At 43.2% G+C, this 144,179-nt stretch overlaps 3 protein-coding genes and 1 long non-coding RNA gene across 7 annotated transcripts; 2 read left to right on the top strand and 2 right to left on the bottom strand.

Annotated features, from left to right (window-relative positions):
• Nucleotides 1-4,987: 4,987 nt before the first annotated feature.
• On the bottom strand, nucleotides 4,988-37,495 carry ENTPD3 (ectonucleoside triphosphate diphosphohydrolase 3). Its single transcript, XM_019498114.2, has 11 exons — nucleotides 37,283-37,495; nucleotides 36,487-36,537; nucleotides 30,094-30,221; nucleotides 24,359-24,476; nucleotides 19,053-19,203; nucleotides 18,061-18,220; nucleotides 14,664-14,894; nucleotides 13,896-14,168; nucleotides 13,666-13,776; nucleotides 10,864-11,001; nucleotides 4,988-9,156 (listed from the first exon to the last, which is right to left on the bottom strand). Exons 2-11 carry the CDS (start codon nucleotides 36,524-36,526, stop codon nucleotides 8,923-8,925), a joined length of 1,584 nt encoding a protein of 527 aa, XP_019353659.1. The 5' UTR covers nucleotides 36,527-36,537; nucleotides 37,283-37,495; the 3' UTR covers nucleotides 4,988-8,922.
• An 8,709-nt stretch (nucleotides 37,496-46,204) lies between these two features.
• LOC109285835 (uncharacterized) lies at nucleotides 46,205-83,132 on the bottom strand. Its single transcript, XR_009462579.1, has 3 exons — nucleotides 82,183-83,132; nucleotides 79,348-79,495; nucleotides 46,205-46,937 (listed from the first exon to the last, which is right to left on the bottom strand). It is a non-coding gene; the product is annotated as an uncharacterized LOC109285835 (long non-coding RNA).
• A 118-nt stretch (nucleotides 83,133-83,250) lies between these two features.
• On the top strand, nucleotides 83,251-96,127 carry GGCT (gamma-glutamylcyclotransferase). Its single transcript, XM_059728804.1, has 4 exons — nucleotides 83,251-83,423; nucleotides 89,033-89,178; nucleotides 92,642-92,777; nucleotides 94,298-96,127. The coding sequence occupies exons 1-4, from the start codon at nucleotides 83,310-83,312 to the stop codon at nucleotides 94,436-94,438; spliced, it is 537 nt and encodes a 178-aa protein (XP_059584787.1). The 5' UTR covers nucleotides 83,251-83,309; the 3' UTR covers nucleotides 94,439-96,127.
• Nucleotides 96,128-100,387: 4,260 nt separating this feature from the next.
• Nucleotides 100,388-132,601, top strand: NOD1 (nucleotide binding oligomerization domain containing 1). Of its 4 annotated transcripts, none has more exons than XM_019498085.2 (13): nucleotides 100,388-100,696; nucleotides 107,561-107,657; nucleotides 108,983-109,321; nucleotides 111,980-112,154; nucleotides 114,216-116,019; nucleotides 118,590-118,673; nucleotides 120,526-120,609; nucleotides 122,016-122,099; nucleotides 123,572-123,655; nucleotides 126,179-126,262; nucleotides 128,605-128,688; nucleotides 130,418-130,501; nucleotides 132,082-132,601. In XM_019498085.2, the coding sequence occupies exons 3-13, from the start codon at nucleotides 109,106-109,108 to the stop codon at nucleotides 132,152-132,154; spliced, it is 2,856 nt and encodes a 951-aa protein (XP_019353630.1). In that variant the 5' UTR covers nucleotides 100,388-100,696; nucleotides 107,561-107,657; nucleotides 108,983-109,105; the 3' UTR covers nucleotides 132,155-132,601. The 4 variants fall into 4 exon arrangements, with proteins under 4 accessions (XP_019353630.1, XP_014458734.1, XP_006278392.1 ...); XM_006278330.4 differs by lacking the exon at nucleotides 100,388-100,696 and adding an exon at nucleotides 101,444-103,327; XM_014603248.3 differs by lacking the exon at nucleotides 107,561-107,657.
• The last annotated feature ends 11,578 nt before the right edge of the window (nucleotides 132,602-144,179 follow it).

The following is a 144,179-nucleotide window of genomic DNA, read 5'->3' as shown; positions in this document are numbered from 1 at the left end:
AGCTTCAGAAGCAAGTGTTAGATTGCTCTTCACGTTTTATTGCTCTGTATCTTATGCCAAATAAACTGCATTTGCTAGCAAATGAAGAGACAGTCATGGCTCTGTATGATGCATACAAAGTCTACCTTTTTGACCTTGAACACTTTAAAGCAGAATTGCAAAGATGGTGTGAAAAGTGGATAGATGTTTCAAGGGATGAACAGCCAAACAGCATCCTCAGCACTCTTCAAGAGCTGACTCCAGCATCGTATCCTGATCTTAATGTTGTCTGTTTTTGCCACCCTGCCAATCAGTCTCTCTCCAGAAAAAAAAACATTTATGGGTACTGCAGACAGTCAAGAAATGGCAAAATAGTCCTTTGGACAAAAGTCTGCTCTCTGGGTTGGTTTTGCTGTATATATACCAGGATAATATTGATGGGGATCAGATGTTGAAAGATTTTTATGAACATAATAATTAGCATAAAATGTTTGCTATGAAAGGAAGACTCTTAAGAGAAGCCAAGAGTAAGATAGTGGCATTGTAGTTAGTTGGGGAGCAAGTTATTTTCTGTGCCTGGAAATGATGAAGTCAAATATACCAAGTTATATGCATAAAAATATTCCTTTTTGTTATCACAAATGTTTTATGAGTTTGGTGTATAATAAAAATATTTTAAAGTATATGGGCCAATAGAAGGATTCTTGACTGAGGTGGACAGTGCAAACTAGTACCTGGGAAACAGTTCACTGAGGGGCAGTGGTGCCTAACTGTGTCAGGCAGTTGAAAATCTCACATCAAAATTAACATCATGGTTTTATTTTAAACTCCTGGTTCGTGGTCATAGCAGCGAGTCTAGCTCAGGCTTGTCCAACATACCGCCCGCGGGCTGCCATGCAGCCCACCAAGCTGTTTTCTGAGGCCCGAGGCCCGTCGCTCGGGACAGGCGAGTGGGGGAGGGGAACTGCTCACCCCCATGGGGCCGGGCTCGCGTGACCTCCCAAGTCATGGAAGCCAGGTCCCGCTGGTACCCCAAGGGCTGCACGGTGCAGAGCTGCCCTGGCTGCGCCTGACGGGACGAGCTAGGGACAGCGCCTGCTTTTGTCTCCAGCTCGGCCCCTTGCCCCTGGCATTCCGCCCACCTCCCAGGACCTGCTGGGCTCGGCAGCCAGGGGGGCAGGAACAGGGAACAGCGCCTGGCACAGGCAGTTGGCAGGGCAGCCCCAGGGGGGCCTCAGCAGGCGGGGCCCTGGCATGACCTCTGCAAGGCAAGGCAGCAGGAGCCAGTGTCCGCTGGGCCCCGTGCTCCAGGCTCGCAGCGCTGAGGCCACCAGGGCTGTGTGCAGGGGCGGCTGGGCACCATGGTGAGCGGGGCCATGCGGACAGGCGGGTGAGGGGTTGCGGTGCAGCGGCCGCCTCGCTCTGGCCCCCCTCGGGCAGTGCCAGCTCATGGGGCTGCACTGCTCGGGGGCGGCCCGGGGTGGGCGGTGGGATTGTCGCTCCCTGTGGCTGGACTGGGCACTGCTCTCCGGTGGGCTGTTTGCCTTCACTGCAGGAAAGCACAGAGGAGCAGAGCGACCCATGTTCCCCCAAGGCCTTCCCCTGCCAGGAACTGCCCTGTGCAGACCAGGCCTGCGACCCTGCCAGGCTGGGAGCCAGCTTTGCTTCCGCAGTTCCGCCGTCCCCCGTCTCACGCTTTGGCTGGGCCCCAGCTGCATCTGCCCGAGCGCTGCCAAGACTTTGGGCTGCGGTGTTGCTGGTGTGGGCAAGGCCTGGGGAAGCAGTGGCATAGGTGGCCCCTTGGCCTGCGTGAGAGCACCGGCTACATTGGTTTGGTCGCATATTTTAACACAGCTGTCAAATATCTTCTGGGGCTGCCTTCAAATGGTGGTCATAGTAGGCAGAAGGGAGGCCCCCGCTGTTGGGATGGCTGGTCCACGACATCATTTGCTGTAGTTTGTCACTAGCTGAGCACAGGTAGGGGTTTATGCCAGCTTTGCCTTATTTCAGGCTTGTCCAACATATGACCCACGGGGTGATAAAATATGAATATGGCTCACCAGCCCACTGAGTGATAAAAAGTTCATGATCCGGCCCCACATTCAAAAAGGTTGGGCATCCCTGGTCTAGATGATATCTTTTGGATTTTTAAATAATTTAATTGTTGACAATGTTTCTTTTTTTCATCTGCTATGACATACAAGTCTCCTGAGAAATCAAAAACTGAGAATGCAACAGTTTTCCTAAGAAAGGTTTGGTCTTTTAATCAACCTTTCAGCTTTAGAGCAGAGATAATTGAACTTTGATAAATTCAAAGGTTGCAATGGTAATTTTGAAGAAACCTGAGAGCTGTATCTAATTTACATCATTGTTAGTTCCATAAAAGCAGGTTTGTATCTACATCTTTCTTGACAATTATAGTATTTTCAGTTTAGTTTTTGAATTACTAATAGTGTCATCATAGAGGAATACCAAATTTGAGTTGTAGCCTGTTTAAAATCAGTAACTGAAATGGAATCGAACACTGTTTCAAAGAGCTACCATAGTTGACTTCTAATGCTACTTTCTGTCACAACCCAAAGTTGTGATTTTTTGTTTATGTGTGTGCTTTGGCACTGCTAAATTATTTCCCGCCATTTTTGTCGCTTTCTTTGCACGGTAGAGCTCTCTGCTGCTAGAGAGAGCTCTGGTGCAACGGGGGATTTCCCGCCAAATTGTAGCTTCTTTGCAGTGTGCATCTCTTTTGCATCGTAGTGATGCTCGCCGCAAAGAAGTTCCCGCCATTTGTATTAGAGTCCATGCCATGTTATTGGCCGACTTCTAATTTAGGCATACATGGTGGCTAGCGATTGGCTTGCTAGCCGTACATAAGGCTTGGGTAGTTTCCGCCCAGGTTGGATGAGGACTCCACGAAAAACTGGAGGAGGGAGGAGAGAGAGATATTCTGTGTGAAGATCTCCAAGCGCTGTGGACCCTCGCGGACCCGGCGCGCCTCCCCTAAGCAGGCAGAGAGAGGCAATAGAACCGAGCCTACGGAGCTTTCGCTTCTCGCCTCTCCCCATCGCCAAGTGCAATCCTAGACGTATCCCTTTCCTATAATTTCAGACCCCGCGGAGCCTAGCAACTCCGGGGAAAACTTACCGTACCCGCAGAGCCTGAATAACTCTGGGGAAACTTCTCGAATTCAGCTTGACCAGACCCGCGGAGCCTAGCAAACTCCGTGGGAGCAATCGTTTTGTCAGAGTCCTCCAACGAGGGTTCAAGTGGGAGCTGTGCCTGGAAACTTATCCAGCCTACACCGATACCATCTTTAGGTGTAAGTAAACAATCTTTTCAATCAACCGTTACGCCTCCGTGACTAATTCTAACTCGCGTGCACAAAACCATCCCACGGTTTCTCCCACCCCGCGTGTCCGGGCTGACGGCCACAGCCCGCATGCACCGGAGACGGGTCTGGTACGACCCCGGTTCGCCCCCGGCTTGCCCATGGCGGCCAGAATGGGATCGGAATCATCGCCGCGCATGGCGACGAGGGCGGGCTCGGGGCCCGGCCCACACACTTTCAATACCTGTGTTAGACGAGTCAACATAGATCTTTGAATATATTGTACACCCTATTGTGCCTTTATAAATAAGGGGATGCCTTTTTTGGTATGTGAATATGAAGCATAAAAGGCATCATTAACAATATCCCCTCATCAGAATAAAAAATATATCAGTCCACAGTCATGCATAAACTTACCTGAGAATGTGATTCTGTATTGACTTTCCTTTCTGTTAATTCCCAAAAGAAAGCAATTGAAAAGTATTCATGAAATAAGATGTTTATGAGATATTAGTATGACATGTGGCAGGGTAGCATTTTCCTAGTTACTGCGCAAGTTATTAATGTAGAACATTGTGGCTACAGCGGCAGTTAACCAGATGGAAAATTTTCAGTCTGACCTTCAGATTTGATGTTGTGGTTGATTTCTCCCTACTCTGCTTCCTAGACCACTTACATTATCTTTGCCTGTGCTCCCAACAGTGTAGGAATGTTTTTTACAGTATAGATTAGTGTTGCCCCTGCATGCTGAGATTGGTCCCTGGAGCCCTGCACTGCCTCTGCCTAGTCCCACTTGCTGGGATTGGGCTCTGGGGCCCCATGCTGCCTCTGCTCAGCCCTGCGTGCCAGGATCACATTCCAGAGCTCTATGCCACTTCCACCTGGACCTGCATGCTGGGATCAGGCCCTGCACACCTGATCTAGCACATGGGACACAGCCCCTAGGGCTCCCCACGGACCCATAGGGAGCCACATGGGTCAGATGACATGATGCTGGGAATCAGAGCTGGCCTGTGGACTGGCAGTTGAGCACCCTTGATTTAAATTACTAGCAGTGCCTTTGCAAAATGTAGATCTCCACTTCATTTATCATTTCTGTTTTTCCTCCTCAGCAGAGTTTCTAAATATTTCTCCATAGCTGAAGTTTTGCTTCATGTCAAATGGTCTTTTCCTTAAATAGTCTTTTTTATCTGTCAGGCAGCTCTTTTTCTACTAGTCTGTCTCTGCCCAGTTTTCTTTTTAGTTGGAAATTTAATTGTTTGTTATTTCTTAGCACATACACTGAAAATCCAGGCCTTAGAGGCAAAAGTGAAACAAAGCCCTAGGTGTGAATGCCCCTAAAAGCATTTGAAATCTGACTCAAGATACCAAAACTCCACCCTCTTTAAAAATGAAAGCTGTGGCAAAATCACAAATATGAATGCAGATTGAAAGAGCATTTCTAAAGCTGAATTTTGACACTTGGATAAAGATTTTCCGTGACACAGACAGCACTTACGCTCCTAATGCTGCTACTGAGTTTTTAATCACTCGCAGCCCAGATGCTTAGGATATGGACCCTGTACCTCACAGTCAGTTCTGCATATAGCAAGTTTCCATTTCCATGGAAAATAATTCCAGCTATCCCTCCAACACTGTAACAATCCCTCGAATAATTTAGCTAGCAGAACCAGAACACAGGCCTTGCTTTTCTCTTTTTTATAATTAATTTTTATTTCATAAAGAAACAGACAATAAAAAGTACAAAAATGAAATAACTTACAGCATATATAAATATGTTCCTAATCCTGCACGCTTCACTGGATCTCCAATAGAATTCAGCATTTATGCAGTTCTATGATTTCTCAAAGCTTACAAGACCAGGCAATACTACATAATACAATACGTTAAAGTAGGTATTACAGTAATCAAATAGAGATGTACATAAATAGGGGGAGGAACTGACTGGGAGCAGAGGGAGAAGGAAAGTGGGTATGGTGGAAGAGGGATCTGCTGTTCTTTGAGCAGTCACAGCAGCTTTTATCCAAATGTATCTAAAAACCAGGTCCAAATTTCTTGGAATTCACAAGATCTGTCTCTACAGCAATAAACTAGTTTTAGGTACCAGTTTAGACAAGGATAAATACTATTCCTCTATCCTGGACATAAACTACTTTTCCACCTGTGGAAAATCATGCACTTGAAAATCACTGGAGCTGTCAAGAAATAAAGTCTGTTGTGAAGTCAAGCTCAGGTTTATGAGGTACACATGCTAAGATATAATTTTTCAGCAGAAGTTTGGCAGTTGAAGACAAGCCCATCTTAATTTTCCCATCCACCTCTTTCTACAGTTGCCTAACTGTGGGGAAGTCTCATAGTCCATGAATCAGGCTCCCATTTGCTTTCTTATGATGTCAACAAACAGCAGAGAATGAGGCTTCTATTTTGTGCAACTTCCATGGTAGCCATTACCATTTAAATAAAATCTTTGACTGCTTCAAGCATAGTCCAAGATCCACAGAGGCGATTTTAACATTATGTAATATGCTCTGTCACTGGGATTCTTTCCAAGGTCGTGGTGATAAATCCCCTTCCCACACTTTCAGGAGAACTCCAGATTGATGGGGTTTTTCTTCATTAACAAAGGTAACAAGAATCTAGGGGTATTTACAGACCACTATGGCAGAAGCCAGAGACTTTGCAGGGTTAGCTTCCTAACCCACCTGCAAGGATGAGGGTATTTGAAGTATCTGGAAGCATACAGAGCTGCAGCAAACAACTGTGCAGGACCACCGAGGCACTCCAGCTGTTTCCTACAGCTTTCCCTGCAGCCCACTGCAAACAAGCTCCAGCTGGTCAGAGAAGCAATGTCCTTTGAAGTAAAAGTTAAAGCAAACTGCTGAGCAACCCATTCTTAATTCTTCAATCCACTGCAAATCAAGTAGCTGGTGAACTATAGAGATATGAATGACCTGGGTTCCACCGTATTAAAGTTTGTAGAAGTTCTGGAATCCATTAAAGACTGAGGACATCTGGACAAAATTGTCATGTTAGCAAGTGGCTGAGTTGTCAGTACTGCCGCTCCACTGAAAGCACATCTGCATCATAAATCTACTGCGCCAGGCAGTAGCATGTTCAAGCACACCAGGTTTCTCCATGCATGTCACCTCCCAAGTCAGAAATAGTGGTGTAACATTTGGGTGGCACTGCTGGAGAGCTAATTAAGACTGCCTTAAGGGTAGTAGTTTCCTGCTTTGGTGTTGGAAAAAAGGAGAAAACCCTCATCACTAGGAAAATGTGGGAAAAAACGTGATCTTTGATCATTGTATGTCAAATAAAAGGCAATTCAGCTCATTTTTAAACTCATCTAATGGGCCTTTAATTAAAGTGTATAAACAAAAAAAGAAATTAGAGATAAGGAACAAAAAATAGAAAACACTAAGCGTGATAATGCTACCTACTGACCTCTTTCCAGCTTAAATATTCATGAAAGATGTAAACAGATGGAGGTAGAGAAGGAATTAACACATTTCTACACAGGGTAGGAAATTCATTGTCCTGATGTAGCTTGCATTTTTCTTGTATATGCACGTATTAAAAAATACATCCCTCATGTACAGGTTCTATTATAAAAAACACAGAAGAGATTGGCTCTAATGACAGGAATAGTGCATGGTGTGGATAATGCCCAGGTGAGTATGTTGTATTGAGGATGTGTTCCAAGTAGTATCCCAAGGAGAAGTGGGGTACAAGGAGGGCATGGGGCCATTGTGAGTCTTGGGTGGGTGATGGGGAGGTGTTTGGGAGCACAGTGGGTAAACAGAACTTTGGGGAGTATAGGAAAATTTGGCCGGGTATGATGGGGAGGGATGAAAAATGAAGATGAGAGGAGCACCTTCCCTATGCCAATGGACACACCCCTTCCTTCTGCTCTGCATGCCTTTTTCCTGTATCCCTTCCCCCAGGGCTGCACATGATGCTGGTGCACATTGTGCCAAAAGAAAATAAGGGAAATTTAATGTGAAAGTGCAGGGAATTGGGAGTGACTAAAGATGTGGGAGAAAAGCTTTACCAGTGTTTCTTTTGGATGCATGGCTTGAAAGGTAGGAGTTACGTATGGGTGGAAGAAGCCAAGTGTTTTCATGTTGAGGCACTGGGCTTGAAGGGCTCCTACAGCACAGGGCAGAGTGGCAGGGTTCAAGTGGTAGAAGGAGCAGGGTTAAAGCAAGGTACGTTGGATGCTCTGGGGTGTGAAGAAAGAAGGTTTCGGCTGGAGACTTGGGTAGATGGAAAATCAGCATTGTCTAGGAGGCCTAAGCTTTGTGGAGGCAAGCTCCTTAGAGCGCTACAGTAACAGTATGGATGAAGCCTTTAAGCTAGTCTTCACACAGAAACATTTGACTACTTGCCTGGTGCACCACTGCCGAGCACCAATGGCAGAAGAGCAAAATGTCTGTGTTGAGGCACCATCACTTGAGGGGCTACCTATGACACTGTTGCCTTGGACAACTAGCTCCACTCCAGCCTCCATCCATATGTTTCAGGCCTCTGCACACATATGCCTTTTACTTTCCAGGTTTTTCTTCCTCTCTGCAACCTCCCACCCTGTTTCCCCAAAGATCTGCTCACACTACCAGACTCCCACACTCCTACTCACTTAATGCGTCTCTCTCTCCTCACAACTTGGATCCGTACCCTCTCAACCCTCAGTGAGGAGAATGATTTTTGGTGCATTAATATTACCATTTCAAAAGGGTCTTTTGTTCATGATAGTATTCAAATGATCTGAATGACAGCTAAATGTGAAGTTCGGGCAGGCTATGGTTGTTTTGGACCTAAGCAAGTGATGGAAAAAAAGTCAATATTTCAACAAAAGAACATTTTTAAAATGTTTCCTCTCTAAACGTTAGTTAAAAATGACAGAAAATTAAACTGCCCTCTGAAGATTTATTGTAGCATGCTTTGGAGAATCAGGTTAGATATTAAAAATGTGAGAGGGATTCAATCTGCTGTAAGGGAAAATCTTAGTCTACCTTAGCTCTGATATTTCCACTGGAATACCCAGTATTGGGGTTGGGTTTTTTAAAATTCATAAATATTAATAAAGGGAGTTTAATAATTCAGCTTTACCTTGTGGGCTACATCTTCTGTTGTGTTCTAAATGGTAATGAAAACAGTATTTTTTCGTACAATGCTCCTTGCAGTTACACCTTGTAATCATCATCCAAGGTCCCTACCAGTTTAAGGAATGAGCTTCTCTCTCAGTTCTGGCACTATACAGGTATTGTTGCTATCTTCTTTTGTCTTCTTGCTTGTACCTTGGAATGATTAGCACTGTTAAACAGGTAAGTCTATTAATTTTGCACAAAAGTCTCCTGTGATCAGGCTTGTTTAATCCCAAATGCTTAACAAACAAAGCAGAGAATCTGCTGATGACTCAACTGTTGCACTGTATACAGAAACAACGGTTTAGATTTCTCAAGACAAATCCAATATTTTGTCATAGAGTTTTCTTGATTTTTGTTCTGAATTCCACTTTTGTTTCTGGATTTGTTTTTTATTTTTTATTTCTCCCATGATTTTCTAAAATAAAGTTCTTCGAAGAGGAAGTTTTTGCCTTCAGCTCTCATTAAGTCTGTTCATTCTGCAGCAAGTACGTGATCAACATGACCGATGTTCTTTTGCATACGTGACACAATACACAAGTAAACAAGAAAGATGAGGCACAGCACTGTCAGTGCTGTGAAGAAAAGGAGGAGTCCAGCAAACACAGAGGGGTTCATGGGTAAGTGGATCAGCTGGATCTCTGCTGGAATCATGTTGGTGAGACTCAGCATGTAACCAAGTGACCAGGCTATACTGCTGTTATCAACCTGAAAGTCAAAAGGAAAAAAAGAATGTTCCAATCAACATTTTTTGTCAAAAACCAAGAAAACCCAAAAGCTGAAAATATGACCAATGCTGGTAATTGTCTTTAATAATACTGGAGAGAAGAACACTTTTAAACAGGTATGTCATCTTTCACTTGAATCAGTATTTTCTTGTGCTGCAAACAAGATGAAACAAATACAAGGGCTGAAGAGCTAACATAAACCCCTATGCACCCAGTACTATGGCAAGGAAGTTTGGCGCCCGGGATAAAGCCTGCAGCAGCAGCCTATCCTTGCCCTGTGCATAGATCCGGGGGGCACATGCCCCCCCCATGCTTGCCCAGGAGTGCAGGCAGTGGCAGGAGCCACCCTTACTCCATCCCTGTCCCCACCCCCCAACGAGCTGCTCATGGCTCCATCCTACATCCTGCCCTGGCTGGGCAGTGCCTATGGGTGCCCCTTTGCTTCAGCACCCAGGGTGGTCACCCCACTCGCCACCCCCCTTGCTACGGCACTGTATGCACCACAAAAGTCCAAGTTAAGACTTAAGCCTCATGCTGGCCTTTTGCATAGAAGTGATTCTGGCGAATCTGACCCTTCTCAAGATCTAAGAGTCAGTTGCTAGCAAGCCAGACAATGCAGTTTTGTAACGTACTTATATTACACTCCCCCGGTATACTGACAGCAGAGCGTTGCTACGTAGAAAACATTGTTTATGATGCCTAGCTCTTAAGTGCTGTGCCCTTTCCATTTGTTATCACTTTATACAACTGCTACTATATTTAAAAGTTTCCTAAGGAGATTAACAAAGCCTGACTGGAATGATTTGCAAGAACAGGACTTCATCTGGTGGTGAGAAGAAGGATCTCAAATATTGAAGTCTGATTCTCTAGGGAACTGCTGCTCTAAATCATCCAAGAGGCAAAAGAAGCTTATGTTTACAGTCCTATTCTCTGTGCTTGAGTACTTTTCATTACTATTACTAGCCAATCACTCCATTAAGCAATACTACTTAGAGACATTTGTTCGAGTCACCTCCTCAATTTATGTCCTGAACTTAAAATCTCACTTACACAAGCAGATCTGTGAGCCCATTGTTTTCAGTGGCATTCCACATAGGCAGAACATTACATATTGAACAAACTCTGCTTTCTATAGGCAGACACTTTTACCACCCTGTTCTATGGTCCCAGTCCACCCAGTATGTAAAGGCCGAACAGATACCTACTTCCTTGGAGTCTGGCTCTATTAATAAAGAACAATAATAAGGTAACAAAGTTTAACTAATACCTTGCTCCAGGTTTGGCTACTCATAGGGTTCCTCCTTCGGGGCTGCTCAGACAGCACCCAAGATCTTCCCTGCCCTTAGAGCCAGTCTTACAGTGGTAGAGTGTCATAAGAACTCACTTACACACTGCCATCTGCTTTAAGAAAATACTACAATTGTATTAAACCCCTGTGCAAGCCAGGTAGTTGATGAATTTGCCCAGGGCTAACAGAGGGCAGAATTATCTGGAATGAGTATATTGCTGCCACTGGCATCAACTGAAGTCAGCAGTGGCACTGGAGTTACAATATCTTCTATAAAAATCTTGTCACAATCATTGGAATAAAACATCCTTCCACTTCCATTTTTTAAATTTTTCTTAGTCAACATAACAATTAATTGTTAATAAAACATTAAAACAATAAAAACAAACTCATCCTCACCTCTTTTTGGAAATGTATTTGAGGCCAGGTGTCTGCACTAAATTTGTATCCCTGTACAAGCAGGTAATAGATAAAGTTTGCTGAAAAGCAGTAGGATCTAGCATAGGTTTCTTCAAATTTAGGCAGCATATACTGAAGCTAAAATAAAAACGAAAAAATTCATAGCACAAGTAAAAATTAAGACAGAAAAAACTTTAACTAAGCGGAAGTTGCAATAAGAATACTTAGCAGCTGTTTGCAGAGACATCTTTAGAAAAGTATGATTGTAGACATATAGACAATGAGATTTACACTGGACAAAAACTGTGCTAATAATTTATTTTATACTGTAAATAATTATAATAAAATCTGCATGGAAAAGATTGAAGCTATTACAGTTATTACATTTTGTCATTTTACAGCTTAGCAATACATTTTAAATGCCAAGCTCTTTAAGATGCGTAGTGTGGCAAAAAACGATCAGATAATGAGAACAGTATAGCTTGGAATGTTAAAAGAAAACACAGAGACCGTTTGTAGTCTGAGATGCATCAATGCAAATCTGAAATAATTTCAAGCAAATCCTTTCATACTTGGGCGCCAAGTATGTAGAGGCATGAGGGCCCTGCCCCCACTCCACCCCAGGAAGAGGGCTGTCAACCGAAATGTGGAAAACGTTCCACATGTCCATCATCTTAGCCCCGCTCCTCCCTCTCCCCCCCACAGCAAAAATAAAAGTTAACACCTATGCCTTGAGTTATTCTGTATCTATGCTGCTATAGCTGAGATCACAATACAGTATGCAGTAGAAAGATGGATTTGACAAGAAGTTCTGAGAAATTACAGTGATTAATACAGAAGGCTAGCAGATCAGTTATCTGTATGTATGTCACCTGTGTATTTTTGTCATCATTTCAGCGTTAGATGCTCTATTAAGTAGCAAAGAGTAGGCAAATGGTTTTGGTCCAATTTTCCATTTAATGCTGAAATGGGGACTAGTGAAGGCAAAACTGGTTTTGAAGAGAACAAAATGCCCTCAAGGTAGATTAATAATAGTAATTAAAATTAATAAGACTTAATATCAGAAATGAACTATCAAGCAAGACGAATGAAGCGCTGCAGAGCAATGTGACAGGTGGCATGGCAGAGTGCCACTTTGGTGCTCCTTTATAGCTTTTAACATTAATAAAATCTCTAACATATGTCTTTCCTTCTGGCATACTCTCTTAGGGGTTCGCAAATGAAGAATAAATCTAGCCTCCAGTGTAAAAATCCTCCAGGGTTCTAATTCTACTCCCTTCTTAAGGCAATGTAAATGTTACCATTGAATTTAACTGTTTATGAGACAGTACTGATTTTTGATACTGTCTGGGATAGGCTCCAGTTAGAAACAGTTAGCTTAAAATTATAAGTCTGTCATGTCTGGTCACTTCATTTTCTGACTGTTGCATCAACAATCAATGTATCAGTACATCAAAAAAGCAGCTTCCTGAGAAAGCAGGTTCTGATAAGTGTAAGTATCTAGAATGATCAGTGGAAGAGAGTGTGGAGAACTAGACCTGATTCTCATACCCAGTAAGGTTTCTCCACAGTGCTTACCAGGTTTATGACCCCTTACATTGCCACAGTAGGAAAAAAGAAACTGGTATAAAGAAGATCAAGCTCATTGTTAATTTCAGGTCCCATCTACATGTTACATTTAAGGTGTGATTAACCAGTACCTTAAGTGGTCACCTGGCTACATGTTCAATCAAGTAATGGCTTTATAGCTTATTCTTTTTATCAATTCCAGAAAATATTTGTAATAACTTTGTAGCTGCTTTCTATTATTCCATTAATGGAATGTATGATTAGGGACCCCTGTGCCTGGGAGCCCCATCAGGTGGTCAGAGCTCCCAGCTGCAGGAGCCCATGTACATCCCCAAACCTGGGGGCTCCCAGCTGACCCTAGCTTCCAGCTGTGGGAACACATGCCCCCACAGCTGGGAACCCCATCTGCTGACAGGACTCCCAGCCACAGGAATGGCCCAGGCACACCCACAGCTGTGAGACAACAGATAATGTGGTGTCCCAGCTACAGGGTACTCTATACCTGGGACATCACATTAACAGCAGTCTCACAGCTGCAGGGGTGCCTAAAGCACCTACAACACTGGGATACTGTGTCAGCTGTGGCCTTGCAGCAGCAGGCATGCCTGGAGCACCCCCAAGGCTGGGGGACTGTGTCAGCTGCAGTCCCCCTGCCACAGGAACCCCTGGGGCACCCCTATGGCTTGGAGAGCAGGTCAACTGAAGGGGCTCCCAGTCACAGGAGCTTACTTCTTGCTGGTGCAAGGATCATGATCCTAGACTCTCCCTGAGCCAATAATAAGATCTGATGGGTTCTGATTTGTGATCCCACAATCAAACTTCCTGCAAGGCACATGTAGCATGGCAGGAGGTGCAACTGTGTGGATTGCACATCAGATCCCATTATGCCTTTACCTGCACATGTAGAGAGACCCTCTGGTAAAACCAAACCCCTTTTTGCTGTGGCATGAATGACAGCTGTGCAAAAAAGTCACAAAACATAGCTGAAAATACATTTGGTTTGCCTGACTGCTTGTTTCATTTCAAGCAGAAAATGACCTAAGATCATAGAAAAAGTTTCTTGAACCTAGACCAAAGTTTGGAGAGAATTTGAAACTTCTGAAGAAGGAAATGCTAACAGTTATATGCACCATTTAAAAACAAGTTTATTCATCTGAACTAAAATGGTCTACTTCTAAGTGGCATGTCTTTTTAACCTTCCACCCTTTTCAAATGCAGAAAATTCATACTGACCTGGTTCCAGTTCTGTGAACAGAAAAGCCACATGCTTGAATTAAAATCAGTAAGGGAAAACTGTCCAGTTAAATTCAAAGCATTTACTGTATAATAGAATCCAGAAAAGGCCTATAAATAAAAGCAGATGAAAGGCAAATTACTCTCATGACTCTATATAAAATCAGAGGCAGGGAAGAAATGCTGGGATTAATAAGCAGAGTGGGTATGCACTGTGCTTGCAAACTTACCACAAACTTCCCTTTAACCTTTGGCTGATGGATTCCATTAAATGAACAGTCCTCCTTGTCATTGCAAGCAGTGAAGTTAAACAATAAGGACACCACCTCCTGGCAGAGAGCAGTGTCTCCGGTTCCTCTGAAATGTATGAGCTGGTCTTGGTTGTAATTTGCTGGTCTTAGAGACTGCGTGCAAAGGCTTCCACACACGTGTTTCATTGTTAAAACAGTTTCATAATTCTGAGGATAACAAGGATTATCAATCTTGGACTTGTCTCTTGAATTCTGAGGGAAAACAACAGTAAAGTTAATTTAGCAGGAAAGATTTTCAACTTGACAATAATAATAGTACTTTAATTTAGTACATTTATATTATCCCCATTCTCCCCCTTTGGTCCTAATAAAACCATCAAGAAAGCAGTTTACTAATTCAACTTCAAACCAAGTGCTTTCTCACAGAAATCACTCATGAAGTGAGGCAACATTTACAAAGATAGTTTTACTGCTTAGCAGGATTTTTTTTGTGGAGGTCTCTGATGGCTTGAGGCAGATTCTCTAAAATGAATCATCTGCTTGTAACAAAGCTTTCTGTTCTATCTCACCATTTTCCCCTCTATCTTCTTTCACGAGCCCCATGTTTGCCCAGCACTTAGCATTACAAGGCCCTAACTGAAGTCTCAGAGCCTTACCATAAAAGAAATATAAAATGAAAGAAAGAACATGCCCAGAGAGTCAATTGGATACAAACAAGGACAAGGCCGTACACATGCTTGAATATACCTGCAATAGTGATGCTAAGAGCCTCTTCTCAGCCTCATCTCTCCCATAGCACTGGTAGCTGTGGGTGTATACACTGTACTCATAACCATACAGATGCACTTGCAATGTGCTATTGGAAGTCTTCAGGGTGTCCTCTGGGATGAAGGATATTTGTGTGGAGGCTCCTCCTAGATCAAGTGCACCTGTGGTCTCTGCTCCATGAGGATGGCTCCATGTCCTCCAAAGGTTTCTCTGAAAAGCAAAACACAACCTAGTTAGAAATGTTGCCTGTATTATTCTCTCAAGCTCTTCAACTCAGTTAAATTGTATGCTACATATGGTATACTGAAGAGCTCACAGTGGTATCAATAGAAAAGTTTTAGAGTACTATGTTACGTTTTCAGAGGGAAATGAAGCTAAAGAATGAAGGAAATGATCTGACATAGCTTGAGCCCAGAGAAAAGGACAGTTCAGTGATAAAACACTGATATCACTAAACTCTAATCCTGATTCTGACTCCTTGTATGATCTTGGACAAGTCACTTAATTTCATAGCATCAAAAAAGTGGAGATAATATTTACTTCTCTTTCTGAATGAGCTAGCCTTAAGATTAGCTACTGTTTGTGAGGTGTTGTTTAAAAGCCTAAAATAACCACACTACAAAGAATAAAGACAGGCCAGAAGTGAATGAGAAACAGGAGAGAGATGTAGATCCTCCGTTAAAGACTCCATTGATGTCCATGAGCTCTGGAGCTTTCTACCAGGTGAGGACAGCATTCAAAGGTTTTACATTTTAAAACCAATTTCACAAAGAAGATCTACCTTCTTAGGTGGTTTTTAGTTTTTTAGAAGTTATTTGGTTTTCATATATCTCCTAGCAAAATTGCTGTTGAAGCTTCATGTCATGATAATGCAGAATACAGTAATACAAATAATAGTGGTGATAAAGCATGCAAAATCCACAAATATCTTCCAATATTGTTATTATTTATGAAGGAAGTTTTTGCTGTGTGCGAGTACCTGTTGTGTCATGTTCAGGAAGAAGTGAGACTAGACATCATACCCCAGCAAATATTTTCATGCAAACTCCTATGATGAAACCATGATTCTATTGAAACAAGAGCCAAATTCTTCATGTTTCTTTAGTCCTTTGTATTCTGTGTACTAACCTGGTTTCCTAGCATCTTGTGGACCTTTAAAATCCACAAAATCTTCCACACAGAATTTGAGATTTTGATCATAAGCCCTACAAAATTAGAGACCATATTCAGTTATGCCCCTGCAGTGAAGTCAGTGTTGCTGTGTGAGTGTAAGCAAAGGGGAAAAACAATATCCCAGAGTGGAGAGTTATGAAATCACTATGTAGTACTTCCACAATGTTCATATACCATCAATTGTGTGATTAACTCCTGCAAATGTCTCTGAAGTGAGATGTCACTTTGATTCAGATCAGTGAACTATAAATTCACTTTGCAAGCTGTCACAATCTACTAGTAACTCTTCCATAGGGAGAACTAACCATTTTTGGAAGTTGGTTGAATTTCTTTTCAGTCTTACAAGATAACCTAGAATAACCCTCTTGAGTATTCTTGGGAGCAGCTACCTCTGATAAATGCAACTGAACAGTGGAGCTCTACATTCTGGTAGAGTTAGGCCTGGTCTGCATTCAGATTTTTACTACTATAAACCCATACTGTTCCCACCCCATACTGGTGAACAAGCTAAGAGGCTGTGATGTGGATGACTGCACAGTCCGGTGGGTGGCGAATTGGCTGGAGGGTCGCACCCAAAGAGTCGTGGTGGATGGGTCGGTCTCGACCTGGAAGGGTGTGGGCAGTGGGGTCCCGCAGAGCTCGGTCCTTGGACCGATACTCTTTAATGTCTTCATCAGCGACTTGGACGAGGGAGTCAAATGTACTCTGTCCAAGTTTGCAGATGACACAAAGCTATGGGGAGATGTGGACACGCTGGAGGGCAGGGAACAGCTGCAGGCAGACCTGGATAGGTTGGACAAGTGGGCAGAAAACAACAGGATGCAGTTCAACAAGGAGAAATGCAAAGTGCTGCACCTAGGGAGGAAAAATGTCCAGCACACCTACAGCCTAGGGAATGACCTGCTGGGTGGCACAGAGGTGGAAAGGGATCTCGGAGTCCTAGTGGACTCTAAGATGAACATGAGCCGGCAGTGTGACGAAGCCATCAGAAAAGCCAATGGCACTTTATCGTGCATCAGCAGATGCATGACGAATAGGTCCAGGGAGGTGATACTTCCCCTCTATAGGGCGCTGGTCAGACCGCAGTTGGAGTACTGCGTGCAATTCTGGGCGCCGCACTTCAAGAAGGATGCGGATAACCTGGAGAGGGTCCAGAGAAGGGCAACTCGTATGGTCAAGGGCCTGCAGACCAAGCCCTACGAGGAGAGACTAGAGAAACTGGACCTTTTCAGCCTCCGCAAGAGAAGGTTGAGAGGCGACCTTGTGGCTGCCTTTAAGTTCATCACGGGGGCACAGAAGGGAATTGGTGAGTATTTATTCACCAAGGCGCCCCCGGGGGTTACAAGAAACAATGGCCACAAGCTAGCAGAGAGCAGATTTAGATTGGACATTAGGAAGAACTTCTTCACAGTTCGAGTGGCCAAGGTCTGGAACGGGCTCCCAAGGGAGGTGGTGCTCTCCCCTACCCTGGGGGTCTTCAAGAGGAGGTTAGATGAGTATCTAGCTGTGGTCATCTAGACCCAGCACTCTTTCCCGCTTATGCAGGGGGTCGGACTCGATGATCTACTGAGGTCCCTTCCAACCCTAACATCTATGAATCTATGAAAACTGTGTTGGCTAAGGGACCTGGCATGATTTTCTTTTTTTTACCAAAATATTGGTACAAACTCTAGTGTGGATATAGTCATACTGGTGGCATAATAAATTATGGTACATTACCTGCACAAACCATCATTCTTCCTGTATGAAAGCATATTCCTATTTAAATTGATGCAGCTGAAGGAATATTTTAAGCATGTTTATAGCTTTGTCCATGCTAGGGGATTTCTGTTGCTTTAACTGTACCAGTATTGTTGAAGCAGTGTGTGCAAATAAGGCATTAGATTTATCATTCAGCCAGGAATCCTGTTCTGTACCTGATCATGATATAGAACACATTCCATGAAACATATCCCATATAAGGACATAGGTCCTTAGACCAACATGACTACAGCCTACACCCCTGTATCCCTTATAAAGCATTTTCAGTATTACTCAAAGTAAAAACTCTACATTTTTTATTCTATCTTTATAACAAAAACTACTGTAATGTACTTTTTTTAGCAATGCGAAGCCAACGGCTTTTTTAACATACAACTCTTCTAAAATGTATGATTTATAAAACAGTACTGTAAGATAAAACATGCAGGTTTTTTCCACACACCTCCACGAAATTGCCCATTAAATAGTTGGCTGTAATCCATCCATACACCCCTTCCTCTTGCCCAGTTATGATTTGTGCACCCCTAAATTCAAAGGGTTGGGTTGTGAAGTAGCTTTGAATGCTTGCAAGGACTTCATTGGCTGCCGTTTCATTTTGCAACCTAAGCAATTCACAAAACACAACATGCTGAGCATCTGAAAAAGCAATTTCATATTTGTCTGCTAAAGTAATGACTAAAAATACGCCCATGATTTCTTACTGAAAAATCAAAGACTATTTTATCTCAGAGGATCAGCCTGTACTAAGGAAAACCAAGTTAGATGTACAGTTACTTTCTGCAAAAGAAGTTGATTTAAAGCAACTTTAGCAGTGTTAAACTGCAGTTATGTCCAAGAGTGGCCATGTGTATCATACAAATACCTGGGTATTTTGTTCTTCATATAAAACTGTTTTTAGTGCACTGAATGTTTATGTAAAAGGTGCCGACTTGATAGTTATGGGGATTTTAATCTTCTGTTTACCCACAGGATAAATATAAAAGTCAGCTGGTGCCAGACCAGAAAGCCATATACATAAATAAAGTGTAATACATAGGAAGTTATTCATATCCACTGAAACTTCATTGTTAGCTGTATTATACCAGGTGTGAATCTGGCCTTCTTACCATCAAATATACACATACACTGATCATTTACTCAGTGGGAGTTGAGAACACATTCTGAGAAGAGAATGATGTCTATGTACTGCTTTTGGTAAAGCAAGCAAATATTTATTTTCAATGCAGTGAAGTAACATAGGAAAGGAACAACAGAGCTGGAAAAAGCCAAACCAGCAGTTCCAAGTCTTTAGTTTTATTGGCTGAGTTTGGTTTCCTTTTGAGACAGATCAATTCCTGGTAAACAGATGTCTGTTCAACACATATTTTCTTCCTAGTCTCATTTGCTGCATTTCTGTTTATGTACATCAAGAGGTATTATGGGATTGTACTATACCTCAGTAGTCTCATTCCAGCAGTAGCTCCCAGATAGGCAGGGGTATTTTTATGCATATTGGATGGAACTTTCTCCTTGACTTTTTTCATACAGTCATCAATGGGTTTGGCAACATCTCGAGGGCTATTCCCATAACTGGATATGCCAGGGCCTAAAAGAAAACAAGTGGCTAATTTAGTTTTACCAGCTATATCTTAACCTAATGAAAGACATTAGAAGACACAGCTTTTCCCACCCTTTTGAAATTCCAGTTTGAAAAGATGTTTTAACATAAAATATTTAAGTAAAAAATCTAAAAGAGTAATACAGATATTCATGAACATGCCATGAAATGTTTTGTCAGGAATGTTTCTTTTCAGTGTATGAGCTACATCCTCTAAGCTTCTGTCCCTCCAACTGCACACAAACACAAACTAGCAGAATAGCACTTTGTGTGCCCTGCAGTACAGAAAAGTAAGACGTCTCCTGCACGGAAAACTCACAGATCTAAATTACACATAAGTCCACCCCTCTGTGTCCTAAGTGATGTGGACTACAGCTAACAAACTGGCATATGTGAAGCTTTACCTAGCATCCAATGATAGCAAAAATATCAAACTGTAATGTGTAATTTGATCACAGTTTAATCAAAATCAACATCTTCTACTAAGTAGGGACCTAAAACCAGGAGTCACTGCTGGTTGATTGTGAGCAAACACTTCTCTTCCCATGTTTCAGTCTCCCCATCTGTAAAATGGACACGCCCATAATTATTAAGTGAAGACATTTACCCAAAAAAACTTTCTAGAGAGCAACAAGCAGATTTTCCTTTATACAATTTGGGCACTTAAGTGCCAAGGAGGTTTCATGGTCAAAGCCAGACTCCAAAGTAGATATGCCAACTCACGGATTACTTAGAACAAAGGCCTAACCCCACAGCTGTGGGCCTAAGGAACAATAGGATCAAAGTGAGACTAGAGGGAACAAGTAACTGAGCCTCTTCTATGGCTGGTCCCAGTGCTGGATTATGCCATGCTGAAACCCGAAACTATGTCCAGTTTAAGAGGCCCCATATGATAAAAACAATCCACAAAAATCCATGAAAATGGATTTTCATGAAATGTTTAAGATGAATTATTGTTAGTTCTGTACAAATTTATGAACTCAATATGAATAATATCTGTGGAGCCAAATATATGTATATTATTGTCATATTAGAACAAAAATGTCCAGTTTTTTTCTTATTTAGAGACCCCCCACCTCATACTGCGAGGCCCTAAACTGTGGTTTAAGTAGCTTAAGCCTAAATCCATCACTGTCCCCCAGTATGAGATGTCACCCTACTACACTATAGACCTCGCCACCTCAAGGATATCTTGCCAGACTGATCTCTTCACCATAGCTTTCCTATAACAGCAAGAATGAATAACAACAAAAGAACCACAGTAAAGAAAGATACCCCAGGAACAAAACAAAAAACAGTCAACCTCCTTCACCAGTGCATGGTGGGTGTGGGAGAATGAGAATTTCTTATGCCTACCATGTATGTGAATCTATGTCTATTTGTCAGGTACCTCATAGTGTCATGATCAGTGTGATGTAGACAGACAGAGCAGATCCATCCTATAAATGATTATGAACAAGGAGTTATATACAATAAAGGACTTAGGCACCTAAAGCAGGACATTGGCAGAATTGAGGTGTCCAAGTTTAACAGGTGCAGCTGTTGCCTAACCTTGCAAGTATCTAAGTTTGCTAAGTGCTTCCTGGGTTGACTTTGAAGCACTATAGGCAACTGACATTCTGGTTTTGCACATGCCCACAACTGCCCCAGACTAGACAGTTTTGGAAATAGGTGCCTATGTTCTTTGCTGGTTCTGGCCCCAGATCAGTATTCACATAGATTGGACACTTCTCACAGTACTAAATGGAGAATGCTTCTCACTGAATTGATTCCTCCCACACCACCTGCTCATTTTTGTGAAGCCCTCACTCATGTCTGTGCCTAGCTGCTACCCTCATGTAGGAGAGGGAAGAAAGGTAGAAGCATGTTGCAGGATTATTGCTCCTCCCTGTCTTCACTTCCTCCCTCACAGTGTCTAGTTTGGCTTCATTTCACACTAGGTATCATAGGAGACTGACACAGCTTTCATTACTGTGACCATGAGGCACCTTTGAAGAGATTCAAATATCACTGTACATGGTCCCCTGGCCCTTCACATTCTGTCATTCTTTTCTTTCCACTTGGGAGAAAAGCCCTAATTAAAACACACTTAAAAAGCGCTATCTTCAGCATTTTTAAAGCAGCAGAGTTGCTCTGCTGCATTACACATTATACATTTTTTCTCACACCAAAAGGCCTTAGGGAAACATTCTTAATTAGTCAAGACATGAGATGCCAATGTGCATCCACTGATATACAGTCTAGTGTAGGCAGCCTGCCACTTCTGCTACCTGTAAAGATATACCACCTGACAAGCCCTGCTGCAGTTCTTCTGTGCTCTGTGAAAGTTAATATTCCTCTCTACATTTTTTTAAACTACTGGCAGGGTGCATGTATATTAGCACTGAGGAGAGAATAGCTGGTAGGAACTACTTTTCTAAATTTATCAGGAAGCAACACCCTAAATATCCTTTTCCAGAAAAGAACTGGCATAGAGGTTTTTAAATAATCAGCATTGATATACATTTTGGAGAGAGAGAAGGAAAGAAAAAGCCATCTGTGTAGGTCGGGGCTGATATCACAGATCAGCAAATGTCTCATAAGAGAGTTGATTAGTCTGTCTCTCCCTCTCTCATACACATCTAACTTGCTGGAAATGAGACCAATGCATCCAAATAGCTTGTATGTGGTCCTTTCCCAGAGACTCTATTTCCCAGAATATTAAGGGATAATCAAAGGGTTTTTTTCAGTTAAACACTAAATGGGAAACATAATTGGGAAGCTGGCTACAGGATAGGACCCAGAGAGTTCTACTGAACGGATGTGCCATGTCTTGGCAAGAAGTGGCTAGTGGTGTCCCTCAGGGGTCGGTGCTTGGTCCAGTGCTTTTTAACATTTGCAGCAACGATTTGGATGTGGGGGTGAAGGGCTCACTGGCCAAGTTCGCGGACAACACCAAGTTATGGGGAAGTGTGAACACACTTGAAGATAGGCTGCAGATACAGGCAGACCTAGACAGGCTGGAGAGTTGGGTAGATCAGAACCAGATGAGATTTGACATCGAGAAATGTAAAGTGCTCCACCTGGGGACAAACAATCCGTTGCACACCTACGGGCTTGGCAACATCAATCTGACTAGTACTATGAATGAAAAAGACCTGGGAGTAATAATAGACCATAGTATGAATGTGAGCCAGCTGTGCGACATTATAGCCAGCAGGGCAAATAATACTCTGGCGTGCATCAGTCAATGCATCTCCAGCAAAACCAAGGAAGTGATTCTCCCACTCTACTCGGCATTGGTGAGACCACAGATGGAGTACTGCCTCCAGTTCTGGGCGCTGCACTTCAACAAGGACGTGGAAAAGCTCGGGAGAGTCCAGAGAAGGGCCACCCATATGATCAGGGACTTGCACAGCAAGCCTTATGAGGTAAGGCTGAGGGACCTGGGACTCTTCAGCCTGAAGAAGAGAAGGCTGAGAGGGGACTTGGTGGCAGCTTACTGCTACATCAGGGACACCCCTGGGACACATCAAGGGCTCAGTGAACAACTGTTCACCAGGGCACCCTTGGGGAAAACCAGGAGTAATGGTCACAAACTCCTGGCAGACCACTTCAGGTTCAACATTAGGAAAAACTCCTTCACAGCTACGGTGTCCGAACTGTGGAATAAGCTCCTTCCACAGGTGGTGCAATCACCTACCCTGGAAATCTTCAAGAAGAGACTGAACAGTCACCTTGCTGGTGTCACTGACCCCAGTTGCCTTTCCTGCTTGGTGCAAGGGGACTGGACCCGATGATCTTCCAAGATCCCTTCCAGCCCTTTACAATCTATGAATCTATGAATTCAGAGGCTTATACTTTTCATAAAAATTTCCTATCACTGCTATAGGAAGACTGTGTCTGTAAAGGAAATAGTTTTGGGATTATTTTTATTCACTGAAGCCCCACTTTTCACAGGCTGTAATCTTCGCTTGGGCACAGAGTATTTTTGGATCAACTAATTAAACTAATTAAAAGAGAAAAAGAAAAAAGACCCCCTCACCACAAATCACAAACCAAGGACAAAGGCATGTTTTGAAATAGATGAAGAACTACCTAAATTGGCCCTAAAAGTGCTTGTTTTCCCAGGTCTGCTCCTGAGTGGTGCTCAATTCCTCAGAAAGAGGTGAGGACCCCAGTATAATCTGATCCTAAGGAATCCTTGAAATGTTTTGAGGGCTAGTCTCAGTTACTGAATGAATTTGTACACTTGTGCATGGGTGGGTGATAGCACTGGCTCCAGCAAACCACAGTGCAGTCAGATTCTGCATCAGCTTTTCCAACCAGATCTGCTTGTGCACGTCAGCCCTGACTGTGATTCCTCTGCTTTTTGAAAACAAAAAAGAGAATATTAGTTTCATGATTAATTTGGTGACCCACCGAAATGCAAAACTATCCAGCCAAAGCTGAAGCTAGATAACAAGCAAAGGGAAATATGTGACTGGTATGGAATAGAGAATTTCACTTCAAGATTAGACATGACACCAGCCCAAATCAATAGCACTTGTCAGTTATCAGATGGCTGTTTAATGCCCTGTGTGAATTTTTTTTGTTCAGTTCCTAATGGATTAAAGCCACTTCACAAAACCATAATCAAAATCTGTAGCCTTGCTGGCAGTTTCAGTACAGAGGCCCAAGAAACAGCTACTAGAGTGATGATTTTTAATTGTTTGTACAAGAACCCTCCAATTTAAAGAATAGCTGAGGAAACTAGAACATTACAGGGCCAAATTCTCTAGCCCCATCTGGCCCTTTCGTGCCAATCAGCTTTCTCTCTGAGGGAGCTGATGTAAGTCGAGAACAGGCAGCTCCTGCTCAAGCTATCGCCCCCCAGACTTGAGGAGAGGCAAGAGGCATGTAAAGGATTGCTCAGGGAAAAGCAGAGCTCCAGTACACTGATCCTCAGTTGCCTTACACAAGAGTAGCTCCCAGTCTACTCTATCACCAGGACCTGGGTTGGCACCAAAGAACTGTAACCATATCCATATCAGCCCCTACTTCCTAGAACTTAATCGAGCTTGGAGGTGGTAGGGCGGGAAAAAATCAAACCTGATAATTCAGAAAGAGAACTTTTTTGGCACCAGACTATTACTGTATTCACTAATCTCCATTTGATCCTCACCTTTCACGTTGCACTTGAAGGTCTGACTTACTACTCCAGTATCATTTGCTTTTTCTGCTGGCCATTCGTAAACATAGACAGTAGTCCGAGATGATCCGGCATCGAGCACTATTCCATACTGAAAAAATGGTTACAGTTCAGAGTCCAGGAGTTTGCCAGTATTTTGTTTTTTATAAAGTATCCTATGACTTTAAATGTGTGTCACTGTGCCACACACATGCTTAATAAAATAAGAATATTTTGACATGCAATAGATACCGACACACGCAGCATAAACCAGACAACTTTAAAAAATTGCAGCACAGATAGTCATCTTTGCATCTCTAAATACTAACTCAGTGAGAATGGAAAGAGCACTCTACCTTTCAGGGTCAGGCCCAAACTCTGCAGTGAGGCACATGAAGACTTTGTAAAATGTGGATCACCCCAAATCACTGCTGAAGTCAATGGGCAGTGAGTATGTTCAGTACATCATGAGAACAGGCACACACACCACTATATTCCCCATAGGAAACCCAATTCCAGCACTACTATTTCTAGTCCTTACTATAGCTTCCAGGTGTGGCACTATGTCCAGTCTCTACTACATACAAATGCTATCAAGGCAAACTTCAGTTGTCTTCTACAGCCATCATAGCCTCCACTCATCCTTTTCAATTTAACAAAAACTACAAGAACAGAAGAAGGCATGCTTGATTGAGCTGCAGACTGAAGCTCTTTACAATAAATGGAATAATTAATGATTGTCTGGGATACGAAATTCTTTACAAAGTTCTAGATGCCTCATATATCTTGTGAGATGTACCTACTCCCTTAGCAATCAGAACTGTAAATCTTAACTCTTAAGTGCTAACAGTTAGTAGGCCCAGGATGTTCTGACTGCTGGTATCATGAGCAAAAGATGACCTTTGTTGTTTCTTTTGAAATACAATCCAAATAAATAGGGTTAGTTCCTTATTTTGTAGCTGATTCGTAACTGGTACAAATGCTGCTAATATCAATACTAGCACATTAGTGATGGGTTTGGCTTGCTGTATAAAAGTGTTCATAATATTTGTAAGTTTAAGTGCTTCTCTCATTACAGGGATGTCTGAAAACCAGGAAACAGGATATTCTCACTTTGGATTTATTCTCTGCTCTGAGAAACTAATGCTTGTCTAAGATAGTTTTGACAGGGATGATTCTGCACAGGTTGGACTAGATGACCTCCTGAGGTCCCTTTCGCTTTTCTATGATTCTTTTACAGTCAATACCTGTTACTAGCAACAGGGTGATTAGCTGTTGTTCCTAAGCAGCTCTGGCTGTTATAGGGAGTGTCATCTGACTTCATGGTATACAGAATATTCCCAAGGAAAAAATGCTGGTAAGAGGTTGCTGTTCTTATCAGTTGCTGCAATCAAATGTCAACTGTATGATTCTTTACTTGTATTACAATCTTTTCTAAAGTCCCCCTCAGATGAGGGCCCCATTGTGTTAGACAACATACATACACATAGTAAGAAAAAGTCCCTAGCCAAAAAATGTCTGCAGAATAATATCATTATCAGAATAATATCAGACTTACCACAGTAATATCATTATCCCCATTTTACATGCAGCTGGAAAGGGAAGATGATGGAGACTTCCCTTATCTGCTTCAGAGTTACTGAATTTATTTACAACCCCCAGAATCTCATTGGCAGGAAACTCATGATAACTGAGGACTTGGAGATCCCGTTGATACTCCTCCCTACCATCAATTATGCTTTTTAATGTTTTAACTCAAATGTGGGGGTTTTACCTCACTTTTCCAATTTATTTACTTGCATTTGAGAATCAGTGTCTGGCTGTGGCTGTTTTTACATTAAAAAATATCAGTCTGGCTTGATAATTTGTACCACTGACAAGCTGAGGCCTGATTTCCTTGTTCCCTTCCTCTGTTGCCTTTTCCTCTGTTCTTGTCATTTCTTCTCTTGTTCCCAGAAACATTCTATTTTTAAGGCATTACTTAGGCCAAATCTGGGCTAAGTGCTGCATATGGGAGAGGGTGAAACTGGGCTTCCTATATTTTAAATGCATTGTGGGAGTGCAGAAGACAGTCTGTGACTAGAACAACATAATTTGAGACAAAGGTCAATAAAGAAGAGAATAGCATGAGGGGGCGGAAAGTCGGGGATCCCAAATACTCAGGGATGATCAGTATACCATCTGTTTGTTATAATGTATTGTAAGATTAGTTAAGAAAGCAAAAAGGGAAAACTGATCAAGGAAAAAGGGGGTGGAACTCCACTGCTGTCTGGAAGAACTGGGAATGAAGAAAAGAGAAACAGCCTGAAGGAACAGAATGTTTCCATTTTCTGTCATGCAGCATTTCCTGTTGCTAGAGGCACTGCCATGGTTGTAGTCACCATATTAGTATTCTATTTTTCCCCCTCACTTCACTGACACTGGTAATAGATTAATGGAGTAGATTCCACTGTCAGAACTTTGTGTAATAATTTATGCCTGTACAAAGTGGGCATAATACTTTACCATTCTAACCCAGTAGTGTTTTACACCCAGTGTTCACGTCTACACATGCAAGTAATTCACACGAATAAACTCTGCAGCTTATTACTCCGGAGTATATTCCTACATAGCACATGGAGTCTGGTCGGAGCAGCCTGGGCTGGCAGGTCAGCCTGCCAATCTAGGGCTGCTCCAATCACGCTCCACATGCTGCAGAGGGGCTGGCTGATGCACAAGGGTACTTCTGTGTGGGGGCTGCCTGCTGGCTAGCCTCATGCTGAAACACCCTGTAACCCAGCCATCTAGGGCAGCGTCTCCATGTGCACTGCTGTGCATGAAAAATCTCCACTTGTAAAGAAAAACTCCAAGTCCTACCCTGCTGTAGAGTTTATTAGCTTTTTGCACCTTAATAGGGGTGAACATGTAGATGCTGAGACATTTACTGTACAGTTAATTAATCAAATGCATAGTAAAGGTCTCATGTAGACATGCCCAGTGTGCCCAAAAGCTAAATGAAGTGCAAGGCAGGTCTGATGTCTCTGATGCAACCTGCTGACCAGTTTACAAAGGCCTGGTCTATCTCAAAATCTTGCACAATTTAACTCAATCTAGCTAAATAAATGCAACCCTGTAGAATGGACACAGTTAAGACAGTTAACCCTCCTTTAAATCAGCTTGGCTTAATTTCATAATTTACTAATGCAAAATAAAAGAATTACAGCAAAGGTGGGACCACTTTAAGTGTGTTCGTATGGGGGGCTTGTTCCAGTTTAACTATATAGATTTTAAATGAATTTTAAGAACCACAATTGGGAACATGGTCAAAGCTTCTTGAATCAATCAGTTTGTGCCCACAGCTTGCTATTCCACATTCAGAACACAATCAAAAGCATGTACCAGATGACAAAAATGATTTGACAGGGATAAAACTATAGGACACTTTAACGTGCGATTAAGAAGCTGTTTCTATCAATAAAGAAATATATTTCCAGGCATTAGGGCTCGCTAAATTCAAAGCTAGTGTTTTTAATACCACACTTATTTCCAAGTCATGGTACTGAAGGATATTTGCATTTCCTTCAGCATTCTTGTTTCATAATATTTGAACAAGTCCCAGGCCTTTTGAGTGCCCTAGCCTAAACTGATGGGTTAGTAAATCCTTCACAAATTACTGGATTAGAAAAATGAAAGCCTCAGCTCTTCCAACAGGCATGAAACCAAAATGACACATGTTGTGTAATGCTTGCCTATATGTATAGTAGAAACATGACCCTGAAGGCAGAGTGCTATCAATGCACCTGGAAAAGTACTACTATGCAATAGTCCATGCTCCAGAAGGTCATGTTATAAGTGATTTAGTTTTGTGCTGAGTAGTTGAAGCAGAAGGAACAAAGCCACTTGTAAAGAAAGAGATAATAGTTTTCCTTTTTGCTATTGCCATAGCTATTTGATTTCAAGCAAGTACATATATTAGGATACTTTCATTTCCAAACACTGTCACATCAGCATATGTGTTATGGGCTTCAGTGACTGGTGTTTCAAGATCCTCCTTTCCTGCCAAAGAACCCAGTCAGTCCTGCAAATGATGAACATTTGCTGCAAGATGCTAGGCCTCCTCAAATCCAAATTCATGCTCCAGAGCAGCTGTACTTATGTTCATACAAATAGCTGGAAACCCCTGCATGAAAAGCTTTAGGGTACTAAAAGTAACTTTAGGCCACAGTAGCTATCACTTAAAAGCTGCTAATTCTAGGACATTACTGTATCTCAGGATCAAAGCTATCCTTTCAAAAACAACTCTTTTTGATGATCACAGCTGAATTCTGAAGTGGTACAAAGGGAACAGAGTAGGACAGATAATGCACCATCTTAAGTTTGTTCAGCAAGACCCCTGAAGACATAATTTCCATAAACCTCAGTGCTACAGAAAAGTCAGCCCTGACTTAGCCCTATGAAAAGGACTCATGATGAGCAACCATGGAATTAGCAGTACATCAGCAGAGGGGCTTTATAAACCCATGAGGCACATCCCCACATGCAGAGGCATGCACTTGAAGTGGCAAAAATAGTAGACACAAATTTGTGCCACAACTTTTTGCTGCAGTGCACACCCCTACATGTGCACTTTGGTGTGGGGCAAACAGACCCACTTTGGGGAAACTGCCCTTTCCCCACTCCTCCTAGCTCTGGCATCCTGGAGGAGCTGAGGGATTACTAAAGGAGTGGAGATACTCTGGCCAGCAGCCAGACCATCTCCTAGGAGGACCAAACCTCTGTGTCTACCAGCACATGCTCCTTTTGCGTGTGCCATGCCGCTTTTTTCACGCCATTTTTTGCGCTGTTTTTTTACTACCAGGAATTCCCGGTAACAAAATTTTCCCCTGTGCTAGGCATCTTAGAGAGCACTTCACATCAGCACTAAGTCAGGGTCGGACTGTTCTCCTTTAATGTGTTGGTAGCTGTACAAAGCATAGGACTCAAAGGATCTGAACTCACATTTTCTCAGGAAGGGGCTTATTTTTTATTACCTTGCTCTTAAGTGATACATATCAATTCTTCTAAGTCTGCCCACATAACCTTTTAACTATGTTGCAGCTGAAAACAAAGTCTGAATATATCTTTCAAAGTACTTCAGTTAAACTTTTCAGATTTACACACACTTTCACGTTGGTATTGTTAGAAGGAAGGGTAATGGAGCTAACAAGTCCTAACTTGTGTAGTGACTCTAATTGCACATTAAGTTCCACATGATGCTTTTTGATGCACATGTAACTTGCAAGAACTACGCAGTTTCACACACTTATCTGAGGCCAAAATTAGCCATTAGCTAAATCATTTCATAAATCATTTCACGAATTAACAACTTTTTATAACAACTACTGCAAAGCCTCAATCTGGACTGATAAAGGAAATTGTTTCTTCTCATAGAGAAGCTCAGATTCAGAGGAAGCATTGTTTAGCAGCTAAAAGACTAAGAATGAGGGACTCTTCCCCACCCCCCCCCAGCTTTGCCACTGCCTTTCTGTGTGACCTTGGGCAATTCCCTTGTTCTCTCAGTATCAGTCTCTCTATTGGCAAAATAGAGACCTTGATACTTAGCTCAGGGGATATATGAGACTCTAACACTTAAATGCTAGTAAAACATGTTGGGATTATTATGTAAAACACATCAGAGAGATTATCACTATTATTCTTTTAAACAACAATTTATCAAACTCTTCCATTTCCTTCTGTCCTTCAAAACATACCTTCAGTCCTGGAGAGAGGACCTCTTTTCGGTTGATCTGAATAAGTGTAATAGCAATAATAACAATGATGCTTAGAAGAAGGAATACCAAAGCAACAATGGTTGGACTTCTGGAGAGCACTCGGAAGCCTAAAATGAAAAGGGAAAATCCATATAAGGGATATTAAAGGCACATCTTACTCTTCCTCACTCTATTTGAATTCAGAGAGCTGTACCATAGTCCATAGGAGGCAAAATTCCTGATGAATTCCCAATGGAAGTATTATAGATGATCTACAAAATTTGCAGCTACAAGAGTACCTGTGTTTTCTCAGGAACTGGCTAGGAAAGGTGCTTTGCACCAACTAATCTACCTCTGTAACGTAAAAGGATGTTTACACTTTTCCTACAGTGACTCTGGCCTAGTGAGTCTCAAGCAGGGTGCCATGTGATCCTTTCAAGGGTGCCACACGGTGTTATACAACGTTACTGCTATTAGGTTTGCAAACATGTTTCACAAGATAAACCCAGAGATCTCAAATAGGATCCATAGTGTCAAAAACATTCTGACCGGTTATGGTCTTTCTGAGTTCTTTACAAGAAAAGCTTTGGTCTATTTTTCCATAGTCAAAAAAAGAATTTAAACTAACAGGTGGAATTTTCCAAGGGGTGTCATGAATCTAAAATGATTAAGAAAGACCGCCTTAGCCTATCACCAAGAAACAAGCCTCACCTTGCTGCTTCTATTCTGCACACACTGCATGCTGAAAAAGTGTTGTGTGCAGTTGCCGTTAGAACAGCTATACACTGCTCTCAGGAGCACACCCAAGATTAAGATCCTAAGAACATCCATAGGCATGTTCCCAAAAGCTCCAGGCATGAAAGAACATTTTTGCAGTATTTTTCACATGCTGAGAGGGAGCAAGCATTGTTTCTCAGTCATGCCCCTGGGATCACTAGCATAGCCATAACCTCTATCTCTTCGTAGTAGTCAAGTAACACACAGTGCACTGTCTAAACATGATCCAAAGATGACTTAAGAATCATATAGCAGACAGACACTGTCTTACTAACTGCATTAATGAAGTTCAAGATAGTTTTATGGGTGGGCAAGTACAAAGAGTATTATTATTATGTAGTGCCCAAGGTATCCTACATGCCTTACACATGAGTAAGGGAACAACTGCCCCACCCAGAAGAGTTTATAGAGTGAACCTAAGTATAGATGTGAAAATTAAACTCAAAGGTAAAGGTGCTGTTTGTATGCTGTTTCTGCTGCTCCTAATAATGTTTCCAAGGAGTTCAAGGAGGGTTTGTTTTGTTTTTTCATTGTACTGTAATTACTATTAACCCTTTATCTCTTCCACCAGAGGTGATCCTGCCTGGGCAAATGTCTCTCCTTATTCAAAAAGGTATTTCAGTGCCTCAGAAGCAATAACCTTTATGCTTGCCCTGAAAGGCAACTGTGGATGCACAGGGGATAGGGAAGAGGGGAGCAGAATTAACAGGCTGGGAGAATGGCTGGAGATTGATGGAGAGGTGCATCATTGTCTCTGCATAGATCAAAGGGAAGATAATACTGGCAAAGGCAGTCTTAAATATTCTCTAATACAGAGGAACCCCCTTAAAGGCAGAAGAATCTTAGAAGCTATTATCAGGGAGCAGTGGCAAAGCTGTAGGGGTTCCCAAGCTGGTGCAGAGGCAATAGGCTTACATATAAATGTCCATGGGACTCGATGGATCCTGAGACATCCATGTAGTCCAGCCTCCTGCTATCACAGGCAACCACATCATACAAACTCCATCTTAAAATAATTTGGGGATTTTTTTACTCTTGACAATGGAAGGCTGCTACAACATAAGTCTCCAATAAAAGACTGCTACAATATAATGTTCTTCTAGTTTCCAGGCTAAGTTTATTCGAGGCTAATTTATGCCTAATTCTTATATTCTTGTCCCAATATTGTCCTTTAGCTTAAATAGTTCTTCTCCCTCTGTTGTATTTAATCACCTTTATGTATTCATGAAAAGCAGTCAATTCTTTTCAGCCTTTCCTTACCTAAGCTAAACAAACCAAGTTCTTCTACTTTAATAAGACAGGCTCTCTATTTCCCCTGATCATCCTTCTTTCTCCATACCTGTTCCTGTCTAAATTCATCTGCCTTGAACCTGGGTGACCAGAATTGCAATACAGTACTCCAGAGGAGTTCTTATCAGAGCCCTTCATAATGGTATTAATACTGTCTTTCCTCTCCTGGAAATACCTCTTTCCTGACATTTCCTAGGATTGTGTGCGCCTTTCTCATGGTCACATTATATTGGTGGGTCAGAGTCATCCAGTGACTCACTAATACATCCAGCTCTTTCTCCTCTTTTGTCATTTCCAACGGATTAACTCCTAATTTATAGCTATTTTTACTCTCTAAGTATACAATCTTGCACTTAGAAAGGAGATGAAATTCATCAGTACATTTACTGGAATTCTCAAAGTCCAGCAGTTCTTCCTGTGTGTTATTTAGATTCTCCTGTGTTAATGAGGGGGCTTCTCAACAATGCCATCCTCAAATAACATTAGCCTACACCTACTTGTTATTTTCATAACTACATGACTATGCACAAATAGTCATTGATTTAAAAAACAAAACAGAACTATTCATCATAATCATAGGTGCCAGGGCTACAACCTGATGAAAATATTAACAAAACTGGTCATCACAAGATTAACCTTTGAGGAATTCAACTAGTAACCACCCGCTGGCCTAGTAATTTCCTTGTTGATACAGTTTGTTGTTGTCTCCTCCTTAACCAGTTTTTTTATCCACCTTGTGATTCTGATTTTAATTCCTATGTTCTCTAGTTTAACTAATGATTACTCATTGGAGAAGTCAAGATATTTTAGATATAGAGTCAAGATATATTGGATGTACTGCTTTCTCCTTGCCTAGAAAGAAAAGATATTGGCATAACGTATATTTAGTAAACCCATGTTTTTATCCCTTTTCCTAATTCCCTCTGTGTCTTTATTAGTCTTTACTTCCAAATTTTAAGGTATTGCCCACTTCTGAGGTCACACTAACAGACATGCACTTGCCTGGATTGTTCCCTCCTCCCCGCCCTTAGATATAAGGTGCTACATTTTCTATTCTCCAGAAAATGGTACCATATGGTACCAACACAGGCCTGATAGATTAGAAAGCCTTGCTACTAAACTTGCAATTTCATGAGCTAGTTCTTTCAAAATTCTGCAAAGGTAATTATCTGATCCTTTCATTTAATTTCAACCAGGGGTACTCAACCTCTGACCCCAAGGCCAAATACAGCCCATGGAGTCATAGCATCCAGCCCACAGGGCTCCCCACAGTAGTTGGACAGGACACTGTCCATCTGGCCCACCAGCCAAAAAGGTTGAGCACCATTTCAAATAAAGATCTCTCAATCCCAAATTATTTTCTATAACCAGCTCTTCTTTCTGGAGACTCCCTTCTCCTTCTGCCCTGCAAAATTTCCCACCCCCCTCCCCCCCACGAAGGGCGGGGAAGCAGGGAACAGGCTCTTCCTACTATCTCTTTATTCGAGTCTCCCATTATTTTTCTTTTTAATAATGCTAATAAGATATCAAGCCATGTCTCAGCAAAAGTACCTAGGTGCCTAAAGCGTAACTTGGATGCCTCTCTTCTGCAATACAAAAAAAAAAAAAAATCCTGCTCAGCTGTCACGTAACTCTGGAGGTATCTAAACTTACTAAGCACTTCTGTGTTTAGCCTTAGAGTTCTCTAGGTACCTGCAGCTGCAGTTCTGAGAATGCCCAAGTAGTCATTGCTTTAAAAAAACAAAACAGAACTATTCATCCTAATCATAGGTTGTGGTCTTTACACCTAAGGAAAGCAGAAAATTAGTTATTACTGCCTTGCAAATTCCTAAATAATTATATGATTTTCCATGTATATATTATGCCTGGAAGTGACTCACCTATTAAAACTTATTTAGGATTCAGTGGCTGCATCTACACATGTGCTTTATTGTGGAGCTGACTAATTAGCTCCGTAGTAAAGCATCACTATCTACACATGTGCCCCTATTAGGGTGCAATCAATTAATTAACTGCTCTAGGATAGTACTGTCTGGGACAAGTACTATTCTACAGAGGAGCAGTTACATCCAGTGAAACGCATGTGTAGACGGTGACAGGGCTGGCTGGGGCACTGCTGGCTAACCTAGCCCCACACTGGAGTACCTTTATGCACCAGCCAGCCCCTCCACAGCATTTTGAGCCAGGGCAGAGCAGCCTTGGACTGGGAGGCTGACCCCCAGTCCTGGGTGCACATGTAAACACTACACCAAGGAGCAATAAATTCCAGTGCAAACCATACCGGAGTTTATTGCTACATGCCAACTGCATGTGTAGATGCACCCAATTATGCCACATAGGCCCAACCATTTTGAGACTGATGCTGCTACTTCCAGTCTTCAACAGAGATGGCACCCTACCATCTACTGCCATAAGCCAATGTGAAGCGTGCCCAGGACCACACACCTATCTATCTTGTCTCTGTCCCCTTAGGTGCACTTTGCACTCCTGTGGTGAACACAGGGAGCAGTCCCATAAATAGAGGCATTATAAGCCCTGGTACAATGCATGCAAATGATAGGGAACACTCTTTATGATCTATCCTGAATCACTTTGGTACAAGTCTGCCACAATTTAAGACCTAATAAACTGAGAATAATGTGCACAATGTAGTGTGTACTTAGTTAAGTTCTGAAGTTTCCTAAAAGCAGCATTCTTAGTATACCTGTATGTTAAGGGTTGCATCCTTATTTAATACAAAGTTAATTTTTATTAGCATGTATTATAATGTGGTTCCTGTTTGAAAATCATTAAGTTGTCACGCAATATGTTTATGGTTAGGCTGAATTTGCTTTACTCTGCTGGGTCATTTTAAAATTGTTAAAAGGAGCATTATATGGAAAATATGTGAATGATAAGATGAAATACTATTTTTATATCAGAAATATTATATCGGAAATTTACCCAGAGAAAATGTGCACAGAGGAGCCATCAATGAGACTTATCAATATATACAAATAAACCCTAAAGAACCAATCCATGTGAGAATGGATAAAACATGGATAAAACTTCTGCTTTTGTAAAAACAAGACAGCCCCCAAACAAACCCTTTCTTTTTCTACATATGGCCCATTTGTAAACTTTACATGATCACAAAATAGCATATCATTGAGGGCTGGGTGAGAGGAAAGTATCATTGCCCAATGTATATATTTCATTCATAGATCAAAACATTGATTTCTGCAACTTGAAAAAAATAAGTTACTAAAGAGTAAAACCTCAAGACAAATTAATATTTGGACAGAGCCCTTGAAAATGTACAGTCACACTGAAGAGCAAAGCAATATACTATTAATACAGTACAATGATTGTTGCACTACTGCTTTTTTGCTACATCTTTTTCAGCACAGAGCAATGTACCCAAATATATATATTTCAAGGAATCACATATTTCTACAGACTAGCTCCTATTCTCATTGAAGTCAATGGTAAAACTCCCACTCACTTTAGCGCTACCAGAATGTGACCCCCATCTAAAGTGACTTCATGTGTCAGAAATCTTTTCAATAGGAAAAATATTATATGAAAAAGCAAGATGTGTGGCATTCCTCTCATAATCCAGTGTCACTGCCAGACAAAACAATTTAATCAGAGCATAATTTGAAAATCTGGGCCAGGATACTCGCCTGTTTATTAGAGGTACACCTTAGATTCCACAAAGTTAAATATTATAATTACATAGTACTCGGGTTGTGCAAAGCTGTAAAACTTCCTGTTGATGGACCAGAAGTATAAGACTATACTCTAGTTTCAGCTACACACAATCAGCTCAGTACATTTCAGTTTCACGGAACACCGACAGCAATATTCATCCCCAATTCACTAAAGTCAGCAGAGCTGAACAGGGATGAATTTGTCCTGTTGGCTTCCACATGAATGTAAGTGACTCAGTTTAGCTAATGTGGATTTTAGGCACCAAGCCAGCAGCAACATTTTAAAAGATGTTGATAAAATATCAAAGGCTAGTTATACTTTATTACTAAAACACCAACTTTCCAGAGCAAGTGATAAAATAAATACAGGCGCCTGTTAAGGCCAATTAAATTAAATATAATGGACCACACATGAAGACATTGGAAAGACCACTTTCTTCTGCTTCCTGCAGCTGACGCTAGATGAAAGGAATCACTTTCTGCAAAGGAGAGTTGGTGCCATGACAAAATGTCTTCACGCCTCTGAGATATAAGCGTCACTAGGTTCAATACCCCTCTGTATACATGCAAGCATAGATTACAAGCTGAGATTCATTTTTCTCAGTTCCTTGCAACACCAAGCCAAGGGACTAACCTGCCTGTTCGCAGGGCGGGCGGGCAAGCATCGTCAACATCTTTTCCCGACCTGCATCATGGGAGAAATACAAATGTTTAAAACAGGAAAAAAAAAAAAAGAAACAGGAGGCCTTGGGCTGAAAGCTTAGCTGCAAGAGGCCAAAAAAAGGGTGGGAAGTTCAAAGAAGTATATATAACATCAGGATGTGGCAAGTTAAAGCTTCCAAGGTTGAGAAGGCCGAGCGACTGGAAGGAGGGTTAGCGGGATGCTGGAGCCATAGCGGGTCAGGGGGGGCAGGGGAGCAAGGCTATTCTGGGGGTGATTGCATCCAGTCATACAAAATGAGGGTTGGGAGGGACCTCAGGAGGTCACATCTCATCCTACCCCCTGCTCAAACCAGCCCCAACTAAATCAACTACATAACTGAAAGCCTCCAAGGATGGAGAGTCCACTACCCCTCGGGGCAGCCTGTCCCCGGCTTCCCCACCCTTCTGGGGGGCCAGTGTGCAGGGCTGAGGGAGGAGGGGGTCTCCCATGGCAGAGAAAGCTCCTGGCAGCTTATCAACACAAGGGGGGTCGGGTCAATCCTAGCTTCCCCCATGCCTGCAGGGGAGAGAGAAGGAGGCTAAACCCAGCTGGGTCCTGAACCGACCGCACAAGCGATAGAGACATGGGAGAAACCCCCATCGGGGCATCTCCGCTGCCCCACGCGCCGCCCCGCCAGCCTCCGCCCGCCCCGCAGCAGGCGCCGCGGCGGTGGCTCCGGGCTCCGGACACGCGGGCTGAGGCACTGCCCCGCCGGCCCCCTCCTTACCCCGCGCGGCGATGCGATGCGATGCGATGCGATGCGATGCGATGCCGGGCCCGCCGCCCACGCCGCTTTGGGGGCGGCTGCAGTCGCGGGGAAGGGGCTGCGTGGGATGGAGGAGCCGGCCCCGCCGCCGCGGCAAAGCTGAGCTCCGCGGGGAGCCCGCAGCCGGCTCGCCCAGGCGGGGAGGAGGGAGCGGGGGGGTGTCCTGCTCTGGTCCCTCCCCGCCCTCCCCCGCGCGGGGGCTGAGGAGCGCGTGTCCCTGGACCCCACCGAGTTCCTCAGCATCCAGCCGGCAAAGGGAAAGGGGGAGAAAGAGGCGACCCGGCGGGTCTCGCAGCCACACAGACTCCTGAGGCTGCAGGCGCCCCTCAGAAAATGCCAGCTCCCCGCTTTGCTCAGAGCTGGGCCAGGGGGCCCGTCTTCAGAATAAGAAGAGAAGCCCTGCCATTCCCCCAGCCGGCCCTGCGCCCATCGAGCCCACTCTGGCATCGCACGTGGTCCTCTGCTCAGCATCCCCCCTCAGGGCGTTCCTGTCGAACCTGCTGCTGTTTTCTCTTTACCTGAACCCCAAAATCAACCCATTACCTCCCCCCGCAAAAAAACCCTCCTCATGTGTGCTATGGTGATCCAGCACAAGCCACTTCTCCACTCAAAGCTCCATTTCTTGCACGTTACACCCCTGCCACCCTTTTCTGGTGCACAGCCCTTTGATAAGAAACTGGGGTTTTAATCGGAACATCAGCATGGAAGAGACCTGGGTCATCTGAGTCCAGTCCTCTGCTATTACAGCAACTATTTTATATAACCTTGATCATCAAGCTTCACCCTAACCGCTCAACATAGGTAGGTGACAAATCACCTTTTACACCACTGCAAGTAGCAGCCCTGCCTCCACTGTGAAGGGACCCTCCTCTTATCCCCAAGTTAAGAAGGTTATGTTAACCTTATGTATCAAAGAGACATGTCACACACTAGCAAAGAACGGAACCTGAAAGGGAGAGCAAACTGGGTCTGACCAAGGGTTTTCTCCCACTGTTCCTCTCTCAGTTGCAGCCTCCAGCATTTAAGGTCTAGACAGCTCTAATTCAGAGGCTGTATCCCTAACTCCCGTGCTCAGTAGCTACTGATGCCCCCTTCCTCCAAGAATATGTCCAATTTTTTTCAATCTAGCTAAGCTGTCAGCTTCCACAACATCTGGTGGCTGTGAGTTCACACTTGAATTACATGCTCTGAAAGCCCACACCTAGGCAGAAAGCTTTTGACTCTGGATTCCTATTTGAAATCTCTGGCTGCGTCCAGATAAGCACGGACGTTTCCTTGTGCCGCTGCTACTTCTCTCTGGGGAACACCCATGCCACATGCGCTCTGGTGTTCAGCAGATTACCCCAGGTTGGGTAAGGGAGGCTGGGGCTAGCAACCGTGCTGGCCCCAGCATCCTTACGTAGGGTCTTTGGGTCCTCCTGGGGCAGAAGGAGTGTGGCTCTGGCTGGCTAGGCTCCAGTTTTGGGCAGCACACATTGCCACCATATGCACCACCCTGCTTTTTTTGGCATGGGTTTCTTTGACCCTTGGATCTCCTGGGGTCAACTCCCCACACCTTGCACTGCAAGGTAGCAACATTGCAGAGCCACTGGCAGGAATATTCGAACGCTCGTGGCGCACGGGCCAAGTCCCAGAGGACTGGAAAATGGCTAACGTGGTCCCCATTTTCAAGAAGGGGAGGAAGGAGGACCCAGGCAACTATAGGCCAGTCAGTCTCACCTCCATCCTTGGTAAAGTCTTTGAAAAAATTATCAAGGCTCACATTTGTGAGAGCCCGGCAGGGCAAATTATGCTGAGGGGAAACCAGCACGGGTTTGTGGCAGGCAGATTGTGCCTGACCAATCTAGTCTCCTTCTATGACCAGGTTACGAAATGCCTGGACACAGGAGGAGGGGTGGATGTCGTATACTTAGACTTCAGGAAGGCCTTCGATACGGTATCCCACCCCATACTGGTGAACAAGTTAAGAGGCTGTGATGTGGATGACTACACAGTCCGGTGGGTGGCGAATTGGCTGGAGGGTCGCACCCAAAGAGTCGTGGTGGATGGGTCGGTCTCGACCTGGAAGGGTGTGGGCAGTGGGGTCCCGCAGGGCTCGGTCCTTGGACCGATACTCTTTAATATCTTCATTAACGAGGGACGAGGGAGTCAAATGTACTCTGTCCAAGTTTGCAGATGACACAAAGCTATGGGGAGAAGTGGACACGCCAGAGAGCAGGGAACAGCTGCAGGCAGACCTGGATAGGCTGGACAAGTGGGCAGAAAACAACAGGATGCAGTTCAACAAGGAGAAATGCAAAGTGCTGCACCTAGGGAGGAAAAATGTCCAGCACACCTACAGCCTAGGGAATGACCTGCTGGGTGGCACAGAGGTGGAAAGGGATCTCGGAGTCCTAGTGGACTCCAAGATGAACATGAGCCGGCAGTATGACGAAGCCATCAGAAAAGCCAATGGCACTTTATCGTGCATCAGCAGATGCATGACGAATAGGTCCAGGGAGGTGATACTTCCCCTCTATAGGGTGCTGGTCAGACCGCAGTTGGAGTACTGCGTGCAATTCTGGGCGCCACACTTCAAGAAGGATGCGGATAACCTGGAGAGGGTCCAGAGAAGGGCCACTCGTATGGTCAAGGGCCTGCAGACCAAGCCCTATGAGGAGAGACTAGAGAAACTGGACCTTTTCAGCCTCCGCAAGAGAAGGTTGAGAGGCGACCTTGTGGCTGCCTATAAGTTCATCACGGGGGCACAGAAGGGAATTGGTGAGTATTTATTCACCAAGGCGCCCCCGGGGGTTACAAGAAACAATGGCCACAAGCTAGCAGAGAGCAGATTTAGATTGGACATTAGGAAGAACTTCTTCACAGTTCGAGTGGCCAAGGTCTGGAACGGGCTCCCAAGGGAGGTGGTGCTCTCCCCTACCCTGGGGGTCTTCAAGAGAAGGTTAGATGAGTATCTAGCTGGGATCATCTAGACCCAGCACTCTTTCCTGCCTATGCAGGGGGTTGGACTCGATGATCTATTGAGGTCCCTTCCGACCCTAACATCTATGAATCTATGAATCTATGAACATGGGGAATGCCTGCATGTGCAGGATGTGCTGCTGCAGACAGGTCTGTGGTGCCACATACTGCACGTCTGAGCTTGTCTGAATGCGGTCTCTGGGTTCATCTTGTGAATCACTCTGGTGCTCCTAGCAGGGACAACATAGTACAGCACCTTTGAAAGGATCTCAAGGCACCCCAGGGTGCTGCAGCACACTGGTTGAGAATCACTGTTCTAAACCCTTAGCCCCCACCCATGGACCAGCACTGCAAACATCAGACTGCATTCAAGAAAGACCCCAGCCCGAGCAATATGTAAGGGGCTCCTAAGCTGAATAAGCTTCTAAACTGAATAAGCTTAGGGGTCCTATGATACCCAAAACTTGTCTAAATCTCTCCCAACCATACATTTGGTCCAATTAAAGATACCACAAAACTCTTGCCTCAAATCTGAGTAAAGAATTAAGGGTATAGCAATGATCCAGTTATTCTTGGATCACCCCGATTCTGCACCTCTTAGTCTTGAAGGAGCCAGGATATATGCCCTGCCCTGGCCTGAACCTCTTTTTCCGCTCAAAGTACAACCTCATGCCGAGTCCTGCACCCTCCTGTCCATGCTGCAGACACTCCTTGAATAAGAAATTGGCTCTGAATGGCTGCAAGGGACAAAATATTCTTGGCTCATTCTGAGTCAGACATCTCCCTGTTTGCTTCCGAAGCAAATGTGGAGAAGTGGGTGAAGGGTGTACTACTATGTAGGGAGTTGCACAGAAAAGAAACTTGGTGACAAGAGGGGGGTCCCTTCACAGTGGAGGCAGAGCTGCTACTTGCAGTAGTGTAAAAGGTGATCTGTCATCTATGTATGTTGACTTGTTAGGGAGGAGTTGATGATAGAGATTATATGAAATAGTTGCTGTAATAGCAGAGGACAGGACCCAAATAACCCAGGTCTCTTTCATTCTTATGTTCCCATGAAACCCCAGTTTCTTATCAAAGGACTGTGCACAAGACCTTGTGCTAGTGGGAGGGGTGTAACATAAAAGAAATAGAGCTTTGAGTGAAGTGGCATGTGCTGGGTTCATCATAACAGCTTACAGTTGCATAAATGTGACCCCAACTAGTCATTTGTATGACAGTTGATTCATTTACAGATAGTAGGACAGTTGCTTATTCAAACTGGAAGGAGGTGGGAGATAATGAGACAGGGCTTTAGGGAGAAAAAGCTTTGGAATGAGGAGCATCACGTCCTCATTTCTCCAAACAGCTTAGCTTTTAGCTGGACATGCCACTTAGGTCAAGATGGCTTTTTTCATTTATGTGGGTTGAAATCCCAATTTCTTACTGAAAAATTGCTTGCAAATTGGAGAGCAGGAAGGAGGGTGACACAGACCAGGACTTTGCACCAAGTCAAAGCTTTGGGGCAAGTAGCAACACATCCTAGAATCTTCATAATGAACAAATGGTTCTGTGGGTTGTCTTCTTTGAGGTTACTCAAGAAACATTTGGCCAGTCAGCCTCGTAGCTAGCCAAAGGCACCTGCTTATTCAAGGAATGCTTGCAAATGAGATGGTGTGATGGGTGGTGGATGTGTGGTACTATTCATCGCAGAAACATTTCTTGCATGAGGATATGATATTTCCCAGCTACTTCAGAACCATCTAGTAGTCAGCCACATGCAATTCGGAATGATCCAAGAAGTCCCATTTATAGTTCCTCAAATCTCAGTATGTAGTTAAGCGACAGGTATTTTCACCACATTTTTAAACCACTGGAAACAGTTTGACCTCTAGCTTTAAAGTATATTGTTATAAAATTCAATCTCTGATTTTGCTGAAATCTTGGAGAATCTGAATTTGCAATGAATTTGTTTAAAGAATTTTTGTCAATGTAGTTTTAAATATTTTTTGGCCCTTGAATAAGAACCTGGGAATAAAGAATGGACTTCAACCTCATGATGTAGTTGTAATCTACAAAACCTCATGCTACCCTACCTTCCTTCTTCCAGAAGTTCAACTACAGGGTAGGAAAAAAGAGAGCTCCCCCTGCTCCCTTTTTGTTATTAGAAATTGCTCAAAATGGTGTAATGCTGATCTTGTGCAAATCCCAACACAAAAAAACAGCATTCTTTGCACAGAAATAGTTTTGTAAGTCCTGTAAACAATCTTTAGCAGTGGCCAAAATATGATGCTTCTGAGAAAAGCAAAAAAATCAACCCCTAGTGCACTGAACTGCTTATGCACTGGTATAGGTGGGAGAGGACTGTGCCTTCCAGACCACTCCAGAGATCAGGGGACATCCAAAGCCTGAGATTTATGCTGTAGCATTTATTATTACTATGCCACCAGAATGCAAGTGATGCAAGCATTCTTAATCACAAAATCATCCAACCATTTTTAACATCCCAGGTAGAAGCAAATTTGTGATCAACTGTTGAACTATAGGGATTAAAACTTTTGTGGAAGCAAATATGTGCAAATTACAGCAATATGGCTATTGTTTCCCAATTGCAGAAGACATACCATGAATTATGCTTTACAGCACAGGACCATAATTGTTATCAACAGGAAAACAGACTTATGAAGACTATCTATCTGTGCCCCCCCCACGAAATTGGCCGACGGTGGGATGCCGGTGGCAGAAGTGCTGCCAATGGAAGTCCCCCGCCGGTTGCTGACTGGCCACTGGTGGACCCTCCCATGTGTCCCGTCCCCACCCCCCCTCGGCCGCCATCCCCCGGTTACTGACTGGCCACTGGGGGACTCCCCCCCCAGTTGTGTTCTGCTGGTGCTCCCCAAGACTCAGGAGGCACCAGTCACCCATGGAAGAAATACTAGTGGAGAAGAGGATCAGAAAATGATTCCACCCTAATAAGAGGTAGCTGTTACCTTACATGAGATTCACCATCCCAGGAAGACAATATGAAATGACCTGGATATTATTCTTGCAAGGTCTTGTAAATGGCTGGTCCTAAGCAAATGGTCCTTCTTATCCTGCTCCTTTTTTGCTGCTTTTCCAGCTACCTATGCTGATTTCACTGAGACTCTCATTCAGTGACTATGACATTTTTTGGTTTAAGTCTAGTGTTTACACCAACTTTGAAGAAGGTTCTCTTTCTAAGACTTCAAAAAGAGGGAATTATTAACTATATTGCAGAATGTTCCTGGTTTACCATGCTTCTCTTCCAAAAATCACACATGTTCATATTAACTTTCCTTGCCTAGGATCAAATTTGAGAACTGGCAGTACAAATATCACTGTGTTGAATGTGGTATGAAATCCTGGCTATGGCAACAGGCCTGCCTGTGTTCCTGAGGTTATTATATCATGCGTAAGTGATGGATCTATTCAGCATCAGTACAGGGACACAAAATGGATACATCACAATGGATGCTATGCACATTTAGATTTACTGGTTGTAATTGTGCCTAACAAGGCTGTTTCTCTCTTGAAATAGAAGCCCCCAATTTTGTCCTGCCCATAGTGGCGGCCCATACACAAATAAACATGAACATAAATTGGTATCAGTCAGCCTGCATAAAGTTCTTCCTCTGTTCTAAAGAACTCTAGAACTTACCTGTCAGGTTTATTTCCTCTTCCAAAGCCATCTCCCTACCTGGTTCTCACAGCACTGCTGTCAGTTTGTTCCCAACACTCTTGCTCACTGGTCAAAGTAAACTGAGAATTCAGGTGAATGTAGAACCACTGTGGCCAGGCTCCCTTGTGCATCTCTTTCAACACCTTGCATTGGTTTATGAGTTCCTCCGCAGTCCTGGTAAATATCTCATTAGATGAAGAAAAATCTTTTAAATAGATCATTGATGCAGTGTTTCTGTCTGCCAGCTTTTAAAAGTGTTTCAAAGTCTGCTTAGTAGCAGCCTGCACAGGGACCTGGGAGCACTGGGGATGTGATATAGATATACTCTGAAAAGTCACTGGTTGTGAAACAGAATCTGGGGCCATGACAGACACTACAGACCCATAGACATAGGCAGCATGGTCTAGTGAAAAGGGATGAAGTACCCCAGAGTTCTTCTCTCAGTACTCCCACTCACCAGTTGTGCACCCATTGGCAATTCACTTTCATCTCTTTCCCCTCCAGGCCCTTGTCTAAATTATAAGCGATATGAGGTAGAATTGGTCTTTTAACAGGAGTATCAATCACACTGGGGCCCTGATCTCAACTGGAAAAAGGAGACAATACCGCAATAAAAATAAATAAATGTTGTGTAAAAGTCTGACTGAATTCAGTAGGATTCCCTGGGCACAAACTTGACCTATCCAGGTCAAGTTTCAGGATCAGAGCCTAAGGGCGTACCAAAAAGTGCAAAAAGATTACCATTCATAGAAAAGCCAATTGCTTGCCCATGTCTTCTGAACGGTTTTGCTTGCCAAAACCCACTTTGCTTGTTAATAGTGTATGTATAAAACTCTACAGATTTAAACTTTACAGGATGCCAGATATAGCATGTTAGGTCTGACCTATTAGCAGAGTAGACTGAATGAATTACATTTCAGAAAATGGATAATCATGCTTTAATATTTTATTTTTCATCCATTTCTCTGCCCCTGGCTCACACTTTCTTTCCTCCTCTGCTGGCTGTACTGTAGCTACCCCCGGTTTTGCTATGATTAATGCATTTCCAGCTAACAAATCTGCAAGCCATCAATCTTTTTCTGAACAGCAGTTAATATGTTAGGATATTTTTAAAACAGTTTGATTTAATCAGCTATACTGTCCCAATACATTCTGGACATGTACAAAGAAACTGTGTCCAAAATGATTTTTTTCTTTATAGATACTGTAATTCCTTCATAAGCTCCAAGTGCACTTCTCTGAAGTCAACATTATGGCTGTTTCACAGCATGTTTACACTCCTATTACTTAGGATGATTGTTAATTTATCTTTTTTAATACTGAAAAATAAAACAATAAAATGCTAATGTTGGTTCTTAAAACTAAATTCTATGTGTATAAATATAAATAAGGCATGAGAATAATAAAAATGTACAGTTAAATTAATTTATATAAATTCTATCCTAGATGGTCTGAGAATTGCACAGAAATATATATATACATAATGATCTTCATGCATTGCAGCCGACTTTGAGATAAAGGATAGTAAGCAAATGGTACATAACACAGCGGTAGAGGACAGAGGCATCTATATTAAACTTCATAGGAATCAGTTTAACTACCAGAATAACTTACAGTGCCAGTCCTGGACAGGCCTTTCTGATCTGACTTTTAAGCCTCAAGTGTTTGTAGGGATCTGGCTGTAGACATTTACCCACAACTTGGTCTGTAACTTGGCCACTTCCTACAAGCCCTCCAAACCACATCTGGATTCTTCTACCTTACAGTTTCATTGATTCTATTTGAACTGTGGGGCAGAGCTGTACTGCTACCCAGCATGTTTGCAGGTGGTGGATAGTGGAATGACCTTCAGGGAAGGTTTAGCTGGAAAATAAGCACAGGTAACTCTGCCAAATATGCAGTCACAGACCAAGCACTGGCAGCACCACCAGGATGTAGCAAGGACAGCAGATGGCAATGGTTTCCTACCTGAAAAGCCACATATATCCTGTGATTGTGCAGTGATACGGTGAGTACAGGTCACCTGCCTAGCCCCCAGCCATGGGTCTACAAGTCCTCAATGACAAAACAGGCAAAAGATGTTAGAATCTCAATGGTTATGAAGGTCGATGTAAGCTGCAGTAGAACAAGATCCCTAATTGTCTTGGTCTCCTTGCCATTGGATCAAGGTCCTGTTCTGTCGAGAGCTGTGTGGAAGCTGATATGCAGCAGCTTCTCCAAGATAAAAGAAGTCATGCACATGTGTCTCATGAAAACAGGTTTTCTAGCACCACATTCCTTTTATTTAAAATATATATTCCCCCCTTTCTGAGTGGAAAAATGGATAGAAGGGGAAATACAAAACTGAAAGTGTTCCCCAGACACTTCCCATTTTTTCCTGTCTTTTTCCAGTGCAAAATGGGAAAGGTAACAAAGGCAAGAGGGAGGTATTTATCATAATTTTAAAATGAAAATTGTTTAATATTTTTAAATATTTCTATTTCATAGAAATGGAAATGTCAACAAAAATAAAAACTCTATCAAAACCATTTTTCCAAGGAAATGTAATTGTTGTTGCCTGTATTATTCACTAAAAACATTTTGACCAGCTCTAGCATTAATCCCATTTTATAAATGGAGAGAAAAGCAAAAAAGTTAACTGAGGACATGCATCCACCACAGCAGCAGAGAGCTCAGTCTCACTGCCAGGAAATAACCCCCTTACCCACTTCCACTGTGCTACATACATCAAACCAAGAAAGAAGGCAGCAACAATGCTGTGAAAGCCAACAGTCCAGAGTATGCTGGAAACACAAGTTTTAGGCACTGTGAGGAGGGGAACCCAGAACATCCTCACCAAGTCATTTCCAGGGGTTTTGGCAGATGGAGCAGGAGCAGATGTTCATATCTTAGTCCTTCAGATGCAAATTATCTCTCTGCTGCCCCAGTGTGGACATATCCCAAATGACTGAGCAACTTCATCCATGTTGTAACAGGAACCTGTAACAAAGTTAAAAAATTAAATCCATGAAACAGATTCCAGCTATTGCTCTGCTCCTTTGTACCTCATGAGGTTCCTTCCAGGCCTACTTGACTATGATCCTATGATCTCATTAATTGCAGACAATCTAGCTGTGCCATGAACTCCTTACAGATTAATAACTTCCAAAGACTCCTTAGCATAAACAGAATAGAACATATCAGTAGGAGAAACCACAATATGCATCTAGGTTACAGAAAAAAAAGTATGATGTTCTATTTCAGATACCATATATGAGCAATGAGGTCAAAACAATATTGTAATGGATACCACTGGCAGAGCAGAGTTAAAGTTGTGCACATACCTTTGATTTGTGCATTTCCGAATGTATGAATCAGTAGTTGTTTAATTCAAACATCCTGATGTAGGTCTTCAGTTGAATTAGTATTTTATTTTTTATAGTTACTTCCTTAATACCCTAGGATAAATTCTTCCTTTGGTATAATTATCGTCATCATTCCTCTTACTTACATATAATGAATTTCAAGTAAAATATATTATGAATTGCATTTCTTGGATGTGAAACTAGGAAAGGGGAATATGCTTCTATAAATTTCTAGATGTACACCACATAGCATGCATAATGATGGAATTGCTATTAGAATTTATTATATCTAACTTCATCCATTTGTCTTCCTTTCCTGACTCCTGAACTTAATGTATAAAAAATTCTGAGCCTAGTATTTTAAACTTCTTCACCTTGCCTACAGTAGAGGAAATGCATTAAATAAACTAATGCTGCTCACAGAAATATGTCTTTGTTTATTTTTATTCATGTATTTGATTTATATGCTGCCCTTCCCAACAAAGGCTCAGGATGGCTTACAATAAGAAAACAGAACAACTTAAAAACAGGAAAGTGACAAGAATATCAAGATAAAACAGAGACACCATAAAGAACATAGATTTCATAGATTTCTAGAGCTGGAAGGGACCTGATAGATCTTTGGGTCTGACCCTGCTCCAGGCAGGAAAGAGTGCTGGGTTTAGGTAACCCCAACCAGAAGCCTGTCTAATCTCCTCTTGAACATCTCCAGTGCAGAGGAAAGCACTACCTCCCTTGAAAGCCCATTCCATATTTTGGCAACCCTTACTGTAAAGTATTTCTTCCTTATGTCCATTCTAAATCTGTTCTCCTCCACTTTGTGGCCATTATTTCTGGTAACCCTGAGGGGCACCCTGGTAAACAGTGTCCCCTATTCCATGCTCCCCCGCCCACCAAATGAGTTTGTAGGCAGCCACAAGATCTCCCCTCAGCCAGCCTCTTGTGGAGGATGAAGAGATTCAGATCCCTCAGTCTGTCTTCATAGGGTCTTACATGCAGGCCTTCAACCATACGAGTAGCCCTTCTCTGAACCTTCTCAAGGTTATCCACATCCCTCTTGAAGCGCGGCGCCCAAAACTGGATGCAGTACTCCAGCTGTGGTGTGACCAATGCCGCATAGAGGGGAATTATCACTTCCCTAGACCTGCTCGTGATACTCCTGCTGATGCAAGAAAGAGTGCGGTTAGCCTTGCTTATTACCCTGTCACACTGGCAACTCATGTTCATTTTTGTATCAGCCAGGACTCCAAGACCTCTTTCCACTGTTGTGGTGCTCAGAATGATACCCCCCAGTCTATAGGTGTGTTGGAGATTCTTTCTCCCCAGGTGCAACACCTTGCATTTATTTTTGTTCAGTTGCATCCTATTCTGATCTTCCCACTTCCCCAGTCTCTCCAAATCAGCCTGAATTCACACCCTGACCTCCAGTGTGTTCACTATGCCCCATAATTTCATCTCACCCTATATTTGTTTGGTACATGCTTGCCCAAACAGGAAGACCTTACAATGCTTCTGAAAGATATCCAGGTTCAGGCTGTAGCAAGCCTCAAATGTAGGGGTTGGCAAAATATGGCCCTCAGGCCTTATCTGAGGCCCATGGATAAATTTTGGGTAGACCCGTATCACATTCGTTAGCATGTTAGCAGGTGTTATGTTGATTAAGCATGGAAACAACATAAAGGATGGAGAACCACTGCTATGCGTGGCCCCTCTGGCTACTATGCCTGCACATGTGCACCAGAAGGCAGCAGGGCCTAATGTTTCACCCCTGCCCTTGCCCACGGGAGGGGAGCAGAGCTCTAGGTGCGGTCTGCAGCAGCCAAATGCAGCGGCAGGGAGAGATGTGGCATGAGCCCTAGGGCCTTTTGTGCATGGACGGAGTGAGCAGCTGGACATGAAGCAAGTGATGATGGTGTGAGTTGCCACAGCTGCTCCGCCCAGCTCTGCAGGGCCCCGCAAACCGCGGGGCCCGGGACAGTCACCCCAATGCACACCCCCTATTCCCCCTGAATGGCCCTGTCCACATCAGCTCACCAAAACTTGTTAAGTGGCCATCCAGCTCAAATAATTGCCCACCCCTGCTCAAGAGGGAGAGAGTTCTGGAGCTGAGAAGTAACTACAGAGAACAATGACCCACATGTTCTTGCCATGCACACTTGGCGTACTAATAGTACTTGTAGGAAGTTGCTCTCAGTTGATATTAGGGATCACAATGTAGCATAAGGGAGATGGTGGTTCCTTAGGTACATAGGGCCCAGACTGCTTAGGGCCTTATACTTCCAAACCAGCACCTTGATGGAAAGCTATTGGAGCCAATGAAGACTCTGGAGCACTGACCTTATGTCTTCCTGATGACCCACCCTCATAAGAAGGCAGGCCACTGCATTTTGCACCAGCTGCAGCTTCCAGGCAGTTTTCAAGGGCAGCCCTACGTAGAGTTCACTGCAGTAGTCTAGCCTTGAGGTTACAAAGGCACAAAGAATGGTGGCCAGATCAGAGTCTGAAAGGAAGGGTCACAGCCTTTTCTCCAGATGGAGCTGGTGAAAGGGGCTTCTAGCCTTCGTTGCCACCTGAAGATTCAAGTGCAGCAAAGGATGCAGGAGCACCTCAACGCTCAGAACCTGAGTGACAAGAGGAGGCTGAGATGGGTATCCCGGTCTCTCTCCCCTGACTCGAAAGTCGAGTGGTCTGTCTACCACTAGCACCTGTCTAGTTTGGATTCAGTTTCAAGTGCTTTACTCGCATCCAGTCCCCAGCTGCAGCCAGGTACTGGGAAGACTGAGACTGCATCTCTACACTGAACGGCAGTAAAAAGAAGCCAGTTTAGCTATAGATGTGTATCAACGAAAATTTTAAATGTAGGGCCTGATTCTCATCCACACTAAGGCCATTGAAAACCACTGTGATAACATCAACACACTTTATGGTAATTAATCCTTTTTTAACCCCCCTTTTTATTTTCCCATTAGTGTAAGTAGAAATCAAACCCCTAACATGTTATCTTTGTAAAGTACTTTTTATTCCAAGTTGTTGGGGTTTTTTTTTTACATCACCATCTAAATGCCTTCAATTGCAATTTTGGTAGAATCTAAGCAACTAGACTAATTCCCAATAAATTAAGATAGAGAAGAGATAAAAGAGATGCTCTCTTACACTGGGAATTTTTAAGAAAAAATGTATACAATGTAAGATGGATTTATTAGTGAACCTATACTGAATCACTAGCTTCCTCAGAGGAATTTGTGAGAGAGATTCAGAAGAACTTGAGAAGTTGGGCAGTTTTCTGAAGCTGACACAATAAACATGTTTGTGGTGGAACAAATTAAGTGGGAAGACAAGTGCCATGTGCTTAATGACAAAGAAAAGCATATTGGCACTTAGGACAAAAAATACAGAAGTTTTTCAAGAATAGGTCTTTTCTGTAAAAATGTGACTCCTGGACGGTTGTTGAGGGCACTGAAACAGTTTGATTTAGGGAGCAGCTATAATTTAGATACCTAACATTTGCAAGCTAAAACAGGACAGTGAATTGGCAACTAACTCATTTGGGTCAGTTACTCTGTTGCTTTTTTCTCCTCCAAGAAATGAACATCTCCTCCCTTTGCTCTATATCTGGAAGTGTTCCAATATGCTCACCAAATTATAGTGGGGAAGACCAGCAATCTTGCCTAATTTGAAGCTATATACTGTCACTTATTTTCATCAAAGCACACAAAAATACAAAATCACAAGCCATGCAAGGAAAAGCCTAAAAATTTCCATACCAATATATCTAAATAATTTCTTGATTGTTTTTCAAAGCACATTTATTTGACCAATTGATAACAACAGAATTCACCATCCACTAATGAACAGTCTTACCATAATATTCTACTAAAAAGATAATTGGATGTACAGTATTTACACTTTTAGGGACAATTTTCTATTGGCATCAATCCACCAATCTTACTGGAAATTTATCAAATATAATTTTAATACTACTCCCAATCACATGTTCTGCGTGGGGCTTCCTCAAAAATTAGTTGGCAACCTCAAATAATTAGCTCATATGACAAATTATTACAAAAGCATTTTTCAGTTGGTAATAGCTTGTCTTAGGACACATTCTGTTTAACCAAATCCTTTCAAGCATGTAAAGGAAGTTTCCTGTATTTCTGGCCATCTTTACATAGCTTATAACATTGCCTGATATCATACTTCAATATTCCATAGTAAGGGGCTGTTGAAAATTTCCTGCCTACACTTTTTCAGGGGAACATCACATGTTTGACTAGATTATTTTTTTCTTGAACAGTGTCTTTATTCTGCAGAAAGTTTTAACTTTTTTGCGGAAAATCTGCACATTTGGAAGGCTAAACATTTTTAGTCTTCAACCAAAATCTGAAAATTTCTATTTGGAAAATGGAAATTGTCAGTCAAAACTATATGTTATTCAAATGAACTAGAATCTGTAAGTTCCATTTGTGTCAGTATTAAATCCACTGCAGTGACTCATGGCAGGTGCAGCATGATGGAAATAGTAAAAATAGATAGGGGCTGCTGTATGCAAGGGGTAAGTGAGCTCTAGAAGTGAAAGGTCTTTATAGAGTCCTGCCAGCAACTCCCTTATGATGAATGCAAGGGAGCTTCAGGTTAAGTGGCTTTGCTGGTTGCTATGGTGGCAGAAAAACCACCTCCCCCCATGAGTCTCAGCCATTTTGAGATTTAAAGGTTAAAAACAACATCTTGAGTTTCACTTGGAAACTCACCAGCATCCAATACAGCGGCACAGATGCAATTGTGCAGTCAGTGTGACTTTCCATTCAAATACGCCTCTGAGTTGTGCATGGCTTCAGTGTCCCAGATGTAACTAAGTTTTGAAATGTAGATCCAGGGAGAATGAAAGTAACTTATTGTGTAAGTGACAAAGATATAGGTAAGCATACACCTATATCCATGCACCTCTGAAAGAAATGGTTAAACTGATAAGCACCAAAGGAAAAGAGCCTTTTTAGCCCTATCAGCTATTTCAATACTCAACCCAGGAGCAACAGAGTAAGCAGTTGATGCACCATATCAGCTTCCCACTCTCCTAATTTTCAATTAAAAGTCTGGTGACAAGGGAGCATGGTGAACTGCAAGACGTTTTAAGGGATGAGAGTGACCCAATGGCCAAAAATTTGGGGAACCACTGGTCTAGCCAAGCCCCTAAGCCAAATAATTTGGCGACGAGTAGCATATGCATTCTCTTGGGAGTGCTGTAGGTGCTCACCAATTCTTCTTGCCAGCAGTGTATCCATCTTATCACTGAGGAACAGGAATTTATGATCATTACATGTCCTACTGGACAAAGGGCTCCCAAATAATGCACCGATAACATTTTTTTGGGCTGATACCAATGGCCAATTATTGATGAGCTATACCTGCTGATACTGATCTGATTGCTGATGTGCAGCCCGGCAGCTTGGAGAACAGTATCTGACTGATAAGTCTGTTGGGGGAAAGGGAAAGGGGAAGGGGGCAGATCGAGGCCACTGCAGTATAGGGAGTGGGACTGGGACAGGGGCAGGCACTGCCCAGCTGGGACAGAGTGGGGCATGGGACAGAGCTGCGAGTAGCTTGTCTGGGGAGCAGAGAGGGGGAGGTGGCTCCCACTGCTGTGTGCACGCAGGGGAAGGCACGGAGGGCATGTGCTCCCCCGATCTGTGCATGGGGCGAGGGTGGACTGCCCACTTGAGACCGGAGATGGTGCTGGGCTCTTCTCAGTGAGTGGCACTGGGCCAGGGCTGTGCTCGGGGCAGGCAGCAGTGCTGGCACCATTGTAATAAGGTGCTACCATGAGTTCTGCATGAGTATATCACTTTTAATTGAAATAGTATATGGTTTCTTTTACTGTGCTACATCTTCCATTTATTACACAAGACATCAAATGCTGACAATTATATTCTTAACGCTGCTTTGTGTCGTTTCCAATCGGCAAAAGCAGTTCTGGGAATTAGACTTGCCTGCTCACTGCTACTCTTTCTGCAAAGAGGGGAAACAAATTAGAGGGAACATTGCTCTGACTCATGCCAGCAGGCACTCAGTAGACTGAAAGAAATATACTTAGCAGCTAGGGATGGAAACAGGCCATACTTTGCAGCAGTCAATTAGCAAAATAGAAGTACCGATCCTATTTAAAGCTGAGCTTCTTCCTCCCACCTTTTTTTCCTCCCACCTTTTTTTCCTCATAGAAAAAGGACTGGACAAGTAGGAGAGGGCAAAGGTAAAATATTAGGAGGCTGAAATGGGAGAAGATAAAAAAAAAATTGGTGAACCAAAGCTGCTTGCAGTGGAAAGATTGACTAGCAGAGTTTGACCACTACCTAACACAAAGCTCTTTAAAATTCCTCCTAAAAATAAATCCGTTTTAATATGCAATGGATCTACAAGTAAAATATTCAGCTAGGGTAAACTGGCATAGTTCCAGGCTGATGGTGTTCTGGTTTACACTATGTATACAAATGGGCTGTTTGAAGGGAATACAGCCTGCGTCCAGGAAACGAGATCACTTTTTTCTTGCTATTTTTTTTAATCTTCTTTACTTCATCTGGACTTTGGCATTCCACAGGTCCTGAACAGGCCAACATGATATTCCTTAAATAATAAGAGTAGCAATAACAACACTCTGTCTAAATGAGGAATGGTGCTCAGTAGATAAGTGACAGGCTGTTTTGCATGCTTTTATATATTTTTACATTTTTGTTCTGCACATCCCAGATTTATGTGCTTGTATTAGTGCCAGGACCTCTTGCTAACACACTACTATATTTAGAAAGCATCTCAGGAACCTTTTCTTACCAACTCTTGTGAGCCTCTGCTAACTCCATGTCAGCAGCACTTTAAAAGACCCACTAAGGAAAAAAAAAAAGGGTTGGAAAACTGCAATGCAGTCTGAATCTCTGGGTGTAGTGGGAGAAGAAGTTACACTATCTGATTATTATTGAGATGAATGCTTAAAGTTTGGTACATGGTAACTACTATGTGGCCCATTTATCCATAGCCCAGTGACATTATTCTCACATTTACTCCAGTGGTCTATGATGGAGCCCCACCTGCTGCTATATACAGCTCCTTTCAATTTAAGGAGCTAGATACAGAATACATTTATACAAGTATAACATTTGATGTCATTATACTTATGTAAAGTATCCCCAGATCCTAAGCAGAGAGAGAGTAAGTATTCTGGTATAGCTATTCAGAGTAGATGCTTTACAAGAAAAGTCTCTAGATGTGAGTAGGTAATAGCATGTTTGCACTGAACAAATAGCTTCTCTGAGATGGAAGTAAACAGACAGTGCCTACCATGCTATAACTTATAGTGGTAGCATTTTACCCCTGATTTTTCCTGGGGAAATTCTATATCAGGTTTGTGTATATTACATTGGTATATGGGTTTATATAATCTGCCCAGTCCATATTTACACTGGTATAAAGTCTGGTTACCCCAGCATAAATACACTAGGTATCAAGCATTTAGGATCTCAAAATCCTAAACCAACTAATTCTTTGCACTTGAATTGAATTAAGGATCCTAGTCCTGCATTCTTTGTGCACCCAAAACATCAATGAAAAGCCTTGGTGCATGAGAAAATTTCAGGGCTTTGATGTGTTATAATTTTTCAATAAAACATCAGGCCTCTCATCCTGACATTTACTGTACTCACTGTATTACATCAATGTATTTTGATGGTCATTAGTACAAAGCTTAACAGAGCAGCTTACATCCTTTGATCAAACTATCTATTAAAACATTGAGTTGATCTGTTTATCTTTTGGTAGAATAAATCTTACTCTTTTCATATATTGCTCTAAAAATGACAGCAGCAATATGAAATTTCCTTCTACAGACACTGGTTCAATGGTAACAGAATTAAACTCCATGCACCAAAGGAAAAAAATGAAGAAAGAATCAATGTCTAAACAGTTTTGCTCTCATTTTTTTATTCTAATGTTTGGATGATTAGTTTATCTCTTAATAGTTCTTTGGTCCTATTTTAAAGCCATCTCAGTTAAGTATATCTTGCATCCCAATTGTAATACTTCCTCCTTGGAAATCCAAATATGGCACAACTGACCTTTCTGAAACTTAGTTACAATCACTGCCATTAGTCTGAGGGAATATTCTACAACATGGAACATTTTTTAAAATCTACTGCAGTAAGCATACCTTCTAACAATTTAACCAGGGAGGAGAATGCTACCTATGCAAAGGCTGAGGTTTTAATGACCTCATAATTAAATGCAATTTTAAAATGTGATAATCTGAATATGCTCTGCTACCATCCACGCAATTTCTAGATATTTGTTCCTGCTTAGCTTGTGCCTATTAGGAACAGCTCTGAAGCCAGGTAGAATGAAGCCAGCACATTGCCCTTTTACAAGCTTCTGCAGATTCTGGGCCCTATGCAAGCTAAATCATCCTTGACAGCCTTTCAATTCAATCTATTGCCTCAGGCTAGAAACAGATGTTATATTTATCCTTGAATAAGTTATGCCTGTATTTATCCCAGAACAAAATACCCTGGGATTGAAATGTATGCATATGGCCCTTCTAATCATGGTTTGTGAATGGCTGAATACAGGGCTGCTTTTCTGCCATTGATTCAATTATGCCATCTTGGGATAATTGTACAACTAGGTTTTGCAATATCCTGGCATAAACTTTTATCCAAGAAACTTTTTTTAGGATTTATCCTGGGATAAAGGACATCTGTTCACTTGTATTTTACACCAGAATAAAATGGTTTTATCCCAGGATAACTGCATCGTCTGTTTGTGGCCTCAGACATCAATTCTTCTCAATTGTATGGTTGTGAGAGGGTCATTGCCCTGTTATTTGTATTCTACTTAATTTACCCAAGTCCACCTTACTCTCCCAGCCCCTCTGTGAGCCCTTTGGGGTAACCTCCATCCATGCAGGGGCACAAAGGAAACAGTCCCCACGAGCATGTACATGCATTTCCCTGGAGACAAATTGCCCCAGGTATGGTAGGGGAGGCTGGCCCCAGCAGCCTTATTTGGGGTCCTGGGTCCCTCCCGCAGCTGCAACAGCAGTGATCCAAGAGTCCAGAGCCTGGCCAGCATCAGAGAGAGGCTCTGGCCAGCTAGGCTCCAGTTTCAGGCAGTGCTTGCTGCTGCCATGTGTACCGTGCCACTTTTTTTTCCTGAACTTTTTTTTTATATACCTGGAAAATAATTTTGCTCATTCATGTGCACTGTGTGCCTTTGACGCACTGCAAAGCACATGTTCCCACTCATGGGGATGAGGCCTATGTTGCTGTGTGCACAGGATCTGCTGTTGTTTTGTCCCTGGACTAGGATTGGCAAGAGAAAGAAAGCTCTTTGCACCAATCTCAGTGCACTAAACCTGACCAAGAGCAACAGAAAATCTGGACCCTGGGAAATAAATCTACCTTTTCGTTGCCATGTACAGTCAACAATAATGCTGGGGTGCTGTAGAGTCAACTTCTACTGCAGTGCAACAGGCAAAGACTAAATAGAATACTTGGGATTAGGGTTAGCTTTAAACACCCAGGTATGGTTTTGCTGGATAGGTGGCCATGTAGGCACCATATTCCAAAGGGGTGTATTATAATTCAAGATGACTTTAGGGAGATCTTTGTAGAATGCACAACCAGATAGAGCAGATGAACACAGAAGACTATTACCTTCCTGCAACTCTTTCCCAATAGATGCATTATATAGTTAGCCAGATGGATGACTCATTAGGTTTTCTTCCCACAGAACACAAGGCATGAAAGGAGACCATATAGCTAGATAATTTTCTAACCCTTAAAGCAGGGGTGGGCAATTCTTTTGGCTGAAGGGTCTCTTAATGACTTCTAGTGAGCTGTCAAGAGCTACAAGGGTAGCCCTGCCCCATGACAGTCCACCTCCTGTTCACCACCTTAGGACTAGAAATCCCATATTTTAATTTTATTTAAAAAAATATTTTGTCTTGATTTACATGTGTTTGCATAGTGTATACAGAGGAGACCGCATAATAGTTCAAAATAAAGTTTTACTCTTGTATAATGTGTGTGTAGGGGTGGTTGGGGAGGTGGGTGTAGGGTGTGTGTGGTCCATGCCTCCACACAGGAGTTCCAGCACTTGAGTGGGAAGCCACACATGGAGGTACAGAGCCCTATGGCCCATGACTCCCTGCGGCTCCTGGTTCACATGCCATTGGGCCAAGTGGGCTTCATGCTGCCACGTGTGGCTCCCGGCTCTCCTTCTGGTAGCCACATGCCATTGGGCCAGCCAGGCTAGCTCTGTGCCAGCACATGGGGCTCCCAGCACTGCAGCTGGGAGCACACTACCAGACCAGGCTGGCTCTGTGCCTCCATATGTAGCTCCCTGCTGGAATGCTGGAAGCCCCACACGGAGGCACGAAGCCGGCCCAGCCCAGCCCAGCCCAGCCCAATGGTGCATGCCTCCCACCTGCAATGCCGAGAGCCCCGTACCAACCTCCCTCCCCTCCTGCAGGCAAGAGCTCCCCTCCCCACTCACCAGCCATCCAGTCATGCACCATCACACTCGGTGCCTCTATAAGGAGGTGGAGGCACAGAGCATGCCCAGTCTGATGGCATGCAACCTCTGAAAGCCCACCTCCTGCCAGCTTTCAAAGGGGCATCCATGGACCAGTAATAATTGTTTTTTGGAGGGGCCCCACGAGCTGGATAGAATGGCCTGGTGGGCTGGATCCAGCCCTTGGGCCATATTTTGCCCACCCCTGCCTTAAACGGTGTTGGGAAAAATGCAAAAGCAAAAGGAGAAAAGACAAGCATGTGCAGCCTGGAAAAGAGAGTTCTGATGTGAATCTGGCTAAGATCTGGGAAAAAAGAAGAATGACTTGGGGAAATAGAAAGAATGAAGGACCTGCTATGCTGACTTGTAGTGCCAAAAGTTATTAACCTAGGTGCCAATTCAATCTGAGCTTCCACTCCCATTTCCTTAGCACCACAGCTGCAAAACCAGAACCAGATAATTTACCATCAGGAACGAATGTGGGATTCCCCGCTTCTGAGCAATCAAGACTACTTTCTACACTTATCACACTCTGGACTGTTGGAGAGCTAAATACTGTGGAAACAACTACACAGAACAGGGCATGGGAAAGTCAGGATAATTTGTACTAATACATATATATTTATTATACTTAATCAGGTCCCTGTTTTTATTTCCCTCTGATTTTTTGTTGTTTACTCTAGTTGTTCCCTGTTTCTTGCTAGTTAAACTTGATTTGAGAATAGTCACAAAAGTGTAAAGTTCAAAATGCAGGATGAATCCTCTGAATGCTGCCTCTATGAAAATGAAACTGTCTAAAATAAGAAGTCTTGTGTTTTGTCAATTAATTGCCAGGTACAAACAGCAATCCCGGTTACAGCGCAGCATCAGAGCAGAGACAAATCCCAATGTCCTTACAGATCATCAGACTAGTTTTTAAGCCATGGTCCCTGCACTATGAGACTATACAGGATAGCACATCATACAGACTCCGCATGGAAGCCCCAGGGAAGCACATGCTGCTAAAACAGCAGCTCTATCGCCTTGTATGCATTCATCTTAGAGACTTACTGGTGTAAAGCGGGGCAATCATTTTCCATACAGCATCTTTTCTGTTGAATTGAAATGCCTTTTTCTGGGGAAGCTATTTTACTGAGATGTCTCTGAGCAAACTGATTTTGCCTAATAGTAGTGGAACAGTAATGACTGCTGTTTAGTCAGAATGGTCTTAGGAAAAAGTTCTCCTTCAGGGAGACATATTGAGCCAGGTGTAACAAGGCATTAAACTAGTCATTAAATGGCAAGAAGACCTAGGCTTGATTTAGATCTCAGCCTACTCCCTTATGAACCAAACAAAATATTACCCCTCCAAGTATAGATTTAATTAATTAAACTAGGATGAAATTACATTTCCTGCTGTGGGTCTCATCCCAACAAAAGTTTTACCTGGGCAGTGAATGCAAGGTTGAGACTTATACTGGCTACACAGAACACCTCAGCTATTTTGTGCATTTGAAACGGTTGAGCATTGTGTTTTTTCTAGTGTGAAGACAGTCAGGTGCATCAGCAAGACTGAATGAATGTAAGAATGACCGACCCTTTCAGTAAACGCATTGTCTATTTTCATTGCATTGCAGAAGTTAAGTCAGGTGAAAAGGTGCACAAAAAGGGCACAAAGTCAGTGTGGTTCACTGAACTTTTAAGCATATGGAATGGACTGGAGAACAGAAGTGAGTTCAGAGAGTTCTAGGGGGTGGAGGAATATACGGATGTTAATCAAGGCTAAAAGGGTGATGGATGATGATAAAGAATAAAAGGGTGATGTGCAGAATTTTGAAAGGAGCAAGAAGCTTGTAGAGATTTCTATGGATGTATTCTGGTTTTGCAACCCAGAGGTAGGCATGGGCAGGATTCACCTCCCATTTACTTTTGTGTAACTCCAATGATGTTATGACTTGCAGCTGTGTAAGTGGGAGATAACTAGGTCGCCATCTTTATTTCTCTCTGATTTTTTGCTTAGTCTAGTTGTTCCTTTTTTTTGTCTATTAGTGATAATTATAGCTACAGTAAGGGATGCTGCAGAATGGCAAGGATTATTTTGCAGTTTCTGGTGAAACTCTATATATACTAAAAAGAGAGAGAGGAAAAATAGCTCTCTTCAAAATGAACAAGAACATTGATTAAGACACCTGAGCCAGCATAGAGGTATTCTGAATGCCATATAGATACACAAAGACCAGAGGCCATCCTGACAAAGGCTAGCATTTCAGCAATGAAAGCAGTTGTTTCAACCTTAAGTCAACAGAAATAGTTGGCCTTTTAGCAAGGAACAAAAAAAGCCCATGGCATATTTGCCTCAAGTTGCCTCAGGTGGACATGAATACTTCATGTGAAAGGATAAATATGATCCATTGTTTCAGGTTTCCATGACCGCACTTCTTTTCCTCCAGAAATATCACTTCACATCTAACATACGGGTCACATACCATAGAAGGAATACAAATGAGTAGGACATTGTGCTGTGGCATGACACAAGAAATGGATAAATCAGCTGACCCAGATGCCTCTAAGGAACATAGAACAAAGGGAAGGAAAATATGATTACAAAAGGTCTTATCTAAGATAATCAGTTCACATTTTTATTTCCCTTCTGTCACCTAATCCTATCATGATGCAGTTGCCTCCATCCACAACAATATAAACCACCATAATTTCTGTTTGAAGGTGATACCACTTGAAGAGCAGTGGCAAACTAATTGGAATTTGTACTGCTCTGAAAAAGATCATTTTCTACCCGGTTATTTACATAGAAATATGGAGGGTGGGGAAGTTAGGTTCTCCTTTCTTGCTCTCCACCTCCCCCCATTTTTACTTGAACTGACATTTTCTGTTTAAAAAAATCTTCTGCTGCAAAACTAAACTGCTAATGAGGTCTGTTTTAGCAAAGGATTTAAAGTGAATGTTATTAAAACAAAGCTCTTGGGATATTACGGGATTGATTTAAGAGGTTTACGGGAAGGTTGAGCCCATGCTTCTATTTTGAATGATTTCCCTGAGACAATCCAGTAAGTGAAACCTAATCTCGTAACAGAATTGTTCTTGTAAAACCACTAGCTTGGTGGGCTTGGAACACAGCAGGGCCACTTCTTTAAGCCTTATATTTAATATCTTCATTAGTGATCTGAGGAAAAAATGTAAACAGCAGCACCATGATTAAGCTGGTGGGGGTGCACAGCTGAAGTCTAAGGAGACATGGACAAAGCTGGAACTGCTAATAATGTTTTTCTTAGTTCAAATGAGAGCAGGGGTGGGCAATTATTTCGGGCGGAGGGCCACTTACTGAGTTTTGGCAAGCCATTGAGGGCTGCATGACAGGCAGCCAGGGGCAGATAAATATTAATTTCTGTAATTTTGGGGAGGCCCCGCGGGTAGATAGAATGGCCTGGTGGGCCGCATCTGGCCCCCGGGCTGCATTTTGCCTGCCCCTGAACTAGAGATAGGAATTATTATCAAATCAAGTATGAGGAGCTATTTGGGGCATTGGACAGACTGAGATTTTAAAAATTTTCCTCTTAGATACTATACGTCAAGTCTCTATATTCTCCTCTTCTGTCTGTCACTTCTCTGTACAAGAAAATTATTAGTTAAGGTTAGTTGTGGGTAGACCATGTTTTCATCTGGAAAAATCTCTGCATTCTTCAATATGGATAGTACAGTTGGTCACAAAGAAGCAGTTTACTTCAGGAGGTTTCTGAATCCTGATTTTGTACTACTGTGATCATCATCATTACTACATTGTCTTTATCTATACATTTTGGATTTAATTCATAGGTTTCATGTTGAGGCCAAGTGATTTTGATCCCACCCAGCATCAGTCACTTTGAAACGAGTGAAAGGCCAAAGACTGAAGTGAAAGGATAACAGATTCTAGAATAATTTAAGAAATTAAGTACAGTAGTATTAATTATAGCTGTACATAAAGTTCACATCATCCCCCAGGTCCATAAGAAGTGAGGGAGGGCTGGAAGTTCAGACATCATCTTACATCAACAGAGGCTGGCAAACCTAGACTGAGGCCCAACTGCATATCCTGGCATAAGCAGTGGTGGCATGATTCTTTCCTTGCCCAGGCTAAAGCCCAGTAGCAGCATCAATCAGGCTTCAGAAACCAATTCTCCATGTAGCAGAGTCAAGCAGGTGAAGGCAATTGTTTCCTCCATAGACCAAAGGATTTCCAGGGGGCAGGAACAGCTTGTTCCCATATGTGGCTGCAGAAGTGAGGAGATGAGTCAATTTTACTTGAAGATGAACATGACAAAGGCTATTAAATGCAGGGAACCTGTTTCCCAGCAGACTTGCCTTCATATGAAGAACTAGCATGCCCATGAGTTTGGGAAACTCAGGGAAAACGTACCTGTTGCAGAACTGGGCTGCAGCTAAGATCAAGAAGTCTCTATCACATAATCACAAAAGAAGTACTAAATAATACATAAAACATCTGATGTGCATCTCTCTGAACAAGAGAAAGAACATTAACTAGCCTGTCAGAAATTTTGTCCTGCATGAGAGAACCAGGGAGAAGGTTAAAGACTTCCAGTCTTCAAAACTGACCAGTTTTCTACACACGATTACCCTAAACCATTGGGAAATTCTGCCACAATATGGTGACTTAGTCACCTCTTAGCACTAGCACAGACCTCTATGGAGTCTTAAAGATACACAGCAAGAAGAAGGGCAGTAGGCATGTCTACACGTGCATTAATGCGCCGTTATAAGGGCGCATTACGTTTAGTACCCCTAATATGATGTACTAACTAAATGCGCAGTAACTGGCACTACTGCACAGTAGGGCTGTGCGAAACAGCACTGTTCTGTTTTGCCTTGAGTTTTGACGGTTTGACGGAACAGTGTTTCGTATCGAATTTCATTTCAAGTCAAAACAGCTGTTCCATTCCATTCCGTCCCGTCAAAACAGAAAAGCTGTCTCAACGCTGTTTCGAAGTTTCTCTGGGGATGGAAAGTCAGCCCAGCTAGATCGTGCCATGGCAGAAGGCAGCCCACCTGGGCTGCTCCCCATCCCTGCTAGATCCTGCTAGGGGTGGGGGGCAGCCCAGCTGGGCTGCTACATCACACCAGGGGTAGAAGGTGGCCCAGCTGGGCTGCTTCCCCATCCCCTGCACTACATTGTGCTGGGGCAGGAGGCAGCCCAGCTAGACCGTCCCAGTGATGTAGCATGGGGGACAGGGAAGCAGCCCACCTGGGCTGCCTCCCGCCCCCAGCGCGATCTAGCCTGGCAGACAGGGAAGCAGCCCAGCTGGGCTGCCTTGCCACTCCCTACCGGATCTTGCGCTGGAGATGGGAAGTCAGCCCAGCTGGACTGACTTCCCATCCCCAGCCTATGTTTGAAATGTTTCGACCATCAAAACATTTTGACCAGCCTCGTTTTGTTTTGAGGCTATTTCAATGGCCTTTGTTTCATTCCAATTTTGCTTTTTTGACCTCGAAATTGGTCAAAACAATGTCAACTGCACAGTAGGACTGGCACACAGTCTTTTTATGATGCTTAATGTGCAGTAGACTAATTCTACTGCACATTAGCAGTTTTTGCCATGATGTGATAACACACAGTAGAATTAGTCCCCCAGTAGATGCGCCAAGTTAGTGGTCTCTGCTGCAGCATGGGAGAAAGTGCTAACCCAGAAAAATATTTACTTTTAGGATAAAAGCAACAGGGGACTATGTAGACTGTGCTCAGAGAAGGGTCATGGATATGGTATAAAGGAAGGCAGGATAAATATGCAGCTTTATAAACTAACTAAATAAGATATATATAGAGAAAACACAAGCTTTCATGAACCCAAGTTCACTTCAAATGAAGAGAAGCTGGGTTCACAAAAGTTTGTGCTCTCTTTCTCTCTCTAATCTTATTTAATCTATAAAGGTTCATATTTACCCTGCCTTCTGACTGACTTCAGACCAACATGTTCCCATGAAATCATGGAACTCAGGAGTTGCCCCTACTGACTGGAAGAAGGCGAATGTGGTACCCATCTTTGAGAAGGAGAAAAGGGATGACCCTGCCAACTATAGACCAGTCAGTCTAACTTTGGTTCTGGGGAAGATCTTTGAAAAAATTGTCAAGGAGGACACCACCCACAAGTTCACATCTGGTAGGGTACTGAGAAGCACCCAGCATGGTTTTGTAGAGGGGAGGCCATGCCTAACAAACATGATGTCCTTTTATGACCAGGTAACTAACCACCTGGACATGGGACAGGAGGTGGATGTCATCTACCTAGATTTGAGCAAGGCCTTTGATACTGTTTCCCATGAAATCCTCTCAGTTAAGTTGGAGACTTCTGGCCTACACTAGGCTACAGTGAGGTGGGTTGGAAACTGGCTGCTTCCCCATCCCCATCAGCAGCCGATCCCAATGAGTTGTAATTGATGGGATGGCTTCATCTTGGAAGGCCGTCTCCAGTGGCATACCCCAGGGATCAGTGCTTGAGCCCACAAATGACGTGTACCCCCGGTGGCTGGGGAGGCATGGCAGTGCTGGCGGCAGTGAGAGCGCAGCAACAGTGGCAAGGGTGCAGCGGCAGTAAGCGGGGGAGCTCCCACAGATGGTACTGGTGCTGGCGGCGGCAGCGGGATGGCGAGCAGCAACTGCCCGCAGGCGCCACCAACAGTGTCAGTGGCGCCTTTTCATAGGGAGTGCACCAAAGGTCGGCAGACGCCAGCAGCAGTGTCAGCAGTGGCCAGCGGCAATCACTGACCGCCCACAGACACCACGAGTGGTATTGCTGGTGGGGGTGGCAAGCAGCGACTGCCCTCAAGTTCCGCCGCCAGCATCTGTGGTGTCTTTTCATAGGGGGTGCACCACCACACTCAGGGGGTATACGTGCACCTGTGTGCACTCCCTATGCATTACCATTGCTTGGGCCCATGCTTTTTAATATCTTTATTAAAGTCTTGGATGAGGGAGTGAAAAGTGCAATGATTAAGTTTGCAGATGATACCAAACTATGGGGACAAGCAGGCACATCACAGGACAGGTTAAGGATTCAGGACAACCTTGACGGGCTGGTCCTATGGGCTGAACAAAACCAGATAAAGTTCAACAGGGATTAATGCCAGGTCCTTCATCTGGGAAGGAAGAACCCTCACCACATCTATATGATGGGTGGTGGTCCACTGGCTGGCACTGCATCCGAAAGGGACCTAAGGGTGACAATAGACCAGAAGATGAATATGAGCCACCAGTGTGATGAAGTCACCAACAAAGCAAATAGAACTGTGGAGTGCTTAAGCAGATGTGCTGCCAGCAGATCCAGAGAGGTGCTCCTCCCTCTCTATTCAGTGTTGGTGAGGCCACAGCTGGAGTACTGTGTCCAGCTCTGGGCACCACACTTCAAGAAGGATGTGGACAAGCTCAAAAGGGTGCAGAGAAGGGCCACCTTCATGATCAGGGGCCTAAGGGACAGGCCCTACGAGGAAAGACTTCGGGATCTGGGACTATTCAGCCTGAGCAAAAGAAGGCTGAGAGGTGACTTGATAGCTGCCTACAAATATGTCAAAGGAGAACACCAGGACCTAGGTGAACAACTTTTAAGAAAAGCACTCCCCGGGAAGATGCGGACCAATGGACACAAGCTAGCTGAGGAAAAGTTTGGGCTGGACATAAGGAAAAATTTATTTTCTGTATTGGTAACTATAATCTGAAACACACTTCCAGCAGAGGTGGTACAGTTGCCATCTCTGGCAGTCTTTAAGAGGAGCTGAGAAAAATACCTCGTTGAGCTCGTTTGAGCCCAATTACCTCCTGCCGATGACAGGGGACTGGACTTGATGATCTTATAGGTCCCTTCCAGTCCTTCTTTCTATGATTCTATGGCCAACTACCTCTCTACAGTATAAAAGCCAACAGTACGTAACAAAAATAATCAACTTTAACTGACATAAAATATGCAATCTATTGACTATTCCTCAAAATTCTGATTGGAAACTAGAGTTGGCATGCAGTGATTATAGCAAGGTGCATTATTATGAGGACTAATACTGAAACTTGACTTATTTTGTTCTTGGTGGAGTATGAGTGGCACCCTGTGGTCACATAGCTTCATAGCAGGCATTATCACCTTTGTGTTCCTTCTGCGTATACAGTACAGTGGAAATGAGAGTCTGATGATTGGCTCTTATTGTACTGCATTACTAATAACCTGTTTGACTAAGTCAATTGCAAATGCTTCCTAGTATAATTACACCTTTTTCTGAGCTGTCATCATTCCAATTACATCAATGTAGGCTCCTACTTAATATCAGCTCTGAATGTAGCTATGAATATCACTAGCAGTCATCTTGCATAGGCGTACAGAATTTCCTACCCAGGCAGATACTTTTCTATTGCTGGGAGGGAAGGACAGTTTCATTCTTAGAGACTAAAACACTTATTGTAATCTTTTCTCCCACCTGTTTAAAATATTTCTTCAGTGATTGCCATTATGCCATGGATAAAATGATCTTATTTAATCTCTTACCAAATGCTGATCCATCAATATCTGTCTTGGAAGATAATGATATTATTCTTCCTCTGTATGTTTATGAGACCTCCTCCTCCCAGCAGGCTATGAGTTCTGTTTCTCCCTACAATCTATGTATAGTCAGTGTTCTCTGAGGCAGAGTTTCTGGCAGCAGCACTCAGATTACTGACTGCTGTCGATACTGAATGTTTGGTGCAGGAGGGCTTTCTGATAGCGAAAAAGATAACAACTGGTGAGGCATGAAAATACACCCAGCTCCACCTAGCTGTACAGAAATAATACTACCACCACACAACAATAAATAACACCACTACAGAACAGCCACTGGGTCCAAGGGAATGTGAAGAGTCATCAGGCCTAGAATGTGCAAAGTACTGCTGTGTTACCAGCTTCCACCACAGGAAGGGGGTAATACAAGATGACTCACTTATTAGCATCGACTCACATGGATAGAACTGCTCATGTGAATCTTAACACTGTGGGGACTTGCAAGAGCAGAAGGAGAAGGCAAATATGCTCACTCTTGTCTTTGCCTGAATTCTCCCAAGGCTCAGGACTCTTCTCAGATGAATCACAGAGACTAGGGACAGAAATTACATATAAACCAGTATAGGTGATTGGAAACCAGTTCAAATCCATAACACAACAGAAGTTTGGTGAATGTAAACTGCTTTCAAAATAGCTTAAACCTGTTTAAGAAAAACCTAGATGGATCTAGTATCAGACTTAACTGATTTAGATTAAATCAGTTTATTGAACTTCTGTCCCAGATCCTCTCCAGATTCAAGTTAACTCATAGTCCCCCAGTATCCTACAATGCTTTACACCTCCCCTGCAAACCCCTCCTCACAGGGTAGGCGGGTTACACTTGGCCCAAGCTGTCTGCTCCAGCCAAGCAGGGAAGCATGCTCTAATGTCCTCTGGCTTCTGGCCTGGCCACTGGAGGCATGTGGCTACATTTTAGAATCAAAAGTGAATGTCTGTTCATTTGCTGATTGGTTCAATCTAGGCAGCTTAGACTGACCTGTGAAGATTTAATTGAGTCAGCCTTGGGCTTTTTGATTGTCTGTACTTAGCCAGAAGGTTTGTCAACTGAAGATAACAAGGGCGCACTAGTGTCCTCTGTCCTTTTTTTTTCCTAAGCTGCCTCTGGCAGCCTTGTCCAAGTCATTAGATCTCTGGTATCAGGGAAGGAGGATGCAGAGGGAAGAAGTATCTATGGGAGTGAGTCTGACTACAGCCAGCTGGTAAGGAGATCACTCTGAAGCAGCTCAGTGGCACAGGAGGGAAAAACAGAAATGGTAGGAAGAACATTAGTTTTTCCTTGTTTTTCACCTAGCACAGTGAAGCTTACAGCAGGTCCATGGAAGACTCACTAACCAAAAGAAGTCAGAGAAAGTCCCTACCACATTCTTCCTACATAGCTGAGTTGCTCCTCAAGCCTCCCCTCACCCTCTTCTACCTGACACCTGAAACCACTGGCCTCTACCCTGTAAGGTATTGAACATCTGCTACAAAGGACTGAGTGTACCTCCGCACTTGGCAGAATGAGATCCTTAATAAAGAATGGGGAAGAATGCCTTCAGTATTTGTCTCAATGGGAAGTTAGACATGCTAAAATGTCAGCTTAAACAACTACAGTTATGTCAGCATAACTGCTCAAGTGGACACTCTCATCTCAGTACAAGAGCAACCTTTCTAAATTTATTAATTTGCAAGATGTTAAACAGAACCAAAAAAGCCATGTCCTCATATGGAATTATACCAACACAACAAAGGTCTAATTACAGTGGTAGACGAGGTTCCTTGGGTGAATCTGATATCTTTTATTAGACCAACCCAAATGGTTGGAGAATAGTTATTAAGCAAGCTTTCGGGTTCAAAAACCCTTCATCAGGCTAAGGAAGCTTCAGCAGTTGGTGTGTGCTCTTCCTGGTATATTACAGTGGTATAATTCTACCTGTGTAGCTGCTAAAATTCCCTTCTGTAGACAGATCCTAATGAGAAATTTGTACCATTCTTCTACAGGTACTGTATAGAACACCCTAGGCTGACACACACAGAATACAAGTAAGACATTAAGGTTTTCAGCTTCTGAGGTCACTAAGAAAATTGAATGGTTTGTTACAGGTAGACAGGATGGTACAGGTTTCTGATTTACTCATTGCTATGATGAGGGTGGGTGGACACAATTAAGGTGATTTGCATGCCTTGCCTCTGCAAGAACACCTTTAACTCTGCATTTCCTGTTTAACAGGAAAATGTCCTACAGATGGTAGAAAAGTGGTTGTAGTTGTTTTATCATTACCTCTAGTATTCTGAAAAGTGGTATTTTTCAAGTCACTGCCATGTACTACAGTCTTAACTTCCTCTCAGTGAAGTTTGAGTGTGAGGATTTAAACTCGATAGGAGCCTAACAATTTTCAATCTTTCCCCCATATAACCAGAAATAACTAAATAAATTTGTGCATATTTTGAGAGAAGCATGACAGCCAGACTTTTTATAAGTGAAGGTATAGTTGAGTGCTGTCATGAAGTTCTAACAGGTGAAACTGATGTGAAGCAATAAACTCTGGCCATACTGCACCAGAGTTTGTTGCCCCTGGGCACCGCATCTTTACGTGCACCCAGGACCACAGCATGCTGAGCTAGGTTGGAGCAGCCCCGGCTGGCAGGGAGCCCAGGGGGTCACTCTGCCAGCCTGGGCTGCTCCGACTTAGTTCAACATGCTGCAGAGGGACTGGCTGGGGCATGAGTGTACTTCAGTGCATCCTTGTGTTCCAGCCAGCTCCATCAGCATCTACATGTGTGTTGCCGTGCACTAAAGAATGCTGCCACAGGATAGTACTTGTATTTACAAGTACTAAGCTGTGGTGGAGTTAATTAGTTTCCTGTGGCCTAATAGGGCCACACGTGTAAACTTTGAGACTTTACTGCAGAGCTAATTAGGCAACTCCACAGGAAATGTCTCATGTAGATGTGCCCACAGGGTGACAAATCCTGAGAAGAGCTTCCATGCGCTCACATGGAACTCATGGATCAAGTCCAAAATTTGTAGTAAAAAACAACATAGAAGGGATGACAATCATAACAGTACAAAAATCAGGATTCAGAATCTTACTTCTGTGAGATCCACTGCATTATCCAGATTTAAAAGCACAGGAATATTTCTGGATTAGAATATATGGTCTTCCCCTAACTAACATTATTTGAGAATTTTCTCATACAGAGAAATGACAGAGAGAAGAAGAAAATATAGCAATGTGACCCATAATAGCTAAGAGGAAAAGAAACGAGCAAGTTTACACTAAATAGAAATAGCAGAACTGCTTGGAGGCAGCAAAATACCCTAGTTTAACCTTTGGCTGGGATTCTTTAGTCATATTTACTGAGAAAGTGCACAATCCTTCTCTGTGAGGCAGCAGAAATGTCAAAATGGGAAATCAGACAAACAATTATCTAAAAAGGAACAGAATCATTCTGTAGCAGGATGCAGTAATATGTTTCTGAGAAAATTAAATGCTAAAATATTGTACTAATAAAATAATTTTGACCCAGCAAACTGAAGAACTGCAGTATCCAGGGAAGCTATCTTGACAAAAATCTTCAGTAACATTTTGCTCTTTAGCACTCAGGAAATATTATATCATTCAAAGGAGCTCTAAAAAGAAAGAGATAAACAGACTGAGTTACTCATAATGTAAAATGGAAAAGAGCCAGGTTCTGTATTCATTTACATGAATGACAATCCAGCAGTTCAGTAGCATCACTCATGATTTACACTGGGGAAAATGAGATCACAGAATAGCACAGATTGTGTAGCAGCAGCCAGCAGAAGTAGCCATAAAGTTACACCTGCCAGGTACCAAAGTACCTGCAGAAATGAGCACTTGTAAGCCTCATGTGTCTGCATACCAAAATGGCTTCCCGCATGGTGAAACAGAGTGCTGCATCATTGTGTGCATCAGAATCTGTTTGCGTTTTGCACACACACAGGGACCTATTTCCATCTCTGCTCCTATATTTTGCAGAGATTTTTTTAACATTCCTTTTGGAAAACGTAGCCCCAAAAGTTCTTCATCTATGAATTAAAAGAAACTTGGGAAGGCAGTTATATTGGTGTGCCTGAAGGTCCATAAGGAGAAGCCAAAATCGAAATATAAGGACACAGCCCCCTGTTGTCAATATGGGGCAACTGGCATGGTAGCTGTCCCTATCTATAATAGGAATTTGCCTTTCCCTTCTGTTGCTTCCTTCCCAGTATATGGGCCTTCATTCAAAGAACAGATTATGCATGAAGGACTGCGCTGTATGTGGTCTGATGTCTACATGTGGAGCAGACAAGAACACTAGCTAGGAGAACCAATCAGCAAGCTATACCTTGTAGAAAGGGAGTTCGAGTTCCCCAGCTCTGCATGCTTCCTCAAGCTTCCCAAATACATTGACTAACTGTCAAGCTGTCCCTAGGGGGTTCAGATACTATGCAGCCACTCCACCCCAATGCTGGTTATGATTTAAAAGCCACAGCATTGACCAAACTGACATGCTGGAGTATAAATATTGAAGTGTATCATTTTCTGTCATTTTGTTTATTCTTTTCAGCCTTGACCTACTTTATCCTAAAGAGCTTCCTACTTTACCTGCAGTAACCTTTAAAATCCAAGTACCTAAACTAACTAGAAATATTCCTAAAGATTAACTAAATTAGTAATCCAATGGGTCATTGAATATTTTCTTTCTATAAAGTGAAATAAGGGGATTTAGTTTGCTCAGGACTTTAATTTCTAGCATTGGCCTTGTGCTGGCCTCTCTATAGAGGTTATCTTCTCCCACATATGTACACAGCAGCAGAATGACTCACTATAAAATATTTTATATTCACTTACACAAACATTAATTCTTCATGGATCCCAATACCACATTAATAAATGTCCATTGCTATAACCATTTTATGGCATTTCATTTTTATAATAATAATAGGAATCCTTTGAATCCATAAAGGAAGTAGTAAGTACATATCATTAATGTAATTTGTTTGTTCTAATTATTCATCTGAGTGATTTTTTTTATGCTGTCATAATCATGGGTTAGGAACTTAGATCTACTAGGGACATCCCTTGCTCAAGTCTGCATTCTATTTCTGGCCCTACAAAATTAAACACATATGATCGGAGAAAGCGTAGGCATACAATATGTATTGTGTATCTGGATACATACCAGTGATAGAAATTCATTACTGTGTTGACATAATAACCATGTTTATTACCTCCTTTAATTAGCCATTATTAATTGTGCCCACCAAGAGGTTCTTTTTTTTTTAATTGGTACCTATAGTCATTCTTCTTAAGACAATAAGTACAACTAACCAATTGTCACTGGGAGGTTTTCTGTGTACGTACACAGAAAGAGCATAGAAATGATTACCAATTGTTTTAGGCTTCAAAAAAGTTGACTGTAGCACTGTGTCAGCTGCTCTGGAGTTATTCTGAAACATCCAGAATTGATTTGCTTCTAAAAGCAGGTTTCATTTAGCAGTCTAACCTCTAGGAAAGTTCACTATTGACAGAAATGGTCTTGAATTAACTAAAAATATAAAATGCAATAGCACTATCAAGGTAGAAAAAGCTTCAGGTTACTATTTAAAGAGCTAAAGCAAAGGTTACTTTTATCATTCAGAAAACTTGTTTCAAAATAAGCTCTGGGCTCACTGTCAGTTTTTGTATTCTTTAGTAAAACTTGGCAATTATATAGTTCAATGATACTCCAGCTTTTGGCCCTGCAAGCCAGAATAGAGGTGCAGGGCTGTCCATGGGCTAGATCAAAACCCACACTCTGGGATTGGGCCCAGTGCTGCCTCCACTTGGTCCTGTTTGCCCAGAAAGGGCCCTGCACTTCCTTGGCTGACCTCCATATGCCAGGATCGGGCTGTTGAGCTCTGCCTCACACCTATCTGGACCCATGCACTAAGATCAAGCTCTAGAGCCCAGCATCACCTCTGCCCAGCCCTGCGAGCTGGAATCAGGCACCTGCACACCAGTATTAGGTCCTGTGCACCAGGACTGGACCCTGGGGCCTGGCACCACTGCTGCCTGCACCAGAATTGGGCCCTGCATTGCTCTCCATGCCTGATCTAATGTACAGGGCCTCGGGCTCCCCACAGCTGCAGAAATTTGGCAGCAGGAGAGCAGTGCCACCATGCCCTTGCTCCCAAATTTTTTGGCCCATGGAGAGCCCTAAGAGTTGGATTATACTGCATTGGGGGCTAGATCTGACCCATGGACTGGGGGCTGAGCACCCCAATATAGTTTATACTTGCAGCATCTAACTCTAGGATTATTCTCTGAGACAACTGGAGGAATCTCTTATTCTTGTACTTGGAATTCAGTCCCGAATACAGTTGTATCTGATAAAATATTCGCAGTTAGTGTAACATCAGCTACATGGAAAAGAATCATTCTCAGTAATATGAATGCTAACATGTCCCATGATATACTGGCTCACTGCACAGGGCTAAACGGATAGCCAAACTTGGTACTATTTTATAATTTCTCATTCAGAATCCAGCAAATTCTGAGGCACAGAAAGACATGACAATTTATACCTGATCTGGCCTCTGAAAGAACTGTACAGCCATGACCAAACACAATTGCAAGGTTGCAGAGTACTTTAAAAGGGCCCGATCCCACAACAATCTGAACCCTCCTTGCATAACGGTTTAGATGAAGACACTCCAAAACATGGCGCCTTCAGTAACTTGTGTCTGCATGTGCTGGGAGCAGGGCTGGGCTGATGCAGCTCAGCCCTGCTCCCAGCTCTGTGTTCAGAATGAGGGGGAAGGGAGTGGAGGGAGCTCGGTTTGGAGGTTTTATAGTTGGCGTTGGAGGGTGGGGTGGGTGGATTGGAGCCCCCCCCCCACACTCCCGCGCTGGCTAAAAAAAACCCCAGACCAAACTCCCTCCACTCCCATTCTGAAGAAAGAGATGGGGCTGGGAGGGGGGAAGGGCAAGCCTAGGGGAAAGTAGCTACAGACACGTAGCTGCTCCAAACTGAAGCTCAATCCCCCAACCCTGGGACCCAACAGTGAACATCTATTGCATCTGGGGGACTTCTGTAATACATAGCACTTCCTGCAAACACTCTAGATAGAGAATACAGGCCCAAGGGGCACAGACGGAAGTTACATTTGTCGTGCAATTGTTCCCTTGAAAGCATTCTACAGGCATGCCCTTACAGAAGTATATGGCTGTGGAGCACTTTAAAAGTGCCTGATTGAATGACAATCTTTACCCTCGTTATGCGAGGGTTCTGATGAAAGCACTCCAAAGTGAAGTGCCTTCATAAACTTCTGTCAGCACTGATTTGGAGCTGCCCATGGTGCTGTCTTCAGAATGGGAGGGAGGGAAAGGAATGAAGTCCCATCTGGGGTTTGCCCAACCTGCACAGTAGGGGGAGGGGGTGGATTGGAGCCCCTCTGAAGTGGGGGGGGGCTCCAAACCACCTGCCCCATCTTCTAATACAACCTGGGCAAATCCCAAATGGAGCTCCTTCCCCTCCTCCCACTCTGAAGACAGCACTGGAAGGGGAAAAGGGGAGAGGGGGCAGTAGCTGCAGACATGCAGCCATTCCAAACTGGAGCTTGATCCCCCAATTCCCCAGGCCCAAGAGTGAATGTCTGTTGTGTCAGGGGGAACGCTGTAATTTATGTCACTTCCTGCCATATTTCCAATCTTCATCAGTGACTTGGATGTGGGTGTCAAACGTACTCTGTCCAAGTCTGCGAACGATACTAAATTGTGGGGTGAAGTGCACACTTCAGAGGGTAGGGAACGATTGCAGGAAGACCTGGACAGGTTAGAAAAGTGGGCAGTACACAATAGGATGCAGTACAACAAGGACAAGTGCAGAGTGCTGCACCTAGGGTGCAAAAATATTCAGCACACCTCCTGGCTGGGAAGTGATCCTCTCAGCAGCACAGAAGCAGAAAGGGATCTCAGAATCATAGTGGACTCCAAGATGAACATGAGTCGTCAGTGTGACGAAATCATCAGCACAGCTAACCACACTTTATCATGCATCAGCAGATGCATGACAAATAGAACCAAGGAGGTGATACTTCCCCTCTATGAGTCATTGGTCAGACCGCAGTTGGAGTACTGCGTCCAGTTTTGGGCACCATACTTCAAGAAGGACGTTGATAGAGTCAAGAGGGTCCAGAGTAGGGCCACTTGCATGATTAGGGGCTTACAGGACAAGCCCTATGAGGAGAGACTGAGGGACCTGGACCTCCACAAGGTATGGCTGAGAAGTGATCTTGTGGCCACCTACAAATTCATTAGGGGGGATGCATCAAGGGATCAGAGATGCTCTGTTCACCAGGGCACCTCTTGGGGTAACAAGGAACAGTGGTCACAAACTGACAGAGCAGGTTTAGGCTAGATATCTGGAAAAAACTTCTTCACAGTAAGGGTGGCCAAAATTTGGAATGGGCTTCCAAGGGAGGTGGTGCTCTCCCTTACCTTGGGGGTCTTTAAGAGAAGGCTGGATAGGCATCTGGCTGGGGACATCTGACCCCAGCACTCTTTCCTGCTTATGCAGGGGGTCGGACTCAATGATCTATTGAGGTCCCTTCCAACTCTAGCATCTATGAATCTATATAGTGCCGTGTTACAGTGGGGAGCTGCACATCTGTTAGCACCCAAACAGGTAACAAATGTCTTCCAATATGTCCTGGAAAGAATGAAAGAGATTTTCATCTTTCTATGGATGGAAGTCTGTCAGCTATAGGCGGTGGAAGGGAGGGGCTAACAGGGCTTAGCACATCCAGACACAGGGCAGCAATAGAGCTGCAAGGCAGCCTGGCCAAGGGCTTCCAGCAGCTGCAGCAGGGGTGGGAGTGGGGCTAGGGGAGGCAGGCATTGCACAGCCAGCAGAGCACAGAATTGAGCTGTGAGCAGCTCATCCGGGGGGCATGGCTCCTGCTGCTACATGCACCCCAGGAGGCATGGGGGGCATGGGCCCCCAGATCTGTGCAGGGCAGGGCAGGCTGTCATTGCAGACTGGGGCCAGGGCTGCACCGGTCTCTTCTGAATCAGGGTGGCGTGGGCACTGGAGTCCCAGGGGCTGAGTCCCCTCTGGCCCAGCAGTGCAGATGAGATGGGCCCCACCCTGGCCCCTGGCTCTGGGGCCCTCGGGTGGTGTGGGGCCAGGAGCAGGGCCGGTGCGGGAAGGCAGCTGGGGCCAGTGCGGGGCTAGGAGAGCAGCGGATTCATTGGCAGGGGGTGGTGCCGGCGCCAGGCAATGACCCTGAGTGTGGAGGAAGGGGCAACTGCACAGGCATAGCAGTCTCTGACCCCAATCCTGGCCCCAGCTCCACTGCCTCCCGATCCCTGTCTGGCCCCAGCCCCAGCCCCGGCTGCACTCCCTCCCACCCCATTCCTCCACAGACTTTCCTGCCTCAGGGTGGAGTGGAGGGACATGTGCGCATATGCACCCTCACACTCAGCCCCCCCCCCAAAAAAAAAAAGTCTTTTAAATCTCGGCCAACTTACTTTGTTCACTTCAAGGCAGCTTTACAAAAAAATGCTATTATACTTCCTGAATCCATTCACAGTCCAAGCTGTACTCTCTAATGATACCAAGTCTACTGGGAGTAGATTTTTTGTATGATGAACATCATTCTTCTGGTGGGTGTTTTTCTAAGTAATATGACAGCTTAAAATGCAGGCATGTAAATCATCATCAGTACCACAAAGTTAACTTTGGTGCAGGAACTGAGGCATGTTTAAAGTTGTCTGCAGACTTAGACCCTCATGTTTGCATTACTGTTTTCTGTTAGTCACCAAGTACTTCTTGTGAGGTTCTAGCACCCTCACTTCCTGATTCCTTAGATCACTGGATGCCATTTGGATGTTGCATGAACAATACCTAAAATAAATTGCGTTGTTTCACATTTTTAAAGGGTTCTTTTGCAATCAAAGACTAGAATCTTATTTTTTCAAAAGAAAGCCTGAATTTTGGAACATAAAATGGCAATGCTAGGCATAAAATACCAGGTCATTTAGTCACTGCAAGCTAGTCCAACATGATCCTGACAGCTAACATACTCATGACTATTTGAGATATTAAATGGACCACTTCTAAATTGCCTTGAGCCATGCATGGAATGTAATGGGCTTCAGCAATGAACCTTAATCAACTCATTCAATTAAAAATTAATATAAACATAATCAATCAAGGTTTTATTTATATATCACTTCAATTAGCTTTGTATTAAATTCAGAATAGGCAATGCCAGCAAAAACTACAGATTCCTGTGCTCAGTGTAAACACAACTTTGGAAATAGTATGTAGTGCTGCTTGACCTCAAAACAGAGGAATTCATCAGTCCATTGAGAACTGCTGATCTTAATGAATAAAAGGAGACCTTAAACTACAAGGCTACAGGTTCCTTCTTAATTGATGACAGGGCAGTGTTTTAAATGCATGCTCCTTCAGCTTTCATAAACTTGGCCTTTATCTTGCACCCAACTGTATATTCATGGACTTCTCCAAATCTCTCATTTATTTCACACTGTCCTTCTCTTCTAAATCTTGACTTCGTGAGCTATTCTTTTAATTGATGCACATGTTTAAAATGATGCAAATATAATTTTGAGCTGTCATTTGGAACTTAGTAATTGTTTTTTCTCTCTTCTGTACACGAAGGCATAATAGGGTAAGGTTACACTTGTCACATGACACTTCTGTGATGTGGTATTGATTAATGAGAATGAATACTGTCATAAGGTTACCAGCTGCTGATCTCCTGATGCAATCAGAGAGTTTTCTGGGGAAAATATCTTTTTTATACAGGAATCAAGTATACAAGGGAGGACTCTTAAGTGTTAAACATGGTTACAAAAAAATTCTTCCTCAGCCGATTTTTGTTTAAAGGGCAATTGTCATCTAATAAGTCCCAATATACAAAAACGAAAATCTTAGCATAATTGGAGTCTCCAAATGAGCTAATGTTCCAGCTAAAGTTTATCAAATGAAAATGTCAATGAAAATTACTTCAACAATTAAATATTCCTGTATGAGGTGGGCTTCAAAATGCTCTTTCAAATCAAAATTTATGGCTCCCCTTTCCTTGATTATGCCTCTTCCATCCTTAGGTCTCAAAGGGATTGGTCCAGGAGTGCTCGGCCAGTAAATGGGTTTTGGTGGCCTTAAAAACCCCCCACACATATCATGGGTGTCAGCGAGATATTAAATCTCCTCAACTGAGACTCTGTTGTTGATTAAAGTGTTCTCAATTCCATCCTGCAAAACCTAGTCAGCAATGATCTCAGAATCCCTCTAACCCTTGACGAGGTGAGGAAAGCCATCAAGCAGATGAAGAACAACAAGGCATCTGGAGCAGAAAGAATCCCTGCTGAAATCTTCAAGCAGAGGGGAGAGGAGCTCACATCACAGCTTCATGTCCTCATCTTAAAGATATGAAATCCCAAATGACCTCAGGGATGCCATGACCATGACAGTCTTCAAGAAAGGAGACAGAGCTGCACGTGGAAATTACAGAAGGATCACCTTCCTGTCCATGACAGGAAAGATCATTGCAAGAACCCTCCTGAATTTGCAGAAAAGCTCCTCCTGGAATCTCAGTGTGGGTTTAGGGCATCAAGAAGCACATCTGACATTATTTTCACAGCTTCTCAGCTGCAGGAGAAATGCCAGGAACAACATAAACTTCTCTACATGGCCTTCTTTGACCTCACGAAAGTCTTGGACTCTATCAACTGAGAAATAATGTAGAGGATTCTTCTGAAGTATGGATGCCCACCAAAATTTGTCACCATTCTTCACCTGCTCCATGATGGCATGTGAGTGGTGGTTCTCAGTAATGGATCTATCACAGATCCCTTTGAGGTTAAGATGGGAGTTAAGCAAGGTTGCATCATTGCTCCAACATTTTTCTTGACATTCCTCACCAAGTGCTACATTTGACCACCAACAAGCTTCTAGTTGGAGTGGAGCTAAACTACCAAATGGATGGTAAACTGCTTAATCTCACCTAACTCCAAGCCAAAACCAAGATTAACCCGACCTTAATCACTGAGTTGCAGTACACTGATGATACTGTAGTGTGTGCTCACTCGGAAACAGATCTTCAGGCAATCACTGAAGTCTTTACTGAGGCATACAAGAAAATGAAACTGATGTTCAACATTCAGAAGACTAAGGTCCCCCATCAACAAGCTCTTAATGAGCAGTCCCTAACTCCAGTAATTTGGATTTATGGTGACAATGAAGAAAGCTGAGATTTCCCATGCCTCAGAGCCATCTCTCACAGAAGGCTGACATTGACGAAGAAATCCATCACCTCAAATATGCAAGTGCAGTCTTTGGATGCCTGAGGAAATAGGTGTTCAAAGATTGTGACATCAGATCCAAAAACAAGCTCATGGTTTATCAAGAAGTCATAATCCCTACCCTTACTGTGTAGAGATGAGATGTGGACAATGTATAGAAGACACCTTACATTGCTGAAGTAGTACCATCAATGCTGCCTGTAAAAGATATTTCAAATCCACTGAGAAGACAGATGCACCAACGTTAGCATTCTCTTGCAAGCAAACACCAGGAGTATTGAGGCAATGATCATCCAACATCAACTTTGCTGGACTGGCCATGTCATCCAGATGTCTGACTCCAGGTTCCCAAACAAAGTTTTATTCTTGCAACTTAGTCAAGGCATACACTCAAGATGAGGGCAGAAAAAGCACTTCAAGACCAACTTGAAGTCCTCAAGGCCAACCTGAAATGCAACATCAATATCAACTCATGGGAGACTATTGCCCAGGACTGCCCCAGTGGAGGAAGAGCTTGACTGCAAGGATCTCAGTAGTCTGAAATCTCACAACGACAACAGGAGTTAGAAAAGTCGGAGAAGCAAAAACAGCATGTTGTGGACTAAATCAAGAATCTCAAGCCACCCACCCTGCACAGATATGCATGCCCAAGTTGTGACAGAGTTTGTTGATCCTGTATCAGCCTCGCCAACCATCTTCAGACCCACAGATATGGCAGTCATGGAAGATATTCATCCTCAACTGAGAAGGATTGACAATGATGATGACCATGATTCCTATATGAAGCAATGTACCAAAATAACATATCAGTAGAACCCTATTAAATGGATTGTAAACAAAAAAGATACTGCCTTCTTCAGTTTTCATCACCAACATGAGAAAAATATGTCAAGTAAACAAAGAATATAGCAAGAACATGTTAACTAGACCTTCAACAAAGACAATGTGAGGGATGGAGTACACATTTTACCTGTTATTTAGTGGAAGGAATTGGATTTAAGAAGCCTTGGCACATAATCCTATGGCCCCCATTATAGAAGAGGTCACATACATGAAAGGAGTTCATTTCTGGCCCTAAAATTCTTTAAAGGAGAAACTAAGAAACCTATGTGAAAAATGTTAAGTATCATAACTTCTGATATTCAGGGTGCACCAGTGTATCAGAAATGTCAGCATCAACATTTTGTCCCTCACCTTATGTTCAGATACAAAAAGTCATTAGAAAATGAAGGATGAAAAACTGTTCTCTGTGTCCACAAATGACATGACTTAAATTGCAATAAGGAAGAGTTCGTTTGGATATGAAAACAATCTTTCTAACTTCTAAGGCAGTTAAGTTCTGCAATAGGTTTCTTAGAGAAACTGCTGAATCTCTGTCCTTGGAAGCTTACAATGCAGACTGGACAAAATTTGTCTCAGATGGTTTAGGCAGGGATAAACTTGCAAAGGGTTGAACTAGATAACCTTCCAGCCCTATTTTTCTGTGATTTTATAATTATTCTTTTTTAGTTTTAGGCTAAATATGTTAATTCAAGTGCTGGGTAAACTAAAGCACTAGTGCAACTATTTTATACACCTTGTTAACCTATGGAGGATGCTTTATTTACATTTCCCTGATTGCATACTTCTTGCAACACCCTCACCAAGTTCCCATGGGGCTAAGGCGTCCCTAAAGATATGCAAAGCTGCCCTTAGCAACAAACTCAGAGCCTCCCGCAGAATGCCTCCAAGACCACCATATGTTCACAGTGGTATCATGTCCACCACTATGTCCCTCTACATTTAATGGTTTTCCAGGCCTGTGCAAAAGGAAAGTCCTTCCTGCCCCATAAGTGAACAGGAAGGAAGCAGCCCTTACACTTTCATGTGAACAGGGTCTGTAAGTCTGTATGCCCATGCATGAGCACACAAAAAGAATATATGCTGCATTTCAGTGTAAAAGCAAGGTAGAAACTGTCTGGAACCTCACTAGGAACATCTTACACACATTTTGCATGCTACAATGGCACAAGTGATGTCATTCAGCAATGCATCACTTACCTTTTACCATTCTGTAGGTCTCTGCTGAAACAGGTCAAAGAAGCCAAGAAAGTTACATTTACATTTAATCTGAGCACTCTCAACATTGATAAGATAGGTCCTGGAACCTACCCAGGTAACATTTTTTTCTCCACACAAGGTTTTTTTCAGGCTGTATGTTACTCAACAATATTTGCTCTACAATGAAAACTTTTTAATATTTAAGGTGTAAACGTGATGGGAATGTATATCTAGTGCCCCATGTAGCCTGCAATTTCACAGCCACTGAATCTTCTGCAGAATTTTCCCTTCCCTATACAGCACTCTGGGGTATAAGTTTGCATTTTACACACACACACACACACACACACACACACACACACACACACACACACCCCTCCAGCCCTCACTGTAGTGAAGATGCACTTGGAAAATGAGAGCTGCATGTAAAACAATGCGACTTGTACCTTTGGGTCTGCAGAGGAGTCTGAAATACTAGGTCCAGGCCAGATTTGGTTATTATTTGGAGTATTCAGTGTAAAGATGAATTGCGACACATAGAAGTGAACAATTCTAGACTTACCTCCAGTAAGTGTGCTTATTCTACAATCCCAAAAGCTATTGCCCATCTTCCCTAGTGCCAATAATCAGCTTCTTGCCATTCATCTGTTAAACAACTTCTATTTTGTTTTGACAGCACCACTCTCTGTGGCATGTTGAAAAGCATAACTGTCAGAGCAGTTGTGGGTTCCTGTACCACTCAGATGCTTAATTTCATATCCAAGTAATTAAAAACTTAATTTGCAATTCAAAAAGCTTTTACCAACGTTGTTGCAGGGTTGTTGGTTGCAGCCGTGTTGGTCTAAGGACATAGGCACTAGCAGGCAAAGTTCTTTAGGTAGATGTGATATCTTTTATTAGACCAACTGAATAGTTGGGGGAAAAGTTCTTTGCAAGTTTTTGGGCACAAACACTTGACGAAAGGCATTTGTGCCAGAAAGCTTGCAAAGAACTTTTTCCCAACTATTTAGTTGTTTGAATAAAAGAAATCACATCTACCCAAAAAACCTTTACCAACCTTCTCATTTGCTGCACCAGAGTACTGCAGCATCCAGGCATTTTGCTACAAAATTTAAAGGCAGTCAAATGCAGAGTACAGATCTTGCTACTTTGCAAGAAACCACCTGTGGAAGGATATAGACATATGAAACCGAGCTTCATGAGTTAAACAGAATATCCTCTCGTTATTACCTACAGCAAACATAGTCAATGTATTTCAATAGAGTAAAGTCCTGTGTGGTACTTGGGAGATGAACACTTCTTTCAATATCTATTAATGTATTAGCTCATGAAATATTGATTCTGCTGAATGCATGTTCCTGGGCCTGTTCAACCTTCACAAGAGAAAGCTGAGAGGGGACCTGGTAGCCATCTATAAACTTACCGGGGGGACCAGCGGGGAACGGGTGAGACCCTGTTCCCCCGAGCGCCTCCCAGAGTAACAAGGAATAACGGCCGCAAGTTGATTGAAAGTAGGTTCAGGCTAGACACCAGGAGGCACTACTTCACAGTCAGGGTGGCCAAGATCTGGAACCAGCTTCCAAAGGAAGTGGTGCTCTCTCCTACCTTAGGCGTCTTTAAAAGGCTGCTAGATAACTACCTGACTGGGGTCATATGAGCCCAGTATTCATTTCTGCCCAGTGCAGGGGGTCAGACTTGATGATCTGCTCAGGTCCCCTCTGTCCCTGTATCTATGAATATAAGATTTCTTCAGCTCAATGTACCTTTGCTTACTAACTGATCATTAAGAAACAGCAAAGCAGGTTGTTATGTGCCACTGCTGTTTTTTCCTATCCCTAAGAGATGTTTAAATAGGCCAATACAGCATGCCCTGTAGTGCCTTCATTCAGTAGCAAAACCTTTCCTTTCCCAATGGAGAGCCGGCCAAAATCGACTGCCCTGCTGACTGCTCCACTAAAGGCTGACCCAATGCATTCTGACAACTTTGGGAGCTCTCTAAAGCTGTGATTTCAGAAGGGGAGTCACACCCGGGACATCTCACCCCTCCACACCCTGCCAGCTCTCCCTGCGGAAAGTGTTTTTTTGCCCCTAACTCTAGCTGCGAATTGCTGGGCCAGAACCCAGCGCACACAATGGATTGAATCCGAGGATTTCAGTGCCGGCTGCAACACGCGGCTCGGGACCTGCACCTCTGCAAAGCATTTTGGACCAAAGATACCGGCAAGACTTCTTTAAAGCAAAACCTGCGCCAAGCAGATGCAGCCCTCCGGCTGGACCAGCACCCCTGCCGCGCGGCGACCTACTCCCAGCCGGCACTGCGAGAACACCAGGCCAGCGGGGGACAGAGCCTCCCCTTAAGTCCCCGCGCTCTTCCAACCAGGGAGCGGCCCCTCCAGCCCGCCCTGCCAGCGACAGCCAATGATGAGCGGCGGGACACACCTCTCGCCAATAGGAAGCGGCATCGTTGCTGTGCGCCGCCGGGCCTGACAGGGAAGGGGGGGGCCTTAAAGAGACAGCCCTAGGGCAGCCGCGGAGTGCGCTGCGCGGCAGATGGCGGCACTGGGCGGCTGCGTGCTGTACTTCGCCTACGGCAGCAACCTACTGCGGGAGCGCATCCTGCTGCGGAACCCCTCGGCGGCCTTCGCGGCGGTGGCCCGCTTGCAGGTCCGTGCCGCGCCCCTCCCCTCCTCACCCCACACCCGTGCTTGCAGCGGGGGGAAACTGAGGCACGGAGCGCGCGCTAAACGTGACGTGTGAGCGGCGGGGGGGGGCCCGGCTTGGCTGCCTCCGACCCGCTGGCGGCTCGGCCACGCCGCGCGCGGAGTGCGCCTCCAGCGCCCGCCCGCCGCCGGACCCGGCACGGCTCTGCCCGGCGGAGCTCCTGGCTTCCCTGATTTCAAACAATCCCCAGTTTTCGGATGTAAAAACAGTAACCCCAAATCCACGTTTTTTCCATGATTAAAATGAAACGCCATTCTATATCTATATCTGTATAGACAGATAACTAGATAGCTATCTCTATAGCTATAGATATATATTTAGTGGTGTTTCATTCCACAATCCACGGATTAGGCAAACAAGTGTCTGGGATGGTTTAAAACCAGGGATAAATTTGTAGAGGGTTGAGCTAGGTAACCTCTGGAGTCCCATCCAGCCCTATTTTTCATGTGATTAAAATGAAACGCCACTATCTATAATTATATCTATATGTGAGTATGTATATATGTATGTATGTGTTTGTATGTATATACATATAGATATATAGATATGTTTAGTGGTGTTTCATTTTAACCATAGAGAAATGTGGATTGAAGGGGATTATATCTGAAAATTGGGAATTTTTTTATCAGAAAAAACCAGGATCCCTGCTGATCAGACTCGGATGAAACCCCCCTGGGTGCTTCTAGCCCTGGATTTCACGGGGATTTAATGCGGGGCAACGAGGCTGGCTGGCTGGAGCCCAAGGCAAAGGAGAAATCCAGCCTCTGTTTTACCCGTGTGGGTCCAACCTGTGCTGGGCAGTATTTCCTTAACCAGCTCTAATGGGTTCAGAGCAATAAGGACACATTTAAGGCATCCCAGGCAGGTGCATCAGTTGCCCTGGCAGCTGGCGTGACTTTGTGGCCACTGGTTTAGAGCTCCCAAGTGTCCTGGCGGCCACCCGCACCCATTTGAGCAAAGCCTTTTTTTTAATTCTTCTTCTTCTTCACCTCCATGCCCCCACTTTGGGGCACTGCAGCAGCTCTCTGTACGGAGAGGCCCTGGGTTCTTTCCCAGAGAGTGCCGGGAGACCATACCTGTGCTTCTAGCAGGGAAGCGCCCCACCCAAATGAAAGCGGAGAGCGGGTGCTCGGCTCTGTTCCCAAATTGGTCACCTCATTGCCACTTAACACACTGCAAAGAATTAGAGTTGGTGGGTTGGGGGAGGTGGGATGAAACTTAACTGCAAGCCAGTTTAATTGTAGATATGCCCACGAAACAACTTCTGGAGACTGGAAGCACACCTTGCTAGGGTATTTGACCCCAGCAGTCTTCCTGCCCAGAGCAGGGGGCCTGGACCTGCTGATCTCATGAGGTCCCTTCCAGACCTAAACTTCTGTGAATCTCTGAACTCTGGTTGAAGTTGGTAAGGGGTTGGCTCATGAAGGGTTCTGGTGGGCTTTGGCAGAACAGAGGGCTGAAAGACACTTTCTGAATCAAAGTGCTTGCCAAACCCTTAATAATAAAAGTCTGTTTGATAATGGAAGCTGATTAGATAGCCAGCTTGCCTGGGAGTCTGTTCCAGATCATTTTAGGTTACAAGGGCTTACTTGTGTTCCCTCTGCTTCAGTACAGGTTTCCCTTGATTTATGCTGTACATGTGTTCCCGGAGAATGGCACATAAATCGAATTTGCATAAAGCAAACCCACTTTACATTGTAACAAATAGGGATAGGTTCTCATGGTGTTGAGGGAGGGAGTGAGGCTGGGACTAGGGAAAGGGCGGGGGGGGAGAGGTGCCACTCCCAGGGCTGCACAAGGCAACAAAGCAGAGGGAACAGAGCGGCACTCGCCCCAGCCCCAGCTGCAGCAGCTCTGGGAGCAGCCGGCACCAGCTGCCTGCAGCCAGTTGGGCTGCACTGTGCTCCACCTGTGCTCCAAATTCCCCACTCACTCCTGCTCCTGGGCTGCGCTGTGCCCTGATACAGGCAGCTTGTGTCAGCCTCTCCCAGGGTCACTGCAGCCGGGGCTGGGGTGAGTTCTGACCCCTGTGCCTTCCGGCACTCCACCTACCTGCACTTACCCCAGCCTGTGCTGGAGCAGCCTCGGGAGCAGCCAACACCAGCTGCCTGCACCACGGCACAGCACAGCCCATGAGCTGCGGTGAGCCCAGGTGCAGGGGGACAGGCGGAGCATGGTGCAGCCCAGCAGCTGCAGGCAGCTGGTGCTGGCCGCTCCTGGGGCCGCTGCAGCCAGGACTGGAGTGAATGGGGCCACAGCTCTTTCCCTTCCCCCCACAGACTTACCTGCTTGGACAAGGGGGACATCTATGCTGATCGCATAAGAGCAAATTTACCTCGCCTATAACAAATTATGGGTCTAAATATGCTCATTGCATAAGAGCAAATTCCCTTATAAAGAACCCGCATAAATCGAGGGAAACCTGTACTGTTACACATGGTTCCTGCTGTGGGGCTTGCCAGTCTGACAAGGGGTATGCAGCATTATTTTCTGTAAGCTCCTGTAAGGGGCTGAAAGGAAACTTAGACTGCCTACTGGCCAGGAGATATGAAAGTAACCTCTTCCAGGTCTGCAAATGGAAGCGGATTAGCGAGAGATTGTAGAATGCAAATGTTTGAGCAGGGCATGTGACTGGGCGGGGAGCTGCTGCGGGGCTAGGGCTGGGATCTTGTGGCGATGACGGTGTGGTCTGGAGCTGCTGCAGGTCTGCCCTGGCCCCAGACCATGCTGTCACCGCTGTAAGATCCTGGACCTGGAGCAGCTCCCTGCCCAGCCACGCACCCTGCCAGCTCTGTTGGGGCTGATCTTCATGGAAACCCTGGCCCTGTGCTGTCACAGCTCTGTTGCTGCTGGGGTCTCTGTGGAAACTGGCTGCAGTGGTATGGGCAGGGGCTGCTAGGAAATGGGCCTGCCATGGGCCCAGTCTAGCCCGCGGGCTGGATTTTGCCCGCCCCTGTGCAAGGATGCTGTCATCTGAGTGCATCAGCAGTACTAAACTTTCACTGATTCTGTTGACCAGTTATCAAATGTTGCTAATGTATTAAGTTGGCTTTTGCATAGATACAGTGGCAATTAAATTTAATCTTTTAAGCAGTTAAGCCACTGATCTACACACTTGTGTTATAAACATTTTAATAGTTGCATTCCTTCATAGATCTAATTTAGAATTTTTTGCATGATTTGCACAGTTGTCTATTGAAAATTTGAGGGAGAGGAGATGAACTGAATTAAAAGCTGCTTGAAAGTTCCTGAGATGACTGCAGTTGTGATAGATGCATAGCATATGGTCATGTTGAGGATACATCTGGGGACTCGCAGATACATTGACCAGTTCAAACGGTTCAGGTGGCTTCAGTCAGTTGTTCCATGTTTTGAGCCCTGTGTTGGAGGTGCCCTGGCTTATACCAAAGAGTAACAATATGGCATATTTTTTGCACATAGCATAAGTGAATCAGTGGGGTATGTTTCCATGGTTGTTCTCATGTAGTTCTTGTAATAAAAGATTGTTCAGAAATATCTTCACCTTGCATATCTCCTGGACCATGACTCCTGGCTACAATATAATCACTCCAACACTAAATTTGGATTATAAGTGAATAGAGAAGTAAGGCTAAATCAGGTTTTAAATGTTCAAAACTTCAGAAACTGGGAAGAGGTTTGGGACAAAGGAATGACTAAAGTAAATAGAAAAAGTGTTAAAGCCAGCTATAAATACTGGAGATCAGATTTTGATATACTTAATTTTGAGTAGCACCTTGTTCAGTGAGTAGACTCAGTTTAGGGATATTCTGGAAGTGGTCTTCATCCTTAAAAATGGAATTGATCTGTTGTCTGCTGTCTGAGGACATAAGCCTCAATTCTGCAATCCGTAAATTAAAACTGGCATTTAGGAGAGAGGCAAAAGGTTGAGGGCATAATACAGTACCTTGATTGCCTGTTAACTCCAAGGAGTACCAGGGGCATATCTACACCATAGTGGACTATGGTAAGAGGAACAACCATGGAAACGTACCCCACCTATTCACACATAATGTATGCTTAAAAAAAGAAAATGCCATTTTGCTTCTTTTTGGCGTACAACCAGGGCACAGCCAACACAGTGATCAGTCACATATATGCTCATGGGTGGCACTTGGTACACCTAGTGCCCTTTGTGATACTTTTGGTGTGCAGGGCAAGTACTGACAGCTGTGCCTCCCTAGCAATATCTGGTGTGATGCAGACACCAGAATCCTCTCTTTTCAGCTGCTGATGAAAGAAAAGCATGTGCAGACTAGAAAGTGATTATCAGGGTAAACTGAATTTATATGCAAAGTGCTGTCAGATGTACAAAATAAAGCTGAAAAAATGCAGGTCCCCCTTTCCTGGTCTATTTTGCTAGAGTAGTCTTTGGCATTGCTTTTATGTTCAGTACAATACTGGTGTAATTTCTAAAGGATGTTTGGATTTATTTCATTTTTGAATGAAAATGTTCTTTTTAGGAGTCATGCTGATTATTACAAATACCTCCCAAGAACATGATTACTGAATTGTTTTTTCAGTCGTTTGTGTTCAGTGGGCAGCACTTCATGTCTTAGAAGTTTTGTCATTTGGTTTCAGTTCCTTTCTCATGTGCTGCCATGACTCTCGCATGCCCAATTCAGGGGCAGTTCACATGTGCTTCTTCCTAGGCCTTTCAACAGGGTATTCATGAGGCACAGAAGCAACAAGTGCTGAAAAGGGAATAAGCAGCTGAAGGGCATGTCCACCAAGATGAGAGGCTCGGGAAGCAATGGTAGGCTTTAAGAGAGCTGGTACTTTGAATTTTGGGGCCCACACAAAACACCATTTTTAACATCCTAAAGCACGGGTACCCAACCTTCTGGCTCTGCAAACCAGATGAGTGGCGTGGGATTGGTCCGTGGGTGCAACCCTGCACGCTGATCTGTCAAACCAATACTGTAGCACACAGGACCATGTTATCCACCCTGCGGGACTCTCCACAAGTCACCAAATTAAGCAGCGGGGGAGCAGCAATTGACACTGCTACAGTTTCCCTGCCATCCAGTTTCTAGACCTGTGGGGAGTCCAGCAAGCTGGCTGACCCAGCTCCATGAGCACCACTGTCAGAAGGGGAGTAGATGAACTATTACGTGACAACATTCATAGCTTTGGAAAAAAGTCAATCTGCCATCCCGTAAACACTATTGCCTTTCATGTAGAAATGAATGCATCCACTGGTAGTGAGCCATGTAATCTCAAATTCCCTTAGAAAAATCTGTTCATCTATAAACAAGGTAAAGGGCTTGGATGCAGGTCTAGACTCTGTAGAACAGCCTTGTATCTCCTATTCTTGTTCCAAGCCCACTATTTGTCTTGGGGCCTGATTTTTAGTTCCCTCTGAGGTGGGGATTAGAGCAGATCTTTAAGGAAAGAAAGGTAACTACCCATTCTATAACTTCTTGTTAACTTTGCTTCAGCTAACATTTTCATGCCATAATCCCCTCCTTCTCCCTCCCCCCATTCCCTAAAAGTAAGTGAAAATTGATTATTTGCATTGGTTTAATTTGCAGGATTTTAAACTCGTTTTTGGCAGTCCTCAAGGCAGACCAAGTTCTAACTGGCATGGAAGTACAGCTACCATTGTTCAAAGCCCTGGAGACGAAGTTTGGGGAGTAGTATGGAAAATGAGCACTAGCAATTTAATTTCTCTGGATAAGTAGGTGACTTATAATTCCAATGTCTTGTGTTGCTTTAGAAAGCAAGCCAAATGCAATGGTTGCCTTTCAGCAATAACCAACATGGAGGTTTTGTTTTGACTTAGGAGACTACTTTTGATTCTGAAACATGAAAATAATTCCAGAATAGTCTCTAATGCTTTGACAAATCAATAGCTTGAAAAGCAAAACTGTTGTAAAGAGGGTTTTTAATATGAGGAGGGGACTCTGAACTGTCTGACTGAATTTAAACTTCTGTCACCTTTACATTTTTTTCATGAGCTTTTCCCCTATTTGCTAAGTTTTAAACTCTGCTTCTGAAAGCAGATTTCAAAAGATTAATGTCAGCAGTGGTTTGGGACCTCACCTTAGGTGTTAGGAACAGGAAGAGGGACTGTGCAGAAGAGAACCAGCTACGCAATGCAAGAAAAGGGAACCCTGGGAAAAGCCTTTATGTAGCTATTTTCTAAACTTGCAAAGAGTTTTTTAAACTTTCAGATCAAAGCCTCACCCATCTCTGAAATAACTGGATTGATAAATAAGATTGATGTCTTGTTGGTAGTGCTGTTTGGATCTCCAAAATGATGAGCTTGGAAGCTGTGATGATGCAGTCAGCCATCCTGATACAAACCTAAAATGTTACAGTACACCTTCAATGACTCTTCCGACAGTTCAGTTATCTTTGTTGGTTTGACAAAGTACCTTCCAACCTGCGTAGAAGCTGAAGAGCACTGAGGTATTACATCGTCAGTACCTCTGAAAATTAGACCAGGCCTGTGCAGGTCCCTAATCAGGATTTGGAAGCCTAATTTGTGGAGCAATTTTTCAGTAACTTTAGCCAGTGCCCTGTACTGCTTGTTTCTAATAGCATTGCTATAGCTTTTAATAGCTTTGGCTATAAAACCAAGTCTTCATCTGGTTTGTTTAATGCATATGAGCCTGAACCTGCAAGAGGCTGGGTGCTCTCAACCAGCATTGCCTTCAGCACCTTGCAGGATCAGGTCCCTTGTCAACACTTTCAGGATTCAAAGGGGAGAATTTTAATATTAAAAAGAATTGGAATTTAAGTCAGAGCCATAAGTTATCTATTTTGAGTCCCTTTCAGCAGGGAGACTGCAAGTTTCCCACTCTCTTCTGCTTTCCTCTCCTACCCTTAACTGCTTGCATTAACTCCCATTTTGACCTCCCCTCACTCTCTCTTGTAACGACTACAGCATCTTAATTTGCCAAACTCCTAGAACATACAATACTTCCCAAGACTCAAGGACCCTTACTATCATAGCAGATACTATCACTGCCATCACTTTTGGGGGAGGGGAATTAGTTGGTTGATATTTAGCTCTCATAATTCTAGTCCATATATGGTAGAATTCCAATTTCTTGCACATTTTTTAGAAACTTTTAATACTAGCTAAAAGTGCCTGAAAGACTGTACTGGTAAACCAAGTGCCCCAACTGACTTATTCTAAGAGACAGATGAGCAGTTCTGACTTCATCTCCCGAACTGCCTTACCAAAGTGTCACAAAGGTGATCTGTAAAGGGGGAGAGACAGTATTTGTGTTGGGTTTTTTGCTTCTTTATGAACTCTAAAGAAACACTTAAAAACCTGGTGCTTATCTTACCACTACATACTGAAATTTTATCTTTCTTCCTTCATGGAGTAGATATCTTCCTTTTCATCTTCCTTTAGTAGATGACTAGCAATCTACTAGAACTACGGCAAATCATGAAATGAAAAGTAATAGAAAAGATAATATTTTATCAAGTGTTTAAAATTCTTTGTGCTTGTGGATGTTACTACAAATGGTTTTCTTTCTTAATCACCAGAGTTTGTATCTGGCAAAACTACTTACTTGGGATTTTGATCTGATAACCTGATAGTGGCATGACACACGCTATAGCCTAGACTGCAAAGACTTTTGTACTTAACCCTGTACACTTCAGATAGTCCCACTGACTTCTGTAGGGCTCTTTGTATGTGCACTTATGCACAACAATATGTGGTTGTAAAGTTTTGAACTGAAATTTATTGCTAACCAATTTTCCTGGATTATTAAAAATGAGACTTCAAACAAAAAATAATAATTTTACTACTTATACTTTTCTCAACTTGAACACTTAAAACAGACTGTCACTCCTGTTTTCTGAAAAAAAACATGTAGTTTATTTCATGTTTCATTTTGCATGCTCTAGTCAAGGGATACAATATTTGGGTGACAAACATAGCAAAAGGATCTTGGCATATAGCTGAGTTTTTCTTGGTGTTAGACTTCTTGAGACATTTCTCTCAGTCATAAATCTTGGTGTCTTTGTTCTAAACTTCACAAAATACATCTGAGAGGCACTTTAATCTCTTAATTTAAAAGCTGTTTTTTTCTGTCCCTTTTCCTGCTTTTTCTGAAACAATCCAGAAATTTGTTTCTAAACTTTACATCATTCTTGTTTGCAGGTACTGACCCTCCAGTTAGCTCCACAGGTCTTCCTGCATTGGCCCAGTTGCAGGGTTGGAATAATTTATACTAGCATGTTAAGTGACTTTGAAAAGTGACTAGCTTTTTATCTTCAGAAGAAAAAAAATATTACTTCTCAAGACCTGTGATACCATTTTAATGAGCATTGTAAAGATCTAGAGAGACATCAAAGTTGTCACCTTCCACCTACATCTAAAAAGTAACTATTCTATTTGAAACTTGCCTTTCATCTTATGAAACTTTAAATAAGCCATTACCACTGCTAGTTTCCTAAGACTTTTATATTTTCCTCAGATTTATCATTTTATTAATGGACAACCCCTCACCCCAGAACCTTACTTATATCAGTCATGAATGTAACACTGAAACAAAATGGGATACCAATTTTTGCAGTGCTTTCTTTCAGCTTGCTACTGTTATACAAGCTGTACATGCAAGCAAAGAAATTCAAGCACATTGGTGGGTGTCTTGGATCATTGAGTAGCATGCCCTTTGACAGAGAACTGTGCAAGTCCCCCCTCATTATACTTTGAAATAATAACATATGAAAGATAATTTTGCTATAACTTCATTATCAAAATATAAAATATCAATATATGCATTGTTTCTTAATTTTGATAACTTGGTTGATAATCCACTGATTATAGATTATCAAATATTTTTATAGTAGATATTATCATATGTACCTCTTATGACTTGTGCAGTATGGGTGGCTGACCTGCATGATTACAGTAATGAATTGTTATTTGTGATTTATATCTTTTACAAAATAAGAAAGAAATTCCACTAGCTTATTTTTGGGATACAGAACAAGGATTGCTCCAAAGTATTGAAATACATTTGTTTTTTAAGTACTGCCACCCAAAAAGCCACCTCAACTTTAACATGATACCAACTCAAATATTCAAATGCGTGACTTGTTAAAAAAATACACTAATCGAACTTGTGTTGCTGTATAAGTGGTGCAGTATGAAAGAACTGTCATCTTTGCAGGCAAGAGGGAGTTGAAGAGGGTCTGTATGCTCCAATAGAGGTTGACGTTAGCACTCAAGAAGGAAAACTACTGACCTGTCGAAGTTACCAGATGAAAGACTTTGTCTATGATCTCCCATCACCACAGTATAAAAAGGTAAGCGTTGCTGTGAATAATGAACATAAACTGAAATAATGTATTCATTCTTACTTAGAATAACAGTACATATTAACTATTCTCCTCTCTCTGTCCTCTATTTCTAAATAAATGTGTAATTAATCCCTATGTACTACTGTATTTCATGGTGTATTAGTCAAGGTTTGAAGCCCAGTTTTTAGCTCTTAACATTCAGCTTTGACTTATACACCATATTGGCTTCCCCTGTGAGCAGTGCTGGGTTTGGTGCTCAGCTAGTGTGGCCCAGGCAGAGTCGCTCACCAGCTGAGTGCCGAGTCCGGCGCCACTTGCAGGGGACAGGGTCGAGGCTGAGGCCAGGTTCAGCACTCGGTTGGCGTGGCCCAGGCAGCGCCACTTGCAGAGGATGGGGGCACACCAACTGAGTGCTGAGCCCAGCCCCATCCCTGTCCCCTGCGAGCGGCCCCAGACTCAGCTGGCGTGCCCCCATCCTCTGCAAGCGGGGCTAACTAAGCTGCGCCAGCCAAGTGATTGTGCTTATCTACAAATCACTTTAACTGATGCACAAGCACCGTTGGTATGGCATCAGCAGTTCATAAGCAAATAGTAACTCTAAAAACAGGCTGGGACTGAAAGTTTACTGGACTCAACTGAAACAAAATGTAACAACCTGACCAGAAGTCTGTCAAAACATAGATATTATATTTAGCTAATAAAAATGCAGTGGGGTTTTTAATGATGCTGAACAGACAGGCACCCAAAAGATGGCACCTCCATCATTGCAGGCCTCCTCTGGGACATTTGTTAACAGTAACCCATGGAAGAAAGAGTTCTGCCGTGCAATTCAGCAGTACTCCTCAACAGTGCACTGGCTTTTTTTAGAAGCATGGCCTAAACACCGGGCAGGACTGATCTACTTAGCCTAGGAGAGCTAATGAAAGCCTAACCTGAGATGGTGTGACTGTCTAGAAACGTTCAGCTACATAATTGTAAATAAAATAAAAAAGTTCTCCAGAGTGAGAACAGCTAATTTAGCTTGATCATATGACTCCTATGTATGTGTGTCTCTTGACCCGGGGCCCACTATCAGGGAAAGTTTTCATAATCACTGCTAGGGTGTGTACTTCCAGAGTCTATTTAAAGAATGCTATAACTTGGGAACTTCCTTATGTACTTTCTGGTCCTCTGTTCCCCTTATTTTACTCTCGAGACTACTCTTTAGAGCTTTATGAAGGAATACATCTCAACTAATACAGCATCAGGATTGAGGACATAACATAAAGCTGTCTTTGCTATACTACATGCATAGCAACAATTTCAAAAAAGTGTCCTAACTTTTCCAGCCAAGAAAATGATTTTCTCTCCAAGTTCTGTCAGGCTAAGGTTATTTCCCTTGATCTGATTATAGGAAGATGCCTGGGATCAGGGCTTTGGTTTTAGTTCTTTTACATGAGTGGTACTGTTTGCAGAACCAAAAGCTTGTGAGATCAAACTGTTTCACTGTAATGTCATAGTAAGACAGTGTTTCTTTTCACTTGTAGGTCATCTGCATGGGTGCAAAACAGAATGGATTACCACCTGACTATCAGAAGAAATTAGAACTAATAGAGACCAATGGCTATACAGGACCAATGTCAATCTTTGAAGAAATTGAGGCTGCTGTTAAAAAAGGGAAACAATAACTTAATAAAATCATAGAAAAGTAGGGCCAGAAGGGACCTCCAGAGGTCATCTAGTCCACCCCCCTGCCTGAGGCAGGATCATCCTTATCCAAACCCATTGTCTAACCCAGGTGTACTCCTAGAGTAATTCCAGATCCACATTGCCTGATTGTTCATTTTGATTTAAGCATGAATTTTCTCAATAGGCTGATTAGCAACTTCCTTTTGTGATAAAGAATGGGGCAGGCCTGGTGTACTTCTATAGGAAGGGACTGGATTCAGCAAGTTTAAAGCCCTGGCCTTGCAAAGGTATGTGTGTAAGTTGGGCTTGACTTCATGCACCATATAGAAAGCTATATGTAAATCTTTATGGAATCTGGACCTAATTCTCTGTAATCCCCTTATCATACTGTTGGTAAAGTTCATGTTGTCACATCTTCCTGTTACCGATCATCATAAAAAAGAAAGCCAGTTGGGCAGCTTCCCGTTAGGAATATTAAGGCTGCAGAATTGAGCCGCTTGGTTTTTAAGTGTTGTACATTCAGTTCTCCAGTCTGTTTTAAAAGTCCATGGGGGTGCCAAGTGAGAAATTATACTTTGGCTTTTTACTTAACTAACTTCTGTGGAACAAGACCTCTTCTGGCTGGAAGGTATTAATGTGATTATTAAAAATCAATCATTTAGCTTCTGTTTGGTCATTAGCTGCTAAATCACTTCCTGTGAATTGGTGTAATAAATTACTGAGTATTGGTACTAACTTGTGTGAGAGACATATGCCTTTGTCAGTCCACTCTAATTAAACTCCTACCAGTACTGTTTAAAAAATTCCTACCAGCTTCAGCTTAAAAAAAAAAAGGGAAAATTTTAAAAGTCAATAGATATACTTCATAGGAGGTATTTCTAAAATGCTAATTCTACAGGTCACCCTCTGCTATTGAAGAAACTACCAGCTAAGGATAGCATTTCATCTGTAATCGTCTTTAGTGGTAATTACTAGGGATTGGTGAATAAGGCCAGATAAAATAAGTGGCTGCAATTGAGTTGTTGTTTTTGTTTTTTAAATTCCGAAGAGTTGGTTAGCTATTTTTATCCCGTTGGATCATTGCATGTCTCTCTACTTTCTGTAGAGGTCAGAAGGATATGCACAAGCTCTATTCCAGTGGTTATTGAAATCAATGGCAGTCTTTTCATTCATCACAATGATTTGAATTGGACCCAAAAGAGAAATGCTGTGAGTCTCTCTACAATGCTCACAACCTCATATGAATTGGGAAGTGTTGTAAACTTCGCAGGAGTCTGACCTTTTGATAAATGATTACTGATGGGGAACTGAACAATGTGAGGAAACACAAAACAACTGAATTTTAATTTTTTTTCTTTCTATATGGAAGATCGTTTAAATATTTTTTCCTTGATACACAGGAGATAAGAGTTACATCCAGAGTTAATGGGACTATGTATTATGAAATGTCAAACTTGCACATGAACTGATTTATCTTGTCTTTATTGCACAAACTTTTTATAAGTGTGTGCCAGAACAGTTCATTTCATTTCTAGGTGTCATGTGAACGATGTTCATGGAAGCTGAGATCTCAGATTTTCATTACGCCCCATTATATGCATACTGTATACTGTACTGTATACTGCATATATGAAACCTATGTAATAGCAACTAAAAATTGGGGGGTAAATAAAGTAACAACTGCCAGATTTCTTTTGTGTCTCTTTAGTGTAAGTTGTCTTGCTTCAAAAATGCTTATTGTAGCTTCTGTATGGTAGCTGCTGAACAGGGACTGCCAGTGGAGGCTGCGGGCCCCTGCCTGCTGTCTCTGCCTGCTGTTGATATCCTAGACCAGCCCCACTTTGCTTCTGTAGCTTCTGTAACCTGAACCTTTTGTATGAATGTACAACTGAACTTACCATACTGAGAATACTCATCTGTAAATTACTGCAGGTAAATTTGTTTCTATAAATAAAAAAGTGAGTCTAATTAAATTAAAAATTAAAGCAAGACAAATGACTATTCAGGCTCTAAGGTGCTTAGGTGATCTCAAAAAAAAATGTTTGTTTTAAATGTCACTTGAGCAATTCCAACTGAATGCTTTTTAATTCTTATAAGATGGTTAAAAGGGCACAGTAAAACACTCCTGATCTTATTGCTACTTTAATAAGACTCAGGCCAAAATAAAACAACTGTCAAAAGAAGAGAAAGAAGTAACTTTTATCAAGGATGCTGAGAATGATAATATAAAAGAAGAGCAGTTCTGGCGATCCTGTGAGCTGGAACTGAAAAGCAGAGAGACAGAATGAGAAAAGGGTCAAACTACAGCTGCCCCTGTCAGTTCCATCTGGTACAGGACAAAATCTGGAAGAAGGTGAGAACTGCTATTTAGTGGGTCAGACCATAGGTCCATCTCACCGAGTCTGTGGGTGACTGGGTTAGACGAGGGTTCTGTTTGTGCCGTTCCCTTCTCACTTAGAATCAGAAAATCAGGTTTGGAAGGGACTTCAGGAGGTCATTTAGTCAAACTCCCTGCCCAAAGCAGGACCATCCCCAACAATATCATCCCAGTCAAGGCTTGGTCTAGCTGGGTCTTAAAAACCTCTAAAGATGGAGATTCCACAACCACTCTGGGTAGCTTGTTCCAGTGTTTTACTACCTTCCTCATGCAAGTTTCTTAATACAGTATCTAACCTAAGCTTCCCTTATTACAGCTTACGATCATTGCTCCTTGTTCTGTCATCTGCTACTAGGGCTGCACGAAATGGAAGCATTCTGTTTCGACAGAACAGTGTTTCGTTTCGAATTGTGTTTCAAGTCGAAATGGCTGTTCCGTTTCGTTCCATCAAAACATTTTGCCGTTTTGATCCTTCGCTCATAGGATATAATGGGAAAGGTTGAAACTGACTATAACTTTGCCATTTCTATCCAGATTTGGATGAAACTTGCAGGAATGGTAGCCCCTTCTGAGAGCGTGACCCGTGCCAAGTTTCAAGAAGATAGGTGCAGGGGGTTCAGAGAAACTGCACCCCAAACTCTTGAGAGAAAAACTCATGTCTTGTGCCTGTTAAGCCACAGTGGTGTCAAAACTGGAGGCATGCTAGCCCATGTGGAGTAATGGTCACAGGCTGGATGCCCTAGTTGTGAAGTAGTTTTTCCTAATGTTGAGCCTGAAACAAGCCTGAAACCATCTTCCAGGAGTTTGTGACCATTACTCTTAGTTTTCCCCAAGGGTGCCCTGGTGAACAGTTGTTCACCGAGCCCTAGATGTATGCTTCAGATGTAGCGGTAAGCTGCTACCAAGTCCCCTCTCAGCCTTCTCTTTTTCAGGCTGAAGAGTCCCAGGTCCTTTCCTTGTATAGCTTGCTGTGCAAGTTTCTGATCGTACAGGTAGCCCTTCTCTGGACTCTCTCAAGCTTTACCATGGCCCAGTTAAGGTGTGGCACCCAGAACTGGAAACAGTACTCCAGCTGCGGTTTCACCAATGCTGAGAAGAGCCGAGTAGAGTAGAAGAATTACTCCTTTGCAATGGTTTTGCTGGAGATGCATCAATTGATGCATGCCAGTGTATTGTTGGCTCTGCTGGCTATAGCATCACACTGCTGGCTCATGTTCATACTGTGGTCAGTTATTACCCCCAGGTCTGTGGTGGCAAATGATGATCTTCAGTCCTGCTGCCTGATGAGAGGCAACAGTTGCACAAGCACCTAAGTCATGAGTTTTGCCTGCCAGCAGCTAGGGGTGCAGGTCCCCAGAACCCCCCTGTACCAATCTCCTTGACAGTTGGCAGGCTTAGGGGCTGCAGCAGGGCCTAGCAGCCAGGCCTGCAGTAGTTTCCCCTCCCCCATGCTCCAAGACAGACACAGTCCCACAAGCACCCATGTCACAAGTTTTGCCTGTCAGCAGCCAGAGGTGCAGTTTCCCCAAACCCCTGCACCTATCTCCTCGACAGCTGGCAGGCTTCGTGGCCTCAGCAGGGGCTAGCATACCTGCAGTTTTGACCCTGCTGTGGCTTAACACTTACATGTGACATGAGTTTTGCTTTCAGGATTTTGGGGTGCAGTTTCTCCAAACCCCCTGCACCTATTGCCTTGAAATGTGGCAGGCTTTGTGGCCTCAGCAGGGGCTAGCATTCCTGCAGTTTTGACCCTGCTGTGACTTAACACGTACACGTGACACAAGTTTGGCTCTCAAGAATTTGGGGTGCAGTTGCTCCAAACCCCCTATACCCATCTCCTTGAAACTTGGCACACTTTATGCCCCCAGAAGGGGCTACCATTTCTGCAAGTTTTATACAAATCTGGCCAGGAATTACAAAGTTATAGGCTGTTTCAACCTTCCCCATTATAGCCTGTGGGCGAAACGTCGAAGCAGTGTCGGAACGGCAAAACATTTCGACTTGCCTTGTTTTGTTTTGACCATATCTGTTTCGTTTCGATTTTGCTGTTTCAACCTTGAAATAGGTTAAAACAGCGTCGAAACAAAACTGGTGGTGAATTTTTGCACAGCCCTATCTGCCACCACAGAAAACAGTTGAGCTCCATCCTCTACAGAACCACCCTCCAGGCTGTTATTAAATCCCCCCTCAGTCTTTTCTTCCCCAGACTCAGGGGCAATGCGTAAGGGGTGCACACAGGTGCACGTACACCCCCTGAGCATGGCAGTGCACCCTCTACAAAAAGGCAGCATCTGCAGGTGGTCTGTAATTCCTGCTAGTGGCAGCTGCAGGCGGTCGCTGACCCTTGGTCAGCGCTTGCCACCCCCCGCCACCACCGGTGACGTCTGCGGGAGCTCCCTGCTCACTGCCGCTCTGCCCCCCCAGCTGCCAGGGGCACACACCATTCATGTCCAGATTAAATAAACCCAGTTCCTTCAGCTTCTCCTCAAGTCCCGTTCCCCAGACTTCTCATCAGTGGCAACATGTAGGGAGTGCACATGCACCTCAAGAGCACTGCTGCACCCCCACAGCCAGCATCCCTGCTTAGGAAGCGGGCAGATGGAAACGCTGGTGCCCCCCCTGAGAGCACTGGCCGGGGAGTGGGGGCGCCAGGAGAACCCGTGTGCGTCCCTGGCCCTTCGGGCAGTGTTTCCTCTCAGAGCCAGCTTAGAGGGAATGCTACTTTTGGGTTGCCATGCTCGGCTCCCCGGTCACTGACTGGCCGCTGGGGAGGCAAGTGTCCCCGCTGGCTTAGGAGGCACCAGTCACCCATGCCCCTCATTTTCATTGCCCTCCACTGGACTCCCTCCAATTTGGCCACATCCTTTCTACAGTGGGGGGCCAAAAAGTGGACACAGTACTCCAGATGTGGTGTCACTAGGGTGACCATCATAGAGGACAGTCCAGTTGTCCTCTGTCCTCTATTGATACAAAACCGGACACCTTTATGTCCTCTATTTTTCTTTTGAAGAGAAAAATTTTCTCTTGAAGAGAAAAATAGAGAACATAAAGGTGTTGGGTTTCATATCAATAGAGGAGAGAGTAGCAGAAAACCAGAATGTCCTCTATGATGGCCACCATAGGTGTCACCAGCGCTGAACAGAGGGGAAGAAGCACTTCTCCGTCTGCTGGCAACACTCCTACCAGCGCAGTCCAGTCCCCCCTTAGCCTTCTCCCCAGCCAGAGCAGGAGGCTGGCTCATACCCGCTGATAAGGCAAAAGGACCCCCCAGGTCCTTTTCTGCATGAAGGTTGCCAACCCTCCAGGATTGTCCAGGAATTGGACATCAATCTGCAGGAGAGTGCTGAGGGTCCCCCAGGGCATTCATGGCAAGAAGTATGAAATGTTGAATCCCATGTAGACAGTCGCCCGGTGGGCTTTTAAAGCGTGCCGGTCAGGTGCATTTTGCCCTCCTGAGCTCAGGTCTCCCCGGCGCAGTCCGCGAGGCGAGGAGCCCTCCCGGGGTAGAGTCCGGCGGGGCGGGGCGGGGCGCTGCGCCCCATCCTGCGGCCTCCGGCACGGAAGGGCTCGGCTCCGGGGCCAGCTGGGATGCAGAGACCTCAACGCCGCGGCGGCTGGAGCAGGGGTTGGGCCCGGCGGCTGCCCCGAGGGCGCTGCCACCCCGCGGTTTCTGTGCTATTCGCCCGGGTGTAACGCTGCCCGGGCCCCTGACGCCGCGCGGGGCGGGCTGGACCAGGAGCCGCCGGGGGCAGCTTCCAGCGCCGAGCACTCCCGCGGGGCGGGGAGGAGGAGACGCCCTGCCTGGCTCCCTCCCCTCCCGGCCCGGGCCCCTGGCCTCGCTCCTCCCCTTTCACTTTCCTTTCCCGGGGCCGGAGCGGCGGTAAGTGGCGCGGGGCTGGGGTCGGGCTCCCGCTCCCGCCAGCCGCCTCGTGCCGCCCCGCCGGGCTCTGGCCCGGGGCTGGCCTGGCTCTGCCGGCTTTGCTGTGGGGGGAGAGGGGAGGCAAAAGGACCGGGCAAGGCTGGGGCCCTGGGCCCCAGCCCCTCTGGGAGAGGAGCCAAGGCAGGCAGGAGGGCCCTGAGGAAAGGCAGCGCGTGCCCAGCTTTGGGAACGAAAAGCTAGAAAAGTGAACAAAGTGATCCCCTGACGTCTGCTGTCGCGGTCATGCCGCACGTCTGCGTTTAGTCAGCCTCCGCAAGACTAAGGAAAACAGCCCTGCAGAGGGGACCGGTGGACCAGAGAGATATGATGCCCACCGTCCAGATTGAAGACGAATCTTGCTTGCAACTGGGGCTCTTGCTCTTGGCTTTATTTGCACTTAGTGCATGGAGGGGCTCAGCTTGCCTGCAGATTGCAAGTGGGGAATTTCAGGTTGCTTCAATGGGAGGCGCACCCTTTTCCCAGAAAATTATCCCATGACTCATCTGCTCTTACACAGGGCTTCAAAAATTTACCAGGCAATGTCTAGGTAGAGAGTTAAATGAGGCAGCCAGAGAAAAACAGGGGTAACACTAACCCAGGGACAGGCAATCATTTTGGGCAGAGGGCTGCTTACTGTTTTGGCAAGCCATCAAGGACTGCATGACAGGCAGCCTAGGGCAGATTATTATTTATTTTCTAAATTTTTTAGGGGCCCCGCGGGCCGGATAGAACGGCCTGGTGGGCCGCTTCCAGCCCCCGGGCCGCATTTTGCCCACCCCTACACTAACCTAAAAAGTAATCTGAACCTTTCCCCCTGCTCTCCTAGTTGGAAAGACATTGGGTGAGTGAGTGTGAATGCGTTCTCTTTTCAATCCACTAAGAGAAACAGAATAAAGCCAGACTCGGGCTCAACTGTAAATCCATCCATTTCAATGTGATTTACATACTAATACAGTTTAGGCCTATATGCCCTGCTCAGTGACCATGAGGACAGACATAGAAGTCAGCAGAACTATGCAAACGTAAAAGGCACAAGGCTTTTTGCCTCTTCTCGCCTCTGGATTATGTCGATGCTCTAAGGATCAGCAGGCAGCCCTGTACATCACCTTGTTACTATTGTTATATTGCTAGTAGAGGCAACCCCCGCTTAGTGCTCTTAATCGGTTTCTGAAAAACCAAGCAATAAGCGAAACGGGCATTAAGGAAAACCGAAGGTATTTGACGGCCCAAAATGGTGACTGCAAGTGTTTTTAATGACCCAAGATGGAATTGGCAAGCATTATAGCGAAACTTGCGGAACACTAAGTGAAATCAGGTATCAATTTAAAATGAGCATTATAGCAAAATAGCGGTAAGCGAAACAGTCTTAAGCGGGGGTTGCCCGTAGTGATGTATGTTGGAGTAGTAGTGCCTGAAGGCTCCAATCAGAGTTCCAGTGTGTTAGGAGCTGTTCCCCACTCTTCTCCCCAACTAGTTCCTGGCAAGAATTAATCTTGTTCCAATCATGAACAGATACCAAGCATGGAAATTTATCCGGAAAAAAATCCTGAAAGTGTGAAACAGGCAATATTTTGCACTCTTGCCAAGATCATTCACCAACTAGAATAATAAGATAGAATACTATCTCCCTTATTAGAAAGACTGGAATATTAGTCCAGTAAAACCACAGAGAAAAATTCTTCGTTAAGGGTAAGATAAAGGCTTCTTTTCTTTGTTTTTAGTGGCAGCCCATTCTGATATATGGCAAGAGCTTTTGGAAAACCGTAAAAGGAGTATCAGGAAGCCTACACCGGAGCTCTTTAATGACTCAGATTTGCCACTTCAGTCAAACCCGGAATTAATAAATCTCTGTTTGAAAAGAGCAGTATTGGGGAATCTAATGGCAAATCCAAATAAGGAGAATATACATGAACAAGAACACAAAACTATAAATGAAAATCGCTAGCCAGTTGTATAGAAAGGTGTACCTTAAAAGCAGCATGAACCATCAATCTGTCAGCGAGCATAATTAATTTCTTCTCTGAGTTCTTGTACATCTGTTGCTTCTCAGGCAACCAGGAACAATTAAAAAAGCTTACTGCCATTACTACCATTAAAAAAATGGTAGAGAGAGAGTGGGAAAAACACCACAGAGGAAAGATTGTCTTAGTTATGCAGGAGAAAAGGCAAAGTAACTCCAGTGAAACCATGGGAGCTATTGTGCATTAACATCTGTGTATGATTAGCATATGGCTCTTAAAATATTGGTTGACATAAGCATTACTGATTATAATTGTTACGCTGAGATTGTAAACCTGGATGAAATAAATGTTCACTCACGGACAATTTTTTTTTAAAATCAGAGTCAGGGCTTTGGATAGATTCTGCTAATGCACGGTTATAAAAGTAAAACCAGTTTTCTCTCATCTCTAGGAATTTTGTAGCATCAGTTTTCAGTAAAACTTAGAAACAGAGAAAAATAGGCCTCAAGAAACCATCTAATGCATGCTCCTGCCCAACTCAAGGTCATCCTTGTCTCAACTATCCCAGACAAATGTTTGTCTAACGTGCACTTAAAAAGTTCCAGTGATGGAGTCTCCATAATCTCGCTAGGTAATGTTTTAGAATTAAACTTAAAATTAAGAGTTAAAAATTAAAATTAGAATTAAATTTAATTGAATTTTAGAATTAAAAAGGTTTTCCTCATATCCAACCTAATTCTCCCTTGCTGCAGCTTAAGCTCATTACTTTTTTTCCTGTCCCCTGTGGACACAGAATATTTGATCACCTTCCTCTTTATAACAGTCTTTTTTGTAGTTGAAGGTTATTGTCAAATCCCCCTGAGTCTTCTCTCCTTTGCACAAAATAAGATCGGTTCTTCCAACTTTTCTTCATATCTTTCTAGCCTAGTAATAATTATTTTCGTGTTGCTATCCTCTGAACTCTCTGATTTGCCCACATCTGTCTTGAAGCATGATGCTCAAACCTTTAATGCAGGGGTATGTGTGTGTACTCATATGCCTCTCAAATGTATTGTTTTTTCCTACTCTTGTAAATTCCCTTTACAAGGGTTGCATCTACACATGCCACTATGGTGTCATTGTTACTGCACCGTCATTTAATACTTTGGAAGTATACTGAGGGAGCGCATCACTACAGCAGTGTAGCGGCTGGTTTGTGCCTGCCGACACTACATCACCATAGTGCAGGGGCGGGCAATTATTTTGAGTGGAGGGCTGCTTACTGAGTTTTGGCAAGCCGTCAAAGGCCGCATGACAGGCAGCCAGGGGCAGAAAAATTTAAATTTTCTAAATTTTTTAGGGGTTCCACAGGCTGAGTAGAATGACTTGGCAGGCTGCATCCGGCCTGCGGGACACATTTTGCCCACTCCTACTGTAGTGCATTGCTACAGTGACATAGTGCCACGTGTAGGCATGTCCACGTAATAGTAAAATGTTGGAGGCTCTTTTATAAGTAGTAGTCGAATGAAGGTAAGTTCCTAAAAATAACTTGGGGGTGGGGGGTTACAACATTCTCTTTTAGTAATTTGTCATCTTAAATATCAGTAAATTACCTACCAAATATAGGACCAGAAAAATCAAACCATTTTCAGTCTCTCACAACAGCTCCAAGAAGTGTTCCTGTACAGGTTCTGACTGCAAATATTTAGTACTGCATGTAGCAAGAGAACTCTCCAGTGCAGCGTAGCAGTACTAAATAATCACTTTGGTCAGTAAACAAATCTAACTTGAAGGCACAGAGGAAACATTTATTGCATGGATAAAGGTTGTAGCTGTGTTGGTCTAAATGCAAAAGCAGTCAGTGGGTTAGAGGCAATATCTTTTATTAGACCAACTAGATTTTGCAAAAAAAATTCTTTATTTGCAAGGTTTTGGGCTCATGTGCCCTTCCTCAGGCAAAGGAGAATGCAAAGATTGTAAAATTTCTCCTAGGTAGGTTTCTAATAAGACAGTACTATCCTGGTCACTGTCAGACTTCATCACCAAAGGCTAAGATTATGCCACTTGCCCAGAAGATGACCTGGCCTAGCAGACTGTTCAGTACCTGTTCTAAGGTCTGCTGGCATATCAACTGAAAGGAGGTCTCAAGGTATAGTTTTTGCCAGGAAAATGTTCATGCAGTAAATGCAGTCAGTGGGTAGAGGCGATATCTTTTATTAGACCAACTAGGTAGATGCAAAAAAAATTCTTTATTTGCAAGCTTTCAGGCTCTCATACCCTTTCTCAGGCAAAGGAGAATGCAAAGATTGCAAAATTCCTCCCAGGTAGAAATGAAACCCACCTGACCAGACCCAACCCTGAAAGTGTCAAAATGACTTGTTTTCCCCTGAGCCACACGGTTTGTGTTGCATCCATTAGAGGTGACACAGAATTTCAGAAAATATGAGACAAAATAGAAATGTAGGGAGAAAGGGAGTGCAATAAGAGGAGTTACCACAGAGGCACGATGTGGTTTATTTTTTAAGCAAGAGGCACAAATACATATGGACTCTCAGGAAGCCAAGCTGTTTCTGCCAAATACTGGATTTTTATCACAGTGAACATCCAAATGTAGTTTTTCAGGACTGACTATGGCAGGGGCAAGCAATTATTTTGGGCAGAGGGCCACTTACTGAATTTTGGCAAGCCATCAAGGGCCGCGTGATAGGCAGCCAGGGGGCAGATAAATATCAATTTTCTAAATTTTTAGGGGCCCCGCAGGCCGGATAGAATGGCCTGGTGGGCCACATACGGCCCCCGGGCCGCATTTTGCCCACCCCTGGACTATGGCAACGTTTAAGCTAGAAAAATCTCTTACAAATCAGGGAGAAACATTCATGTCAGTCCTAATACTCTAGCATGGCAGTGGACAGAAACTCAAATTTCCTATTAGCATGTAACGATTCTGACACTGGAATCCTCATATAACTATCATGCATTTTTCTTTTCCTATCGTTTGTTATCATCTTCATTGCAAAGTATAAATGAGGTGCTGTTTGAGGAGGTGCTTTCATAAATACTTATTTTCAGGTTCTAAAAAAGCTGTCCTTGTGCCTAAATTTCTCACGCTCTCCTACTCAGATTTTTTTGAAGAGACGAAGTAAAAAGTTTTGCCTGGATCTTTTAGAATCCTTGCTGAAAAACAAAATGGATTTTGTATGTTAAGAAGTATGTAGATGCCTTTTTTGCACTGAGCTAGCTAAAAAAGTATTCATTTTAAAATTCTTTGCAGACTTTATTATCCTCAGTGAATGACAAATGCTTTGGGCATGGTTGAAGAAATTAAGTTGTAAATGTTTTTAAATTGCAGATGGCAAATTCACTGTATATAACCATTACTATTTTTTTTTAGATCAGAGCCTCTTGATGATTTCTGGATTATATGCCCAGATCTAGTCTAGAAATATCTGTTAGATCATACAAAATATATTAAACATTCAGATAATTAGATACAGAGGCTGATATGATTGTCTCTCTATGTAAGCTCAGCCCAGCATTCTTGTGCCTCATACTTCTCTGTCCTTCCCACACCTACCACTCTACTTCCACGCCACAAGTAGAGATGGAGAAAAGTGAGAAAGAAAACCCATATATGACCGTGGGCATCTTTCAACTTGAACCAGGTTCTGTACTGAATTAGACTCTGGCAGAACCAATGCAGTATTTCTCTCCGCTCCTGAGTCCTTCTGTCCTTTTAATTGTTTTCTTTTAAAGAAAATAATCTTGTGTTCATGTATTTTTTCCTCTCTTTTCATTTGCCCATGTGTTGAATGTAGGCTGATTTTTTTTTCTTTAAATGTAGAATACGACTTAAATTCTGTATGCCTGAAAATGTTCTTCCTGTTACAAGCAGCCACTTAAGTTTACAAGAATCAAAACAAGTAAAAAGAAAAACACATTGCTTCCTAATTCTTGGCCTGTTTTGCACATGTGACAATGCTTTGTGTAGTCAGCTAGAAGGAGTTTACATGAGTCTTTCACAGAAGTGGGAGAAACAATAGGAAAGTGAGGTTCTAGAAAAACAAAAATGAGCAGAGGAACCCAGATGTAAAACCTTAGAAGAGAATGAACTATAGATTTTAAGGTGACAGTTTCTCTTTAAATAAGACAGAAACCTCAGGATGGCAGTTTAGAAACTGTCTAGTCATTGTGGTTTAGAGAATTATAAAATAAGCTTCTGACAAAGAGAAAAGGCACTGCAACTTCTAGAAAGCCAAGTGAGTCAGAAACCAGCCACCCCTGCTGAGTGAATAATATAAATGGTTTAATGAGTAAATGGTATCTTGCAGATCCAGATCACTTACGTGGTGAGAGAGTTAGTTAGCCTGCTTGGTTTCATTGCAGTCAGTCAAAGGAATTTGCAATGTTCTGGCTTGCTCTAAACCATGTTACAGATTTGCCCTGTTTTAAGCTACTGATGGCCAGTTCCGGGTACAGATAGAGCAGTATAAACTGTTTGGGCCAGATTCAGAGCAGTGCAAACTGGCGAGTTACCAATTTGGTCCCTTGAAGTCAATGGAGCTATTCTCATGTGCACCATTTGCCTATCTATACTAAGGACTACATTTTCAAACTCGCATTAAGCTGCAGCATTTCAAATCACAGGTTCAGACAGTCAAGCTGCATTGGTGCAACTGGCCACTTCTAGCACGGAAATGCAAAATGCAGTGTCTGGTGGCAGCTAATTGCTAGGGCGAATGCCCAAGTGTGCATGAGAGCTTAGTTATATTTTAGATGAACAAGAGCAGGAACCTATAAAAAAAAGCTTTTCTGTATGTCAGATGGCTCAGGGAATTACAAATGATTTGAAGAAGCAACACTGGCTTTTTTTTTTTTTTTTTTACAGAGATTACTGCAGTTATAGACATGTCACTGAACAGCTGCATCTAGGTTTCACATTGGGCTTTTCATCCTGTGAAGCATAGTTATGGAACACAATGCAGGTCTGAGTAACAATTTCTAAGTTGATCCTAGAAATTCACCTGATCATGATCTCATAAGATGTTTGCCTCTGAGAGATTAAGTTAAATGTAGGTACAGCACTTATATCTAAAAGGTACTTAAATGTACTTCATAATTCTCCTTAACTGAAATTTAGATTTGTGTCAGTTCTTGCATGGCTACATTAGCTGTCATTAGGCATCCAGAAAAACCAATCATGTTATCCCAGGGCAATTTGTTCCTATTGAGGCTCATCATTTTCCACTGTGATCAAGGAAAATACCAATAATTTAGCCAGGTGAGGAAGGCTGTCAGCTCCATCAGTGTGAGACTAGGACATGTAGCATGTATTCATGCATGTGTACAGGCTGATCTCATGGATGCTGCCATGTACAGCTCTTAATTTCCAGAGGCAGCATCTGTTATAACAGCAAGGAAGATTTTTATTCTGTAACAGGATTTTATCTTTGGCATGGAGTTCACTGAGTTGTGTTAGTGATCACATCGTGTTTCCAGGGGCATGTCTACATGAGATGCTAAATGCGCAGTAAACTAATTCTACTGCACATTAGCACAGCAGGCAAAAAGCGTGCTAATGCAGAGTAGAATTAGTTTACTGCACATTAGCATCACAAAAAAGTGTGTGCTGGCGCTCCTGTGCAGCAGCGCCGATTACGTTGCGTTGTTAGTACCTGTTATTACAGGTACTAAACTTAATGCACCTTAATTATGGCGCATTAATGAGCATGTAGACATACCTTCGGTGGGTGCAACCGGGCCAGGGAGAAACTAATACTTGCAAACAGTTCAAATTGACAGCTATAGTACATGCCTGCTTGTGTGCAAATTCTTCTTTTTGTACAGACTAAGATGGATCTGATGCTAAGTGATATTAATGAACTTGAATTATGATGCCCTCCAAGCATAGTTAATCATATCTATTGGCAGCATTTTAGAGAGATTCTTAATGTACTGTAATAAACTGAACTGATCTGTGAGAAGTAGCTACCTACTATGCTGTATTATTTTATTTCATTTTATGACATCCAGAATCATGCACCAAGAATGTCTAATAAAGTGGACATAAGCTGAATGCACAGCAGACTAGAGGACAGCTTCTGTAACACAGACCACTCTGCATCCTTTTCTTAGCTTTAAACAGTAAATAACCATTCCCCTGAAGCTTGCTTGGGTAGGATGTCAGTATTATTTTGCATGGTGAAATTAGCAAGCATTTTGTTAACAGACTGGAAATGCATTTGGTGTTGGAGGGACAAGTCTCATACTATTTAATTTTTTATTTGTTGTTGCACACTTACTGTCATAGGTCCAATAGCATGAAGGACAGTTGGTGTTTGACCTGAATTCAACTCCAATCCCGATGTCACACTGCAAATCTATAGTTGCTTGAAGATGAGACTAGAAGGCTTGGCATGTGGTTATCTTAAGAATGGCAGGTCAGCCATATGCTAATACAAAGATTATCCAACAAGTACCCTCAGGAACAAATCCTCCATCATTCATTAACTTGCTGAAAATACATCGAGAACATTTGGTCACCAGTATCCGAAACACCCAGTGTTTGATTGACAACTTGATTAAGAATGAATACTTCTCAAATGAAGACGCTGAGATTGCTGCACAGTTTCCAACTCAAACAGATAAGGTATTTTCTTATTTCATTATTTACCTCATACTTACTGTTGTGGGTCAGTGGTAGAATCCTTGTCTACCCTGTGGGAAACCCAGATTCAATTCCCAGACCTTCATGTAACTACAGCTGTGAAGGCACTGAAGGTCTAGACCTGGTTTGGCCTTTGGATGTTGTCTCAATGGTCTAAAAGAAGGGATTGAAAGTCTGGCAGCCTCCACTCCTCCATCTTCTAGCCTAGGTGCATGCATTGAAGGTCCTGGTGACCTCTCATGCATATACCATGATCCAGAAAGACTGAAAGTTGCCTACTACTGTTTAGCTCAAGCTTTGTATTAGGCTTGTAAACTCCCATAGCCTTAAGTATATCCGGCAACTTTCCCTTTTAGATTTATATTATATTTGATATACCCAGTCCAGCCTCCCCTGGAGAGAAATATCTGTCGCAAGTATCCCTGCCAGCGCTGGAACTAATTGGCCTTCCTCTTGGCAGGCTGTTCTATAGGTGAGGCAACTGACTCAGTCTTTCCTCCACTCACATTTTCCTTGCAATGAGTAGGGTCATTGCTGAGGTGGTCTATGTAAACTTTCACGGTTGTGAACTTTGCTCGACAGATCAGTGGAGAATGTTGGTCACCCAGGCAGGACACAATGTTCCTTAAGGTGTGATCCAGTTCCCATTAAAATTCATGGTAGCCTTTGAATTGTACCCTCAAGCAACTGCTACTTTATCCCTGGAGATTTATTTTTTTTAGCAATTTTAATTTTAAAAAATCTATGAAATTTATTTTAAAAAATCTATGATGTTAAGGCATTTTAAATGCACACCTTTAAAGTTTTGCTGTTTAATTACCGTGCAAAATACTAAACTAAGAAACAATCTTATTTCACCATAACATGGGACATATGAAAAGTTGATCCTTGTTTTAAAGGGGAAGCATTTATTTTAAAATTGTAATTGTTTTCCACCTGTGCAATATTTTCTTTGTAAAGAGAGGGGTTCCTTCCATATCCTCCTATGTGAACTTAGGAAAAACTTTGATATTCTGATACATTTGGGCTTTAGATTTGTCCCCAGTAGAGAACAACAATAAAAACTTCTTGGAATTCTAAGTCTTCCAGTAGAGGAAAAAGATCAGTTCAGGCAGTTTTTCCTTTTATAATGGAGACATTGTTTTAAAACAACACCTGGCTCTGATTTCCCTGATAAACCAGTTACGCAGCTTAGAAATTTCAAAACTGCCTCACAGCTGGAGGCACATAAACCATAAAATGCTCAGAGCCCTGGCCTTCATCAATTTACAGACTTCCCCTAGCATAATCAGTCTTCTTGAATAATGGAATTTATAATAATACTGCTTATCTGTGTAGTAAAAAAATCTGAGAGCTGAAAAATGACAATATTTATGGTCATCTTGCCATTGTAACAGAACAGGCTGTCAGCAGAGGCAGCATGCACTTTACAGTATTAACTAAAAAGGAGATTTTGTGAACCTCTCTAAAAAGCTATGTTAGGTTACAGAGCAGTCTTTGCTTTAAATCACCTGTCCAAAGAAAAACAAAAAAGCTATCATCTTCTTGGTGTCTACAATGTACTTTCTCCTTCACTAAGATCATGGCAGACAAAAGCAGCTACCTCCAGAAGCTTGAGGAATTTGAAAGCTTGAGGAATTTGGCTACTGAAGAAATTACGCCTTTGGCTAGTTCAGTTTCTTGAGCAGGAACAGAATCCAATCCAAGAAGTACTTGGAGGGACTGCTGTACTTTCTAGGGGCAATTGAACTAAGGTCTTCATACACTGGTTGCACAAAAGTCAGACTGTATCTTGCCCTTATACCTACCCACACTGCAAATCTACAGTTGCTTGAAGATGAGACTAGAAGGCTTGGCATGTGGTTATCTTAAGAATGGTAGGTCAACCTTATGCTAATATAAAGATTATCCAACAAGTACCCTCAGAAACAAGTTCTCCATCATTCGTTTCCAGCTGTCGGCCCTTTCCAGCTGTCAGCTGGAGTCAGTCCTTTTTGCTAACAGGTGTGAGCATTAAATCTCTGACTTCTGGGTGAGTTGGGAATCCAGCATCACCTGTTTTTTCTGGTAGCCTTGAAGCGCTGAACTAGTCTGCTTGGAGGGAAGAATGCTCATGTTTGGCTCTATATTCAGTCTGGGAGAAGCCTTCCACCTCCCATACTGCAGGTCAGGCTAGGGTCTGATGTACAATTAGGGTCTGATGTACACCACAGCTGACCCTCACACTTTGAAGGGCCAAGTCTGGAGGCCAGAAATCTGTTTTCTAATTTCACTTTAATCTGGGGAGGATTTAAAATTTCCTTCCCTAGTCTGTGTACCCAAGCAGGCCTGGAAGATGCTTTGCTGCTCCACAGTACAGACCCATTCATCTCTGTAGTTAACATCTGTAATTAAGGACTGAGATTGAAATCAGAGCTCCAGGTCCAGTCCCTCTGTAACAGCTCAGATCTAGCTACATCATCCAAACACACTGAACTTTGGGATGTTGAAGGTCCAGATTTTGAATTGAAATTTTTAAGATGGACTCAAGTTTTCTTTTTCAAGTCCTGTCTCCAGTGCTGAAGGGCCCCAAAGCATTCTGTAAATGTAACAGATAGCAAATTCTGCACATTACTAACATTTCACTTGTTCTTTCTTCAGGTTCGTAAAATTCTGGATCTGGTTCAAAGCAAGGGAGAAGAAGTTTCAGAATACTTTGTCTATACCCTGCAGAAAGTCACTGATGCTTATCATGAGCTTCAGCCCTGGTTGGATGAAATAAGATTTCAGCCTTCTGAGCATATTCAGAGTAAATTGGTTGTAAATACAGATCCAGGTAGGTAGTCATGTAAGGTTTTGCATGCAAGTCAGTTCTATGGAAAAAAAACATTTCTCCAGTAAACTCAATTCATGCATGAACAGTAACTTAATTAACCTATGTATTGATTATTTTCATTCTTTGACTTCAATTATTTTATCTATCAAAATCAAGCTTTAAAAAAATGTATAACCAGAGATATAACCCTCTGGTTTTCAGTATAGGGAATACGTGGTGAGATTTTTTTCAGCTCTCCCGTTACTGCGCGTGGCTGAATGTGGGCTAAAGACCCATACACAGTTGCTGGAAATTATCTTGGTGAGACCAGCACTTAGTATACTTCCAGATACAGGTCTCATCATTCCTCAGTGAAGGGAATATGAAGCAAGAAGGTCCTTAGAACTATGGGAGATCCTGAGTAGTGCTAAGACCAGTTGCTGTGACTTGGACAGTCCTCTCTACTGCCTAAATCAAGGCAGTCTCTGTTCCAGACCCCAAAACATGGTAGAACCATGAGGGTCCAAAGATGGATGAATGACACAATAACCCCCTTTCTCAGAAGTTTACAAGCCTCCCCCAAGATGATTAGCACTAGTCAGCCATATGACAGAGATTTCAATAGTGCAGTTACACCATTCCAGAAGTGGTGATCAGTTTGTGATGAAGTGATCAGTTTGAGGTGAATTAAAAGAGACATTTAAAACAAAATACTAACGTTAGGGTGAAGAGAGGAACAATGTCCGAATGTTCTACTGGGGGCCAGATGGAGCAGCTACAGTGCTACACTGTGCTCTGTAGTCTCAGCACTTTCAAGTGAATTAAAGCTTTCCTTTTAATCCAGTGGTAACAACGGAAATTTTTTAAGCATGAGTATCCTTAACTACTTTGTCTCAGTTCTTTTTAAGGGAAACATTCTGGGGTTGTAAAGAGGGGCTTGAGTAATCAGTCAGCCTGTACTTTTAAAACAGCATGGCATCTAAATTATCCTTACAGGCTGGATGTTCCAATCAGGTATGGTGCAATAAGGACATAGAGCAACCTATATGTAAGATCACCATTTTTAACATGGAATAGGAAGAAACATAGGTATTTCTGTAGGGTCCATGCAGCCACAGCCAAAGGAAAAAAATATAGAAACACTCAGCTCGTAGATGAAAGTGTTACATCTTTGTAAGCTCCATCTGCAAATCGTCTACAGTATTAAATTACAGTCCCATTGATTTAGTTGAAGAGGTGTCTGTCTCATTTCACTTTTTCTCCCCAGAATCTCAAGGCCATTTTTAAACTAGAGCATCAGTCTCACATTTAAGTCTAATATTGACTAGCTTTTTACATAGTGCAGTATCTTTGTGGTGACTGTTTGTGGCAGAGTGACAGACTGCTGATTTATTAAGCAGGACATTTATGTATGTTTGTTCTTTTAAATGTGATAACTGGAACATTTCCCAGGTGGCATAAATACAGAAATCACTCTACCCCTCTCCCCACCTGAAGTGAAGAGTCCTTTGCAACACTACCAACAGCCATGCTGCCCAATAGTGTGAAGTTTCTAGAGCCTGAGTTATGTGTTCTACACATAGAAATCATAATAACAACAAGACAAGGAGTGAATATTAACTAGTTCAATAAAGCTTCAAGAGGAATTTAGATAGGTAAATTGCAGCTACCCAAATACTGCAGGCATGTCAAACTCACCCTGGGTTGAATCTGGAAGACCTGACAAAATGAGCTGTGCCTTACAAAAGCTTGTGCATCTCTGAATTAGTCTAAAAGATGCAATTCTGCCCTGCCTTCTGCTTGACTTCAGACTAACACAGCTAACTACTACTTTTTTTTTTTTGCATCTACCTTGAGCAAAAAGAATGCTAAGCATATATCTGATAAGAGGTAGAAGGGAGTTAGCTGTAGCCTTCAGCAAAACAGTTTTTTTATTGTGCTAACTACTTACCTGTGAACTAGAAGCAGTTGAGCTTGTGTGACCTGTAAGTCTGTCTTAATTCTCAAGCATGGCAGGATGCTTTGTATTTAATGAAGTATTGGACTTGACTGCTTTTAATAATAGTTCATTCTCTTTTTTAGTTAGCAGGTACCGTCAGAAACTCAAGTATGAATTGGGAAGAGACACAAAGTTTGTCATGTCATATGCTCAGAAGGAGGAGATGCTGCTTGAGGAAATCTACTCTGATAATATCATGGAACTGGTCAGTTATGCCAATGAGAGTCTTGGCAATGTGAACTGCTTAGAAGCCCTGTTTGATGATAGAACTGGGCTGATTAATGAAGATGGAGAGACCATCTGTGTCTTTGGTGATGCAGGAATTGGAAAATCCATTTTGCTGCAAAAAGTGCAAAATCTTTGGGCCCGAGGAGAGTTGGATGTAGGTGCCAAATATTTTTTCCGGTTCCGGTGCAGGATGTTTAGCTGCTTTAAGGAGAATGAAACCATCAGTCTGAAAGATCTTCTGTTCAAATACAACTGTTACCCAGACCAGGACCAAGAGGAGGTATTCAGCCACATCCTTCAGTTCCCTCACACAGTCCTCTTCACATTTGATGGGTTTGATGAGATCTATTCTGACTTTGACGTAAACAGCGTTCCTGAGATCTGCTCACCCAGCGAACCTATCCACCCACTCACCCTGTTGGTGAGTCTTCTTAGAGGAAAACTTTTGAAAGGATCAAGGAAAGTTCTCACAGCAAGGACTGGGACTGAGGTCCATCAAAACATTATTAGGAAGAAAGTATTGCTCCGAGGCTTCTCCAGCAACAACCTGAAGGCATACACTAAGATGTTTTTCAAAGATGAGGGGTGCCAAACATTGGTACTGAATCATCTAGAAGCTAACCCCAGTCTCTGTAGTTTGTGTTCAGTACCTTTGTTTTGTTGGATTATCTTTAAATGCTATGAACATTTGCATTCCATGTTTGACATCCATGAGTTTCCAGATTACTCTGTTACGTTGACGGACGTGTTTTTGCTCATGACTGAAGTCCACTTGAACCGAACTCTGAAAACAGATTTGCTGAAGAAGAACACCAGGAGCCAAGTGGAGACATTCAAGTCAAAAAAAGAAACCCTGCTGTCTTTGGGTAGAATAGCCCATCGGGGAATGGAGAAATCTCTCTTTGTTTTTGAGCATGAGGAGGTCATGGCTGTGAATGTATTGGAAGAGGATTTGCATTTGGGATTCCTCAGGACAGTTCACAGCTATGGAGGCTGTGGAGACCAGTCCTCTTATGAGTTCCTGCACTTGACCCTCCAGTCTTTTTTCACAGCTTTTTTCCTAATCACTGAAGAGAAAGTGGGTACAAAAGAGTTACTGAAATTTTTTAATGAGTGCTCCACCCTCGAGACTACCCAATTTACCTGCCTCCCTATTCCATGGTTCAATAATCGGCCAATAGGAGAAGATCCTTTCCGAAACAATGAACACTTTCACTTCACCAACCTTTTCCTCTGTGGTCTGCTTTCCAAAGCTAGACAGAAGCTCTTGAGACATTTAGTCTCACCTATGGCCATTAAGAGGAAAAGAAATGCTCTTTTAACATATCTCTCAGGAAGCATGAAATCTCATATGAAGGGCCTGACGCGATCAAGGCTTGCAAACTATAAGCAAGTTCAGGTTACACCCAATTTTGTTTGGATGCTGCGGTGCATTTATGAGACTCAAAGTGAAAAAGTGGGGAAGCTGGCTGCAAAAGACATGCGGGCCAATTACATCAAACTCACTTACTGCAATGCCTATTCAGCTGACTGCAGTGCCATTTCCTTCATTGTGCATCATTTCCACAAGCATCTAGCTCTCGATCTAGACAACAACAACATCAATGACTATGGAGTTAGACAACTGCTCCCTTGCTTTAGCAAGCTTGGGGTGATCAGGTAGGGTTCTGTGCCAAGCAGCTGCTTCTCTGAGGTCTGTTACACAGCACAAGTATTAACCTTACAGAAATTCTTTGAGGTGTGATAGTGCTAGTGTCAGTGCTCCTAGAAATAAAATGCTTTCAGATTTTAAGATCTGGTTTCAGAAGCCTCTTTCAAAAGCAGAAGCCTAACTGGAGATGGCTCCATAAAGCCAAATTTTGATCAGCCCATAGTTTGCCCATTTCCTATGTGTGGGGGTCTTTGCTGAGACAGTGAATAGTCAACCATAGGGAGGAGGTTTGATTTGAAGATCCAAATTGCAAAAAAAAAAAAGAACGAAAAATCAAAACCACCAGAAAAACTTAAAGTGCTTAGGCCAGTGGTTTTGGTTGGGTTCCTCTCAAGTCTGTCTTTCAAAAAATGAGTCACAGCTCAGTCTCTCTCAAAGGTCCAATACAAACTTTATTTGCACTCCTCTGAAGGAGAAAAGCAGAAGCACCTAAACATTTCAAACAAAATTAAGTCCTAAGGTCAGAATTCAGATTCCTCAGCCTGTAGTCCTGTAGCATTCCAGCCCCTCACAGTCTTCGACTGCCTTGATAGTCTGTGGCAGAAGGCCAGTATCTTCTAGCATTTTTTTTTAATTCCCTGAAACTCAGGATAATTGGTTTTTCACTGGATCTGTTACTCCTAATTGGCCATAGCCTCTGCTTTTCTCTGTAAACCTTATCTGCCCCTGAATAAGCCAGGGATGTTAGACTCTGCCTCCTCTGATTAATTTGTAAAACAATGTAGCTCAGTTCCCAAAAGCAGGAATTTGAGGAAAAATGCCATAGCACAGTCATTTTCAATCTTTTTTCATTTGCGGACCCCTAAAAATGTTGATTGGAGGTGTGCACCCCTTTGGAAATTTTGAATGGAGGTGTGGACGCCTTTGAATTGTAAGTGTGGGTATTCCCTTACTTTTGATTGATCATTGTAAGTATGGGTATTCACATACTTTGATGGTCATCTTTTGCAGACCCCTTAGATATAGTCTGCAGACCCACAGGGGTCCATAGACCACAGGTTGAAAATCACTCCCATAGCATAAAACAAAAGGGAGAAACATATAGGTCAGGACAATCTTTCTGACTCCATCAGTCATACGTGCTTACCCAATCTTACTACATGTGGGTGTCGAAAAGTATAGAAACAACCCCACTCAGCATTAGACTGCCCTGTCATAGTGCTTTTTGTTAGCATAGTGTATCTTGGCTTGAGGTATTTCATTTCCAGTGCCTAGCTCCTATGGGATAGAAAATGTATTGTGTCATGAGAAAAGTTAATTGCCTGACCAGTCACTTCCAAAGCAGAAGGCTCTGATATATAAAAGTGAAGCCAAATTTCTTTTTTCCCTACCAACATATTTCAGAGCAGTTAAGACACCGACTCAGAATGAACAGGTAGGTGAGAGGTATTTCTCCATAAACAGATCCTGGACTATAGAGCTTGTTTGCAATTAGGACTGCTTGCAAATCTTTCAGCTGAACAGTTTTCCTGTCAGAAAAAAAAAAGATTGGTAACATTCAAAGTTTCCCTGGAACATATCAATTTATATAAGATCAAAATCTTCTATTTCAACAGAATCAAAATATTTTCTAGTATAAAAATCAAAACAAAACATTTTGACCTCATAGAACTGAATATTTTGCTTAATCAGTTTTAATTTGTTTGTCCCAGTTTAAGATAAATACACAATTTGAAATGTTTGAATTTTCCTGCGTGACTCCAGTCCTATTATTCAATCTTGTCTCTTTACAGCCTTGGTCAACCTAGAGCCTGCATGTCACAGTCTGAAGGATATAGTACTATGGGCACGTCTACACAAGATGTATAATGTATATTAGCCTAATTTAATGTGCATCACAGGTGCTTGTCTACACATACACACCCTTAATGTACATTAAAAATGGCAAAATTAGGCTAATCATGCCTAAATTTGATCATGCAAATGCAGGTATCAAATTTAGGCATGATTAGTTAAAGTACGTTAACACATGTGCAGATGTGCCAGCCACTAGGGGCACATGTCAGGGCTGTAGGGACTTGGCACCTACTTAAGTGTGCTTGAGTAGACACCTGCCAAAATTGCTTAATGCTCATTAAATTTAGTTGCACTTAAATGCATGTGTAGACGCACCCTATGTTCACTTCTTTCTCCAGGCCTTCCTTGGAGTACAGGCAGGGATAAGGAATGAGAAAAGATTAAGGACCAGCTGAGTCATCATATAGAATACCTGCCTTTTTAATCACAATCAAGTGGGAGGATGGGATGTGTCAATCTATAGCACGACTTTTTTCTGGGCACAGTGTCCAGAGCATTGGATAAGAGATTGGGAGTTTTTAGGTGAAAGGTAAAAATCTGAGGTCACGTACTTATCAATATCTTTAATGCATGGCATGAGTCTCTCTGGTAAATGTCAGAGTAAACTGTCCGTTCTCTAAATGATTAATGTACAGAAAGCAGGGCATAAAATGTTGTGTGGGTGGTGAACACCATGTAATTTGTACTGACCAAGCATCTGTTTTCTTTTACCTTTTTTTAGGCTGAGTGTTAATCAGATCACGGATCATGGAGTAAGAGTGCTGTACGAAGAACTCTCCAAGTACAAAATTGTGTCTTTCTTGGGGTATGTACCCACTGGGAATTGAAGAAATGGATCATTGTTACATTTATACAGCAACGATCTTACAACAGTAGCACTTTGAGACTGCAAAGACAGGCAGGAAACCCAAGCAACCTCATTAGTTTATTGAACCTGAGCATGTCAGGCACTGCAGGCAGTATTTTATGTCACAGCAGAGAGCGCCAAAAGGCAGCTGTCATCATAAATATGAAATAACCACAGGAGGGGAGCTGTTACTTCACACAGAAGACCTTCTTCTGCCTCCCTTGATTGCAGGATGGTCTCCCACTTATCACCAAAACAATCCCTGAAATACAGTGCAGAACATCGTTTAGTTATTAGGCTGTGCGGATGGGCACCTTCACAGCTCGTACATGATCTCCTTGGGCTATATCTGCTTCTACTGAAGTCACTTCTTGCTGTGATATAAAACAGATGGCTTAGAAAGGAAAAGGGGAACAGACGTGACATTTTAAACTGCCATATTACTGGTTCCTTTTGTTCAGAGACACATAGTTAAACCATGTTAGTCTAAAGTCAAATAGAAGGCAGAGTAGATTTACACCGTATAGACCAACCAAAGTAGATATTTTATATATACGTGTGTGTGCGCGCATGTGTGTACACACACAAAATACCTACTTTGATTAGTCTATAAGATGTAAATTTACCTTGCCTTCTACTTGACTTCAGACTAACACAGTTAACTATATTAACCAAGACATGAAATTTAAAAAAAAAAATCAGCCCTGTACTTTATAATCATGCTCAGTGTTGGCTGTATTTAATCAACTTCCTAGTCGGTTTCCATTCCTGAGCACATGCTGCTTTTAGCAGCAGTTGAAAGATAGACAGTGCATTTAATGTGGTATCTTTGTATGTGAATGTAAGGTGAGGGGCTTTTTTCTCTGTTATGATTACGGGGAAAAAACCTTGTCTTCTATTCAAGTAAATATGGTGTATATGTATATAGCATAATCTTTTGTGAGCTCACTTCATCAGGTGCTGTGAAAGGATGTGCAGAAAGCAGAGTATATAGAGAGAGAAATTAGGCCCTCTCTCCCCTCTCTCTTCCCCCAGCCTGCCACCTTTGCCTTTTTACTCAAATTTCTCTCTTCTTACGTATCTGATGAAGTGATCTTCAACTCACAAGAGCTTGTGCTATATATCTACTTTAGCTAGTCTGTAAAGTGCAATTCTACCCTGCCTTCCACCTGTACAACCATACTTGCATTTATCCATTTATGGCATAGTAGTTTCTTTAAAGGTAAAATCAGATTTTAGTCAAGTTTGAGGTAGTGGGAAAGATTACCTTCACTCACTACTTCTGGTTAAATGGCTGCACAAAGATTACTTTAATCTTTGTGAAAAAATTGTGAAAAAATGAAAGTCAGTACCAAGAATTACTTTCTCCACCAGTGCCCTACTCCAGGTATATTTACTCAGATATCTGACTGTGGTGTGGAAAGAACACAATGCATTTACAAAGGAATTTTGAGACCTTTAAAAGACTGGGCACATATTTTCTTGGTGACTATGCAACAGTATTTTTGCTCTGGTACAGAAATGAACAGAAGTTGCATTTGCTAGAAGAGAATGTTTACTGTTTCTTTTCCCCCCACATACTGCACCTTCCCACAAATAAATCCCAGGCTGATCTCTGAATTTATAGCTATCCCTTTATTATTATATTTTAATATAATGTATCATATTACCTACACATCAAACAAGACGTATTCAAATTATTGTACAGGCCTCTTACAAACAAGGTAAGTACTATATGGGTACTGTAAATCATTCAGCTTGCATATATTTAAGTTACAGATGAAATAATCTATTTTTACTATTTTTTAAGCCTGTACAAGAACCAAATTACAGACGTTGGAGCCAAATATGTTGCAAAACTCATTGAAGAATGCCCAAGCCTCACATACGTTAAGTATGTCAGATTTTTTTTTTCCTTTATGCTGTGCAATATTATAATTCAGAGAAAGCAAATTTAAAGTGGGGAGAGAGAATTTTCTTGAGTAACAAAAAAAGTTTAAGACATTTCTACATAGAGAAAAATAAGTGTGTAGTGTTACCTATTTCCTTATAATACTCTGACAGGGATAACTACCTGTAATTCTTTAATCTATAATCTTTACTGAAGACAACGTCATTCTGTGGGTAGAATTAAGTCCTATGTTAAAGGACAGCATAAGACTTATGCTTCTCAAACCCAGTCTTAGGTGCTTGAGTGAGATTTAAATGATCAATAAACTTTCTGCGAGCTTCTGCATGGGGGTGAATTTCAATCACTGTACCTAATTTTGCATTTGTTTAGACCTGACCTTTCTAGATGTAAAAAGAAGAATTTTATCTTGGTATCGCATTTCAATGTAAGAATTACCAAAAATTAGCTGATGACTTGTTCCCGTTAGTTCCAGGGGATTTCCATTGGACACATCTCCTAGGGTATTCTGACTTTTTTGAAAAACCCGTTGAGTGCCATTAATTTCTGGATGACATTTGAGTTAGATGAGAATGGGGAGGAGGGAATGAATGGCATGTACATGGAAAAATAGGACAATTTAGAGTCACCAGTCTGAATTTTTTTTAAACAAATGCACATGCAATCAAGACTCCAACCTTTCTCAGATCACACTAATTTGTATCACTTAAGTATCCACTTACAGGCCAAAACCAAAGCATTCTCCCTATCTGCCACGGGCCAAAGACTTCACTGTCTTACACTGTTCAAGTGTTGTTTGCCCTCTTCAGCAACACCTGGCAGATGGAGACAACACCTATCACCTGTACTCCATCTTCCCTATGATTTGAATAAATTAAGCCTGGAGGTAGTTGCAACTTGGGTTTATTAACTGTAACCCTCCTAAGCTCCACACTGGTAAAAATTGTGTTCTGCTTTGGGGGCATCATGGAACGTCATACAGTGGCAACTCATGTAACTCATGTTTCATGTGATGATTGGCAAGAATCCCAGCTGAGAGTAGGGCAGTGTTAAATTGTGCAGGGCATTATAACTGCACAACCAAAATTGTGCAGTTGGCTTGTTTCTGAAGTTCACCTCAGTACACTTCACTATATTTTCCTTTGAGGGCTGAAGTGTGGTCCTCCTCATATTATATTTTGCAGCTGGAAGTGACAGTGGCTATTTCTTTATAATGAAAAGTTAAAATATGGGCAGCAGTGTTACTCAATGAACATCTGTAACTGACCTCTGACGTTAATGAACTTGGCTATTAAGGTCAGTTTCTGAACTGGAGCTCAAATAGCAAACAGATTGTTTACAAAGAAATAGTTCTTTAAAAATTATCTTAACAATTAATATATTATGTGCAGAATAGGAGCAAACAAAATAACCACTGAAGGAGGGAAAAGTCTTGCCCTTGCTATCCAGAAGAGCAAAACGATGTTTGAAATCGGGTAAGTACAATTTGTTAATGCCAGTACTGCCTGTTTTACATATGCTGGGACAGCCATGGAACTCTGACACTTAGTAGCACAAGAGTATTTGGCTTTCTACATGTAGGAATGGCAGCCATGCACTATCTCTTTTCACCCCTTTGCAAAGCTCAAATACAACAAGCAGAATTACAGACTGTTAGATTAATTCAGGTTTTCAGCTTTCAGTGTTGAAAGTTAGCATTTTTGCTTTTCATTTCTTTTGTTTTCCCTTTTCCGCTAGCAACGTTTGAAAAGTATAACCAAAACTCACCCAGCCCTCACTTATAATAGAAATGGGTTTGCAGACCCCTTTCTACCTAATACAATTTCAGCAAAGCACTTAGGTGTTCTCTGCTGGAGGCAAGAATCTCTCCAAATGAATTTTGCCTAGCTTGAGAAGAAGTATTCATTTAAACAGAATATATTGAGTTTCCACATTTTGAGGCTTTTCTAATCAACCTGAAATGTGCCTAAGGACTGTGGGAAATTGTTTGAAATGGTAGTGCTTAGATGACAGAGCTCAACCGATTTCAAAAGAGTACCAGCCAATTACCTGCCAAGCTGAACATTGCTCTGAGTTGAGTCATCAGGCTTTCCCTGATTAAGAATGTTGTACCTCAAAAACAGCCTTTTAGACCTCCTCTGACAGAGTGAATTTTCAAAGCCGGGGGTCTGGAGAGAAGGATTTTATCAGGCTTCCCAGCAGGAGGTGGTGGAATTACTGTGCATAGCTTTGACACTGTAGCTTTCTTCTGGCACTGTGTTTTACCTGTGTTTTATTTAATTAGAAATATTATTCCTTGAAAGCAGTCAGAAAAATACAAAAGGTTGTTCAGGCTCCATGGATTTTTATTCCTACTTTTGGCTATCTGTCATTGAGGTAGTAATGGTCCCTCAGGCCCCTTGCAACAATAATAGGCTTATGAGTATTTTATCTCAGTGTGATACTGAAGAAGGGGGACCTGCAATCAGGTTATATGTGTCCATGTGCAATGGTCATCCTGGAGCACATGTCCTAGCGTGCATCTGGGGAGAGGCCTTTCCCACCTACACACTTCTTGCAGGGCATATCCTCAGCCTCTGCATGCAGGAAAGTAAGGAAACTGCTCCCATCATATTTGGCCTTGAATCAGGGAAATGACAGGATCTTGGTCCCTATCTCTCGTAGAACAAGAACCAGGGAGTAATGTTGCATGTACACTATAAAGAGATAGAACTGAAGGGCCTCCCTAGAGTTCTCTCCCCGAGTTAGTCTCTGGACTCTGGCTTTAAATCCAGAAAAGTGCTGGGAGTGGAACTGGCAAGGTTCAGTGAAAGTGAAGAGTGACAAATTCCTGACAAGACTGAAGCACTAGTTAGTTACACAAGGTCATGGGGAGAGTGGAATGTGCAACGACAAGGATGGCATTAAATCCATGTGTCTGATTTTCCTGATTTCCTTTCCTTGCCAGAATGTGGGGCAATCAAATTGGAGATGAAGGAGCTAAAGCTTTTGCTGATGCACTGAGGAATCATCCTACCTTAACAAACGTGAGGTAAAAAATAGAAAAACAAAAATGCTTTGGAAATGCTGGCTTTTCTAACATGCTTTGAAAACTCACCTGCCTCTGACCATCTTTACCTTAGAATGCCAGTTAGAAATGCAGTCTTTTCTCTGTGGCCAGTAGGCCACCAAGTCAAACAAAAATCTCTTTAGATTATATGAGAGTCCCTGTTAGAAAGAAGAACTGTACATCTGGCATCCTTCCTCTTCCAGTGCTTGAAATAGCAGTCTGAGACCTAGTTCCCTGTAACCTTGCAATGCATGGAGGCAGACACCAGCATAAAGAGGGTGCCTAGCACTGCTGTTCTGATTCAGTTGCCCTGCTCTATAATTGCACAAGTTGCAGGGAGATGGAGAGTCAAACCCCTGCTGTTGTGAGTATTATGGTTCACCCTCTGAGGGAGAAATAGATCCATTTATTTAGTATTGCTCACTATTGCAAACTCTTTGGGGACAGTGTCTGCACAACATTCAAGCTGTATGGGACTATAAGAGAGTAGTCCTCATAATCAGTGAGACCTCTGTTAAGAATGAAATTCAGTACGTAGTACTGAGCTAGCACTGAAATGGTTGAAGTTGGCAGTTGGGGAAACCAGCAATATAAATCTGAACCTGAAAGTTTCATCTCCTGCCAGTTTTTCAAATGCTTATTGGGAACTTGAGGGTGATTTTTCAGAGTCACGTTCCATGTCTAATGCCCGTTTCTTTATTTTGACCCTCTGTTGTCCAGTACCTTCATTTTGTTTCCTAGTGATACTGAACTCCATTATTAACGTTCTTTTGAAAGATGGAGCAAGTCTTTTCATTTCTCCCACAAGATGGCACACTTCAGTTTCTTCTGTGCAAACACGGTGATTCTGGTCAGCATGTTTAGGATCACTGGAACATGAGAATCACTGTTAAACAGATCAGACTTAATTTGGAATCCTGCCCGTGGCATTTGCAAACACTGGTGCTTCAGGTCTTGCCTAACACACAGCTATTCCAGCAGTGGCTTATCTTATTAAAACAGGTTAGTTCAGCCAGGTGACTAGTTGTGGGCCGACTTTTTTGCATCAGTGTATGCCTGAATAGGAAGCTAACTTCACCTGTTGCTTGTGGGCCTTATCCAGTGAAATCGCTGGAGAGACTCCTGTTGATTTCAGAGGGTCTTGAAGCAGACCCGAGATGCTATGTGAAATAATACGGCCCTGTATTAGTATGAAGGGTCTTGCCCTTTCATTTCACTGAGTGTCCGCATTTAGCATGCTCATGGTTGGTTTAGAGCTTGGGCTCTTGGCTCTGGGCATGAGGAAGGCCCGGCAGTGCAGTGGTTCTCTTCCCTACTGCACACATTTCCTCTCACTGTTGCCTCCTTACAGGTGCTGGGTTTGAATCCAAGGATTACACTGTGGAGGGCAGTTTGGACATGTGAACAGTTTGGTACAGTTCCTGGATCTCTGCTCCAAGAAAGCTTCTGTTAGTAGTCATTTACTAGGTCTGATACAGTTAGGTACTACCACAACTGGATTTTGGAGAACATGTTTGTGCCAAAGACGACCAAAATCAAATGCTACCTACTTCTCCAAGATGTTTTGGAGAACATAAATGAAACTTGAAAGCACAGGAGCAAATCTTCCATGTATAGGGGAAAGATTTGCTCAGCCCATGTTTGGATATTAAACATAATTTTGAACACCTACAACTTAGAATTTAACATTAGACAGACACATTTGCCAAAATCCACTTAAAGAAAGAGAAGCAAATTAAAAAAAATACCTGTGGTCTTCTACACTGAAAACTATACATATATTTATAAGTTTAAAGGTGTATGCAATAGCAGCACTGTGTTCTAGAATAACATTTCCACAATTACAGCTATTGTGATAATGTATATCATTTGATAGAGTTGTGGCAAATGCATCTGCAACTATGCATGTATTGTTGATTACATGCTCATCTCCTTTCTTTTTGAAAACATTTAGCTCCCACAGACACTGACCACAATTCTTCTTTCAGTCCTTTAACTTAGTGATTCTTAACCTTTTTAGATTCAAGGCGCCACTTGGAAAATGTCGGCTCTTAATATTCACTCTATTTTTAAGTATAGAAAAATAATAGAGCAGTTCTGTTGTAAAGAACTGAAAAAGACTGCAACAGGTCAGCACGTTTTTAGCACTATTGGTTCTTATTTGAAATCTCTGGGTTTATCTTGTGAATCATATTTGCACACCTAACAGTGCAAAGGATCTCAAGGTGCTCCAGGGTTGAGGAGTGCTGCCTTGCATACAACTGCCTGATGCTAAACCTTGAACCCTATGTAACTGAGAACAGAGTTGGGTCCAGGCTTCTACAACAGCCAGTGAGTTGTTTCCACTTGTAAAGTGTTAATTAGTTACTGTTTGCAAAGCCTTTGAGCAAGCAAACCCACATCTAAATGCTGAGTATTAGAATTGGTTTTAACACCACTAAGGTTACTTATTTTTTGTTTGAAATGAGAATTTTTACTTTTTTTTTTATATCTCTTTCTTCACAGTCTTGCATTCAATGGCATTACAACCAAGGGAGGCAAAAGCATTGCTGAAGCTATGCAGCACAACAACACTGTGAGGATATTTTGGTAAGCCATGTTGTTGTATTCTACTTCAGCTTATATATTCAGCCTGTATTAATGAAATTTAATGGGCTGCAAATGGGAACTGCAGCTATTTTTTTTTCACATGGGAAAGTAAATCTCATTTCCCTTTGGAATGGGCATGAACATGAACAGCCAGCAACACTTGTTGTTGCTTGTCTCTCCTGAAGAAGTGCTGGAGCCCAGCATATTTCACACTGAGGATATGTCTGCACTGGGGGGTACAGATGTAACTACAGCACAGGTAGGCGTACCTATGCTGTCTCTCCCCTTGCAAGCACTGGTAGCAATAGCAGTGAAGATACAGACACAGGGCTTTGGCACAGACTAGCAACCAGAGTATCTCCAAGTCATCCTTTACACCCCATGTTGCAGGTCAGGGTACCACATTTTCACTGTTGTTGTTACCTGTGTTAGCTAAAATAAAACTAGTATAGGTAACTATGCCTACCCCTGTTTCAGTCACGCATTCATTTGATTGTGTGGAACAGGGGTGGCCAACCTGCAACCTCTATGTGGTGCACAGCAGATCAGGAAGGGATCAGGCAGTAGATAGGGCAGGAAGCAGAAGGCATGGCAGCAGATTGGGCAGAGGAAAGGAATCGGAGTGGAACTCAGGTAAGGTGCAGGGCTATTTTGTGGCATCCCTGCCAAAAAGGTTGGCCACCACTGGTACAGACTTACCAGGATTTTGAGCCAAGCAGGGAAGCATTAACTCTTTTCATAGGGAAACATATAGAAGCTGCCACAGAGGCTGCCTGTTGCCAATTGCTAAGATAAGATTTTCACCTGGGCTCATCAGTGCTGAGAGAAACCAGAATGGGAGGTAGCTTGGTAGGATTCCCCAAGGGGAAGATCAAATGTTGATGCTTCCCTCTCTAGCTCACAGCCTGGGAGGGAACAGAACAGAAGCACTCCCACACAGGAGAAACAGAGGTGGGTTTGGCACTCCACGGTATTAAGAGTGCTTCTCCTTCTTGGTGGGGAAGAAACTCCCAGACTGAAAAGCCTGAAGTACCTCCCTCACAAGTGCATTGACGCAGTTGCCAGTTTTGCTGTGGGGCTGGGCTGGGTGTGTCTGTAACATGGACTACCTGCATTCCCATGGCCCTGGCTTTGTTGCTGGTGGAGCTCCCACCATCTGCACCAGGTGCCTGGGTTGGCTATTTGTTTCTCTCATTTCTTTTGCTACTGCATTTTGGCCATTCAGCAACACAGAGAACAAAGCCTCAATGAGAGGAACCATTTACAGAGACTAAACTGCAATGCAGTCTGTGCAAGGCAAGTGGGACAGGACCATTCTGCTGTGGGGGCAGCATCTCAGATCCACTTTGCACAGGTGTAGATGGCTAAAGTAGGTGCCAGGCCATGGGGAGAAAAGCTCCATGTCCAGCTAGATTCAGTGAGAAGACAGCTGAGCATCAGTGGCATATTGAGAAAGTAAGGACCACCAGACTCCTGCTATCAACTGGTAATGTGCACAAGACTGGTTTACTGCTCTGATCAAGCAGAATTCCTCCATCTTAGGATCATTTTCTTGAGTCAGATGGAGACACTATCCCCAGCTATGCCTTCCTCCCATTTACATAGTTATTTGTACTGGCATACACTTTTCTAATAGTAACATTGTTCGCTGCAAATGCACCTGTAAATCCTAGCACTGGGAGCTCTACAAAAGCTACAGTTACAGAGCAAGGCAGCTCCCTTCCTCTTTGGCCTTCCATTCTCCACATCAATCCCATCTAGAGTACAAAAAAGATTCTCCCAAACCTGTGGACCACAAGGATTAATGGCCTCTATTAAAAATTCAGGCTTCTTCCTCCCTCATATCCCTGCCAGCCTCTGCACTGCCCCCTGCCAACCTCTGCAGCTCTACTCTCATTTCTTTCCACTCTTCCCTTCACTTTCCCCTTATTCTCATCTCACTTTTGTTTTGAGAGCAGTTTCTTTGTTCTCACATGCTTTCATGCTTTCTTTGGTGCTTACAGCTATGTTGAACTGCCCACCTCTTCTAATGCACAACCTCCCCTCCCCCCCCAGTATGTTCTCCAAGGCCTGGTTCTCCTAACTCACGTCAGAAGTCCCACCTCCACCCACATTTTTACCAAAAGAGCCAGTACCCTTCCCTCTCCTACCTTTTGGCTTCTCCCCAGGGTATTTCGCATCCAATCTTTGAAGTCAGTAAGGGCAGGAACTGTCTCACTATTTGTGGCTTATCTAAAATTTAGTGCATTGTCAGTAAGTTAAATAACTGTGAAGCAAAAGATGAAAATGTGAAATGGGGAGCTGTATAAATATCTCCTGATTGAACTGTCTTCCTCCATTAGGTTGACTAAAAATGAGTTGGATGACGAGGCTGCAGAGAGCTTTGCAGAGATGCTGAAAGTCAACAAGAAGCTAGTGCATTTATGGTGAGTTCCACTTACACGCAGGTCTGGTCTCTTTGACAACCATTGCATTGTGGCTTCAGCTTGAGGCCTGCTTAGGTCACCATAAACTTTATGGGCAGGGCCTGGATACACTGGGTGTTTGGGTGACAAGTTAAATAAGCCCAGCTGCCTCTAACATTTTTCAGGCTTTTGGAAAATGTGCATGAAATTGGACACCTTCATCCACCTTCAGGCACCACAGCAAGGGTCCTGAGTTTTAGAGGTGCTGAACACCCACAGTTCATAACAAAAACAGTGGAAGCTCTTGAGTTGTCGGCACTTTTAGAACTTTGACTGGAGGTGTTTAGCTTTTGGCATTTACAACTGAACCTTTTGTGCACAGTTTATTCTAAATCTCTCTTAAAATAGCATGAGCATAATATCTTTGGACCAGTGCCTGCATAAGGGCTCAGCACAACTCTGTCACTGCTGCCAGTAGATAAATTTATATCCTGGCTTTCTTGGTTAAGCCAACTCATGTCTCCAAATGGCAAATGGACCCAGGCAGATATTTACACTTGAGACGGAGCCAAGCATTCTCCCAGTATCTAGAAGGATTCACAGCGTTTTGCTGTATTTCCATCCATTGACCAAGTGCAGAAAGTCCTTTAAAGTAAACTCCTCCTTGCCTTACTTCAGAGGTTCTTGAAAACAAATTCTCTTTACCAGCTGAGTTACAAACCTCTGCTAGTTATGGGGGACATTACCAAAAACCATGAGGCACATGTTGAGTGAGGCCAGACTACTATAGATCAGTGGTGTTCTCAGATTTGTGAACCCCTCCCCCTAGCCCTTAGTAAGGATCGCCTGCTCCCTCAGTTTCTGTATTTGTACATTTTATGTATTTTCTCTTTAACACTCATGCTAGGGGGTAGTTTGTTTGATAAAGGAGCATTTCAGATGCATTTCTCCATAATCAAAGACTAGATGGAACTCTCCATGTACTACCATGGCTCAGTTAACTGGCTGGAGAAGTTGCCTGGATCTGTGGTTCATGTACTTCTGCCCAGAAGTGGAATGTGTCAGAAGTACTTCAACCCTGATGGAAACCAACTTCACCGGGAGGGTTTGTACCCACTTACACCTAGCCTGTTTCCAAAAGGCTCCCAGTTCCTCACTGGCTTGATAAATGGGACCAGGATTAGAACAGAATTTGGGTCTCTCACATGATAAACTGTAACTTCTAAAAAAAAAAGTCAGCCTGCCGCAGAATAGACACACAAAATTCTGTCTGCATCACTTAAATGGTGCTCCTTTGAAGAGTTTTAGCTAAATAGAAAATATAACTCTGACATTAAATTAGAGTAAAGCATTTTTATGTCAATGGATTCAGCTTTGCTAACCCCACACTGAGTGCAATCAGCTCCTGCTCTTCAGTCAAAAAGCAGATGTTCCATCAATTGTATAATTAAGCTCAATAACCCTAAAACACACGCACATACTTTTAATCAAGAAGCTCTAAGAGCCCAGCCCTACTTCTAGGAGTACATCTGTGGGGAGACTGTCTGCCACCAACATGCTGTCCCTGCAGACAGCAATCAGAACCACCTCTCCTGGCAGCCATCCAGCCATGCTATTCAGTGTCAAGCTTAGCTGGGAACCAAGTGTTGTTTTCTCAGTCAAACACCCCAGACGTTAGCCACTTGTGCAAGGAAGGAGATGCTGCAAATTGTACCTGAACAGCTGGACTGACAAAGTGCTTTGTTTTCAGGCTTATCCAGAATCGAATTACAGTCAAAGGGGCCCAGTATCTCTGTGAAGCTCTCCAGGAGAACACTGCCATTAAAGAGATCTGGTAAGGCCCTGAGTCTCAGTAAGCTGCTTTCCAAACCACTTTGACTACAGACTGCTCGCAGGAAGGGTTTTCTGTTTTGTTTCATTTCGTTTTGGGGTATTTTGGGGAGCTTTTCCAGGAGAAAAAGTTTATAGCAAATTCCTAGAAAGTTAGTGTATTTTCAGCCTGTGAGGTATGTGACTTTCTATTCCAGCTATCTTGGCTAAGCTAATTCATGCCTCCAAATAGTAAATAGACCAGGACAGATATTTGCACTTGAGATGGAACCAATCTCCCAGTAGCTGCAAGAACTCACCATTCTATTATTGACCAAGTGCAAATGCTTGTACCTGCAGTCAGTCCCATAGGCTTCTCTCTGACTGCATACCTGGCCACTTAAGAGTCAGGGTCTATTTTACAGTCTTGAGTTTTGTTTAACCTGATTTAATGTTTTCCAGCTTTCTTTCTTGTTTGTGCTTTGATTTTTTTTCAGGCAGAGCTCCAGGCACAAAAAGTGCTAAACTGCAAGATTAATTTCTTGCACGATTTGCTTGCTTTAGATTAGGGAGGCATCAACCCCTGTGTGCACACTTTGAGGCACAAAGCCAAACTCCCTCCACCTTCTCTGTGGGTAGTTAGACCTAACAGAATCAGACTACTTTGTGCTGCTGCTTTTAGGCTAAGTGTTTGCTCCACCACACATGCACACATGGATATATAGAGAGATATACATAAATAATACAACACCCCCCCCCCCCATATACCCACATGGTTTAAAAAAATGCAAGGATGTTAAGTTCTTGTTTTGAAAGAGCTGCCAACAAGGGAGCCTGTCTTTAGATTTCCCAGTGAGAGTATTTTCTGAGGGGCTACAGCCTTTTTAGGGCTTGGTACTTTTGAAAACTAGGCCATTTTAAATCAGGGACTTAAATGTGAATCTAGGAGCCTACCTTTAAGGACAACACATAAAATTTTGCTCTAGAATATTTAAGTAGTCCATGAAATAGCCCAGTAAATTAGGTTTTGTCCCTTTTATAGCGACAGGGATGAATGAGAGTGAAATGGGGACCAGGGCTTTGTCTATTTGCTGACACTAGATGCCCAATGCTGGGAACCTTCAGTAGCTGGATGATACCATTCACAATAGCCATGCCATTGTCAGCCATTCACCCCACAGGCCTTTCAAAGCAGCATAGCCAACTTAAAGGCCATGTCTTGGCCTTCTTCCAGTCAAGGCTGTCTGGCTGTCTAAGGATGGTGCTTCTAACTCCATCACGAGATAACCCAATCCCCTGATTCAGTTTTCTAAAGTGTCAAGCCCCTAGTAAGCTCTTGTGCTTGCACAGGACCTATTTATTTAAGTAATTTAAGCCATTGCTTTTGAACAGTGTTGCCCTCAGTATCTGTAACAAGGACACCAGTGTGAACTGGGTGTGAGGCACAACCTGCTGGGCTGTGCTCTGAGGTAAGCATCCAGGACACACAGCCTGAGGAAACCCATCTCTGCTTCAAAACTTTGAAAAAAGAAAGAGACCTGGAATTACCAAAAGCCACAACATGGGCCCTGATTTACTCTCCTTTCCTTTCACTCTCTCTGACAGTTTAAATGGGAACCTGATAAACCCGGAAGAGGCCAAAGCCTTTGAAAATGAAGAGCGGATTGTTTGCTTTTGAGCGACCACCTTCCAGTTTGGACAAGCTCAGTGTTACAAATGCTGCTTCAGCCCTTGGACAGTAGAGCTCATATGGCCTCTATCTGTACTGGGGGCAAGTGTTGAGCTGCAACCTAGGAAAGAGAGATGTGCGATTCACTGGCTTCCTGTGAACACACTGTGCTTCCCCCCACCAGCCCCCACTGAAGTGCCTGCCTATTACTCTATACTTCTGCTGAGTGCAAAGTTGCCTTAATTACTAATGAATGCATGGTGTTTGAAGAGAAAATGCTAAGTGTTATCAACCCCCCACCCACTGGCAGATCTCTGTATATTGATAAATAGATGTATTCTGTACACAGTTGTAAATAACACTAACTTATTTATATTTATATACACAATAAAGGGAGAAGGAGCTTGTGGAAAATCCAAAAGCTCACAAGCTTTCTACTCACTGTCACTAAAATAAGTTTGTAAGCACTTGGATAGTATCAATGGAAACATAAATCATTTGTGGTGGTTTTGTATACTGTTGCCCTCAGCACTGATAGTCTCTCCTGACTGATACCTGGAACTTGATTTTCAAAGGTGCTGTTCTTGCTGACTCTACATGGAGTACCAAGTACTCAGCACTCTGGCAAAGTAGTACGTTGGACTTCAGGGCATTGATTACTTTTAATAATCCTTCCCCTACATAGGAGCTGGTTAGTGCAGCTTCCCCTAAATACTCTAAGGACAGCCAATGCTTACACAGCCAGCATGGCTTTCCTTGTCCAAAGAATTAAAGTAGGTTGCTCTCTTGAGTACTCTGCCTTGGCACCTGGCCCTAGAAGGTGCTCTGATGGCAACATACTGTATGAGTTGTCTAGCTTCAAGGTGGATAAAAACAGATCGAGTCAAGCAGGAACTTCGTATCCCTGAAGCAGGTAAGAGCAGGAGCATGTTAGCACTGATGTGGAAGGCTTTCCTTCTCTATGTGATTGAATGGAGAAACTGAGCGTGTAGGAGAGGGATTAAAATGCAAAGAAAAGTGTGGTGCTAGAACATGGAAAAAAAGATTTTCAGAAGCAAGGATTTGTGGAATGCACGAGGAGATGCTTTAAACAAGTCCGTCAGAGGGCCAAGTATTCAGTGCTTCTTGCCAATCAGCCCCCCGTTGTTAAACAGCTCAAGCACTCAACATGTAAAGCAGCTAAAGCAACAGCTACTCTGAAAAGGCTTAGGTAGTGTTCCAAAAGTTTTCTTTTGCTAAATCATTGTTACTCTAACATTGTTGAAAGAGCTGTTTTAGACTCCCCAACCACTGAGTAGCCCACAAAACCCTGATGGGCCAAAGAAGATTCAGGGAAAAAAAATCCAGACCCCCGCAAAAATTAAATGTGAGAAAGTTCTTGTGTATATTTCAGATCCATGCCTCACTCCATCTCCCTCCTAGCCCCCACACCAGTCCATGCCAGTCTACCCACAAACACACTTAAGCATATTCCAAACCCTGCAGAAGTGTTTGTTGTATTCAGGGGACTTTTCTTCCTTGGCTGCTACATCAGCAATGGGCCTTTCTTCACAGCGAGACCAACTGATGAGGTTTTTGCCTGTCCTTAAGAAATCAGGCAACTTACAATCCATATGTACAAATTGTATGTTTACTAAAGCAAAAAAAAAAAAAAAAAAAAAAGTCAAGTTACACAGACAGCATGTTTTAACCACAAAACATCTGCCCATACACGGCACTTAAAGCCCTCTTTGTGGCTGTTTTTTTTAATTAGACAGGGATGGGGCAAAGAGTAAGTCTTGCTGACCTCTTCCTAGTCACTCTTGACTGGTGGCAGGCACCGACAAAATAAGGGCCTGCCCTGAGAGGTGCTGAGTGCCGTTGGCTCTAGTTGTGGTCAAGCAGGAACTTCTCCCCCAGAAGGGGAGGAAAGTGCTGAGGGAGCCCAGCATGCTCCAGGAAGAATTAAACTTTAGGCCTGGAGGAAAGAAGGATGCATTTTACAACTGAGAGCATTATTCTCCTCTTACTGACTAGTCACAGAGATGACAACTCAGTATAAAATGTCCTGCATGGAATAGTGATCCATCAGGCTTCCTTATTCTGTAGTTTGGCACAACGTTTGAAAAATTGCTGCCTAACACTCACCTATGACTGTCACAAATGCTGTCCCATGTTGTCTGTTACAAACCATGTGTCCAGTTCTGTTACAGCTGTTTACTGGATTGCTAACAGTAACTTGCACTGAATCTGGCAGTAAATGCTCGCCAAGTTGGACCCTGTGTTAAGGAGCTGACTATATATAGCACTGTTATAAAAGGCCCTCTCCAGTTCTTGTGATTAACTTCAGAGAAGGATTCATATTCACAAAGCTTCTGCCCTTGGCTGGAATATGAAGAGGGCCTAAGCATCCTGAATACTGTAGCCTTAGTCCAAACACCCACATATCAGCTCCTGTTCCAAGTGCAGCCACAACAGTGATCTGTTTTGCACATTTATTCCATAGCTTCAATAGCCCCAGGAATTTGGTTTTGAGATAATATGGCTGCTGTTCTGGGGGGAGGCTGAATATCCTTGGCACCTTGGTAGTTTTTTTCCCCCATCACAAGCATTGAGAGGGTCCAAAGGAGGGCCACTCGCATAATCCGGGGACGGCACGGCAGACCCTACGAGGAGAGGCTACGGGACCTTAACCTGTTCAGCATTTGCAAGAGAAGGCTGAGGGGGGACCTGGTGGCCATCTATAAACTTACTAGGGGGGACCAGTGGGGAATGGGAGAGACCTCGTTCCCCCGAGCGCCTCCTGGAGTAACAAGGAATAATGACCGCAAGTTGTTAGAGAGTAGGTTTAGACTAGACATTAGACGGCACTACTTCACAGTTAGGGTGGCTAGGATCTGGAACCAACTTCCAAGGGAAGTGGTGATGGCTCCTACTCTGGGGGTCTTTAAGAGGAGGCTTGACGTTTACCTAGCTGGGGTCATTTGAGCCCAGTTTTCTCTCCTGTCCAGGGCAGGGGCTCAGACTAGAAGATCTACAAGGTCCCTTCTGACCCTACATCTATGAACCTATAAGCTTATTGAGAGATAATGGAGGTAAGCTTCCAGGCTCACCTCAGCAGCCAGCAGCACAGTCCATGTTTGCCACAACTTAGGTCTTTGGAAAGCAAAAGTTAAGATGGCCATTACATTTTGTTAGTACTGTAGTTTGCTAAAGAAATCCTTGTACAGAGCTCTCTCCTCTTTAACAGTCCTGTATTCATTATACTTTTTGAGAACACCAGACTCCTCATACTTCCTTGAGATTTACTGCAGTACTGTCAAATAAACCCCAGGGTAGATTCAGACCTGGATGAAATGGTGTAATTAGCTCCAGGTAGGGGTCCAGCTCCCAGTGCAGAACAACCCCTACAGTTTGGTTCTACAAGTGACCAGAAAAAAAACAACACAGCAGGAAGGGGGATGTGCAAAGCAGCTTGAGGATGCAGTTATGCACTGCCTATGGCAGTGGTTCTCAAACTCATCAGATTCAAGGCACCCCTTCAGAACTTTTGTGAATTAAGCATCACCCCATTTCAAAAACTAATTACTTTGTTACAGGACTTAGGTTTACCTCATAGATTCATAGATGTTAGGGTCAGAAGGGACCTCAATAGATCATCGAGTCCGACCCCCTGCATAAGTCCAACCCCCCTTGCAGAGGCAGCTGCCAGTGGGGGCAGGCGAGCAGCTAGGCAAGAAAAGCCTGATCATTCCCTTTTCTGTTTATCTCCTCATACCTGGCTTATCTCCTCAAACTTCCTGCTGCACCCTTTGTTATACCCCAGGGCACCCCAGCACCCTTGATGAGAATCACTGGTCGAAGGAGTCCTTATTACAAGTTAATCCCAGAGGCAGGGTAGCATTTTTATCAGCCCGTCTCTCTCTATTCCTACCTGCTCTGGGCAACACAGCATCTACTTGGCTGGTACAAACCTTGCATGTTTAATGGGGAAACAAAAAAAAACATCTTTATTCAAGGGCTAAGGACTTATTCAAGGACTGGCCCTTAAAATGACCCAGTGCAACTCATTCACTTCCAGCTCAGTTTGCATCTTTTACCTTTGGGCCCATCCCTATCACAGGAGGCAGGGGGTATTCATTATAAAACTTTTCATGTCAGCATCAGACACACACAGCGGCACATCACCTAAACTTGTGCAAACTTTTTAAAAGTTTAAAAAGGCTCCTTACACAAGGGTAGGTGTGGCAAGGCACTTGGGGTGCCTTCCATTTTAAGAGGCCAAGCAGCCTGTGAAGCCACTGGCAGGTGTGGGTCAGGGCTAAATTGGGGGTGGGGGGAGGGTCAGCTGACCCAGGGAGGTGGCAGGTATAAGTCCAGACCTGAGAGAAGCTGGCAGTAATAACACATGGGAGCCTGCTGAGAGAACATTACCTCTGGCTTAAGAAGGCCAGCTTGGAGAGAACACCTAAACCAGCCTGGAGGTTTGGGGAGGAACTAAGGGGATGAGGAGGTCCCTAGGGACCCAGGGAGGGGTCCAGAGCCCAGTGAGAAGCTAAGTGGGACCAGCAGTGGTCCAGCTCCTAGTGAGGGGATGAGAGTGTTGGATCAATCAGGGTGCAAGAATCCCAAAATGGGGCTTAAGTGAAAGAAAACATCTATAAAGGATGTCATCTGTGAGGCATGGGACATGGTAGAGGGGAGGAATAGAGCCATGCAATTAGCACATAAAGCAAAGACCACATGCACCTGGTGATCATTTGGAAGAACAATTTAGCAAGCCCTGGAGCCTCCCTCATTAAAATAACAAATATCAAGGCGTGACGGGCAACTAGAAGGGGCGATTGCCCACGAAGTGAGGGCTGCAGTGCCTCCAGGGGCTTCATAGCCACCTGCGCAGAGGCACCCTGCCGCAATAGGTTATGCACCTAGATGTAACAAGACACTGGACATGCAACATGCTAAAACTGTGAATCTTCCATGATTTTTCACACCAGGGCACCTTACTCTGAGGTCCTGAATGGACAGACAGACTAGCAGTAATCTAAGGTCAGGTGCATGCAGTAGTTGTTATTACAGTGAACCTATTTGTACTAAGCAAGTATCTACCCCAGAGCAACTGCTACCATAGAATAACTGCACACACACAGCATTGACACTTACGTTGGTGTATTTTTACTGTTTTTCTTTGGGTAACCTCTACCAATTTCTAGTAAATTACACCAGTAAACATGTTGCAAGTCCAAGACCTTAGTGCCTTCCCAGCTATTCATATGATGCAGATGCTGTTTGAAAAACAAAGATAAAAACACTCTGAAGATTCCTGCTGCTCCAAAAAACAGTGGCTTAGGTCCAAGGTACTGCACTTTACTCCGCCATGTGCTACTTCTTCAGCAACCTTGAGAGCTGATCAGGACCGTAACCAGCTTAACTCTGCTCCTAGTCCAGCAGAGTTACTCTGTGCATCCATCAAGTCCTTTTAAATAGAAACAGCACAGAATTCACCATGTGCCCCCAAGTACTGCAGCACCTTAAAGGTGGCAGGGGGTGGGGAAGAGGGGATCCCACCATTATTCATGTTTTCTTTGCAGTTGTGATCACTCGAAGTAGGCAGGGATAGGTCAGAATCTGTTATAAAACCTTATGCCATAGACAACAGTAGCAGTCAGGAGTCACATTTTACCTCAGCAACCCCAGGCCAAAAGGCAACAAGACCACAATCTGGAACTTGGATGGAAACTAGAACTGGAGGCGACACCAGCATTTTGTTTTTCAGCCAGGGGAACTTACGTTGTTCGAGAGGAAAGCAGCAGCGTGAGAGCAAGTTACAGCTTCCCCCCCAGCAGAATTAAACAGCGTTAAGACCATGATAGATGAAAATGTACCCAAGGTAGGATGTCACCTACTGTACTCCAGAGACTGTACTGATTCATCTTGACACTACTGTTGGCTATTACCTTCCCCAAGGGAGGGATTCATTCTTGCTGGCAACTATAGCCTCCCTGGAGGATCAGATAAGGCTTGTAAACCAGTATTTGCTTAGAGGTGTTGGAGGTGGTGGTGGGTCCCATTCCAGCTGCCTGATTCCTAATCTACAAATTGACTGGGGATCCAGAGGCAGCTACTGACACTAAGGAATTTCCATGGCTTATTCTAATATATTTACACTTCATCTGAGATGACAGCTGGGCTTAATCCCACCTCAAACTGAAAAAGCAGCAAGTAAAGCAGGGAGTAACATGCTGAAATAATTTGGTACAAGATGCTGAAGTAACTTGGTCCAATTATGATTACATGTTACAATTTGAAACTGAGGCTCCTCATTTGAGCAAAACCTATTGCCATATTTATTCAAATATAAGACAAGGTTTTCCCCACCCCAGTCAGCATGGAGAAAACAACTCCTCATCTTAAATTCACATATGAAGTGGAGCGGGGAGCAGGCATAGACTGTCCCCAAGCCCAGGTTGGGGATGAAGTCAGATGGTTATATTGGGATGGAAGCAGACAGCAACCAGGCAAATATTACCTGCTACCCCTTCCACATAGCAGCAAGGACTGTAAATAGCATGTACTGCATACAGCTACACTGGAACAGCTGCTTGTCTGTTTGCTCTGGCTCAGTGTCATTTACATTGGTGTACAAAACCATATGAAAATGTGTCATGCATTCAAGACCTCAGAGAGGAGAGGCTTCAAGGTCAGCTACATGTAGCACATTCTTAAAAGACCTGAAGAAGAACAGGAGAGTATGCGTTCCTTTTCCACTGCCATTCAGTGCCCAGCTGCTCTCTGCAGACTGCTGTTTATCACTGTAAATGGCTCTGCAATTTATCTTGCATCCATCTTAGGAATGGCAGTGTGCCCATTGACTCATTACACTGAGTCCTCAGTTGCCATTAGATGGTTACCCCTCTTGGCAAATGAATCTGGGCTGGACTTGAATGAAATGCCCTTCATATGAAAGGCTCCAACTCCCATTCCAATGTCTCTCAGATGCAGTTGCTCACTCTTTATGGCATGTTTTAAATGAGCTGTGTTCATACAAAACATGAAGCCTTCCAACTAACATAATTAAGAGGGTTACAAATTGGTTGCTAGTTGGGACCATGGAGCTCCTAAACTTGTAATACAGGAGCTCGATATTTTGTCAATTCACCTCACATCAACTGTTCCAGAAGGCGGCACATGAACCTACAGGCTCCTCCATTAGCAACCACAGTTTTTCTGCCCTTTCTTCAACTTGAATTCAAAAATGGGAAAAGGCTAGTATTGTCTATTCCCCTAACAAAAAATAGCCAATGCTTCAGTCAAATTGCCCAAGAGTGCTTCGTGGCATGGCTCATTCTCATGACATGGTTCAAGAGAGTCAGTGATCCAAATGGTGCTTTGGGCTGAAGTTAAATCCACTTACAGCCAGATGCACCTCATCACACCACAAACCAAATCAGAAATTCTGTTTTAGGGCCTCTTAGAGATGTATGAGACCCTTTTCCAATTGCACTGGCTGGTTGTGTAGTAATGACCTCCATCCTATTTCCTGGGATAATCCTATACATTCAGAAAAACCCAAGCTATATAAACAACCAGTAACATGCAAGGTAGAAGAATAAGATGTCAGTCAGAAGGTCAAGGGTCTCCTGAACCTAACTCCCCAAAGAGTTAATATGCCAGTTTCTGTTATCAGTGGCACACAAGGGAGCAATATGACTAACATTGTATCTGTTCACCTTCACCTCCCCAACCTGAATGACTTCTTGTAGGTCAGTTAGGAGCAGCCTTCGGTTCAGGTGCAAAGTGAGACCCAAAATCATGCCTCTGGAGCTGTAATGAGACATCTTACTTGATTTGACTCCCTACTTTAGACCTTGCTACCCCTTAGGACATGCTAGAACCTGAAGGTGGCATCATCAAGCCTATTAGTTTTTATCTTGATGTCATGAAACCTGACCGTGATTAAACCCGATGAACCTAAAACAGTTAAATGGGAACAAGTTTCACAGCTATGAATCTTTTAATCCATCAGAATCTGCATCCTTTCACTTAAATGAGTGTGAAAAAAGACTTGAGATTCCAAGCACAAAATTCATTAGGGCACAGAAGTGTCCTAAGAAACTGCAGTGAGGAGGGGCTGAAGCAGCTGCTCATGGGGGATGAGGAAAAGCCATCCTGGGGAAGGCTAAGGACAGCCACTCAGTTTAGATAAGCTGTTTTCTGATGCCACAGTTGTTTTCTGCTGGGCACTAGCTGGGGCTTCAGTTGCCCCGAATCTTTTGCTATGGTATCTATCTATTCTCTAATCTTTCAAGAATAAGAAAGTCAGTAATCTTTCAAGAATAAGATTGAACGCAGGCTGCAGATATGGAGGTAAGGGACTCTGTGATCACTAGAGGGCAGCAGGAGGCCGCAGCTTAGTTCATTATCTTACCACCCCCACATAAGGCAGCTGAGACCAGGCCTGGTTGAACAAAGCCTGGGATGGCTCTCCCTTTTTCATTCATATGTTGTGCCTCATGTCTCCTGGACCTACTCACTACAGGTAAGTCCTCTGGATGGGCCAACCATTCATTTTCAAACTGGGACCTAGGTTTGCTGGTTGTCAGCCTAACAGGGAACATCACAATGGGAACGATTTAGCAAACCTGTGCTGAGAGAGATGCTTTCTTAAAAAGATGTATGGTCTGGTTATCAGCAACTGAAAAGATGCTATTTGCAAATTTGGGATACATGTTCAAAGCAAAGGAACCTCTAATAGGTTTAAAAGCAATGCAAACTCCTGACACCACACATCACTTTTAAATCACAGACCAAATCCTGAGAGGCATCAAGCACTTGCCATTCCCCTTGACACAGATGGCAGTGATAGGTCCTCAGCAATCCTGGGGAACTGTCCAGCCTGGCACTTAAAATCCATCTTGTTGCACTGCTGCCTTTGATGGGAATGAGTCATCTCGCTACCAACCCTGGTTTTTATACAATTATTTATTTATGGCAAACCAGCCCCACCCCTTTCCCCCTCCAACCCTGATCTCATCCCACTCCCCAAAATAGATGCTTTAAAAAAAAAATGATGTCTGGAGGCCATTTGGTGGATGCTGTGGGATTGATATTCGCTAGGCTCATTGTTGTTTAACAGCTGGCTAGCAGGGAGATGCTGTGCATGTATGGCCTCTGTGTGCAGCATTGCTAATCATTTTGCTATAGCCTTGTCTGTCCTGGGTGAAAGATGAATGCTTGTGTCAACAGTGACACTTGACAGCACCTGCATGAAGTTAACGGTTCAGTTGCTGCAACTGTGCTTTGACCAAAAAGAACTCTCCGTCAGGCCCTGCACATGGCTTTGTCAAGTTCTCTTTGTCAGGAGACAGGCAGACAACATCAGAGCAACAAAAGCAGGCTCAGTACACTCCCCGTGGCAGTCTTGAAATATCATATTATGGGAATCCAGTAAACGTAGAGTTAAATGCAGCAACTTGCTCCAGGGCTGTCACAAGACTAATTGAGAGGCATCTCGTACCTGGGGGAGGTAGAGAAATAAGCTTTCAAAAAGGCTCTGAAGGTCACAGCAGCTTGACTACAGCTTCCTAAATCCGTTGAGGTAGTTCTATGTGCAGCAATGATTTATGCCAGGCTTTCAAGGCAACAGGGATTAGCCAGGAAGAATTCAATGCCTCTTCTCTTGCCTGGTTTAAATATTTAAGTGAGAAGTCCTAATGCATCCCCAGAAACAACAATCTGATTTACCCAACACTCTCTTCCTTGTCCCTGTGACCACCATTCCCATTCATCAGCCCTTCAGTGACTGCTGTGCCAAGACTCATCACACCTGTTTCGTCTCAAGCCCAACCAGGCTACATAGAAATATGCCCCAGTGAAGCAATACCAGAGCCAGAGAGGAAGAACCAGAGGTCACAGCTTGGGCGGGCACCAATTTTTGTCTTGTTGCTAAGAAGTGCTACCTTTGAAAAGACAAACTTGATTTTTTGCAGAACTTGTACCTTTGGCTGCTAAAGCAGAGAAACAGCTGCAGGTCAGGCACAAATCTCTTCCCCTTTTATACTTTCAATTCTCAAATAGCACGTGGATGAATGGGGAAGGCCATTTGCAGCATCCTCCTTTGTTCTTTCCACTTCCACAGTGCACGCACACGCCCACCCTCCGATTTCTCTGACACCTTCTTAAATGGTATTTGGGGCTCGCCTACAAAGATATTTTTGACACTAGATGATCTGGGCCTGTGACATGCAACTGTGCTCTGTTGTTCCCTGGCTGGTGACTGGGATTCTGAGATTTGCAACAGCTTCCATGGCTGGATTTTTCCTTCACACATCTCTCCACATTGCATACTCCTGCTTACATGCAACTCATTTCTAGTGAGTCTATAAGGGAAGAGAGGCCTGCAGGACCCAGCCATACAGAAATACATACAGAAATGTCAAAGGCCTGCCCAAGCCTAGTGGCCTATTGTACAAGATAGGCATATTGTGTGTTTAAGACAAAGCAGTTTCTCTAGCTAACGGGACACACAGAGCCATATGGCTAGCATCACATCCAGCCACCTTTGACTCTGTGGTCTGAATGCTCACACTCCTGGCAGGGCTGACTGGGAACAGCCTGTGGTGCGCGTCTAGAGCAGCAGTTGGCCAAAACAGCCCAGCTCAGGTCTGATGCAGGCCGGCACTTGTGACGCAGCCACTGCCACAACTGCTGCCACTTCTCTCCCTGCCACAGCATGGGTAAAGCTCCCTACCACTGGAATGTGACTGAAGCCTCCCAACTCATTAAACTCCCAAGGCTGCATTAAATGGTTCAGGTTGCCAATTCCTGGTTGAGAGTCCAAAAATTTGCCTCCTTCAGGCAGGCAGTTGGCACTGACTATTGCAGGCTGCTGCCCCTCCCTTCCTGCTAAGTTCCAGCTCCTTCTGGTTTTTCCTCTTATCCCTGAAGCAATGCCATATCCACTACACACAGAAGCATCTGAACATGGCCCAAAACAGAGTTCAGTCCTCACCATGTAAGTTGGGCCAGCTGTACTGGCCCTGAACCTCAGCCCAGCTAGAGACCCAACAGCACTAACATTTGATATTGATTGCTCCAGGCAGAAGGTCCATTTTGTACGTTTTAGTCTCTCTAGCACCTGATTAACCATCTGGTTCAGGCATTTACACCCGGGACCAATGAAGCACAACTCTCTGCTAATTGAAGGCAGAGCTGATGCATTCTTGTGATATGCAGTGGGGCATAGTATGAACCCAACAGATGCTGCTAATTTAAATTCCACACATGAAATGCTGTACCTACTGAATTGAAATAAATTTCCACTGGACTTCCTGTTGCAAAAGCAAACTCTGTTATTCTAACTAATTATCAACTGCTTTTGCAATAAAGCTCTCATTTCATGTACCGTATCTAGAACTAAGAAAGAAATATAGGCATTGTTGGCAATGAAGTAATTCAGGTTTAGCAAAAGCCAGCCAGGAAAATCATAGCAGCAAAAAAAAAAAAAAGACATGTTTCATAGTAATTAAAGCCAATTACCTCATGGCAAAGACATGAATAATTCATATAGTAAACTCAAAGAACTCCCAAAGAAAGAATCTGAAGGGTGATAAACACTTATTCTACCGACCAGCTTTTCTTCTGCTATTCTGCCCTGCTTGACCCTCTCTGTGGATATATTGTCATGTGCACCCACTCAATTGAAGAGCTCCAAGTCATTCTTGACTCCTTCTATGAAGCATATGAAATGCTTGGACTCACTGCCAACTTCTCAAAAACCAAGATCCTTTACCAGCCTACCGCAAGCCAACCAGCTGCTCCCCAACATATCCCAAATAGAGAACAGCCCTTGGAGAATGAGCATTCCTCCTAACTGAGTAGCCACCTTTCCCAAAAAGCAAAACAGATGATGACATTCAAAACTGGATAATACCTGCCAGCGCTGCCTTTGAATGTCTCCAAAATCATGCCTGTGATGAATGATGACCGTGACATCATGACCCAAACCAAACTTTTTGTCTACCAGTCTGTTGACATTCCTACCCTGTTGCATGGA

This window comes from Alligator mississippiensis, chromosome 5 (assembly GCF_030867095.1).
Source record: "Alligator mississippiensis isolate rAllMis1 chromosome 5, rAllMis1, whole genome shotgun sequence".
NCBI lineage: Eukaryota > Metazoa > Chordata > Crocodylia > Alligatoridae > Alligator > Alligator mississippiensis.
This window is presented reverse-complemented; position numbering and strand designations above follow the sequence as displayed.

Bases quoted from the DNA above. Each gene is read 5' to 3' on its own strand.
- ENTPD3 (XM_019498114.2), bottom strand. From the start codon at position 36,526: ATGTTGACGATGCTTGCCCGCCCGCCCTGCGAACAGGCAG. The intron at 30,222-36,486 runs GTTAGTCCCTTG...TTTTCATTTTAG, and splicing joins CCCGCCCTGCGAACAGGCAG to GCTTCCGAGTGCTCTCCAGA. The intron at 18,221-19,052 runs GTATAGTACAAT...TGAATTGCTTAG, and splicing joins GCTGGAATGAGACTACTGAG to GTTGCAAAATGAAACGGCAG.
- GGCT (XM_059728804.1), top strand. From the start codon at position 83,310: ATGGCGGCACTGGGCGGCTGCGTGCTGTACTTCGCCTACGGCAGCAAC. The intron at 83,424-89,032 runs GTCCGTGCCGCG...TTTAATTTGCAG, and splicing joins CGGCGGTGGCCCGCTTGCAG to GATTTTAAACTCGTTTTTGG. The intron at 89,179-92,641 runs GTAGGTGACTTA...TCATCTTTGCAG, and splicing joins AATTTAATTTCTCTGGATAA to GCAAGAGGGAGTTGAAGAGG.
- NOD1 (XM_014603248.3), top strand. From the start codon at position 109,106: ATGGCAGGTCAGCCATATGCTAATACAAAGATTATCCAACAAGTACCC. The intron at 128,689-130,417 runs GTGAGTTCCACT...CTTTGTTTTCAG, and splicing joins AAGAAGCTAGTGCATTTATG to GCTTATCCAGAATCGAATTA. The intron at 130,502-132,081 runs GTAAGGCCCTGA...TCTCTCTGACAG, and splicing joins ACTGCCATTAAAGAGATCTG to TTTAAATGGGAACCTGATAA.